This window comes from Miscanthus floridulus, chromosome 1, assembly GCF_019320115.1.
Source record: "Miscanthus floridulus cultivar M001 chromosome 1, ASM1932011v1, whole genome shotgun sequence".
NCBI lineage: Eukaryota > Viridiplantae > Streptophyta > Magnoliopsida > Poales > Poaceae > Miscanthus > Miscanthus floridulus.
This window is the reverse complement of record NC_089580.1, coordinates 180,935,168-181,077,763: the sequence shown is the minus strand read 5'-3', so window position 1 is coordinate 181,077,763 and position 142,596 is coordinate 180,935,168. Positions and strand designations below refer to the sequence as shown.

General features: G+C 45.8%; 7 protein-coding genes, 1 long non-coding RNA gene and 2 pseudogenes across 9 annotated transcripts; 9 read left to right on the top strand and 1 right to left on the bottom strand.

Moving 5' to 3' along the window:
* Positions 1–40,854: 40,854 nt before the first annotated feature.
* Positions 40,855–44,220, top strand: LOC136550163 (UDP-glucose 6-dehydrogenase 4-like). Its single transcript, XM_066541652.1, has 2 exons — positions 40,855–40,974; positions 42,547–44,220. The coding sequence occupies exon 2, from the start codon at positions 42,561–42,563 to the stop codon at positions 44,001–44,003; it is 1,443 nt and encodes a 480-aa protein (XP_066397749.1). The 5' UTR covers positions 40,855–40,974; positions 42,547–42,560; the 3' UTR covers positions 44,004–44,220.
* Positions 44,221–44,902: 682 nt separating this feature from the next.
* On the top strand, positions 44,903–46,009 carry LOC136467838 (UDP-glycosyltransferase 73E1-like). Its single transcript, XM_066466633.1, has one exon. The coding sequence runs from the start codon at positions 45,059–45,061 to the stop codon at positions 46,007–46,009; it is 951 nt and encodes a 316-aa protein (XP_066322730.1). The 5' UTR covers positions 44,903–45,058.
* A 2,969-nt stretch (positions 46,010–48,978) lies between these two features.
* LOC136504178 (plant intracellular Ras-group-related LRR protein 7) lies at positions 48,979–52,995 on the top strand. Its single transcript, XM_066499038.1, has 9 exons — positions 48,979–49,215; positions 50,384–50,453; positions 50,963–51,009; positions 51,157–51,265; positions 51,468–51,553; positions 51,858–51,948; positions 52,427–52,512; positions 52,593–52,679; positions 52,769–52,995. Exons 1-9 carry the CDS (start codon positions 49,117–49,119, stop codon positions 52,880–52,882), a joined length of 789 nt encoding a protein of 262 aa, XP_066355135.1. The 5' UTR covers positions 48,979–49,116; the 3' UTR covers positions 52,883–52,995.
* Positions 52,996–55,549: 2,554 nt separating this feature from the next.
* On the top strand, positions 55,550–56,406 carry LOC136504170 (uncharacterized). The gene is made up of 3 exons (XR_010770796.1): positions 55,550–55,769; positions 56,119–56,180; positions 56,270–56,406. It is a non-coding gene; the product is annotated as an uncharacterized lncRNA (long non-coding RNA).
* A 14,331-nt stretch (positions 56,407–70,737) lies between these two features.
* LOC136504159 (B3 domain-containing protein Os03g0212300-like) lies at positions 70,738–71,913 on the top strand (annotated as a pseudogene).
* A 2,579-nt stretch (positions 71,914–74,492) lies between these two features.
* LOC136504142 (uncharacterized) lies at positions 74,493–77,369 on the top strand. 2 transcript variants are annotated; one of them, XM_066499020.1, is made up of 4 exons: positions 74,493–74,649; positions 75,210–75,347; positions 75,434–75,631; positions 75,736–77,369. In XM_066499020.1, exons 2-4 carry the CDS (start codon positions 75,224–75,226, stop codon positions 77,037–77,039), a joined length of 1,626 nt encoding a protein of 541 aa, XP_066355117.1. In that variant the 5' UTR covers positions 74,493–74,649; positions 75,210–75,223; the 3' UTR covers positions 77,040–77,369. The 2 variants fall into 2 exon arrangements, with proteins under 2 accessions (XP_066355117.1, XP_066355112.1); XM_066499015.1 differs by having other exon boundaries at positions 75,422–75,631.
* Positions 77,370–82,728: 5,359 nt separating this feature from the next.
* Positions 82,729–85,578, bottom strand: LOC136467829 (uncharacterized). The gene is made up of 3 exons (XM_066466625.1): positions 85,524–85,578; positions 83,027–83,920; positions 82,729–82,919 (listed from the first exon to the last, which is right to left on the bottom strand). Exons 1-3 carry the CDS (start codon positions 85,576–85,578, stop codon positions 82,873–82,875), a joined length of 996 nt encoding a protein of 331 aa, XP_066322722.1. The 3' UTR covers positions 82,729–82,872.
* Positions 85,579–103,846: 18,268 nt separating this feature from the next.
* LOC136504136 (SNAP25 homologous protein SNAP32-like) lies at positions 103,847–108,052 on the top strand. Its single transcript, XM_066499008.1, has 6 exons — positions 103,847–103,991; positions 104,727–105,090; positions 107,117–107,207; positions 107,281–107,405; positions 107,523–107,620; positions 107,750–108,052. The coding sequence occupies exons 2-6, from the start codon at positions 104,767–104,769 to the stop codon at positions 107,847–107,849; spliced, it is 738 nt and encodes a 245-aa protein (XP_066355105.1). The 5' UTR covers positions 103,847–103,991; positions 104,727–104,766; the 3' UTR covers positions 107,850–108,052.
* Positions 108,053–109,964: 1,912 nt separating this feature from the next.
* On the top strand, positions 109,965–113,334 carry LOC136504128 (microtubule-destabilizing protein 60-like; annotated as a pseudogene).
* A 458-nt stretch (positions 113,335–113,792) lies between these two features.
* Positions 113,793–118,269, top strand: LOC136550153 (probable mitochondrial-processing peptidase subunit beta, mitochondrial). Its single transcript, XM_066541644.1, has 9 exons — positions 113,793–114,608; positions 115,256–115,420; positions 115,516–115,653; positions 115,728–115,879; positions 116,004–116,112; positions 116,863–116,961; positions 117,192–117,257; positions 117,361–117,468; positions 117,803–118,269. Exons 1-9 carry the CDS (start codon positions 113,940–113,942, stop codon positions 117,887–117,889), a joined length of 1,593 nt encoding a protein of 530 aa, XP_066397741.1. The 5' UTR covers positions 113,793–113,939; the 3' UTR covers positions 117,890–118,269.
* The last annotated feature ends 24,327 nt before the right edge of the window (positions 118,270–142,596 follow it).

Sequence of the window (142,596 nt, the reverse complement as noted above, 5' to 3'; positions counted from 1 at the left end):
TTTGCTTCTGCGAACAACTCGGGTGGCTTCCTCCTTCTCATCTGGTAACTTATTCTCTTTGATATAATCAATAAAGGCTTGTGTCCATGAAGTGTTGATTACCAGAATGTGACTGCCTTTGGTTGGGGGTTCCGAGGTTTTCTCTCTGGTTTGTTTGATAGAAGGAATCGATAACTCCTCTATGAATACGCCAGGTGGTACCTTTGCCCTATCTGATCTGAGTTTCGCGAGGACATCTGCTGCAATGTTGTTATCGCGTAGGATATGCATAATTTCTAACCCCTAGAAATGTTTTTCGAGTTTTCAGACTTCAGCGCAGTAAGCACCCATGTTTTCTTTAGTGCAGTCCCAATCTTTGTTGACTTGGTTGATGACTACTGCCGAATCGCCGTATACGAGTAATCGCTTGATTCCGAGAGTAATTGCCACTCGTAGCCCGTGAATGAGAGCTTCGTATTCTGCTTCGTTGTTTGTAGCTTGCCATAATATCTGAAGGACATATTTAAGTTGTTTTCCGTCTGGAGAAATTAGGAGAATGCCTGCGCCGGCTCCTCCTAGCTTGAGTGACCCATCAAAGTACATCTTCCAGTGGTCAAGGATTGTATCTGATAAAGGCTGTTGAATCTCTGTCCACTCGGCCACAAAATCAGCAAGGGCTTGAGATTTGATTGCTTTCCGTGGGGTGAAATCGATGTTAAGAGCTCTGAGTTCAACTACCCACTTTGATATGCGTCCCGTCGCATCTCTGTTGTGTAAGATGTCTCCGAGCGGGAAGTCTGTCACCACTGTGATCTGGTGGCTTTCAAAATAGTGGCGAAGCTTGCGTGAAGTGATCAATAGGGCATAGAGTAGTTTTTGCACATGCGGGTACCGTATTTTTTATTCAGATAATACTTCGCTGATGTAGTATATGGGTCGTTGTACTTTATACACGCGTCCTTCTTCTTCTCTTTCTACGACTATTGTCGTGCTGACCACAGCAGTAGTCGCCACAATGTATAGCATCATATCTTCGTCTTTCCTTGGGGGTGTGAGAACTGGTGAGGATGTGAGGTATGCCTTAAGTTTCTTGAAAGCTTCATTAGCTTCTTCTGTCCATTCGAACTTATCTGTTTTCTTTAGTAGTTTAAAGAAAGGTAACCCTTTTTCACCGAGCCTTGAAATGAAATGATTGAGTGCCGCCATGCAGCCTGTTAGCTTTTGCACATCTTTGATGTTTCTGGGTGGGCCCATCTCTGTTATGGCTCTAATTTGCTTGGCGCTTGCTTCGATTCCGCGATGACTAGCCAAGAAACCGAGTAGTTGTCCTGAAGGAACCCCAAACACACATTTGTTCGGGTTCAATTTCCATCTCCACTTTTTCAGGTTCTCGAAGGTTTGTCTTATGTCTTCAATCAGTGTATCTGGGTTCTTTGTTTTTACAACAACATCGTCCACGTATGCTTCTACGTTTTCACTGATTTGATCGCCAAGGCATGTTTGGATAGCTCTTTGGTAGGTGGCTCCAGCGTTTTTGAGTCCAAATGACATGGTCTTGTAGCAGTAGGCACCAAACGGGGTGATAAAAGATGTCTTGCTCTGGTCTTGCTCTTTTAATGCTATCTGGTGATACCCTGAATAGCAATCAAGAAAGGATAATAGGGCGGATCCTGCTGTTGAATCAACTATCTGATCAATGCATGGCAGCCCGAATGGATCTTTCGGACAGTGCTTGTTGAGATCTATGTAATCAACACACATGCGCCATTCGTCCGTGTTCTTTTTCTGTACTAGAACTGAGTTTGCTAGCCAATCTGGATGAAGGATTTCTCTAATGAATCTGGCCACCATTAGCTTTGTGATTTCTTTTTTAATTGCTGCCTTCTTGTTGGGTGAGAATCGTCGTAGCCGTTGCTTTACAGGCTTGGAGCTTTCATTAACATTAATTCTGTGCTCAGCCAACTCTCTTGGGACACCTGGCATGTTGGCCAGCTTCCAAGCGAAGATATCTTTGTTGTCCCGAAGAAAGTTGGTGAGCGCGAGTTCCTATTTTGCCGAGAGGTGAGCACTGATGGTTGCTGTCTTGGAGGTATCGCCAGTGCCCAAGTCGATTTGCTTGACGTCGGCTTCTTTTGGTGGTGCGATGATGCTGGGCTTTTTAGCCGGTATTTCTAATTCTTCTTGGCTCATCTCTGCAGCAATTGTGGCTATTTCTTTTCTTCCATTATTGGCTGGTGCTTTGGCTGCGATTTGGATTGCCTGAATGTCGCAGTCAAAAGCACGCTTCAAATCACTTCGAAGAGAAAGGACACCGTTGGGTCCTGGCATCTTAAGCAGTAAGTACGGATAATGTGGTATTGCCATGAATTTTGCCAATGTTGGGCGTCCGAGGATTGCATGATATGACGAATCGAAGTCTGCAACCTCAAATTTGATAAACTCTGTTCGGTAGTTCGAAGGAGTTCCAAAAGTAACGGGTAAAGTAATTTGTCCAAGTGGCATGGCTGCCTTGCCTGGTACTATGCCATAAAAAGGTGTACTTGTTGGTGTAATCATCCCGGCGAGTTGTAGTCCCATCTTCCTTAGTGTTTCTGAAAAGATGATGTTGAGTCCGGCTCCCCCGTCGATTAGTACTTTGGTGACAGTCATACCAGCAATAGTTGGATCTAGAACCAGTGGATAATGGCCCACGTTTCCCACGCTAGTCCACTAGTCTTCTCTGGTAAATTGGATAGGATATTGTGACCAATTGAGATATCTTGGTGTAGCCGGTTCTGCTATCATAATAGTCCATAGTGCTAGTTTTTCTTGATGTTTGCTTCTGCAATCTGGAGCCCCTAAGAAGATCACTGCTACCGTTCCCCTGGGTTTTTGGAATCCTTTGTCCTCGTGGTTGTCTTCATCTTTTTTCTGATTGTCCTCTTTGGTGTTCTCCTTATTATGTTTTCTTGTGTATCGATCATTGAAAGTGTAGCAATTTCCGATGGTGTGCTTCCCATTAGGGTGCAATGGGCAACGTATGTTTTCAATGTCATCATATCTTCTGGGTTTGGAAAACTTCTTTGATTTGTCGGCCATTGCTACGGTATTGTCTGGTCTATGTTTTCTTTCTTGATGTCGGCCATTTCGATGATTTTGCTTGTCCGGGTTGTCCTGGTTGCTTCTATCTGGGAACCTCTCTCGTGTTTTTTCTTCTGCAATAATCATCTTTTCTACTGTTCGTCTGAACTCTTCATTGTTTCTCAGATTTTCTTTACAGAAGTCTTGAAATTGCCACCTAGCCATGATTCCATGAGAGAAAGCTTCAATTACTTCTCGTTCGGTGATGTCATGCACTTGAGCCCATAGTTCGCCAAATCGTCGATAGTAATTTCTAAGACTTTCGCCTCCCTTTTGCTTGAGTCCTTTTAGTTCTGCATGAGTGATTGGGTGTGTAATGATTCCTGCAAAATTTTCACAAAAAGCTCTTTGCAAGTCCTCCCAATTTCTGATAGATCCTGGATTTAATTTGTCGAACCATTGGAGGGGCATGGCTTCTAGTGCCATGGGAAAGAACAGGGTCTTGATATCGTCGTCTCCTCCAGCTAGTTCAATTGATTGTGAATATATTCTGAGCCATTGCCTTGGTTCAGTTTTGTCATCATACTTAGAGTGGTTAGACGGTTTGAACTTGTGAGGTAATCGTACCGATGCAAGCCTATTCGCGAAACAGGGAAATCTGTCGTGTGTTCTGGCTTCTTTGAATTTGGATTCGGCACCTCCTTCTGGCCAACTGTTGTTTTGATGGGAATAATTCTGCGAGGTTGTCTGGGTAGGCACCCTACTCCTGGTCTTTCTTGGTTGTTCAAATTGGTGGCCTTGATTATGTTCCTTCCTACTTCCTCCGTTATGGCTTCCACCTGGCCCAAGTCTTTCGAAAGCGAACTTCCTTTGATTTTGATCTTCTTGCCTATGGGTTGTTGATCTGGCGGGTAGTCTTGATTGGTCTCTCTCTTCATGCGTTCTCGGGATCGTCGACCGGAGCAAGTCTTGGAGTTGTTCATACTTCTCACCGGGATGTGAAGTTGCTCTGAGTTCTTCTAATGCTTCTCGAATCTTATCGTAAGGCGTATTTGCTATGCATCTTCCTTCGACTTCTCGTTGTGATTTTCTTCTGTCGTATTCAGCCAACTCTGACTCATATCTGATCCAGGCTTCCCTGCACTGCCTAGCATGGTGTTTGCGCCCTTGCTTCAACTTGTTTTTTCTTTCTCTAGCTTGTTTCTGACTCTTGGTTTCTCCATCGTAGCCCTAGGCAAAGGGTGATATGTTGGATTCTGATTCATCTGATGACCTGACATCGGGTGCTTCTGGGGGATTTAATGGTGACCGAGGACATCGAACCATGAGTACTTCCCGTGCGTGAGTCGTTCTGTTATTGGCGTTAGTTTTCATACTGTCGGAGTTGCTGATGACTTTAGTAGATGCCTCAATGTTGTAGATCGAATCTCCTTCTTGGTAGGGTAGAATAGCCATCGTCGTCGTGTTGTCCAGTCGGGTACTGTTATCCTCAGGAACAGAGTCCGGCTAGTGAATGATGCAGTCTTGAGATGTTACAGTCAGGACAAGACCTTCCTGAGCTCCCTTCAGTGGCATTCTTAGTACTAGATCGAGGACTTCTCTGAGCCATGCCTGATAAGATGTTGCCATGTTTAGGAGTCCGAGTGGAGGAAGATCCGACTTCTTGAAGGGATTCTGCGTGTACTCCGAGTTGTATTCTTGATAGGTCAGGGCCGCGTTCTTAAGTCCCATCGAAAAAGAACTCAGTTTCCCAAAAGGACTCAGATAAGACTCCAACTCGAATGCGGAGCTCGAATTCGAGTTGGATGCGCAAAGCTGCGGAACCTGAGTTGAATCAGACACTATGAGCTGCGCGAATCCTCCGGAGATTTGATCTGTCGTGGTCGTCGAAATAGAATTGTCTTCATGGTGTTTCGAATCCTCAAGGAGACGACTTTGGAGCTTGCCATTGTTGTCCACCTCACAGATCCATGACCCGAAGATGAAAGTTGATCCTGTTGAGAAGATCATGTTGTTGAGGTCCATCGAGCTCTCGGATGCAAATTCACCGAAAGCCCCTACCTGGCGCGCCAGCTGTCGATGTTTTACCACCGATAGTCTGCCACGGGGGTCCCCGGGCAGTATTGTTCGAGCTTCAGCGTATGCGGAACTCGACGGTGAACGCAAGAGACAAATCGATTTATCCTGGTTTAGGCCCTCAACTGTGGTCGAGTAACAGCCCTACGTCCAGTCGGCGTTAGCCTCTGCGTTGGATTGATTGTGTTGTAGAAATCATGATCCGTTGTTTTTTCCCCAGGAGCCCTGCCCTCCTTTATATAGTCAGGAGGCCAGAGTCCTAGTCGGTTTACAATGAGAGTTCCTAGTAGGATTACTGAATAGTACTACTACTAAGATTACATGAGAAGAATCCTAGTTAGACTAGATCTTCTCTCTCCTTTGTGGGGTATCCTATGGGTCCCGCATTGACACCATCCTACCAGGACATGTCACGGGCTAGAAAAAGAAAGCCAAGGCCCTTAGAGTCCTTCCATCCGAAAAAGCCTCCAAAGGAGTATTTTACTCCTCCGTAGGCTTGGGGGCTATTGTCGGGTATTGATATTAGGAATACACAAAGCAAAGAAGTTAGCGCCCATGCTGACTTCTCCGGATGCCTGAAGTCGTATTAAAAGGCCTCGCCCGATCCCAAGGCCATGAACTCCATCTCGCTTGACCCCAAGGATGCGGGTTCCATCTCGCCCAAGGCCACGGGCTCTGTCTCGCCCGACCGCGAGGCCATGGGCTCTGTCTTGCCCGACCTTGAGGCCATGGGCTCTGTCTCGCTCAACCCCTAAGGACACAGTTTCCATCTCACCCAAGGCCATGGGCTCTGTCTCGCTCGACCTCGAGGCCATGGGCTCTATCTTGCCTGACCTTGAGGCCATGGGCCCCATCTCACCTGACCCCTTAGGTGTGGGCTCCATCTCGCCTTTCCCCAAGGATGTAGTTTCTGTCTCACCTAAGGTCATGGGCTCTGTCTCACCTGACCTCGAGGACGCGGGTTCCATCTCATCCGACGGGGATGAAAGCATCTAGACCCCTAGTTGGGTTTCAGTGATTAATGACAATACGTGATTACTATGACTAACGTATGTTTTGTAGAGGCAATTAAGTTAGGTCACGCTAATGGAGATTGATTAGGCTATCATGGTGGTCATGCCCCTACGATGAAAATTATTTTGGTTTTCAAAGGATGGACGACAAGGTTAAGGATGGACTAGTTCTAAGTGTCGTTTGGTGTTGAGGAGACACTTAGAGTAGTTTAGGACTTTATTTTTCCTTTGGCTGTACTATTAAGGGGGGGTATGGATGGTAGCTTGACCAAGATGAGTCTAGTGAGTTAGGTGTTGTGCACACTTACTAAATCTAGCACTAGGTAGCTCCTAAAAAGCCCTTAGATCTATTAGAACAAACTTCATTCACGTATGATTAAGAGTTGGAAGTGAATGGAGGGTCAAATACTGACCGAACATTGGTTCTGGTGTGACTGAACGCTGGCGCAGAGTCTGGTCAGTTCATTTGATCAAGGTGATTTCGTCTGGTGCGACCAGGTGCTAAGAGGTGAGTGACCAGACATTGGGTGCCAGCGTCCGATCGACTCCAGTAAGGTTCTAGAGAGGGAAAATTGTGACCGGACACGTCCGGTCAGTGCTGACCGGACGTTGTCTAGTGTTCGGTCACAACTTAATCACTAGAGTTCGGGGAGAACTAACTGGAGCATCCGGTCAACATGACCGGAGCATCCAGTCACCCCATAGAGGCACATAACAATTCGTTTTGAACAAGGGTGTATAAATACTTCCTCCATTTGTGTGAGGGGTACTTTTGCTCATTCCAACAGCTAAGAAACACCCTTGAGAGTGCCAAGAAGAGCAAGGTCCTAGTGAGGAGATTGAGAATTGAGAATCCAAGAGTGAGACCTCATTAGTGGAAGCAAGAGTAGCAAAGTGTACATCCACCCTTCTTATTAGGCCTGTCGTGGTCAAGTAAGAGTTCGTGCTTGTTACTCTTGGTGATTGCCATCACCTAGATGGCTTGGTGGTGATCGAGAGTTTGGTGATCATCCGGTGGAGCTTGTGGATGATCCAACTCGAGTTGTGAGCGGTTGTGGGTGATTCACCGTGACGGAGTGTCAAAGAATCAACCCATAGAGAGCACTTGATCCTTGCGCAGATCAAGGGGGAGCTACACCCTTGCGTAGGTGCTCCAACGAGGATGGTAGTGATAATGAGAAGGTGGCCGCCATTGTGATTGACTCTTCATCATCTTCACCGACACCACCGCTATCATCCTCTACACACCTATGCCTTATGGCCAAGGGTGAACGAAAGGTATCAAATGATGATGATAGTAGTAATGATGATCATGCTAACAATGATGATTGTGATAGTGATAGTGATGAGGATGAATTTGAATCACCTTCATATGATGAACTTGTCAAATTGCTAAACAAATATACTAGGATCATTAGAAAGACTAGAGCTAAGAATGACAAGCTAGAAGCTAAGAATGATTCTCTTTTAGCTAAATGTGATATAGCCGAAAAGGCTAGTGTTGAGCTTAGAGAAGCAAATGATGCTATATCATCCAAACTCAAGGAGCTCAAATCTTCTAAGAAAGAGCTTAAAGAAAAACATGATAAACTTCAGAGGATACATGATGAGCTCATCACTAGCCATAATATGCTAAAAGATGAATATACAACTCTCAAGATTAATTATGATAATCTTGTCATTGCTCAAGAATATTTATCCAATGAGCCACATGATGCTACTAACAATGTTGTTAAGATTGATATAGCTACATCATGTGATGATTTGATCATTGAGAGCATTGAGCAAAGTTCTAGTAGCAAGGGCAAGCAAGTGGTTGAGACCGATAATTATGATGAGTATGTTAAGCTCAAGAATGATAATGAAAAGCTAAAGAAATATCTTGAAGAGCTCAAAACCACCAATACTATAGTGTTAGAAACTCTTGATCATGATGGTGACTTGATTCTTGAGAATGAGAAGCTCAAAGAAGAGAATAAGAAACTCAAGGAAGAGAAAAACAATGATGCACTCAAGGAAGAGAACAAGAAGCTCAAGTTGGAGAAAGAGCATCTCAAGATTAGATTGAGCAAGTTCACAAGAGGCAAGCATTTTCAAAGTGAGCTACTAATGAACACTGTCATGAAGATGGATAGAAGTGGTATTGGGTACTTGGCAAACCAAGAGAAAAAGGCTCAAGCTCAACAACAACACAAGTCAAAGCCAAAGCCAAAGAGATGTTTTGAGTGTGGACAAGAAGGTCACTTTGCCCATGAGTTCCAAACTCCACCACCACAACCCTTGCCCAAGCATGCTAGACCTTTTGCTTTCAATGCTCACTACATGCTTATAAAGGATTCTAGTGGAAAGATGAAAGTCATGTTCTTAGGACCTCCAAATAAGAATAGGCCTAAGAAAATTTGGGTTGCAAAGTCACTTGTTGAGAAGGTGAAGGGCCCTCAACAAGTTTGGGTTCCTAAAGCTTGATCTCTTGTGTGTAGGTGAACTACAAGACCGGTGGAAGTCATTGGGTTATTGATAGTGGTTGCATATAACATATGACCGGTGATCCTCGTATGTTCACCTCACTAGATGAAGAAGTAGATGGACAAGAAAGAATCACATTTGGTGATAACTCAAAGGGCAAGGTTAAAGGATTGGGCAAAGTGTCAATATCAAATGATCATTCTATCTCAAATGTGCTATATGTTGCTTCATTGAGCTTCAACTTGCTATCCGTTGGACAATTGTGTGATCTTGGCTTCCAATGCTTATTCACCGAGAAGGAAGTTGTTGTTTCTAAGAAGGATGATGATCAAGTGATATTCAAAGGATTTAGATACAACAACCTATATCTATTGGATTTCACCTCTGAAGATGCAAATTTGAAGACTTGCCTATTCACCAAAACAACACTTGGGTGGCTATGGCATAGGAGACTTGCTCATGTTGGGATGAGCTCACTCAAGAAGCTAATGAAGAAGGATTTGGTGAGAGGGTTGAAGGACATGAAGTTTGAGAAGGACAAGCTTTGTAGTGCATGTCAAGCCGGTAAGCAAGTTGCAAATACTCATCCAACCAAAGCTTTCATGTCAACCACAAGAGTGCTAGAACTCCTTCACATGGATTTATTTAGACCAACAACATACAAGAGTTTGGTAGGAAATCTTTATTGTCTTATGATTGTTGATGACTATTCAAGATATACATGGGTATTCTTCCTTCATGACAAATCCGAAGTTGCATCTTGCTTCAAGAAGTTTGCCAAGAGAGCACAAAATAAATTTAAAGTAAAGCTCAAGAAGATTAGAAGTGACAATGGGAAGAAATTTAACAACACAAACATAGAAGCCTATTGTGATGAAGTTGGGATCAAGCATGAGGTCTCCGCAACATATACTCCTCAACAAAATGGTGTAGTTGAGAGAAAGAACCGAACATTGATCACTCTTGCAAGAACAATGCTAGATGAGTACAACACCCCCAAATCTCTATGGGTGGAACCTATCAAGACCGCATGCTATGCATCCAACCACCTATTCCTTCAAAAGTTCCTTGGCAAGACACCTTATGAGTTGCTCAATGGGAAGAAGTCGGACGTCTCCTTCTTTAGGGTGTTTTGTTGCAAATGCTACATCTACAAGAAGCGACAATACCTAGGGAAGTTTCAAAGATGTTGTGATATTGGTTTTCTTGTTGGTTACTCATCAAAGTCCAAAGCATATAGAGTATTTATTCATGCCACTGGCTTGGTTGAAGAAACATATGATGTAGAATTTGATGAATCTAACGGCTCCTAAGGAGCACATGAGAATCTTGATGATGTAGGTGATGAACCATTGAGAGAGGCCATGAAGAATATTCTGGTTGGAGACATCAAGCCTAATGATGATGAAGATAATGTGCATGTGATCAATCCACCTTCTTCATCAAATATACCACAAGATGGTGATAAAGATAGGAGAGTAGAAAATGAAGACACTCATGTCTCCCATGAGCAAATGGTGACACAAGCACATGATGTTGATGCTCCACAACCTCCCCCTCAAGTGGTTGATAGAAGAAATTCATCTCTACTACAAGCTCATCCACAAGATCTCATCATAGGGAGTCCATCAAAGGGAGTAATGACTCGATCTTAAAAGCTTGCTTCATTTATTGAATATCACTCTTTTGTCTCTTGCTTTGAGCCTACTAAGGTAGAAGAAGCTCTTCAAGATCCGGATTGGATAAATGCCATGCATGAAAAGTTGAACAACTTCACCTGTAATGAAGTTTGGACTCTTGAAGAGCGACCACAAGGTGCAAGAGTCATTGGAACAAAGTGGGTGCTCCACAACAAGCAAGATGATTAAGGCGTTGTTGTGAGGAACAAGGCAAGACTAGTTGCAAAGGGGTTCTCTCAAGTTGAAGGTTTAGATTTTGGAGAGACCTTTGCACCAGTTGCAAGACTAGAAGCCATTCGTATCCTCCTTGCATATGCATCAGAACATGAAATGAAACTATACCGAATGGATGTGAAAAGTGCATTTTTAAATGGCTTTATTAATGAACTAGTCTATGTTGATCAATCTCCCTGGTTTGAAGACCCTAGATATCCTAATCATGTTTATATGTTGTCTAAGGCGTTATATGGGCTTAAGCAAGCCCCAAGAGCTTGGTATGAGCGCCTTTGGGACTTCCTCATTGAGAAGGGCTTCACCATTGGGAAAGTCGACACCACACTATTCACCAAGAAGCTTAATGGACATATCTTCATTTGCCAAGTGTATGTTGATGATATCATCTTTGGATCATCAAATGAAGATTCTTGCAAAGAGTTTGGTGAATTGATATTGAAGGAGTTCGAGATGTCAATGATTGGAGAGCTTATATTCTTTCTTGGTTTTCAAGTCAAGCAAATGAGAGAAGGAATTTTCATCTCTCAAGAGAAATATACAAATGATCTTCTCAAGAGATTCAAGATGGATAAATATAAGCCAATCAAGACTCCAATGCCAACTTAATGGATATCTCAACCTAGATGAGGGAGGTAACACGGTTGATCAAACTCTCTACCGCTCTATGATTGGTAGCTTATTATATTTAACCGCATCTAGGCCCGACATCATGTTTAGTGTGTGTATATGTGCTAGATTTCAAGCTAATCCTAAGGAAACTCATTTAATTGCTGTTAAAAGAATCCTTACGTATCTTAAGCACACACCAAGCATTGGCCTTTGGTATCCCAAACGAACTATATTTGAATTAGTTGGCTATTCTGATTCAGATTATGCCAGTTGCAAAGTTGATAGAAAAAGCACATCCGGAGGGTGCCATTTGCTTGGTAGATCACTTATGTTTTGGTCCTCCATGAAACAAAATAGTGTGGCTTTGTCCACCACTGAAGCGGAATACATTGCCGCGGGTGCTTGTTGTGCACAAATACTTTATATGAAACAAACTTTGCTAGACTATGGTGTAGTTCTAGAAAAAGTACCTCTTTTGTGCGATAATGAAAGTACGGTAAAACTTGCAAATAATCCGGTTCAACACTCTCGCACCAAGCATATAGATATCCACCATCACTTTCTTAGAGATCATGTTGCAAAGAATGATATTTCATTAGAAAGTGTAAGGACCGAGGATCAATTGGTGGATATCTTTACTAAACCGCTAGATGAGGTGACTTTTTGCCGATTGCGAAATGAGCTCGATGTTCTTGATTTTAGCAACTTCTCTAGAAAATAAGCTTGTGTTGTCCCCTGCATTGCATTGTAATATACAACATGCTTACTTTATGGTAATGCACTTAGGGATTGTCTAACATGGTTAAGATAACCACCGTAAAGCGTGTGAAGAAGCTTAACCTTGGATCAAACTTGACAAGCAACTAGATTTACTTTCAAGTATTGCATTGCATATCCATGAATGTTGCTTTGTTGTTTATCTTCAATTGCCATTTTATTGTCTATTTTCTTAAAAAGAATTATAGCCTAAGGCAAAAAAATTTGAAAAATTTGAGGGTTTGAGAGAGGTCACTCACATCAGTCCCAATTGGTGTTTATTTGGATCTTATTGAAGTTGGGACTTGATTGGGAATAGGCAGCACGAAGGACTTTGAAGATTTGCTGGAAAAAGAGTGATCGAACGCTGTACTGGACTTTGGTGTCCAGCATCCGATTAGTTCACAGAAGGTGAACCTGCTGCGATGGAGTGACCGGACTCTATCATTCAATGTTCGGTCAGATGGTGGTTCCGCGTCCGATCAAGCGAAGGCGATCAAGGTAGTGAGAACCAGACTCTGGCTGCGTCTGGTCGGGGTTCACTAGATGCGTCCGGTCGTGGCTCTAGAGGTTTTGAACCTCTTTGGAGTTGACTGGACTCTAGGTGGCAGCGTCTGGTCGCTGCCACCAGAGTGTCCGGTCAGTAGATAACGTGCGGGATTCCAACTCTTTTCTCTGTTTCCTTATCTGTCACGATGGGCCACCACATATAACCACAGCGCCGCCTTGACCTAGCCCTGCATCCACGTCGACATCATCAAACCCTAGCCACGCCGTGCTCCATGTCGCCGCTTCCCACGCTGCTCCCTTGCTCGTGCCTCGGCTATGCACCATCGATGTGCCAGCATAGCCGCACCATGCCTTCCTGAGCCCGCACGTCGCTGCACGCCCCGCTCACCACCAAGTATGCGCCGCTGTGCTGCACAGCCCTACGCCACCGCGCCCTGCCTACGCCGCTGTGCCCGAGCCCTTCACCAGAGCCACCTCTACACTAGCAAGAAGCACCGCCGGTGCCCTAGCCACTGCTCACCGCGCCTCTTCACCATAGTGCACCGCCGATCCACACCGCATTGCCTCGCTAGAACCCTAGCTTCATAGTGCCTTCTGGTGGTTCCCCGATTATCATTCCTCTTCTTTTTGGATCACCGGTTCATCGGGTAGCAAGCCCTTGATTCTAATTTTGTGCCTAATGCTTACTTCTTAGGGTTTCGTATCTCTAGATGTTTATTTAAAATATTCATATATATATATTCGATCTATTCCATCATGCAGCGAGTCGGTGTTTCTGAGGTCACATTGGCAGTTGTCAGTCAACTCGGGGCCAAGCTCGTGAGTATGGATCGAGGCCAAGTCTCGAAAGTGACAGTTGGTAGTTGATCTTTGTCAGAGGCAGCAGTTCATTTCAGATGGCCTGTGTCAAGAATGCCAGTGGTGGTCCAGGTGATGAGGATCCGAGGCGTCCGCCTCGCTTGCCTACTGATGAAAAAGGAAAGGCAACAAAGAAGCTAGCGACAAAGAAGCGCAAGTATCCTGATGTAGATACAACGAGAGCAGCCGCAGTTGCAGAGGCCATAGAGCACGCAGAGAGAGGAGGTGCTAGGAGTGGTGTTGTTATTGCAGATCAGCTTTCACCAACACAGAGGGCTACACTTGAGCAGGTTGAGCGCCATCATGGTGGTCCAGCTAGGACTATCATGGTTGGAGGATGGCCTGTTGCTATTGATGAGAGTCAGTCTCAGGGGATGCCATAGCAACAAGCACAGCCAGTAGAGCAGACTTAGGAGGGAGAGCAGGCCAAAGAGACAGAGTAGGTGCCTTAGCCATAGTTACGTCACTCTGGTCATACCCGTGCTCTAGTCACACCGAGGCCAGAGATACAGCGGAGGGGTTCTCATCCACCTCCTAGACTACAGGGTCTGCCTCTAGTGACTCATCTAGATTTGAGGGCCGCCACGGCCAAACAAGTGCAACAGCTTAGATTTGTGGACTTTGAGCAGTGGTTCCTGTTGAGGAGAGATGATCGAGCTTCAGAGGGTTTCTACACACCACTGCAGGAAGATTTTTATAATGCATATCTTAACAATGGGGCAGTATTTAGATCTCAGAGGGTGTGCAACATTGGGTCCATTGTAGCAGCAACAGGAGAGCATATTCGCTCTTACCTATCTTACTTGCTAGGGCTGATAGACTTACTCCAATGGACAGACTTATATGTTCTATCTTGGGTCCGTGAGTTCTATGCTACACTCTAGATTGACCCACAGCACAGATTTATACACTTTGCATTCAGAGGCAGAGATTACAGGCTGATGAGCTCTAGGGTCAGAGAGATACTCAGGCTTCAGGAGCAACCCATCCAGCTTCATGAGGTGTGCTATGGACAGACAGAGCCTCCCAGATGCCCTCACGGCGGTCTTGTACCCCCTACAGATCTAGTCTGCCATTGCTTCACAGAGCCTTTCAGCGAGGGGTCGAGCAGGACACCAAGAGACCTCACTCCTATAGCTAGAGTGCTTGATGCTATTATGAGGAGGACCCTGCTTTCGAGGATGGGATATCACGAGGGCCTGACTCGCATACAGCTATAACTACTGAACTCTCTGATGTAGCAGACTATTTTTGATGTTTGGGATCTCTTACTATTAGAGATGAAGGATACTATTATAGAGGGGTTCAGAGGTCACCGGTAGTTGCCCTATGCTCACTAGATTACATTTTTTATTCACAGGGCAGTGATAGTGAGGCCTCCAGAGATGCTAGTAGAGTATAGTGGTGCTACTACAGATTTCCCTGCATACAACATGACTCAGATGCTCTGCCACAGTGTAGTGAGGACACTTAGCTAGCCGTACTATCGTCTAGAGGTGCTAGAGTCTGCATCTCAGTGGGATAAGACCATCAAAGGCATAGCAGCTATAGAGGAGGAGCAATTAGATGCTCAGTGGGAGGGGATGGTCGCGAGCGACTCCAGTGATAGCTCAGATGATGACTACCAGCCTATCCCTCAAATGCCTCTATGACGACATGACCATGAGGCCAGTAGCTCTAGTTTAGCTCCACCTGCACCACAGACAGACCCCGCTCTACTTGCTATCCTTGAGCGTATGAGGTAGGATCAGGCTCACTAGGCTCAGGAGACCACTACTACATTTGCTCAATTTCAGACTAGGCAGGATGAGTTCCAGCGACAGCAGTAGGCGATCTAGCAACAACAGCAATAGGCTATACAGCAGCAGCAGCAGCAGGCCATGCATCAGTAGCAGCTTCTCATGCAGCAGCAGCTACTTGGGTTTATGTAGCATGTAATGATAGCTATTGGGGCTCCACCGCCACAACCTTCACCCCAGCTTGGTCAGCCTACCACCACTTCTATAACTCTAGCTTTTTAGCTCAGTGGGCTTCAGAGTCAGAGACACCAGAGCCACTATTTCCTTTACCTACAGAGCAGGTGTCCTAGTGGTTTGCTTCGCTAGTGCCAGCCCCGCAATTCACTCCTCTTCATACGGGCTTTACTCCATACCAGAGTTCGTTAGTGCTCACCCCAGTTTCTAGGAGCCTTGGTGCTTCATTTAGTGAGTTGACAGGGCAGTCTACACCGCCAGAGCTATATGTCCTAGGTCCTTCCATAGTTGCACCTATTACTGGGACTATAGAGATGCTCCCTTCGTTAGTTGCATCATCAAAGCAGGTAGCGCAAGTTCTAGATCTGACCCAGACCACTTCAGCATCGCTTCTAGCTACAGAGGGTCAGATTGCTTAGAGCTTAAAATCAGATGATGATGGCACATAGTTCTAGCTCGCTCCTCGTACCTCAGTGCCCGACTTGTCCGCTACAGCCCCGCCGATCGACCCTTAGGTTTTGGTGTTTGACGCCAAAGGGGGAGAGGGATCGAGTATGTTAGCTTTAGGGGGAGCGATACATTTAGGGGGAGTCTATCTATTAGCTTATAGCTTATCTATTACATTTGGAGTTTTATGTGTGATACATTATGCATTCATGTTTACTATTATGCATTGAACTACTTAAGTGTGATCGTAATCATGATATTAATGTGATCGTGATATTTATGTGATATGTGACATGTGTGCTCTCTACTTTGAATTATTTATATGTCATATGACTTGTGTTATGCTCATTTGCTTTGCTTCTATATTTTACTCCGATGCAAATGAGCTTTATTACTTGTACTCATGCTTATTTCATATCTATTGAGTACATCATGTTGGCTTGAGTCATATAAGCTTGCCTAACTCTTTTGTCCTTATTGTTAAAAGCTTGTATGATCCAAGCATGTTAAAAACCTCAACTCTTTCATATACTCGAGGTGGTATTGTCATCAATCACCAAAAAGGGAGATATTGAAAGCATCTAGGCCCCTAGTTGGGTTTTGGTGATTAATGACAATACATGATTACTGTGACTAACGTGTGTTTTGTAGAGGCAATTAAGTTAGGTCACGGTAATAGAGATCGATTGGGCTATCATGGTGGTCATGCCCCTACTATGGAAATCATTTTGGTTTTCAAAGGATGGATGACAAGGTTAAGGATGGACTAGTTCTAAGTGTTGTTTGGTATTGAGGAGACACTTAGAGTAGTTTAAGACTTTGTTTTTTCTTTGGCCATACTATTAAGGGGGTATGGATGGGTAGCTTGACCTAGGTGAGTCTAGTGAGTTAGGTGTGGTGCACACTTGCAAAATCTAGCACTAGGTAGCTCTTAAAAACCCTTAGATCTATTGGAGCAAACTTCATTCATGTATGATTGAGAGTTGGAAGTGAATAGAGGGTCAAATACTGACCGGACGCTGGTTCCGGTGTGACCAGACACTGGCGTAGAGTTCGGTCAGTTTATTTGATCAAGGTGATTTCGTCTAGTGTGACCAGACGCTGAGAGGGGAGTGACCGGATGCTCGGTGCCAGCGTCCGGTCGACTCCAGTAAGGTTCCAGAGAGGGAAAATCATGACCGGACGTGTCCGGTCACAACTTAATCACTAGAGTTCGGGAGAACTGACCGGAGCATCCGGTCAACATGATCGGAACGTTCGGTCACCCCGCAGAGGCACATAATGGTTTATTTTGAACACAGGTGTATAAATATTTCCTCCATTCGTGTGAGGGGGCACTTTTGCTCATTCCAACAGCTGAGAAACACCCTTGAGAGTGCCAAGAAGAGCAGGGTCCTAGTGAGGTGATTGAGATTTAAGAATCCAAGCGTGAGACCTCATTAGTGAAAGCAAGAGTAGCAAAGTGTACATCCACCCTTCTCATTAGGCTTGTCGTGGTCAAGTGAGAGTTCGTGCTTGTTACACTTGGTGATCGCCATCACCTAGATGGCTTGGTGGTGATTGGAAGTTTAGTGATCATCCGGCAGAGCTTATGGATGACCCAACTCGAGTTGTGAGTAGTTGTGGGTGATTCACCTTGATGGAGTGTCAAAGAATCAACCCATAGAGAGCACTTGATCCTTGCGCGGATCAAGGGGGAGCTACACCCTTGCGTGGGTGCTCCAACAAGGACTATTGGGGAGTGGCGACTCTCCGATACCTCGGCAAAACATCACCGCGTTCCTCTTTCTCTGTTTACTTTGAACATTTACTTTGAGCAATTCAATTCTTGTCATTTACATTCATAGAATCACCATGCTAGGATTGGAACATAGGTTGCTAAACTTTTGTGCGGTAGATCAATAGAAACACTTTCTAGGTATAAGGGGTTAATTAGACTAACCGTAGAGTTTAATTATTGCAAAGAATTTTAGAATTAGCCCAATTCACTCCCTCTCTTGGGCATCTTGATCCTTTCAGGGGACCTATACTGCCACCAACCACTCCAGGTCCAAGCGTATGGGCCTAGGTCAAAACTCTGACACCAGGAAAGAGGCTAGCACGCCTCGATATAACCCATGGCCATGACGGGCCATACCTAGGGATTCACATCAAGAACAGTGTCAGGAGTGCTGGTGCTATTCCGCCTAATCCTCGTACGGACGCTGACAGACACGTCAGTTCACCATGACGTTTGCCGGGACAGAGTGGAACGCCATGACCGGTAGATGACACCTATGCATGGCGCCAGTGACGAATAGGGTCACGATATGGAGCCATCCCTATTGATATCTTAAAGTGCAATCAAGCCCTAATTATGGGTTTTGGTGATAATGACCACACGATTAGAGAACTAATGAGATTTATCGAGATGACAAGTAGGGAATTCATGTTCGAGGATGCTACACAAAACAGAGGAGCTCCCAATTACAAATGTAGATGGCTTCAAACTCAAAGAAGGTTTAAATTCTTTTATATTTTGAATTTGAGTATAGGAAAAGACATACTATAAAGGGGACACAATACTTAAGCTAATATGTGCTACCAAGTGCTCAAACATACACATGCATCCTCAGATTCACAGCTAAGATAGTCTATACTTCACTCTTACCCTTGCTGTTTTGCATGTTGCGGCACTGCCGCACTTAAGCCATGGCACTACCATGACTTAAGTGACCGTTGGGGCTGACGGGGTATTTATACCCATCCTCTTTCTCCCCAATATCTCTCTTCTAGCTCCTACTCATTCAAGCTGGTTCAAAGCAGAAAAAGAGCTCTCTCTCTCTCTCTCCCTCCATTGTTGACCTCAAGCCCCAAGCAAATCCATTGATTTCCCAATTAATCCTTGAGGGAAAAGGGTCCCAAACTCGATTAGAGAGCCACTCTATTGATTCCCCAACTCAAAAGAGCACTTGGTTCATATTTTGTCCGATGATTGTGTTTGTTACTCTTGGAGCATGGCTCCTAGCCAGCTAGAGCATCGCTTGTGGAGCTTGCCAACTTGTGTGGCGGCCCCAAGAGGTTTGTAACCATCTCTTAAAGTCAGTAAACTCACCCCTCATCACAAGAGTTAAGTATGAATAGTTGAGAAGAATTGAATCATGGGAGAGGTGAAGCACTAGGTGCGGTAGTGCCGCTCCTAGGGTGCGATAGTGCCACACCCTCTGACCTAATTAGTTTAGAGTGCTTTCCTAACTCAAGATTTGAATCATCTTATCTATTTAGAGTGTTCTACAAGTGTTCTTGTATACCTCTTATGTATAGTTTCTTATGTGGACCTATATTTGTTTGCATAGATGTCCTCCAAAGGTGGTGATGATCAGAGGGGGAAGAGGAAGATGACAGAGCCTCAGGATAAGTAGATGCCTCATCATGGTCGTGGCAGGACCATAGGGGGTAGCAATAATACAGTAGGCAGAGATATTGCCAAAGATAGGGGGAGGAGAGATCATATGATCCAGAGGAGGAGAACCTAGAGAGGGCTAGCTGCACCATTCCTCTAGGTGCTTGCCCAAATACTCCACCTCATCTTGAGGAATTTGATAGGAGCTACATCAGAGAGTATTCTGAGGATGTAGTCATGAGGTGTCCTATTGACACACGTGCTCATCCCGTGCTCAACTATGCGGGAAAGCTAAGGATGGTGGAGAAAGCATGTGAGAATAATCCCTATGAGCAGCCAAAGGATTTGGAGATTGACTATAGATTTTGGAATGAGTTTCATTCCAACTTCTATGCATTTGTGAACTTCAACTCCAAGAAATCCAAGGTTGTGAAGATGCAGTATGTTGATTGGGAGGAAATGAAAGCAAAGAATGAGCTAGAATTCAATAAGGTGATCAAGGCTCTATAGTATCTACACTGATGAGATTCACTGGTTGACCGAGGGATGACATTATAGAGTTGATTTTGTGACTTTCAGCCAGATCCTTGGTTTTGGACAGGAGAAGCAGGGCTTCATGTACATTCATGATAAGGCTAGAGCTAAGATTCGCAACATTACATATATGTGGATTGATAGAAGAAGTGCAAATGGGAAGGTCAGTGGCCTAAAGAGCTATTATTATATTCTAAACAATTTGATCAGGCACACTATCAATCCTAAGGATGGAGCAACTTCTGATCTTAATGGATATGTAAGGAATGTGCTTGCTAGATTTGCTCCTAGAGGTGATAGGTTTAATGTCCCTCGTTTCATGTGGCGTGAGCTGAGGAATGCCATGGAGGATGGGAGAAAGGGGATACCCTATTCCCCTATCTCATGTTTATGACTGAGAGGGTCACTAGCTACATATTTGAGAAAGATGGTCTTCACATCGCCTACAAAATTGAGAAGACCCAAGGAGCAGGTTCTAGCAGGGTAGTGAGACGCTCTCCATCAGTTGAGGACATGCCTGAGTCATCTCGATCTAGGCCTCATAGGGAAAAGAAGATGGAGAAGTTTGGGAGATGAATTAAGGCCATTTTCACCACTTGCACTTATACAGTGAAGACCGCATAGCAGGACCGGTTGGAGAACCTGAAGCCAACTAGGAGGCTAGAGAGCATGTAGGGCTGCCACCTCTTTCTCTAGTTCAGTCACCTCCAATGTTTGATGACCTCCCTAGTCTTTCTGGGATAGATTCAGAGGATGAGGAGGAGTAAGAGTAGCCAGAGCTTGATCCTCACATGAGTTTAAGGTCCACCTTGCAATCCATGAGGAGGAGCACTAGGCGTGAGTGCCACACTTCGACCACTCATTGCCAAGGGAGGCGATGGTGTCTTCTTCTTCCTTCTCCTCTGACGATGACAATGATGATGGTGGAGAGGAGGATGCTGTAGGTGCTAGTGGAGCTACTGGTGGGGATGATGTCGATTGGGACACCATCCAAGAGGATGGAGAGTGAGTGTTGGTTTTTCTTCTTTTCTTCTCTTTTCGGCGCTTTATGCCAAAGGGGAAGAAAATTAGAGGGGTCAACAACTTTTTCGACGCCATGAAGGTTGCTACAGCTAGAAGTCATGTTCATTTCCGTTTAGAGTAGTCTTCATTAGGTGAGAGTTTGAGAGTCCATTAGAAACTTTATTTATGTAATAATGCTACTTAAGTACTTTTTATATGTGTGGGATATGGACATATATTAATCAATGTTATCGCTTGTGATACAATTGTGCTAGAATATATATCTTTATATGTATCACATATTGTGTGGTGTCTGTTTTGATCTGTGTTGTTACAACAAGTGCGATAGTGCCGCACTCTGGTTCGTCAGCATCGCACCCAGCTACAACAACAAACCATGTTGTGCATAAACTATCATTTGCATCACGTTTTACATACCTGACATAGTATGCACCACCACATAGGAGCATGGATATAAGGGGAGCCCCATCACTTTCACTAAAATGTGAATCTTGGCTTCTTATGCCAATTTGAGAATTCAATTCTCTATTCACATACTTAGGGGGAGGCTCTACATCCATGGCTCGAAAATCTTAGTATTTATTTCATATCTTTTATAAGCTCTAATTGGGTTGTCATCAATCACCAAAAAGGAGAAGATTGAAAGTGCAATCAAGCCCTAATTATGGGTTTTGGTGATAATGATCACGCAATTAGAGAACTAATGAGATTTATCGAGATGACAAGTAGGGAATTCATGTTCGAGGATGCTACACGAAATGAAGGAGCCCCCAATTACAAATGTAAATGGCTTCAAACTCAAAGAAAGTTTAAATTCTTTTATATTTTGAATTTGAGTATAGGAAAAACCATGCTATAAAGGGGACATAATGCTTAAGCTAATATGTGCTACCAAGTGCTCAAACATACACATGCATCATCAGATTCATAGCCAAGACAGTCTATACTTCACTCTTACCCTTGCTGACTTACGTGGTGCGGCACTGTCGCACTTGAAGAGAGGCACTACCGTAGTGCGGCACTGCCATGACTTAAGTGACCGTTGGGGCTAAGGGGGTATTTATACCCATCCTCTTCCTCCCCAACGTCTCTCTTCTGGCTCCTGCTCATTCCATCAAGTTCAAAACAGAAAAGGAGCTCTCTCTCTCCATTGTTGACCTCAAGCCCCTAAGTAAATCCATTGATTTCTCTATAAATCCTTAAGGGAAAAGGGTCTAAAACTCGATTAGGGAGTAGCTCCATTGATTCCGCAACTTGAAAGAGCATTTGGTTCACGTTTTGGCCAACGGTCGTGTTTGTTACTCTTGGAGCTTGGCTCCTAGCCGGCTAGAGTGTCGTTCGTGGAGCTTGCCAACTTGTGTGGTAGCCCCGGAAGGTTTGTAACCATCTCTTGAAGTTAGTAAACTCACCCCTCATCTTAAGAGTTAAGTCTCTTGATTTGAGAATGAGGAAGGGTTAGAAAGCTCTAAGCCTTAGTGGCTAACCTCAACAACGTGGAGGTAGGAAAGCCTTGGTGGCGAGCCGAACCACGGGATAAATCATTATGTCATTTGTGCCTGATTTACATTACTTGCATAACATATTGTGATTGAGGTGATTTCTAAGGTTTCTAGTCGATCTACTTGTGTGTGGTGGTCCTACCACTTCTAACTCTTGATCTGTGATTGTCATACCTGCAATAAGCTAGGAATTTTCTCTGATATAAGTTTTCGTTCATGGATTTTAAACTGTGACTCGAAGTTGTCTGCAGGTGCGGCGGTGCCGCTGTTCTGGCCCGGTAGTGCCGCAGTCCGGCAGTGCCGCCCTCCAGAGCGGCAGTGTCGCAGGGTGAATTAGATAAAAGTTTGAGTGTTTTTTTTTGACAGGCCTATTCACCCCCCCTCTAGGCCAACCAGAGATCCTACAACATCTATAGGATTGGTGGGACCCGCATGAAGGAGAAGAAGGGCCTGATAGCCCTGAAAGCCTTCTTCTCTCTCTGGTTCCTCTTATTTTTCTCCTCTGTAACCCGCGCTTTCCCTTCACCCATAAAAGGTGAAGCAGGGCGCCCCATGAAAGGGGAGATCGAGACACAAGAGCATGACACGAGCACACGGCTGAGCGGCAAGTGAGCTCTTAGCATCCGTTCACTCCTTCTACTAGAGACTTGGGATCCTCTCCCGCTCTCGCCTGTTTGTAACCCCTACTGCAAACAAAGTGCTGGTAATACGAGCAGCAGTGAACTGGATGTAGGAACGTTCTACCCGAACTAGTATAAACCCTTATGTCCTCCGAGCACACCATCCGAGCCAGACGCGTAAATACAAATTTATTCGTCGGTGGTCCAAAAACATCGACACTCACGCACTATGAACACACGTACGCAAACCCTACCCCTATTAGCACCTCCAAAGGACTGAGCCGATAGATCTCGAGATTTATGAAGTCACCATAGATGCCTCGCTATCGACGGGGACGTCGCCTACCACTTAAAGCATAGCACCGTTAAATCTTAGAATAAATCCAGGAAAATACGAGCATCCGTGATAGGTCGAGGACTTGAACCCGAATGGGCAAGTTCCACCACAAGGAACCTAACCAACTGATTTATGGTCTCTTTTTAACGTTATGATTTTGTCTATCGTGACGCCACATCCACATCAATCGTGATTTGTGAGTAGTTCTGGATGATAAAATCATACTACAAATATTATTTTTAGACAATCTAGATATTTTTTTCCAAAAAGTTATGTAAGTAAAAATTCTAAAATATAGTCTAGTTTAATCTAAATAATTTATAATTTTTTAAATTGGAAAATTATTAAAGCAAGTTTAGAATTTTTTTGGGTAAAATCATGATCTACCTTATGGTGCCTAGCTTAGAATTATTTGAAGCCTATGTGGTAAGCTCTTGGTATTTATTTACTAGTAGTCACTCTTGTTAACTATTATGACTACTCGGTGCTTATGACCTTGACTATGTAGACCCAAGTGACTTTGATAACAAAAAAATTCATACTATCTTGTAACCGCCTCACACTTGATCCTATTTATTTGTATGAACACATGAATCACTCATTCCTATATGTGACCGTGTTGGTGTAGAAAACATGGAGTGACAATAACATAACAAAAGTGACACTAACATGGTTATGCGCAATGTGGGTCATCGACGGGTTAAAATAGACAATAAGAGCATCTACCAGCAAATAACACACAAATCAGATCATAGAATGTTCAAATAATTTCAAGCTAGGTATTATAAGATAGAGCATGATTTTAGTAAAAATATAAATTTAGTTTCAAGTTTACTTGAGATGAAAAAAATAATTTATTTTAATGTTGAAGTGGATTTTATGTTTCTGTTTGCAATTTTTTTTAAAAAAATATCCAGGTAAATTTGGGAAAAAACTGCTTGTAGTCTGATTTGCGGCTGAACTACAAATGCAGTTTGATTTTATCGTCCTCGTAGCTAAGGTGGTGCCACAGAACCGCCATCTAAGGTATGTATGTAAGGTAAAAAAAATGGTTTAAAGAGATGAGGGACCAAAATCGGACTATGCGAATAGCTGAGGGGATGAAAAGGACTTTTTGAAATCAAAGAAGAAAAAGGAAATATACTGTGCATTATGGACCCTTTGGGGGAGGCTGCAAACAAGATCCGGTCCGTCCAAGCGAGAAGCCAATTGCCCAGGCGTATATGGGCCTCTGCCATCAGAAAACCCACGAGACATGGACGACGGGACGAGCACGTGAAGTCAGGTCACACGGCCTAATCCGCTAATCGCAGGCCCGGAGGCCTCCGCCTTGCGCCAACTGGCACGGCGCACGCTCCCACACGGTCACACCGGTACGCGGTCAGCTGCCCTCTGCCGACTTGCCGTGGCTTCTAGGCAGGCTTGCCCTGCCGTGCCGGATGCCGGATGCCGGCTGCCGGCTGCGCGTCCGCCCGCGCTCTCACGCATGGCGCGTCGACGGCGTACGGCTCCCGGGCGGAGCCCCGCGCGTGCCATCCGGTCCGTCGAAACGGACTGGCCGCCACCGAAGCCCGCCACGGCAAACCACGCGGTTCGCGGACAAACCGCAAGCTGTGCAGTGCACAGTGCACACCGACACCAGATGTTTCACGAGATTCAAAGGTGTTCTGGACTTCTGCATGCCAACCCAATCAGTGCCGAACCTTTGGTAGTTCGCCTTCAGCCCTTAGCTGGCGCGCCTCGGTCCAGTTTCGGATTTTCCAAGCCAAGGCCTTGTTTAGATTGAGAATAATTTCAACCCGATGAATAGTAGCACTTTCGTCTTATTTGGTAAATATTGTCCAATTGTGGACCAACTAAGCTTAAAAGATTCATCTCGTGATTTCGAACTAAACTGTGCAATTAGTTATTTTTTTTACCTACATTTAATACTCCATGCAAGCGGCTAAAAATTGATGTAATGGAGAGAGAGTGAAAAAACTTGGAATTTTGAGGGTATCTAAACAAGGCCCAAATTTGGCCAAAACTTGTCGGTCAGCCTAGCCGCTGTAGTGTCAACGCAGTACCAAATATTTAGTTAGCTTTCATTCGCCACATGTATAAACACAAATTGAACACATGCTTAGAAAACTAGTGCCAACAAAAACATGTATTATGTATATGCTACTACGGTACTCCAAATCGTTTGGGGTTAGATCATTCTATGATAGTAAATCCTTTCCATTAATGGTGACAGAATCATAATCAGCAAGAAATGCTTTTAAATACGAACGATCCAGCTAGCATCTTAACTAAGTCGAGGGGTGAATCCAGGCCAGATGATCACAAGGTCTTGTCTAGAAATAGATAAGATCATAAAAACTCGGGCTACGGGGGTAGACACCCCCGAACCATTTTAGCTTAAGGTAGAGGACTTCTCATCTACCCCCGAACCTCATGCCCTGCCCGTACACAGCGGCCCGTTACCCGGTGAGAAGGCGGGTACATTACATGTGCTTTGGGAACACGGGACAGGTGAGAGGGGTTTTTTAGAAACTATTAGTATTATATACAATGTTTTTCTATTGAAATTCTACAAAACGTAAGAGTCGATTGACCCCTGTGGTAATCCATAGCTCTGCCCTGCACTAAGAGGTCATTCGGTGCCACTATGATACCGTTATAGTCAAAGCCAGAGTAGAAACACAAAAATAAACCATTTAGAGATACTTGTAGACCACAAAAGTCGAAGCCAGAACATAAAGTACAAAAATGTACTCCCTCCATACCAAATTGTAAGTCATTCCAAGAATCTTGGAGAGTCAAAGTTTTTCAAGTTTGACCAAATTTATATAACAAAATAATAATATTTATCATACCAAGTAAGTATCATTAGATTCTTCATTAGTTATATTTTCATATTATACCTATTTGATGTCATCAATCTTTGTATTTCTCTCTATAATTTTAGTCAAACTTGAAAAAGTTTGACTCTCCAAGATTCTTGGAATGACTTACAATTTGGGATGGAGGGAGTAACTCCTTTTCCATACATAAAAACGGTTCCAACTCTTTTGGCCGTTTAGTGTGGTTCCGTTTGAAACATTGTCGAAGTCGGTGTCCGAGTTGCACCAAACGAGCTATATTTATGAACTAAAATATGGTTTTAGATAGTAAAGTTCATTTCTCGTTGTAAAACCATAATAGGTGAGACGTATAAAACCATCACTGATGAGATTTTTTTTCAATCGTTTCTTTCTCTACCAGACGAGCATAACAAGCAAGCACGCACACCTTACATATAAAGAATCTGATCCTACATATACCAGTATTTCTTCTAATCAAACCGGCCGACTTTGGCCGCCAACCAGGGCATCCACGATAGCAAATTTTTTTACCGCATTTGATACAAAATCTACGGTATCCGTCCAGCGACTGTACATATGGCCAAAAAAAAATCTTTCCCTCGCACTCCCCACACGCCACTCCCCTGCGGCCATCCCTCTCTCTGCACGCCGCTATGGCACAACCGTCCGAAATAACAAGCTTTCGGAGGTGCTCGTCTTCCACTAGACACTAAGCACCTCGAAAGTGAGCTACATCGGACAGTTCCGTCGAGCATACCTCAAAGGAGAACACGAAACAATTCATGTTTTACATACAGAATCTAATAATGAGTACGGGCTTACAATACTTAGTCCATTTCATACATAAAGAGTCCTTGAAAATTATTTATTACAATATCAGAGTTCAGAGTGCGATAATTAAACTGCGGAATGAAAATAAACATCTAGCGGAAACGATACAAGGAACCGTCTATGCCCACCAGAAGATTCCTCCACACAAGAGTTACTCCTCAAGCTGCACCTGCAACAGGGGTAAAATAAACCATGAGTACACAATGTACTCGCAAGACTTACCCGACTAGTGGAAATAGTTTCTTGACTCTCAAGGATATGATAGGCAATATGAGTTTGTTGTTTTATTTTTGTTTGCGAAAAACATTACTAGAAGTACGTCCTTAAGATCAAGTTTATTTAGCAGTTATGATTACTTCATTAGCTAACCATTCTACGTAAGTACCTGTTCTACTTTCAAGCAAGGGTTAAGCAATCAGAACTATTTCACCATCTTTTATCTTCTCGTTCTTACTTCGGTGCTAGGCTATAGTCAAGTCGTACCGTCTCATGAAAATGATGGTTCACGAACCAATGTATTCCAGTTAGGTACCCCAAAATACATGCCCCGTTTGTACCCTAGGCACAAACAAGACCAACCCATTTCACTCCTATCATAGGGTCCACGTTCCCGTCCAAACTTGAACTCCAAGCCCCCACACTTGAGACCCGGTCTCAATATGGTGCTTAGACCTCCACCTTTCTCTACCTCCAATTAGTCGGTCTAAAAAGAGCTGGAACCCACGACAAGAGCGTAACGAACCTTTCCGCTCTCATAAGCAAGTATGTGCTCAGGACAGGATAATAAATCTGTGACCTGACTACCATCTACAGCAACGGACGGTCCTTAATCAACACGAACAGGGAAAACAGTATAACCAAGCTAAGCCCCGTTGACCGCGAGACACAACCTATTACACCCACTAATACCCATACCATATCCCTACCCTGTCTCTATTTTTTCCTTTCATCATTTTATTATGAGAGTATTATGTAACAGAACCGACCAAATCATAAGAACGCAAGTACAAAAACAATCACCGAAGTGATCAAATTTCTGTACTTAAGCTCCCATAATCCCGGTAGTCCGAAAATCACGAAGGATTTCAACCAACTCTCGACATACAAACCAAGACCGTAGTGATTCAACACAACACATCATTCGTTACAACATTTCACAAGTAGCATTCAGATTACATCCATCAGAGTTCAAATAAAATATTACAAACCAAGTTTAAAGTTTGCGGAAGCAACATAGTTTAGTACATAACTTCATAGTTTCAAATACATTGCCAGATCTTAGTCATGTCCCACAAAAGCATCTTCAGGTATGAGAACTAGGAGAGACCGCGTCCAACGGTCTAGTCTTCATCCCTAGCCGGGAGAAGGCAATACTTGCAGCAACCAAAGTAGAACTGGTCATCTGCAACAGGTGGTAGATAAACCCTAAGTACGAGAAGGTACTCAGCTAGACTTACCCGTCAAAACTAGAAATAAAAGACACCAAGGGTCATGCAAGGCTTATGAGGTAGGCTAGCTAGACACAGTTGTATAAAAGAGCTTATGAATATAGTAACCAATTTAAACTTCGCATCAAGTTTATTATCATTTACCTGTCCACTAAATTTGCACCTGTACTAGAGCACTCACTTATTAGGAGCAATCAATATTAACCATAGCAGGTATAATAAGGCTATCATCATCATATCATCATTTCCGAACCATTATGTTATTTAGTGTATCTACATTGGAGATAAGCCCGTCAAGTTCTCACTAACCGGGAGAGATGGCGATTCGAATCGAATTACAACTCAGCTGAGGGGGTATTCCTAACTCTCACCCTGGCATACTTTGCAAGGGTAGCCGTGGGTCACCTTTGGTACAACTCAGGAACCAAATTCACGGGTTCGATCAGCGCCAGCACTCTTAGGGATTACCCTTCTGCCAGGACGATCAGGACTTTTAAATCACCTGCCCTTGGACTCATGCCTACGGCTCCCTTCCGAGGCGTACTTTATACTTATCGACTCCCGGCCTAAGTTGAGCTACTCGGCTTCGCGGTCGGTCTTCGGACACGGCCAACTAAGAGAGAGGCATGCGTTCAACATGAACAGGAAAGGCTCCAAGATTCAGTCCTTAAGCGACACAGACGGAGTCACTACAAACCGGAAAGCCTCCGCCCAGTCTTCATTTCAAATTAAGACAGGTTCTTTTCCACGATAGCAAATATAGCCAACCGTGCCATATGTATATTCCTATATCTCGCAGGTGACAGGAAATCACCTGACTTCTACCGTGTTTAAGCAGGGCTAAGCACTACACGAGCCTGAGCTACATAGGATTTAGGGTATCAATATCTGGACAAGGATTGGATAACCAATGCAGCAAGTGTTTGCATCCAACACCTAAACTTAATGCAACAATATATATATATATATATATATATGTAACAATAATATTTTAACTGCAATTTGAAAATTAGGAGGCTTAATATGCTCCGGGACTTGCCTTTCACAAAGTTGCACGGACGATGATCCGGACACTCAACGGCGACCTCGTCTGGCACCTCTCCCATGGGCTGCACCTCATAAACCTTCGGTGTTGGCTGCTGCTGCTCCCCGCTCCGTTCCTCGAATTCCAACAGTGTCACACCTTCCGGTACACCTATTGCATGCCGATGCACACGATAAATATCATGGATGCATAAGGAATGACATGATGCTCATGATGAATGGATCACAGTAAGTGTTTAACGAAACATCACTGGACACTCGTTTACCGATTAAGAATAGCTCTATTCAAATCACTTTAAAACATGTATCTAACTTAACTTGAAGAACGAGATCTACTTACCTAACTTCCATAACATAAGATAAAGGTGCTCATCTTCAGTTAAAGGCCTAACACCTAGGAACATTACCACAAGCTTAGGAAATAGTAAAGGCATACTTAAATCAAAGTTAAGGTTTTACATGCAAACGAGTAGTTCCTTAATTCAATCATAACCAGAGTTCTATAAATTCAAATGACTTGCAAGAGGACATTCTGGAAAGCTTATGAAATTCTCTACAAATCATTTGTAAACATCAAAGCATGATTCTTACATTAACCAAATCGAATTCTAGTAAACCTAGAATCTGTCCAGAAATGATAGGTTTACTAAATTAATTATTTAGTGATGATGCAAAAGCATAATTGGACCAAACCAAGTTTACCAACTTGTTGCACATACCAGAGGAACATCAGAAAGTATAGTGCCAACTTCTAAATAATTTATTTAATGCCCTTTTCTAATTTATTTAGTTAATTAGGTGATTAAAGCAATATATAGTAAAACTATTCAGAAAAATCTACAAAAATTACAGTAGCTATCTCATGCTTCACATAGACTACCATAAAAATTTCAAAGCCATTGGGCAAGCAAAACTTGTTGTATCCAAAATAACAGGTGGCATGTCTATTTCTAGCATAATTAGGAAATCCTAATGAAAAGTGTCAAGCAACATATTTCACATTTTTCCTAGCATCATTCTAGCATAAGAATAGCACTCACCAAATTTTACCTTTACTGGATCTATAGAAAAATTATGAAAATTCACACAAGATCCATCCATGCAAACAAGAGAATTTCCTATCTCCTACATACAGTGTCCAAAATATATGAAAATTTAACTACAAGCTATTCATGATATGAGCAGTACACCATAAAAATTTCATGCCATTTGGAGCTACATAGAAAAAGATATAATTACCCTTATTTCCTTCATGATTAAAAGAGATAATTAGCAACTTCATTTTTCATAACAGAACATGGCATAAATTATATTTTTAATATAAACTAGACATTATCATGAACTCAACAAAATTGGAACCACATCATTTGAATCTATCAACTAGGAGATACATATTTTTGAAAATGTACACAATTCTGTGAAAAAGAATAAACAAAACAAATTCGAAACCCTAACCCTACTGCTGGGCCGGCCCGAAAGCACTCGGCGGCCCACGACGCACGCGCTGGCGTGGCCCAGACTCGGTGCGGCCCAGGTCTGGTTCCCGCCTGAGCTTCAGCGACTGACGCGCGGGTCCCGCTCAACAGAGAGACAGACAGGGGAGGGAGAAGGGACGGCGGCGTAGCTCATCGCTGGTGACAGCTCCGGCGAAGTCATCGGTGCTACGGTGTTTGCCTCACCCATGCGCATCTAGTGGAACCATCTATTGAAGCTATTGCAGCGGCTAGAGGCAATGGCGACGGCCATGGCGGCGCACGGCCACGGCTTGGCCGGCTCCAGCGAGGCCCGACCCCGTAGGGCGTGGCTAAGCTCGGTACGAGCTTCCAGTGTTCACTACCAAGCTAAACCAGCAAGGAAGAGGGGATGGGAAGGCCGCGATGGCAGTTGGCCACGTGGAGCGCCAACTCCGGCGAGGTCCCGCCATGGCGGCGGTGGAAGAAATGGCGAATACGCGCTTACCAAGCCTCAAACGACCCGACTAAAAGGTGGAGGAGGGAGAGGAGATCACGGCGAAGCTAGGGGCAAGATGGCCGATGTGTTTTTGCAGTGGCGAGCGCTCAAGGCGATGGTGAAGCGCGGTCTGAAATGGAGGAGCTGCTGCGGCTTGTCGCTGCGCGCGGTGGAGGCGAAGGAGATGCAAATGAAACGGTGAGTGCGTCGGGCAGGCGCACGGGGTGCTCATGTCGTGGCCAGCAGCGCTAGGATGCCCGCGACGTATGGCAGTGAGGTTAGCTGGCCGACGACGGGTGTCACCCACGCGGCGTTCGTTTTCTGAATGCTGTCAGTTACTGTAGTTCCCATTCAGTTACATGATCCGCCTGACAGTGCAACTTAAACACATTATCACGACTAAACCGTCGATCAATAGCAAAAACTGTGTACATGAAAATTGTAGCCCTACCTTCCATCTCCAACTTCTATTCAAGGATCACAGTCTAATTCTCCAAGGATCAGAAGTTACATCAAGCCAAAGTTGGCTTGATCCAACTGAAACTGGATTATGACTTAGCAATTTTTCCAAGTGTGAATTCAGCATGGAAATATGACTTGTGGGCCATGTTTGAACATGTTCTAGCCATTTTCATGAGATGGTCATATTGAGACTTTTGTTCCTTGATAAATTAGCTACAACTTTGGTAAAGGGTGCACAGCCATGCAAGGTTTCTAAGTTGGACTTTTTAATCAGTCAAACAGAGTCACTCTATGGGTCATTTCAAGTCAAACCTCCCCTAGAGGGCAATTTGGTCATTTTGGTCCACATGAACAATGTCCCAACAATTACCCTAAGTGTAGTTAAGGTGTATTAGACCATAATCAACCACTTTACACAAGTGCTATACCAATTTCTAATGATCACATGTGATGAAGCAACAAAACAATCAATTCACTCAAATATTGCAATTCCATGTTTCACATGTTTCATTACTTTTGTTGCAATTTTTAACTTGCCACATTCCTACCATGTTGCCATGTTTCAAGGTATGAGAAACTCATGTTGCATTCACATGTTGCACTACTACCATTCACAAGCAAATCCAGTATGAAACAAACAGAATTGCGAATGTTGCATATGTATGTTTCAGTGACAATGGCATGATGAGATAGATGATGCATATGTTTATGAAATGAAATACACTTTTGTGGAAGCCAAACACCTAGGGTGTTACATATTAATAATCCGCTGTTGTGAGCAACGACAAGTTACTCACGCTACCGATGACCTAAGCATAGCATCTACTCGAACCTGCACTAGTAAGACTCTTAGGACAGGTGTATCTATGCATGTGGTTTCCATAAAATTCCTGTAACGTAAATACACAACACATATATATACGGTAAATTATAAAATAGAGGTTATGCACCGGGGCTTGCCTTAGGCAGGCGCGGTGTCAGCTGAGTCAATTAGTGGCAGCTCCGGGACCTCCTCCTACACAAGAATCTCCTCGTACTCCTCGATGATCTTCTCAAACTCGTGATCATCGGTGGTCACGATCTTCGCCAACTCGTTCTCTACATGCATGCGATGATGACGCAACACTTAGCATTCATGCAACAACAACTATTAAACTAAGAATGCGCATACCAAACTAATAAACTAGCTCTAATGACTAAGATACTAAGCTAACTATCATCTTCATCAAACAAGGTGTTGGATTTAACTAACAAACACTTAGTTTTGTAATTTAAGGGTATATCTTTATTTCTACTAATGTTTTAATGTATATTGTGTAACACCTTTGGTGTACACTGTAAATCTTTTGTTAAAACATGTCATGAGCATCATGGTTATGTGTTAATGCATGTGATATAGTGTGTAAAAATCAATTTATGTAACTTAAAACGATCATCGAAAACGCGAAACGAACGCTATATTTCATAGTCAAGTTATATCACTTAGGGTTTTAAATCAATTTTTATTAAGCGAAAACACTATAGAATGTATATACGGAATTTTAGTAGAGTTAGAAGTATGAAATTTGTAGATGGCGATGAAATACCTGTGGTTGAGAAAGGAATTCAATAGCTAGCATACTTAATAGCTTGGAAATCAAATTTGACGCGAACCCGATCAAGACTTAGTTGATTTCCTAAGTTTGAAAAGTGGGTTGACAAAGCCAAGTTTGACAATTTTTGTAGGAGAATTGGATTAATTAGTGGTATGGTTTCATGGCTGGTTTTGATAGCCTAACATGCCCTCTCGAGTATAGAATAGGTGGTTCAGCAATTGAAGCATCAAATTGGGCTTTTGGGATGCTTTAAAAATCGTGCGTGGCACGTTCCTGACCAATTTCAGCGTCCGGACGCGGTCATCGTGCCTAGACACTCGGCACTGCTGCGTCGGCTGCCCGACGCACGCGCGCACACACACCACTGCGCTAGGCTGGCCACTTCACCCTGCGGTGTCCTTGTCGTTACCGTCGTGGGCCAGTCGCTCTGGTCGTTTTGCTACCGCCTGGACGCCTGCCTTGTGTTGTCATCAAGTTGCCTCATGCTATCACCGTTGTGCCACGCACGCGCATGCTCCTCTGTGCCATGTCATCACGTTGGGCGCACTATGTGCAAAGGCGCGTGGCACCCCCATGTGTCGCTGCTCTGCCTGGCGTCCACGTCACGCTGAGGCGACACAGTGCTCGCTGCTCGCCGTGCCATAGCCACTGCTGGCCTCGTACTGCGCCACACATGGATCTGCTATTCCCTCGCCTTGTCCTCGTGTGTTAAATGGCTTCATGACGTGTCGTGATGTCTCGCCCCTGCATTTCTCGCGCGCACTGCTGTGGCCACCTGGGACGCCAGGCGGGACCAAGCTACGCCTGAGTTAAATTTGCCGTGCATGGTCACTGTCTGAGGAATTGCTCACACCAGGCGCTGGTGTTGGAGCCATGCTACCGCCCTGTCACCTTCGGCCTTCAATTGAGTCCGACCGAGCTTTAATTGGTCGTTTTCGCCTTCGCCGTGCCATTAAGGCCGAAACCGGCCACGACCGAGGATAGCTACTCGTCGCACCACCTCTCACCAATTTGCCTCCACCATGAGTTTTGCCTTGATCCCCTCCATCCCGTGCGCACCCCCACTTTCACCGCCACTGCCTTCCCGGTGCCGCTGACACAATCGTGCCACCGCCACCGTCGTGGAGCTTGCTGTGCGCACGTGGCTAGACACACCCGGTCTGTCCATGGCCAAACCTACACCACAGCAGCCACTAGGGTATGCTAGTGTTGCTTTAGGGTTAGCTATATCTCACTACGGTGACTTAGGGTGGCCGCGTGGTTGTGCCGCCATCGCGCATGGCCACGCGCCATGGCCACCATTGCCACAAACTTCGCTGCCCCTGTTATGTCAGCTAGGGTAGGCTCTTGGGTCGTAGATGCTATTCGACTCGCTAGCTTGGGCGAGGAGAGGCTAGGTTGGCCAGCGTGATCGCCCTGTGCCAGCGTCGTCGCGCCGGTGCGCGCGCGGGTGCCCGAGGGTCTGGCCGTTGTGAAGTTAGATTTTTTCGAGGGCTAAATCGCTTAAGCCCAGATTATAGGAATAGGGCGCATTAGGGTCAGGGGAATAGCAGTTAGTTTAGGGGCGTTTTCACAAATTTGGTAGGCGCGCACGGCCCGCCTTGTCGCGGGTTGTTGTCGCACAGTTGGGCCGCGTCCTGCATGGGCCGCGCCGGCGAAGCACACGTGAGCACGCGCTGCGCGAAGTGGGCCATGTTGGTCGTGGGCCGCGCTGGGCTGTTTCGCCCTTTTTCTTTTCTAATGAAGTAGTTAATGCTTTTCTAATTTAATTTGTGAACTGATCTTTGATAATTAATAAATTATGTAGGTGTCCAAAAATTGTGAAGTAAATTTTGTTAGGTTCCTAAATCCATGATCTATCATTTAGTGTATTTAGCTCATACAGTTCTGTGATATCCTTAGGGTTACTTTATTTGTTTTAAAAGGCTTGTTGTTATTATGATTATTTAGATAATGAATTTTCGTGCTGAAATGGTAGAAGTGCTAGCTCTAAAAATTTTATAGTAGACTCATAACCTTATTAGGTACCCACTATAATTTTTGTAGCCTTAGAATAGGTTGATAAATAGGGTAGCTAGTACTCCTTGTTTTATCGTATATAGAGTAAATCAATATTAAGAATAGGGATGCCTTTAGTTGCTAAGATAATGTATGCAATGTTTCATACATGTTAGTGGAATAATAGGTAACTTAGCATCTTAGTCAGTAGGGCTAGTTTAGTAGCTTGATAGATGTATTCTTATTTTAAGAGTTGTTGTTGCCGTATTACAAAGTGTTGTATCATTATTTCATACATGTAGATAACGAGTTGGTAGAGTTCGTGCCTGCGGGCGAACAAGACTGATGAGATCATTGAGTAATATGAGGAGGAGATTCTCGTACATAAAGGAGCCCCAGAGCCATCAGTTATTGACTTTGTTGACACTCCGCCTGCCCAAGGCAAGCCTCGGTGCATAACCCTTATTTTGAATGATCACTGAATATATATATGATGTGCATTTATGTTACAGGCATTTTATGGAAACTACATGCATAGATATATCTACCCATAAGTCCTACTAGTACAGATCGAGTACCTGCTATGCTCAAGATTTCGGTAGCATGAGTAACCTACCGTTACTCACAATAGGTGACTATTAAGATCACTCATGATAAAATAGTGAAAAGGAAAATAGAGACCGGGCAGGGATAATGATTGGGTATTGGTGGATGTAAGAGGTTGTGTCCTACGGCCAACAAGGTATAGCTTGGTTACACTTTTTCCCTGTCTATGTCGGTTAAGGACCGGCTGTTGCATTAGGATTTAGTCAAGTCATAGACTTATTATCCCTAGCACATACTTAGGTATGGGCGCATGGAAGACTTGTTGCTCTCTTGTTGTGGGTTTCAGCTCTTTTTAGACTGACTGATTGGAGGCCGGGATGGTGGAGGTCTAAGCACCGCACTGAGTCCGAGACTTAGGAGCGGGGGCTTGGAGTCCAAGTTTGGACGAGGACCTAGACCCCATGACAGAAGAGTGATGAGTTGGTCCTACTTGTGACTAGGGTACAAGCGGAGCGTGTGTTTCGGGGTACCCAGCTGGGCACATTGATTCACGAATCGCTGATGTTCCAGTACGTCTTGTCTATAGTCTAGCACCGTAGTAAGAACTGAAAAATGAAAGATGATAAAATGGAATTGTTTGCTCAACCCTTGCTTGAAAGTAGAATAGGTGCTTACATAGAATAGCTAGATAATGAATTAATCATGACTGCTAATAATAATAGAAATAAGGATTCACTATTAGTATTTCTTTTTGTAAAAAGAAAGCCTAGCAAACCATAAAGCTTATCATATCTCTAGGGGTCAGGAAATTATTCCCACTAGTCGAATAAGTCTTACGAGTATATTGTGTACTCAGGGTTTATCTACCCCTGTTGCAAGTACTGCTTGAGGAGTAGCCATTGTGTGAAGGATTCTTTTGGTGGGCACAGACGGATCCTTGTGTATTATCGATAGATGTTTCTTTTTATTCCGCTGTTAAATTTCCGCACTCTGAATTTGGTACAGTAATAATATATTTTATGAATTCTGGATGTATGAAATGGACTAAGTATTATAACTCGTTCTCATTATTGGATCTTTGGGAAAAAACGTGGATTATTCAGGCTCTCTCTTGGGGTGTGCCCGACAAAATTCGACTGATGTAGCTCGCACTTGGGGTGCTTAGTGTCTAATGGAAGACAATCGTCTTCGTAAGTGTGTTATTTTGGGTGATTCTGCCACATATTGAAACAAAGAGCATTTAACTATCCTAATGCTTAGTCTATTCTAAGGCTACAAAAATTATAGTGAGCACATAATAATATAATAGAGCTACTATAAAATTTTTAGGACTAAATCTATCACCAATTTACCACAAAAGTTCCTACAATAATTAACTTAATATTATTAAGCATCCTCAAATGATTTAATAGCTCCTAATGTCAATATGTATAAACATGAACTAAATACACCAACCGATAGAGCATAATTTGAGGAACCTAACAAAATTTATTTCATAATTTTTAGACACCTATATGATTTTATATGATTTACCAAAGACCAGCTCAAAATGAAATTAGAAAACCATTGTTAATTCCTTATGAAAAAGAAAACTAAATCTCCTGCGCAGCCCGCGAGGGGGGGGGGGAGTCCCGCGCATGTTGGAGATTTTGCAAAAGATACCACGAACTCCTCCCAATTTACAACTAAGTGCTAACACTATTTTCTCATCTCTCAAACCTTCTCACTTAACCCCCTGACTTTTCCCTAATTCACCCGCGCGCACCCCCAGCGACTCAGCGCATGGCGGCGCGATGGGCGATGACATGGCGCGACTATGCCAGCCACCAGAGGCTCGCGCTAGCCCATCGATTGGGCTGAGCTTCAACTGCGGTCCAACCGCCTACACCAAGCAGCAACACGGGACGGCGGGACGCGCTAGAGCGAGCTGCAGCGACGTGCGGCTGTTCACGACGGTGGCGCAGCTGCCTCGGCGATGCAGAGCACCTAAGAACCTAACTGGCTAGCGAGGGAGCATCAGTAGACTACCGTGGACCTAGCCGAGGTGATGGTTGGGGTGGACGATAGCGGAGGAGGTGTGGCCACGTACGGTCGAGCCGTGCAGCGGTGCATCGTGGTGGCGCGGTCACGTAGCAGCGACGAGGAGGTGGTAGCAGTTCCACTGGCGTACGCAAGGTGGAGAGGGAGGCAAGGCAAAACTAGTGGTGCAGGTGAATTGGCTCAGGAGGGATGGTAGGAGGGCTGCCCTCGTCCATGGCCAAACGCGACCTTATCGGCATGGCGGCGGGAAACATGCCAAATTGGAGCTCGACCGGGCGCCATTCAAGGCGGGGTGGGGTCAGGCAGCAAGAGGACTTGATGGTGGAGACACAGGTGCGCGGAATTGAAAGGAGATGACCACTCGCTAGTCAATTACATAGGACATGACTCCGACGGTGGCAGCAGAGAGAGAGATAGACCGGTAGGTGGCACATCACAGCCTCGCCTTGGCGGGACGTGCTCGTCGCGACCGGGAAGGCATGCACGCAGACATAAAGGACAAGCGTGCGCGTCCCTGAATGGCCATGGCCCGCGCGGCGCAACGCCATAAATGGCAAGGCGACGGCGAGCACGGCCACGTGTGCGCAACAGTGGCGGCCTCGAACAAGGCCAGCAGAGGTGCAGAGAGAAGAGCAGATGTGACAGTGAGGCGATGGCACCGGCAGCGACTGTGTCGCGGCACGAGGCGGGTCGGCAGTGCGGTGGGACAGCCAACAACGCTGCACAGCCACGCAAGCAACAGCAGCGGCTCCGCGCGGTAGAAGCCAGTGGCGACCAGGCCAGTGGCAACCATGGTCGGCCACGCGCGGTAGTGCGCGCACGTGTGAGCGACGACGTGCGCCCAAGCGTGGTGATCGCGTCCACCGGCCAACCCAAGAACGTGTCGTGCACCCATTTTAAAGAACCTATAACAACTAAACGGTTGCTTCTAGACCTAAACCATCTTCACCATGCTCAAGATGACATATGAGGCTACCAAACTGAGCTAAAACATAACACCTATTCTTACCCCGATTTCACAAAATAAATTGCCAAACATAACATTGTCTAGCTGTCTATATACATAAAAATCTTCTAAGTCTGAGCTAAATTTGATTTCAAGTTGCATTTCTAGGCTATTAGAAATATTGGCTAGCAATGTTATTTTTCTACAGCAAGTATTTCATTGTCATTTACAAAGTTCATATTCCAAACTTTATTTAAGCGTCACATAAATGTTTTATAATATTTTTGTTCAATTTAAAATAGTTTTAAACCATACTTGATACATATGAGTTATGTAATAGCTTATCATTTAATATTTTTATTGATCATCTGAAGTTACAAAAATGCTATCTACACCTTCCATCACATGCATTATCACATAAACATGATCCTCACGACATGGTTTGGTAATTTGTTTAGGGCGTAACACCGAGGATGTTACACACTCCCTCCCCCACACTCGATCCTCCTGCTCTGCTGCCCCTCCCCGCGCCGCTCTCTGGAGCCTCCCCTCCACACGCTCTGCTGCCGCTCCGTCCTTGCCAGCGCCGCCACTGCTCCATCCCTCTGCATCCCCTCCTATGAAGGCCACCTCCGTCCTCACCTGCGCCGCCACACCGCCGTGCCCTAGGGTTGGCTTTCATTCGCCTCATGTATAAACACAAATTGAACACATGCCATGTATTATGTATATGCTGCTACGGTACTCCTAATCGTTTGGGGTTAGATCATCCAGAATCGTTCTTTGATGATATATCATTTTCCATTGACGGTGGTAGAATCATGATTAGCAAGAATTGCTTTTAAATACGAATGATACAGCTAGAATTTTGACTAAGTCAGAGACGAATCCATGCCAAATAATCACTAGGGTCTTGTCCGAAAATAGGTGGGTTCATTAGAAACTATCAACATTATATACAATATCTTTCTATTGAAATTCTCAAAAACTTTGCGGTTGGTTGATCCCATTGATGAGGTATAGCTCCACCCCTGGACTAAGAGGTCGCTCGGTGACGCTTCAATATCGCATAAAAATTAGGTCATTTGGTGATGTTCGGAGACCACAAAAGTTGGAGTGAGAACAAAAAAAAAACAAAAAATGCAACTCTTAAACCCGGCTTGATCTGCTTCTTTTTTCATCCGGAACAGTGTTTTTCTCTCACAAATTCCTCCAGCATTCCTCCAAACCATCCAAATTCCTCTAGAATTCCTCTAAGCAAACAGGCCCATAAAAATGGCTCTAGTCCTTTAACTTGTCCAGAAGTGCTCCTCCTCCTCCGTCTGTTTGGTGTGGCTCCGTTCGAAACATTGTTGAAGCCGGTTGTGGAGTTGCACTACACTAAACGAGCCGTAATTTAGAATCAAAGTATGGTATAAGACAATCAAGTTCCCCTCTCGCTGAACTAAAAAAAAGTTCCCCTCTCGCTGCAAAACCACAAACGGTGAAATGTTGAGGTGCATAAAACCATTGTTGATGAGATTTCTTTTTGGATCATTTCTTTCTCTACGAGGCGAGCGTAACAAGCAAACACGCACACCTTACAAAGGTATAATAAGCAAATAAAGAATCTGATCCTACATATACTAGTATTAATATAAAAATAACACCTCATCTAGTCGTTTTCCATCTGGTGCCGTCGCACCATCCTTTTTACCAACAGTCTGGCCTGCACGCCATTGCCGGTATAGACCGCAAGGCGTGCAACCGAAGGAGTCGTAAATGGTTCTGTTGGCAGTCGGTGGGTCAGCTTGGCCCCGCCCGGTCCGTGGCCCTCACCTCATCTCAGCCTGTTCGTCAGTTGGTTTCAGTCAGCCCAAATCAGTCAACCAACAATATTTTTTTCTTACGAAAAACCAACATCAGCCAGCTCAAACCAGCACCAGCACCGATCAGCGAACATGCCCATGGTTTCTCAATCAATAAAAAAAAAAAAACTCTCACCTCCGTGCGATGTGTGGAAAAAAAGGCGTAGGCGTAGCGTAGGTTCGGTGCGTTCGCACGCACCCTCCTATTTAACCCGCTCCTTCCCTCCGCCTTCTCCTCAGGACAGACAGACAGGAAACTCCTCTTCGTCTCCAGTCTCCAACTCCCTCCTCACCCAGATCCAGATCTCGCGGCGAGGCGAGGGGGCGGAGAGACCGCCGGAATCGGATTGGCAACGACTTCAGGAGGTATGCCTCTCTCCGTCTCTGGTCTCGGATCCTTTCCCTGTCCCGGCAATTCCACGTAGCCAGTAGCCAGCCCAGTCCCGTTTTTGCTCTGAGGAAATCCTCTCTTTGCTGTGACCCAGCACTCAAATCGAAACCACTCACCCTCTGGCACTGGTTCAGATTTGTTTTCTGCGTGCTGTTTAAGGCGCGGGGTCAGCTCTAGCACTCTACCACAACGATCAGCGTCTATTTTTCGACCGATTAGACTCAGGAGATCGCGCGGAGATCGCTTATACTCCTACACCTTAGTGGACTGTAATAAGATCCAGGCCGCGTTCTAGTATTTCTTTACTTTGTTTTGGTCTCTAGAAAAATTGGCGAGGAGGAAATGGTCGTCGTCAGTATGTATTGTCAAATGCCATTGAGCTGGGAGCCAGGGAAGACTGGTCATAAAAAAAAGGGCGTCCCCAGTGTAGAGAGCTCTCGCTCTGCGGGGTCTGGGGAAGGGTGTTAGTGGCACAAGCCTTCCCCTCCCCTGTGCAATGTGAGGAGACCGCGACTTAAACCCGGGACCTTCCGGGCACAGGCGGTAAGACTCTACCGCTTGCACTAGACCCGCCCTTCAGGGAAGACTGGTCATACGTTTAGTTTATTTATCACCAAATGTCAGATCTCCACTAGGCATCACCACGTCAAACTACTGCAGTGATCATTGGCGTTGATCACGAGTCTTAACTTAACACAATTGTGCACTGAAATCATTGGATGGCTTATACGGTCATTTTCTTTTCAAAATATGTTATGTGCTCAGAGTTCCTTACTCAGCTACTGTTTTTGGCTTGCAATTGGTAATCTGAAGTATGTATATGAGCCAGCATGCCTACAAAGATTTGCTAGTGGCAATGTTGGCAGTATCAGTGGCTTGTAGCAACAATTTTATTGACTTATGATCTCTGTTGACAAAAGTCGACCAGATTGGTATGCTTCAGTAGTGTGCATGTCAGCTGCTGTTAGATCGTGCACATTGTGCACCACTTGTCACAGTATTATTATTTTGGTTTTAAGCTCTTGTCATTACTCATTTATTATTTGTCGCTACTGGCTTTTCAGCAAATAAACTGATTTGTGAATGCTAACGGGTAATGGCAACCCTGAAAACTTGTAGGGTTAACTGCCGTCATCTGAAATAATTTATTCGACTTAGTACTTTTACAGCTCAAAAAGTTTTTTTTTCTGGAAATATCTGAGAGAACCATTAATTTTGAGTCTTTCTGCATAATATACATCATAGCTGGCATGTCCATGATGATTGCTAGTGGCAATGTTGGCAGTATCGGTGGCTTGTAGCAAAAAATTTATTGACTGATCTATTTTGACAAAAGTCGACCAGACTGGTATGCTTCAGTAGTGTGCATGTCAGCTGCTGTTAGATCGGTGCACATTGTACACCACTTGTCACAGCATTAATATCTGAGAGAGCCATTAATTTTGAGTCTTTGTGCATAATATACGTCATAGCAACTATGCTCTTGTTGCAGTGAGCCATGCTTACTAACATAACTAATTGCTGTTATTGTCATATTCCACATGCAGTCACACTTAGCAAGATGGTGAAGATATGCTGTCTTGGTGCTGGATATGTTGGTGGCCCAACCATGGCTGTCATTGCACTGAAATGCCCTGCTATTGAAGTTTGTGTTGTCGACATTTCAGTTCCACGCATTGCAGCATGGAACAGCGACCAGCTCCCAATTTATGAGCCAGGCCTTGATGATGTGGTCAAGCAGTGCCGTGGCAGGAACCTATTTTTCAGCAATGACATTGAGAAGCATGTTGCTGAGGCTGATATCATCTTCGTCTCTGTCAACACACCAACCAAGACCCGTGGTCTTGGGGCTGGCAAAGCTGCAGATCTAACCTACTGGGAGAGTGCAGCCCGCATGATAGCAGATGTGGCCAAGTCTGACAAGATTGTTGTTGAGAAGTCCACTGTCCCTGTCAAGACTGCTGAAGCCATTGAGAAGATCTTGACACACAATAGTAAGGGAATTAACTTCCAGATCCTCTCAAACCCGGAGTTCCTTGCAGAGGGCACAGCAATTGAGGACCTTTTCAAGCCTGACCGTGTGCTCATCGGTGGTCGGGAGACTCCAGAAGGCCAGAAGGCTGTTAAGGCTCTGAAGGATGTCTATGCCAATTGGGTCCCCGAGGATCGCATTCTCACAACCAATCTATGGTCAGCTGAGCTGTCCAAGCTTGCAGCAAATGCCTTCTTGGCTCAGAGGATCTCTTCAGTGAACGCGATCTCAGCTCTGTGTGAGGCCACTGGTGCCAATGTGGCAGAGGTGTCCTATGCTGTAGGCAAGGATTCGAGGATCGGACCCAGATTCTTGAATGCTAGTGTTGGTTTTGGAGGCTCCTGCTTCCAGAAGGATATCCTCAACCTTGTGTACATCTGCGAGTGCAATGGACTGCCTGAGGTCGCAAACTACTGGAAGCAGGTTATCAAGATCAATAACTACCAGAAGAGCAGATTTGTGAACCGTGTGGTGTCTTCCATGTTCAACACTGTATCTGGAAAGAAGATTGCAGTGCTTGGCTTTGCATTCAAGAAGGACACCGGTGACACGAGGGAGACTGCGGCCATTGATGTCTGCAAGGGCCTTCTTGGAGACAAGGCCAAGATTAGCATCTATGACCCGCAGGTGACCGAGGACCAGATCCAGCGTGATCTTGCAATGAACAAGTTCGACTGGGACCACCCAATCCACCTGCAGCCAATGAGCCCAACCGCAGTGAAGCAGGTCTCTGTGACCTGGGATGCGTATGAAGCCACCAAGGGCGCACATGGTATCTGCATCCTGACTGAGTGGGATGAGTTCAAGGCTCTCGACTACAAGAAGATCTATGACAGCATGCAGAAGCCTGCATTCTTGTTCGATGGCCGCAATGTAATTGATGCTGACAAGATGCGGGAGATTGGCTTCATTGTTTACTCCATAGGGAAGCCCCTTGACCCCTGGCTCAAGGATATGCCTGCCGTGGCTTAAGTGGTAGAAATCCTAGACAAAATGTTGCTGTTTGTTCGAGGACTCCAGTCTGCATCCACATTCCCTGCCCTTTCATCCCCTATAGTGGGTCATGTAGGTCATAGTGAACAGGGTCGTTTGCCCCTTGTGTTTTGACTGTAATGTACTTCAAATGGATGGATTATCTTGTGTTGTCTGGTTACAGATAAATGGATAATAAATAGCAAGACTTATCAGATGATCTCTATGTTAATGTATACTAGCGCATATGTGTTTGAAGCTGTTATAAAAAAAAACACAGCAAATCAGCTGTGCAACCCTCAATACCACTGGTAAGCTAAACTGACTTCTCAGTAAGCTATTCGTTGATTCAGATTTGCAGGGAATTGCTGAAGAATCCAATTGTTGTGTGTTTTGTGCTGAATATTGGAGCGTGTTTAGTTTCAGGAAGTTGGAATTTTGGGCTACTTTAGCACTTTCGTTTTTATTTGGCAATTAGTGTTCAAACATGGACTAATTAGGCTCAAAACGTTCGTCTCGCAATTTTCCACCAAACTGTGCAATTAATTTTTTTTTCGTCTATATTTAATGCTCTATGCACGGGCCGCAAACATTCGATATGATGGCGACTGTAGCACTTTTTTTGATTTTGGGTTGAAACTAAACATGGGCTTGGTCTCTAGCCAAACCAGCAAAAGGAACGTCGTGACTCATGACTGACCCGAATTTATTATCACTCACAGCAAGGATGAGGAAAAAAAAATCTCTGTTGTCTCTGGATGTCATATGTGTACGGTGTACCTGAGTCCTGAGATTGGCAGATGCAAGAAATGCAATATGCATGTCCTTTCAGTTAACAAACTTAACGGACAGTCATAGGACTGTAATCGTACACCATCTTTTCTTTGCCCTTGCAAAGGACATCAGTACATCACATCATCTTTGTGTTTCAGAAGGCGTACATCGCCACTAGATATGACCGTTACGCATTTGCAAATGCCATCCACCGTGCACGGTTGGACTCTGCTCTAGCGACCACCACTGGCATCGCAGCTCTCCTCGTTCCGATCAGCGCCATGCGGCCGTCATCGTCCGTAGCGTCGTCAGGGGACACGGCGGCGCCGCGCATGTACTTCATCCCGTTCCCGACGCCGGGGCACGCGCTGCCGATGTCCGACCTCGCCCGCCTCTTCGCGTCCCGCGGCGCCGACGCCACGCTCGTCCTCACGTGCGCCAACGCCGCCAGGCTCGGTGGCCCCGTCGCCCGCGCGGCCGCCGCGGGCCTCCGCATCCGTATCATCGCTCTCACGCTGCCCGCAGAGGCCGCCGGGCTCACGGGTGGTCACGAGAGCGCCGACGACCTTCCCAACCGCGAGCTCGCCGGGCCTTTCGCGATCGCAGTTGACCTTCTCGCGCCGCTCTTCGCTGATCTCCTGCGCCGCCAGCCTGCCGACGCCGTCGTGTTTGACGGTGTCCTCCCGTGGGCTGCCACTGCCGCCCCGGAGCTCGGCATCCCGTGGTACGCGTTCACCGGCACGGGGTGCTTCACGCTCGCGGAGCAGCGTGCTCTGCTACTCCACAGCCCACAGAATGGCGTGGCGTCGGACACCGAGCCGTTCCTCGTGCCGGGCCTCCCCGACGCGGTGCGGCTCACCAGGTCGAGGCTCGCCGAGGCGACGCTCCCGGGCGCGCACTCGCGTGAGTTCTTGAACCGCATGTTCGACGCCGAGCGCGCCACGTCCGGGTGGGTCGTCAACTCGTTCGCAGACCTCGAGCAGAGGTACATCGAACACTACGAGAAGGATACGGGGAAGCCGGTGTTCGCCGTCGGGCCGGTCTGCCTCATCAACGGCGACGGCGACGGCGACGACACCCTGGAGCGCGGCCGCGGCGGGGAGGCCGATACGGCCGCCGAGGCCGCGCGGGTGCTGAGGTGGCTGGACACGAAACCCGCACGGTCGGTGGTCTACTTTTGTATAGGTGGGTTGAACTCAGGGATGGATTGGATGGGCAGGGTCCAAGCATGACCCGGACAGAAAATAACTATAATTAGTTTAATTAGTTGCTTTGAGATGCGTGCAATTTTTAAAAGGAGGAGTACCGGAGCAGATCTCATCAATATATTCCATTTTGCTAACATACAAAATGATAACTTACATTTCTTTATAAAATTATTACATTCCAAAAGTGTCAAATGTTAAGAAATTAGTGCCCCGGTCTAAATCTAACTTACACTCATACCAACAAAACTGAATGTTTAATTTAGCAGCAGTGAAACTGACGCACACCACCCCATTAACAACTCAATGGTTACTTATCACAGGTCAGGTTTCCTGTCACAAGCAATGCAGAAGACAGAAAAGAAACCGTCAAAGATGTCCACCATTGTTGCTGCATGTGTGAAAGGAATATAATCTTTAGTTCTATAAGCAATAACAAATACTAAGCCAACTAGATAACACTTAACACATGTGTTACTTACTTTAGGAGACGAAGACATTTGGAATGTGACTTGTCTTCAACCAATCCGTGCCCGTATCTTCTCTGCACCTCTCTTTCAGCACAGGACTGCAGCCAGAGATGGTCAGTTCCTCCAGCGCAGTCAAGCACTGCAGACCTGTCGGCAGAGAGACCAGCTTCGGACAGCAGCTCATCTCCAGAGATTCAAGCGCTAGAAGCTCGCCTAGCCACTCTGGAAGAGCCTCCAGTGCAGCACAATTCAGAATCCTCAGGCTCCGCAAGGTTGTAAGGGACCGGATGGCCTCTGGCAGAACACCTAGCGTCTCACAGTACTCGATCACCAGATCCTCGAGCTTTGGTCTGTGCCGTAACAGTATCCAGCCACTAGAGGTAGCATGACAATTTCTGATCCAGAGTCTTCTCAGAAGCGACGCAGAAGCCGAAGACGATGGTCCGACGATTCTACCCACTGATAACATCTCGCTGCTGCTGGACACCGACAGATCTGCCACAGCATCTGGCAGGCGCGGGCTTGGCCTCAGCCGTGGGCATTCTGTCACAGTGACAATTTTAAGAGCAGGGAACATGGATAAGTCTAATTGATTATCCGTATGATCCATTGCTGATGATGTTGGCCAGGTCTCAAGGTTGGGCATGTCTTCAAAGTGCAGTTCCTTCAATGATCGATATAGATTACTACCATGTTTCGCCACAAATATTTCAGAGCCCATGCTATTAACACCAGTCATGTGAGCTGAAGAGACTGGAGATACGGAAAATTACCAAACGGTGGAAGGCAACTACAGTTATGGATATTGCTCAAACTGAGGGATACTATATTCGGAAGCCACAACTCCATGCTCTTCATCATCCAGCTGGCTAACTTACTGCCCATGAAACCATCTATCTCAAGGATTTCAAGGTTTTCAGGTGGCACGAGAACTTCAAGAAATGTTTCGATGCTTGTGGGATCACCACATGGACATGAACTCCATGAGACCATGACAAAGTCAAGCTGCTTAGCTTTCTCTTGTTCCTTATATTTGCTCTCTTAGCATCAGTCGTCAGATAGTTCTTGTTTGACCAACACTCAATCCTCAGCTCACCAGTTAATAGATTGAGGTCTTCTAGCTCTGCAATACCGCTATGTTTGTCACCTACAATGAGTAAGGACAATGTTTCAAGTTTTTTCCACTGCCCAAACCACTAGGCAGCCCCTCCAAAGTTCGGCATTGATCATTTCTCAGGTGCATTTGATTGCTATTTCTTATTATGCCACCAGGTAACTTAGTCAGCTGCTCACACCCAGCGAGGTTCAAACTCTCCAGCATCACAAGGTTAGACATGGAATCAGGAAATCTGAGTAGACTCCAGCATCGGAATAAGTTCAGGATCTTCAAATGGTGAAGATTTCCAATTGATTCAGGTAATCCCTCCAGACCAATATTCCAGGATAGATCCAAAGTCTGCAAAGTTTGGTAGAATACCAATTGATATGGGCAATGCCAAACTGCTTAATGATGTGACCAATTTGAGAACTTGGAGAGGCAGGGAAACGTTTTCAGAATCTACACTATACTATACGTAGTATACGATTTAGAACGGAGAGGATACTATACTCTATACTCTCCCTATTCTAAATTACAAGTCACTTTAACTTTTTTTGGTACATATAAATTATCTATCTGGATATACATTATATCGTTATATCTAGTTGCATAGTAAATTGGTTGTGCCAAAAAAAATCAAAGTGATTTATAATTTAGAATGGAGGGAATACTATATTTGATTAGGTGGACATAAAGCAACGTTTATAGGCCACCGGGTAGGGATGCAGGGGCGTCCGGTCTAGGGATGATGATTACACCCGTGGGACCTGTAAGTGTCTTCAGGTCAGGACTCACGATAGTGTCTAGTCGGGTACGAGTGTCATATTTTATCCGTGAAGTACGAGTGTCATATTTTATCCGTGAAGTCGGGTACGAGTGTCATATTTTATCCGTGAGTGACCCGCGGGGCTCGAAACATATGTTTTTTTTTCATTCCAATTAGAGGTCTAGAAGTAAATTTTCCCATGGATTCATATAGATTATGTTGTCCACATAGTATGTACTACTAGAATAGATTTGAGTTGTTGTGAACTTCTGATTCATTGATAATGATAAATTGATAATTATGTGTTATTTTCTTTCAATTTTTTTTTTGTTATTATGTTATATATGTTATCTTCTTATTAGCACCTGTACGTGCGGCTGCGGATGTGACACTGCATCCACAGATTTTTTTTAATTAAAAAAACAGATGTTGTCACATACCATGAACTTTTAGTCGAAAAAAAATACCACGAACTTTTTGTTGAGGACAGATTTTTACTCGACCCGCACCGTCCGCGACCGTTACGATCCATAGTCCCGGCCGTTATGCACGGGCTGCCAAAATTTGTTGGAGGACTCGGAGCCGGAGAGATATACGGATACGCACCTGCCGGCGAGAGAGCCAGCCAGTTTGGCGGCCCCACTGGACAGTGCGACCACTAGGCGCCGTAGCAAACGGTTCCCCGTTGGTATAGATCCCACCGCCCCCGTCCGGCCGTGCCCCGCCTCTGCCTCCCTCCATCTGAAGTCGCCAACGACGACCCAGCCAAAAGTCCACAGCCTTTTCCAAGGAGAAAGGGATGGGCTGCTGCAGCAGCCGGAGCTCCGATTCGCCGGCCAGCCGCGTGACGCGGTGGCGCTCCACAGGGATCGTCGCGCTCCGGGACGTCAGATTGAAGGTTCGCGCCATCTCCCCCCCACCCAAACTTTGCCCGTCGTCATAATTATGGTTTTTCTTTTTCCGATTCTCCCAGCGTTTCTTCGGCTTTGCCCAATTTTGTGCCCTTCCGGTGATTCTGAGTTACTAGAATATGTCATGGTGAAAGAATTATGAATAGGGCCTTTGTAAGCTGGCCTCGGCTGGGGAGATTTCTATGGCAAAGTATTAGTGTAATTACTAGTACAGTAGTAGTACTCCATCGTCGTTAACAAATGTTGAGTTACTTATTTGTTTTCTGCTTCTACAGTATTATTAGTACCTAATATAATCTCCAATTGTTAGGAGTAAACCTCGATCTTCTCCATCCATCGACACATTATGAGCAGAAGTCCTGCTGGCCGCTTATATATATAATAAAGGGATAGTGAACTGCTATTAGGGTTTGTGATTCTAGGCATGTTACTGCACGTAACGTTTTATTTGACAGATATGATTTAGTTCTGGTCCTGATTGTCGCATCGTGACGCACAGCTGAATTGGTTCTTGATGTGTACAAACGCATGTTCAGTGAAAACCAAATAGGGATAGGAGCAAACGCATGTACAGTGAAAATCAAATAGGGATTGGAGTATATTTGGTATCTGGGTTACAAGGAACTATACAAGCATTTCCCCTTACAACTCAGAAAGTACCATCTGTTGCTAAACCTTTAAATATTGCAAAACATTTGTTATGCTTCACACTACCAGTCACTATTTCAGCGATGTATACTTCTTCAGTAGCATTTGAAGGGGACTTTCGTGGTTAAGCATGTTATCACCACTCGGTAGCTTGTAAGATTTCAGCGATATTTTTTCTGCAGAGGATAGGTTGAGAATGTGTATCCTGAATTCCTGATATATAAGATTGATGCACAAACATGAAAAGTTCAAGGTCGACACTAGTATTTGTTCAGTTGCTTATCGTTCTGTATCTTTTTCTACTATATTTCTTCACATTTGAGAGATGCATATATTGCCAATTTATATGTGATGCCTCTACAAGCACAAGTAGACTTTCTCGAACATGCAGGATAGCTGCATATCTTTGTATTATAGCGAAAAGCACAAGTAGACTTTGTACACCTCTTTTACTGAATATCACGTTTTTCTCTTCCAGTGTTGTTTTATGTAAGTGTTCTCTTGCAGGAAGTGCCAAATGAAGTTCTACAAGTGGGCAATTCCTTGAGAACTCTGGACTTGACAAATAACAAGCTAGGTAATCAGATTTTATTCGTACCTGTTTGTTACATTCAGCTTTCAATGGACATATCACAAGTACAAAAGGAATTTTATGTTTTACTAATCTTCAATGTCAGTGTTTGTTTTTCTTTCATTTGTTGGTACTTAGCTATTGAAGTACTTGTCGACAGATATTTGTTGTTCTCTCTCTTTTATTATTTACATAAGTATCAGTTGTGGGGACATCTTTTCTATTTCACTTGCCAGTTTGGTAAAGTACATATACTTGGAGCAAAATTGCTACAGTTAAGTTCTTTTCATTCTTTTTCCTCATGGGGAATTCTTCCATGGCTTCTCCAGAGAAGTTTCTCCTCTTTTGTGGAACTGACAAAAATTATTCTTAGCACCTCGCATGGGCATAGTTTCTGAATATGAATCCAAATAACCTCACCTACTATAAACCACATGTGCTCTTTTTTTTATATATATTTTATATTTATTATGCTTCTTGTGAGCAGTGTTAATTGTTTCTATTTTATGTTGCAGTTGAGATTCCCCAGGAAATTGGCAGACTTGTGAATATGCAAAGGCTTGTAAGAGTTTCCATCATTAGAAGTCGTCATATTTATTATCCGATTAGAAATGCATGCTGAAAGAATGATTCTTCCTTCTAATGTATCCCTGTCTTTTGAATTATGGTTGTTTGGAGTGAACTATTTTGTCCTTTTCTGTTTCTGTAGGTTTTGGCTGGTAATTTGATTGAAAACATCCCAGCTAATATTGGATACCTGCGGAATCTTAAAATCCTCACACTTGACAGAAATATGATCTCTATCTTGCCTGAAGAATGTTAGTTCCTACAAACCTATCTTTCTCTAACACAAATACACATGGAAGTGAAATATGCAAAGTGTTATTATTATATGTTTAGCTACAACAACTAACCTTTGTGAAGGTGTTACAACCTTCATCTTAGCAATTAGAGATTTATAACAGTCATACTCTAATTAGTATGGCCTCCATTTCTAACCTTTCCTTTTTTTTCATCCAGTGGGTTCGCTGTCAAACCTTCAGCAACTTTCTGTTTCTCAAAATTCTTTACTGTGCCTGCCTAAGAGTGTAGGAGATTTGCGCAAAGTAAGTTTCTGATTTGGCTAAAAGATGCCGAAATCTTTTTCTTATTTTTGGAAGTCCTTGAGAGTCATGTCTGGTCACTCAAAAAAAAATATGGATAGCTATATACGACAGAAACAAGAATTTATTCTTTTGTTTCGTCAAATATAAATATCTTGATTCTAAATTTCATTATCTGAAACTAGTTCATCTTGATAAATTCCATCATTTTTCCATTCATAGCAAAAGTTTTCTGAAGTTTTTATTTATAATGGTCAGTGCTCTATCTGATCACTGGGGTACTGTTATTTTACTTTGTGTAATGCAGATGTCACTACTCAATGTATCTGATAACAAACTGAAGGAACTTCCAGAATCAATTGGAGCTTGCAGTTCCCTGGAAGAATTTCAGGCCAATGGTATTCATCAGTTCCTGCAATTCTACCTTGATCTCATTTCAGTCCCCCACCCCCTCCTTTGCTTTCATGTGCATGCACTCAAGAACACTGTTATACAATTAATCCTATATGGTATTTTTACCTTCTTACCATTTGCCAATCTACAAAAAGTTGGGGTGTCACAATCGTATTCTCCTAGGATGCTCTTCTACTTTATGATTGGAGTAAAGGTGGACCTTGCTCTGTTTGGAACACAAACTCAGCATGCACCACAGCAGAACATGGGTGCTGCAGAACATTTCTCTTTCTCATCTCCTATGGTAGCACCTACAGTCCATTTGACAAGGGAAAGCCATGCACGCTTTTGTGCACCTGTGGTGAAATAAATTAAATAGGATTTAGGCATGTAGCCATTGATAACAGATACGAAATACAGCATGCTTTTCATTTCCTTTAGCATCTCCTACCTCTGGAACTAATCTTGAAGCAAAATATTCAGGAAATGCTATTGAAGATGTGCCATCGTCAATTTGCAACCTAGTTTGCCTTAAATTCTTGTCACTGAATGGCAACAAAATTCGTCAGGTATTATGCACTGGATATTTGTTGTTCAGTTACAACAAAATTGCAACAGCCTGTCACCCAACTTGAACTTGCATTTTCAGCTTCCGCAAAACTTACTGAAAGACTGCACGGCTCTTCAGAATTTGTCGCTGCACGACAACCCAATCACAATGGACCAGTTCCAACAAGTAAGTTACATGCAGCATCTAGAGTTTTCCTGCACCCTAGGCAATCTTGTCTTGGTTATAGTCCATTTTGTTTTTCGTATTTGTTGCAGATGGATGGATTTGAAGAGTTTGAGGCACGCAGAAGGAAGAAATTCGACAAGCAGATTGATTCAAGGGTCATGATGGGCTCCACGGCCCTGGATGAAGGGGTTGATTTCCACTGATTTTAGAATAAGTGACTTCCATTCTTTCTAATTGGTCAGGACCGTAGATCTGTACATATCAGTCTCACATCCCGCAAAAAAAAAAAAAAAAAAAAAAAAAACCCGGACACGCATATCATTACACATATAAATGAACTGAATTCGTCATTTTTTCTTGTAACCAACGCTGTAAGTGGCCCTGTAGATCTTGTGTACTCCCTCTATCCCAAATTGTAAGTCATTCCAAGAATCTTGGAGAGTCAAAGCTTCTCAAGTTTGACTAAAATTATAAAAAAAATTACAAAGATTTATGACATCAAATAGGTATATTATAAAAATATAATTAACAAAGAATCTATTGGTACTTAGTTGGTATCATAAATGTTATTATTTTATTATATAAATTTGGTCAAACTTGAGATGCTTTGACTCTCTAAGATTCTTGGAATGACTTACCATTTGGGATGGAGGTTACCATTTGGGATGGAGGGAGTAGTACATATGGCAACGTATTGATTGCATTTGGCGCACTTCGCCATCTTTTTTGCTCTGCTACTGGTGAGGTCCATCTTGACAGCCACCGTTGCAAAGACATGACAACTGAGTCTGCAGTAGTACTTGGCTAGTCAACACAGATTCCACCCTGATGATGCAAGGGAGAAAAGGAATTCAACTGTGACTCGTGAACAGGACATTATTGGTGGTGCCTTCACTGCGCCATCGGGGTGCACTGTTCTTCGAATCCATTTTTCTCTCACCTTCCTTCGCCTGTCACTGACACAAACCGGAGGTACAGAAGCTAGTATTTTCTGCTCCTTAAGACTGTCTCCAACGAGAGACCTAAACCCAAATATAGGTGTTGCACAGTTGTTTTGTCTATCAAAATCAGACTCTAACGGACCACCCAAACACTGTACCCATTTTGCCTACCGGCGGAAAGGATACGCAAAAAAAGCATCACGATTCCTCGCTACGCAAATCTCTCTGTCCTCGCCCGCTCCCCACGCCCTCTCCGTCCTCGCCCGCTCCGCGCGCCCGCGCCGGCCGGGGCGGAGCTCCCCCGCGCCCTCTCCGTCCTCGCCCACTCCGCGCGCCCGCGCCCTCGGCGGCCGGGGCGGAGCTCCCCCGCGCCCGCGCCCGCGGCGGCCTGCCGGGCCCGAGCTCGCCCGGGCGCGCCCGTTCCGGTGCTCTGCGGCTTCCTTGGTTTCGTCTTCGCGAGCTCCGGCGGCTTCGTCTTCTTTTTGCGTTCGTTGTTGGAGTTCGGGATTTTTTGGGTGCGGCTTTCTTTTCCTGTGCGTGACCCATACGGTGAAATATGGGTCAGCTCCGTTGGAGATAGTCTTAGCTCCAGCTCCTGTACGCTACAGTGCTACAGTATAAGAGCTGGAGCTGGCGGGAGCTCTACCAAACTGCCCCAAAGTTTCAATGCATTGAAGCATAGAGGAGGGGGAGGGTGAGAAAAATCACATGAGTCAAACGCCCGTGTTTAGTTTACCGAATTTTAGAATTGGGGCTACCGTAGCACTTTCGTTTTTATTTGGCAATTAGTGTTCAATCATGGACCAATTAGGCTCAAAACGTTTGTCTCGCAATTTCCAACTAAATTGTGCAATTAGTTTTTTTTCGTCTACATTTAATGCTCCATGCACGTATCGCAAGATTCGATGTGATGGCTACTGTAGCACTTTTTGGGAATTTGGGTTTGGAACGCCCTTATTTAGTTGGACCCCAAAATCCAAAAGGTTGCTACAGTACCTGTCACATCGAATGTTTGCGGTCTGTGCATGGAGCATTAAATGTAGATGAAAAGAAAAACTAATTGCACAGTTTGGTGGGAAATTGCGAGACGAACGTTTTAAGCCTAATTAGTCAATGTTTGGACACTATTTGCCAAATAAAAACGAATGTGCTACAGTAGCCCAAAATCCAAATTTCGCGAACTAAACAAGTGCTAAACACGGCCACTGTTCATCCAATTTGTACTGTCCATGAAAGCCGCGCCTACAGGGCTAGTTGAAGCAACGGGCGCCTACAGGGCTAGTTGAAGCAACGGTTGGGCCCAGTTCCTTGACACAAGGCAGTTCGCAAGAGTGGATCGCAGCTGCTCCGACAAGACAGGTTGAGAATACGAATAAATGTGAGGGTTGTCATGCTCTACACAACTGAACGGCAGCTTGGGCCATGTTTAGATGGTAAATAATTTCAATCCGATGAATAGTAGCACTTTCGTCTTATTTGGTAAATATTGTCCAATTGTGGACCAACTAAGCTCAAAAGATTCATCTCGTAATTTTGAACTAAACTGTGCAATTATTTATTTTTTTTACCTACATTTAATGTTCCATGCAAGCAGCTAAAAATTGATGTGATGGAGAGAGAGTGAAAAAACTTAGAATTTGGAGGTGATCTAAACAAGGCCTTGATTAGATAGCATCTGAAAAAAAAACTCCTGAGAATACTATTCCAACTGGATTGATCTGTAATTAAGTTTGAGAAATGACAATTCTTGCTTCAGAAATGATTTGTGTGAGCTCTGTAATTACTCTGTACTTCTGCAAGGCAAGCAGCGCCATGTGACCGCTCTGAGCCTGATCACTCGATATAGCAGTCACGCGGCCTCGCCCGTCTCTTATCCCAGCAGCACCTCTTTCTGTGCAAGCTCCAGGATACACTCCATACAGCCCGCCATCGGCCCATCGCTCTCCGTCCAGTACTCCAGTGCCCCCATCTTCTTCTACCTTCTCTCTCTGCCTTCCCTCTCCCCTCTGCTTTCTTGTCGATCCATCAACGGACGGCAACCAAAGACTAGAGAGCGGCCGGACACTAGAGTTCGCGGTGACGCAATGCCGGCTGGAGTTGGACGGCCACCGCGAGGCTCCAGCAGAGAGCGGACGGCAGCAGCCAACAGGTTTGGCTCCCATCCACTGCTCTTCTGTTCATACATGATACTAGCTACCGTGCGTGGTTACAGGATAACTAATATTCTATACTAAAAACACACGGATCGCACGATAAGGTAATAATAATATAAAAATTAAATACCAACGTTAAAGTGACATTTAATCCAAAAAAACAAAGTTTATGAATTTAACACAGTCACGGAATGCGCGACATCGCAGGCTCACAAACGCTACTTTATAGATATTTCCGTGATGCGGATAAGATAATATTTTATATTGGCAGGAAGAAATCTCTGATATCAATTTCTTTCGTGCTCACAAACTAATGACCCTGGTGCAACAATGGGAAATACAAAGGAGCTATCCTCCTGAATGCGCGGAACCAACGCCACTATGATCGTACCATCCCACGACCACTGGTATGGTGTTGTTTAGCACTATTTTTCATTATTATCGCTAACTTGCTTCGTTGATTTTATTCAAGTAATTTATGTTTGTAATTATGCAGGTGCTAATTCGGTTGATCATACATTGACACATGAGAAAAGTGGAAAAAGTCGATAAAACTCATGGTTTTGAGAACATACACGTGTAATGGTTATGAATGGTTACAAAACGAAATATTATGAACAAAGCACTCAAAGTGTCATTTTTATAACAATAATATAACACATGTTCAATTTTTATTATGGCATCACACAAGTGTATATACAATATCTTCGTGTAGAGTCTGATAAACCATTTAAATAATACCTAGGAACAACAACAAATATGCCATTTGTACAATATAAATTGAATGAAAAAAATACATTATATGCGTTAGTAATGTTCTGTTACCTCGCCTATGACGTTAGAACCTCCTTAAATACAATATTCTTCGTGAAAGTTTCATCCGCTATTGGGGTCTTTTTATCCTTGTCTTTTTTATTTGACGCATTCTTATTTTTTTCCTCGACATTCTTTTTAGCATTTTTCTTCTATATCATTTTGGCCTTCCCCTCTTGTGCCTCCGCATCAGGCGGGAGGGCAAGGATCTTAATATTTGGTTCTTGACGTGGCTCTAGACATTGCAATGTACAACTGACCGTGAGAGAACATCGGTGCGGGTAGGTACACACCCATGTTCGGAATAGTTTGGCCTTGTGACTTGTTGACAGTCATGGCAAAGCTCAGCCTGATAGGAAACTGCTTTCTCTTAAACTAGAATGGGAACATCTCATCATCAGATGGACATAGCGGAATTCGAGGAAGGAATACCCGCTTCCCAGCATGCTGCCCCACTATGATTTCAGCGTCGATTGTATTTCTTCGGAACCCCCGCACCACCAGCCTTATTCTGTTGCATAGCCCATTGGCAGGGTCAATATTCCTAAGCAATATGACATGACACCTGAGCTTGAGCTTCAAAATGTATGGAGGCAGCCCGTTGGGGGTTAAACTATTAAGGAACTCCGATGGATAGTAGTTATGTGGATCATTTACCGCGGAGTTAAAACTGTGATACACCGTCTCGCCGCCCTAGAACATATCAATCATTTTCATATTGATCATGTCCACCCAATCGTTACGTGTAGCTAAAATCGCTCCGGTGGTGATGTAGTCTTTGTACGCCATATTTACATTTAGATATGGAAAGATGATGTCGATCAATGTATGAAGATCTTTCTCGGTATCGCCAGAGTACGGGACACATATCTCTTCTGGAATACGTACATTGCCATCTCCATTAACCTCTTCCGTTCCACCACCAATGCGCAATAGATAATCTACAAACCACGAGTCACTCTGAGCCCTCATGTTGCGGATGAGCTTTAGGTGGCGCATGAATTCCCAAAGATACGACCTTCGTAGAGAAGCACCGACTATTTGAGCTTTGGACCCTTTCCGCACAAGAGGAAGAACCTGTCTGAAATCCCCACCAAGGACAACAGTCTTTTCACCAAATGGTAGGTTTGACCAGCCCTTTATATCCCGTAGGCTATTGTCTAGTTAGAAGTTATAGCCAGAGATTTAAAACAGAAATTAGAGTTCTTCAACAATTTCAAAATTAAAATTTAAACAACATTTTGAAACAGTAAATGATTTCCAATCAAAATGTTGTAAACAACAAAGTTCCATAACTTTTCGAGATCTACAACTTTTATTTTGGTTATTTCTCCATCCGAGGTCGTTTAAAAAAGTTTGAATTTTATAGTTTAATTTTTACTATTCGGCGTCTATTTATAGGGGCGGCTCAATCAAATCCGACCCTATAAATCGAGCCATTCGTAAGGGCGGCAACTCATTTGGGCACCATTTGTATAGAGCCACCTCTAAAAAAGGAGGGGCATTGCTACAAATCCTTTTTGTAGCAGTGGAATATACACGTTATAAAAATATGGAAACATGGAACTAACTGAATGAACACAAAAATAGGAATCGGAAAGTAAAAAAAAAGAAAAAGGTGGCAACCTCAGCAGGAAACAAACAGATGGAGCACCAACTGACACAGGCAGCAGAAAATATGACCTGGTGAGTTCAGGGCAATGCAGAAGATAGGGAAACTCTATGGAACTGAACCAGGATAAATCAGAGGAAACAGATGGAATAAAGGAGAGAAATTACAGAAATCAAACTACAGTGTCTCTTGTTCTTTCTTTCATGCACAGTTTAAAAACAAGAATGAAGTATACACCGTACAGTAGGCACCAATATTGTTCAGTACAGACCTCTACAGTTTAAGAATGAAGTATACACCCTACATTGTCTCTTGTTCTTTCTTTCAGCAGGTACCCCGTACATTATTATTGCCTTTAAGTTTTAGCTTCCTAATTAATAACTCAGAGGGCCAGGTTTTTTAGCCTACGAAAGTTCTCTATGAATACTAAGATAGGTTGTCTCAAGAGATGAGAAAACAATGTTTAGAACTACAGTGTCTGGAGAGACGAGAAAGCGGAGATGAGCCTCACTTAAGAAAACAGAGACTGAAGGAAAATTGGGAAAAAAAATCTAAAATCCTGAAAGAGTATCATGAGTGCACAAATTGTAGTGCTCTATCTAATCTTCTAACCATGGTAACAACAGCACAACCACCAGCAAGGAACCCTGGAGCATCTAGTACACTACTACACAACGTGGCTTTAGTCCCGGTTGGGAAAGGCCTTTTGTCCCGGTTTCCCAACCGGGACCAGCATTCCGGGATTAAAGGTGGGGATCTTTAGTCCCGGTTTGCCACAACCGGGACTAAAGATCCTCCCAGCTTAAAAAAAATAATGCCTTCCACCGCTGCGCCCCGTGAGATTCGAACCCAAGACCTCATGCACTGCCTCGCGCGAAGCTTACCACCCCACCTACACAACACATCTGACAATGGATGTGATGCTTTCCTTTTGAACTAACACATCGGGGGCCCTTTAGTCCCGGTTGGTGTTACCAACCGGGATTAAAGGGTCCTTTAGTCGGGGTTGGTGTTACCAACCGGGACTAAAGGGTCTACCTTTAGTCTGGGTTGGTATTACCAACCGGGACTAAAGGTTGGATGACTTTTTAGTCCCGGTTGGTGGCTCCAACCGGGAGTAAAGAAACATTTAGTCCCGGTTGGTATTACCAACCGGGACTAAAGATCCTTCAGTCCCGGGGGCAAAAAATACCGAGGCTAATGCTAAATTGGGACATCGTTCTAAAGTCTGTTCTCTAGTAGTGGTAGCATCGGCAAGGCTAGAGAAGGAAGCTGTAAAAATGGTATTCAAGTTTTGCTCAGTCGCTCCATTGGGTAAAGAGACATATTGTAATTGGAGCATAGAAAATTTCTTAATAGCAGTCTACACAATAATTGCTCATTTGATCATCTAATGGGATAGCTCTGCAACTTACCTAGCACAATATATAAAAAAACATCACAGATTTACACTTTTTGTGGCTCATAAATAGCACATAAGTATGGTTCAATGAGGCTGACAAAACTGAAAGAATGGTAAATTGAGAATCGGTACCTTTATCTAAAATCTGCAAAAAGATCTACAAATGATAGAGTGCGCTGCCTGAAGAAGCAAAGACACCCATATGAAACCTTATCAATGCTCTATATCATAATCCAAAGAACAAACTAAATATACAGAGAAAAAATAAAAAGGAGCTGCTACTAATCAAACTGAATACTGGATAAACTGTGAATGAGCATGTTCAAATTGATAAGTTCCATAGGCTTCTATTCTTCTGTTTCCATAAAGTAAACAAATGCATGATTTGAAGCCTATCATCATTTTTATAATTGGAAAAAGGTCTATTGCAGTAGGAGACAGGAGAGAACTGACTTATGAAACATCACAAATTAATGGAAGGACCATTACCTCCGGTCGCACAGGGTAGGATCACAAAAATCATTCTAGCATTAATCATCACACATGCACTCCTGCAATAGATGAAGACTAATTTGGTTAAATTAAATTTGCTAGCATCAAATGAAAAGTAATCACAAGAAGCATATCATTTTTTATCACAACCTAATGGTACTTAAGGTAATATACTCAGCCAAATTGACTCTAGAGAAAGTTCTACAAAATATATCAACACTCTTGCAGACCTAAATGTAACAACATGCTGTTAAAAAAGTGTTGTATGAAAAATAGTTAAAACAATTATGTGTACAAATAGCTTGCCTGTGCATGCTTACAAATATTAATTTATGGATGGACACTATCTTATCTCTTAATGTCAATTGATATGGATCATTACTTCTAATCCTTGAGTAAGAAAAGAGTGAATATGCTATGAAATCCCTTGATTGTAATGAAGGAGTAAATACGGTACCTTTCAGATAATATTCATGGAGCTAAAGTAAGGAGAAAAGAATTTTTCAATCACCTACGCACCGAAATGACAACAGATAAGATACAGTTAAATTGTTGAGAGCATAAAAGGGCTTCAATATTGTGAGGAGGATGTAAACTCTATCCCTTTCCTGCAATCAAACTTAGACATGAAAAAACAATTACCTGCATTACTTCATGAGTGAAGTGTAGAAACAAAAGAAAGCATGTTGCCTTCTCCGCATAACAAATTTCAGTTAACTAACATCAATCCTAAGCTTTTTCAACTTGCTGAACCCAAAAGCACAATTTCTAGAAAAGTAAGCTAAGACAGTGACTTGTGTTGTAACTAAAAACTGGTAACCTCAATTCAATACAACTATCAATGGATTACCTTTTAGTCCCAGATTTTTTAGCGTAGGTCAATTTGTACAGAGAAACGCTTCATTTAAGTTTATACCTTGCACAACAAAAGAAAATTAAGAAGTGCATTTACCAAGAGAAAAGAAGAAAAAAATATTAGGAAGCAAGGAAACTAAAATAGTACAGCATGAACATGAGCACAAGGAAAAAAATCCTGATCCAATGATAAAATCAAAAAGGCAAAGATGAGACCTCAGGTCCATCCATTGAAAGGTCCTAATGGCTATCAAGAACTCAATGCTTTTCTTCGGCTTTGTAATTGACCTATAAAAAAAGATCAATTCTTTTTAGATACCCAAACTTGTTTGGGTCCTTGAAGGTTAGTTACTAAGCTCTTTGGTACCCAAATGACTTTCTTCTTTGAGCCCATCCATAGTTTACCAATGAACTTAGCCTTCATACCATTTGTATCCTTAGTAAGCACATAGAAAGAATTAATCTTAATTGAGGATACATTAGCATTTTTGCTCTTGTTCTTGCACCCATGCTCTTTATGACCAACTTGTTTGCAACTAGTGCAAAACTGATCATTGTTCTTTACAAAACTAGTCTTGTAAGGAGCAAATGCCATCTTGCCTTTCTTAGGGGTATAGCCCAATCCCTCTTTATAGAGATAAGCTCTTTGGCTACCCAAGCACATAAGCAAGCGGTCCTCACCACCATAGGCCTTAGCCAAGGTGTGAGTGAGCTTATTGACCTCCTTCTTGAGGTTCTCATTCTCAACCATTAGTGAGGCATCACAAGTGAGATCATCACTGCTAGGTGAGGTGAAAGTAGAAGTACTACAAGAAGGGTTAGTGGGAGCAACAATGATAGGCATAGATAATGATTCATCAATTGTATCACAAGTTAAACCTACATCATAAGTCTCAACATGTTTATTTTTATCTTGCTCATTAAGCAAAGAAGAATGAGCCTTTTCAAGCTTTTTGTGAGCCTTGCCAAGCTTCTCATGGGCTTCCTCTAGCCTCTCATGAGTTGCTTTGAGCTCATCAAGGGCTTGCTTAAGGGCTTTTACCTCCTTATTCAAGCTCATGCATTTCCTTCTCTTAATGTCAAAGTGTTCTTTGGCATCTTCTAGCATGTCAAATAATTCATCTTTATTAGGTTCATCATCATCACTATCATTTTCATTATCATGTTCGTCATCACTTCCATCATCATAATTTTGTACCTTAGTGGCCTTCGCCATGAAGCATGATGGAGTGTCGAAGAGAGAAGGCTTCTCATTGATTGCAATGCTTGCAAGTGCCTTCTTCTTGCTGGTCTTGTCATCATCACTATCATCATCATCATCACTTGAGGAAGCATCACTATCCCAAGTGACCACATATGAACCACCCTTCTTCTTCTTGAAGGTCATTTTATCCTTCTTCTCTTTCTTTTCCTTCTTGTCCTTCTTCTTGTTCTTCTTGTTGTCATCACCATTATCGCTATTGTATGGACATTGAGCGACAAGATGATCTTTGCTTCCACATTTGAAGTACCTTCTTGACTCTTCCTTGTTCTTGGATGAAGATTTCTTTCTTCTAGCACGGTACCCTTTCTTCATCATAAACTTATCAAATTTCTTGACAAAGAGAACCATCTTATCATCATCATTATCCCATGAGCCATCATCTTCACTTGATGTATCTTGCTTTACCTTGCCCTTGGATGATGTGGCCTTGAATGCCACGCTCTTCTTTTTCTTATCCTTCTTCTCATCTTTCTTTTCCTTCTTTTCTTCCTTCTCATCACCATCTCTATATGTATTATCGGTCATTATATCTCCTAACACTTGTTTTGGTGTCATGGTGTTCGAACCACTCCTCACTAGAATAGTGACTAATGTGTCAAATTTTGAAGGCAAACATCTCAAGAACTTGTGGAAGAAGTCATTGTCCTTCACCTCTTCTCCAAGTGCTTTGAGATCATTGACAAGCACTTGAAGCATATGGAACATCTCCGGCACACTCTCATCCTCCTTCATCTTGAAGCTTGCAAACTTCTCTTTGAGAATATATGCCTTTGCACCCTTCACAGCTTGAGTTCCTTAAAATGATTCTTCTAACTTCTTCCAAACCTCATGAGCCATCTCAATATTATTGATTTGCTCAAATATTCTCTCATCAATTGCATCATGAATGGTACTTAGAGCAATGTCATTGTTTTGGAGAAGCACTTCTTTGGCCGCGGTGGGATTCTCTGGATCACCAATCTCAATTTTTGTTTCTACCACCTTCCACACTTTTCTATTGATTGACTTGATATGTGTGGTCATTTTTTATTTCCAATACGGAAAATTTGGGCCATCGAATCGGGGTGGCTTCTTGGTGTTGTTGATTTGAGCTATTTTTACACCAAAGGTTGTTAAGCCTCAAATCACGGTGACCTCGGCTCCGATACCACTTGAAAGGTCCTAATGGCTAGAGAGGGGTGAATAGCCTAATAAAAATTTCTACAACAACACTTAACAAACTAATTAGATAATTATAAGGCGAAGCAAGTGTTGCGCTAGCCAACTAAAATTGTAAGCCACCTACCATAATTCTAGTTTATATAGTTTCTATCCACACAATAGCTATAACACTACACTAAGTTGCTGTGCTCTCAAAGACTAACTAAAGAGCTACACTAACCAAACTAACAAGCTCTCACAACTAGCTACACTAAATAGCTTGGTAACTAGTTTGCAATAATGTAAAGGGAGAGAGTAAGATAGTTATACCGTCGTGTCGAGGAGTGAACCAATCAATCACAAGATTCAATATCAATAAAGATCAATCACCTCAGATTCAAATGATGAACATAATGATTTTTTACCGAGGTTCACTTGCTTGCCGGTAAGCTAGTCCTCGTTGTGGCGATTCACTCACTTGGAGGTTCACGCGCTAATTGGTATCACACGCCAAACCCACAATAGGGTGCCGCACAACCAACACAAGATGAGGATCACACAAGCCACGAGCAATTCACTAGAGTACCTTTTGGCTCTCCACTGGGGAAAGGTCAAGAACCCCTCACAATCACCACGATCAGAGCCAGAGACAATCACCAACCTCCGCTCGACGATCCTCGCTGCTCCAAGCCGTCTAGGTAGCGGCAACCACCAAGAGTAACAAACGAATCCCGTAGCGAAACACGAACACCAAGTGCCTCTAGATACAAACACTCAAGCAATGCACTTGGATTCTCTCCTAATCTCATAAAGATGATGAATCAATGATGAAGATGAGTGGGAGGGCTTTGGCTAAGCTCACAAGGTTGCTATATCAATGCAAATGGCCAAGAGAGTGAGCTTGAGCCTACCATGGGGCTAAAATAGAAGCCCCCACGAAATAGAGCCGTTGTACCCCTTCACTAGGCACAACCCCTTCACCTTGTGCACATGTGTTAGCATATTTTCACAAACATTTTCGAGGATGTTAGCACTCCACTAGATCCTAAATGCATATGCAATGAGTTAGAGCATCTAGTGGCACTTTGATAACCGTATTCCGATACGAGTTTCACCCATCTTAATAGTACGGCTATCGAACCTAAATATGATCACACTCTCTAAGTGTTTTGATCACCAAAATAAAATAGCTTCTACTATTTATACCTTTACCTTGAGCCTTTTGTTTTTTTCTCTTTCTTCTTTTCAAGTCCAAACAATTGATCATCATCATGGCATCACCATCATCATGTCATGATCTTCATTTGCTTCACCACTTGGAATGTGCTACCTATCTTATGATCACTTGATAAACTAGGTTAGCACTTAGGGTTTCATCAATTCACCAAAACCAAACTAGAACTTTCAATCTCCCCTTTTTGGTAATTGATGACAACCCTTTCACAAAGATATGAATTGAAATTTAATTGAATCCATGTTACTTGCCCAAGCATATTTACCATGTGTAAAAGGATATGGACAAGTTTCATGAACCCCAAATGGTAGCAATTGCTCCCCCTACATATGTGCTAAGAGTTTGGATTGAAGCTTGCACATATGCTTAGATAGGAAATATAGAAGACAATGTCTACCAAATGATGCTAAGGTATAAAAGATGAACCTTTGAAGCATGATACCAATCGGAGTGCACCATTATACCATCCTTAGCACCATGATTAGCTCGATACCACTTGAAAACACTTGGAAATGAAATCACTAGATAAACTTATGCATGCTAGATTTCTATTTCATCATTCAAACCTACAACTAGCATACACCACACAAGCATGGATATTGAAATTTAAAACTTGTGCCATGCAAGCAAACATATGAAATGCACATTCAAATACATCATATAAGTTCATGAGCTTGCTCCCCCTACTTGTGTGCTCAAAATTTTAATTGATCACTTTCCTTTGTCATATCTCTCCCCTTATGTCAAGTATTCTCACTTTGTTGTCTTTCATTATATTAGTACACTAATATCTTTGTTTTTCTCCCCATGTACTAATATCACTTATATCTTTGTTTTTCTCCCCCTTTGTCATCAATGACCACAAAGGCTTAAAGTAAGGATAGGTTAGGATTATCAATGTCAATCAATGGGGTGAGGATCATTTTTCCAAATTTGGTCCAATCTAGATCATTTACTAAAGATATTTAACTCGGTTTGATCAAAGGACAAGCTTCTTCATACCTCCAAATAAGGGTTATCTTGTACCATGTTGAGTTAAACACTTAGAGCTTATTTTCTAGATCAAACACTAGATTTACATGCCCACAAACATGTCATATGCTACCACTAGATCAAAATAAGCATAGAAGCAATAGTGGTACCATACAATTATCAAATTCATTTGATTTTCATGAATGAGCCTATTAAATGTGAAAGATGTCTAGATGCACTAAACAAGTCCTTAGCAAGGATGTATGCCATACCAATCAACTTTTACCTTGGATTACTCGAAGGAGAGGCATGTCATATAAGTGGGGATGCATCAACACATATTTGAGAAATCCAATATGTTCAACTCATTCCTTAGCTTGCAAAATCTTTTCTCATCTAATGGCTTGGTGAATATATCGGCAAGTTGATCTTCGGTGTCAACACTTTCAATGCAAATGTCATCTTTTTGTTGGTGATCTCTTATGAAATGGTGGCGGACATCAATGTGCTTTGTTCTTGCATGTTGAACTGGACTGTTGGTCAACTTGATTGCACTCTCATTGTCACATAGCAATGGCACTTTCTTGAACTTGATTCCAAAATCACTCAAAGTGGTCTTCATCCAAAGTACTTATGCACAACAACTACCGGTGGATATGTATTCGGCTTCGATGGTTGATAATGCAATACTATTTTGCTTCTTTGATGACTATGAAACAAGTGATCTTCCCAACAATTGACATGTGCCCGAGATGCTCTTCCTTTCAACCTTGCATCCCGCATAATTCGAGTCGGAGTAACCATCTAGCTCAAACTTTGCTCCTTTGGGATACCATAAATCAACATTTTTGTGTATGCTTCAAGTACCTCAATATTTTTCTTAGTAGCCTTTAAATGACTTTTGCTTGGTGAGGCTTGAAATCTTGCACATATGCATACACTAAACATGACATCCAGCCTTGATGCGGTCACATAGAGTAGGCTTCCAATCATAGATCGATACAATTTTTGATCCACCATATTTCCACTTGCATCACTATCCAAGTTGCCATTGGTTCCCATTGGTGTGCTAATAGCCTTGCTATCACTCATGCCAAACTTCTTGATCATGTCCTTGATATACTTGCCTTGACTTATAAATGTACCATTCTTTAATTGCTTGATTTGAAGACCAAGGAAGTAACTTAACTCTCCAATCATGGACATCTCAAACTCATTAGCCATTATATTTCCAAACTCATCACAAAAGTCTTGATTTGTTGATCCAAATATGATGTTATCGACATAGATTTGCAACACAAATAAATTTTTTCCAATCTTTTTGATGAAAAGAGTGGTGTCAATCTTGCCCATTATGAACCCTTTAGAGAGTAGGAAGTCCCTCAATCACTCATACCATGCTCTAGGTACTTGCTTCAAGCTATACAATGTCTTCTTCAACTTGTACACATGGTCGGGCTTCTTGTCATCTTCAAAACTGGGAGGTTGCTCAACATATACTTCTTCATTGATGTAACCATTGAGAAATGCACTCTTAACATCCATTTGGTAGAGCTTAATGTTGTGGGCACAAGCATAGGCTTGCAAGATTCTAATAGCTTCTAATCTAGCAACCGGGGCATATGTTTCTCCAAAGTCAAGACCTTCAACTTACGTATAGCCTTGTGCTACCAATCTTGCTTTATTCCTTACTACTATCCCATCTTGATCTTGCTTGTTTCTAAAGATCCATTTGGTTCCAATCACATTGTGTCCCTTTGGTCTCTTTACTAATTCTCATACTTGATTTCTTGTGAAGTTATTTAACTCTTCATGCATAGCATTCACCCAATCAATATCCTTCAATGCTTCATCTATCTTCTTTGGTTCAATAGATAACACAAATAAGGAATGCTCACAAAATGAAGCCAATCTTGATCTAGTTTGCGCACCTCTTGAAATATCACTAATCATAGTGTCCAATGGATGATCTCTTGTAATATTTATTGGTTGGAGGATTAAAACTTGATTGCTTGCACGTGCTTGATCATTGGGTTGAGATGATGTACTAGCCACTTGATCTTGTTCATTATCATGAGAGCCACTTGTACTAACTTGATTTGTATCATCTTGCACATTTGAGTTAGAGAGCACTTGCACTTGATCATCTTCATCATCATTCACTTGCCTAGGCCTCAATTTACCAACATCCATGTTCTTCATGGCATTTGAAAGTTGAATGCCTCTAACATCTTTCAAGTACTCATTCTTTACTTGTGAACCATTGGTTTCATCAAATTCAACATCATGAACTTCCTCAAGAGTACCACTATCTAAATTCCAAACTCTATATGCTTTGTTTGTAGTGGAATAACCAAGTAGGAATTCTTCATCACATTTCTTGTCAAACTTGCTCAATCTAGCGTCTTTCTTCAAGATATAGCATTTGCAACCAAAGACCCGAAAGTATGCAATGTTGGACTTTCTACCATTCAAGAGTTTATATGGTGTCTTCTCTTTCAATGGGTGACAATAGCTATGACACTACACTAAGTTAGTGTGCTCTCAAAGACTAACTAAAGAGCTACACTAACCAAACTAACAAGCTCTCACAACTAGCTACACTAAAGAGCTTGGTAACTAGTTTGTAATAATGTAAAGGGAGAGAGTAAGATAGTTATACCGCCGTGTCGAGGAGTGAACCAATCAATCACAAGAATCAATATCAATGAAGACCAATCACCTCAGAATCAAATGATGAACACAATGATTTTTTACCGAGGTTCACTTACTTGCCGGCAAGCTAGTTCTCGTTGTGACAATTCACTCACTTAGAGGTTCACACGCGAATTGGCATCACACACCAAACCCTCAATAGGGTACTGCACAACCAACACAAGATGAGGATCACACAAGCCATGAGCAATTCACTAGAGTATATTTTGGCTCTCCGCCGAGAAAAGGTCAAGAACCCCTCACAATCACCATGATCGGAGCCGGAGACAATCACCAACCTCCGCTCAACGATCCTTGCTGCTCCAAGCCATCTAGGTGGCGGCAACCACCAAGGGTAACAAACCAATCCCACAGTGAAACACGAACACCAAGTGTCACTAGATGTAAACACTCAAGCAATGCACTTGGATTTTCTCCCAATCTCACAAAGATAATGAATCAATGATGAAGATGAGTGAGAGGGCTTTGGCTAAGCTCACAAGGTTGCTATATCAATGCAAATGGCCAAGAGAGTGAGCTTGAACCTGCCATGGGGCTTAAATAGAAGCCCTCCACAAAATAGAGCCGTTGTACCCCTTCACTGGGCACAACACGGGGTGACCAGACGCTCTTGGTCATATCGACCGGATGCTGGACCTCAGCGTCCGGTCACACGATGCGTGCCGCGTGTCCCCTCTCTTCAAATGTTGATCGTCCGATCTCAACGGTCAAGTGACGACCGGACGCAGCAGCTCAAAGTGACCAGACGCTGGACCTCAGCGTCCGGTCGTTTCCAATAAGCATCTAGAAACGATTTTTCATGTGCTCAACCGGACTCACCCAGCGTCCGGTCACTTGGCGTTTTCCCTGTGCATGACTATGTCAGTGTGACCGGACGCAGCCAACCAGTGTCCGATCGTTTCAGCGCCAGCGTCCGATCGACGACCGACGCTGCGCTTCTTCTACTGCTACTGACCAGACGCGCCGGTCCTTCAGAGACCAGCGTCTGATCACTTATAGTGACCACGTTCACCTGAGTTTAGGGCGCCGGTGGCATCGTTAGACTGTTCGCACTCTACAGGCGGAGTGTGGTGAAGTTTCTAACCCTTGCTCAAATGTACCAACTACCAAGTGTATCACCTTATACACATGTGTTAGCATATTTTCACACACATTTTTAAGGGTGTTAGCACTCCACTAGATCCTAAATGCAAATACAATGAGTTAGAGCATCTAGTGGCACTTTGATAACCGCATTCCGATACGAGTTTCACCCCTCTTAATAGTACGGCTATCGAACCTAAATGTGATCACACTCTCTAAGTGTCTTGATCACCAAAATAAAATAGCTCCTACTATTTATACCTTTGCCTTGAGCCTTTTATTTTTTTCTCTTTCTTCTTTTCAAGTCCAAGCACTTGATCATCATCATGGCATCACCATCATCATGTCATGATCTTCATTTGCTTCACCACTTGGAATGTGCTACCTATCTCATGATCACTTTATAAACTAGGTTAGCACTTAGGGTTTCATCAATTCACCAAAACCAAACTAGAGCTTTCATCCACCCACAGCTAGAAAAAATCTGGATAAATCAAACGGGAGTAGGATTAGGAAATGAAGCAAAACAAAAAATGTAGATAAGGACATGGCACTCCACAACTGAAGGCCTAAATGGCTAAATCTCTAGGTACATACACCAGATCTGTGAATTTGAATCACAAATCAAATATAGAAACCCATAATCGAAGGGGGAAATCCCAAAGTAGAGCAACCCATATATCAATCCATAAACCCTACGTAAGAAATCTAAAATGAGGCAGCCCACATCAATCCACGGCAATCACAGAATAGAGGTAGTTGCAGCGGGAAGGGCGGGTGGAGATGAGCAGATAGGCAAGGGCGAGGTCTAGCCAGGGAGCGCCGTCGACGGCTCTGCTTCCACCAGGCTGAGCCGCTGCTGGCGGCGGCAAGGAAGAGGCAGTTAGGGTTTCGTCGAACGGCCGCGGACTACCATGAGGATGCAGTGTAGCCACGGCGACGGTCACCGGCGGGCCACGCACCACGTGCCGAGGGCGCCGCCGCTCCAGGAGAGAGAGGGAGAGGGAGGGAGAAGGAGAGAGAGAGAGAGAGAGAGAGAGAGAGAGAGAGAGAGAGAGAGAGAGAGGAGGGGGAGCCGTCGCCCTAGTAACTCGCGGTGGATCGGGCTATCCTTCTGCAGCGTGGACGTGGTCGGGCGGCGAGCGGCAGGGGATCACAGGGAAGGCAGACTGACGGAGCGACGGGTACGGGATTGCATGTGCGATCTGACAGACGAACCAAAACAAATGTCGCACCAAAAAATGTCCACGTTTTTTTCTTTTTAGTTGTAGGAGATTTGAAATAACAAAAAAAAAACATAGGAACGCGCTGAATTCGACTCACTTATGCCGAAACTAAAGCCAACAAGGTATCTATGCAGAGCTGGGACTGGCACGGAGGAGATGGCAGGTCTCAGCAACTTCAAGTTTTTCAAAATCCTGCTCCCCGGAATGTACGAGGAGGCACTAGTAAGGTGTTTTTTTTCTCTTGCTAGCAAGGCACTGGCAAGAGAATTGGCACGAGAGACGAGACGGGGGGTTTTGCTACTATGATCTGCGCTGAATCTCATCAGCTGGGGCCTGGGCCGGGGGTTGCTAGCGAGGTCTTTCTCTCTGCTTTACTTGATTGTCTTCCAGGCAGAGACTGCCCACTAAGTTCGCTTCGGTCCTCGGAGCTCACCGGGACCTCAAGCTGTGGCTTGCCGGCGGAGAGATGATGCCACTGTGGGATGTGGAGGTCTTCGTCGATGAGAAGCACAGCGACATGTACCTCCGCAAAGGCTGGAAAAAGTTTGCCCGCGCCCACGACCTTCGCAAAGGGTACACGCTCTTCTTCCGCTACGACGACGTCCGCGGTGACCTCATCGTCACGGTCTTTGACCTTACCACCTACCGCAAGGAGTATCTGCACGCCGGCGCCGGTGGTACGTACTACGTCCCCGTTCATCCAACCTCTCATCTGCAGAGTCGTCTAAGGACAGAGACAAACATAAAACCTTCTGCTCGTGTGCCCAGGCGGCGGAAACACCAACCCTGGTGCTGGTGCCGGCCGACGCTCGCTGCCCATCGCGGAGCCATCGCATTTCACCGTGACCCTCAGATAGTGCAACCTGGAGGCAAAGCAGAACCAGTACCTAGTGAGCCGTCTCATCTCCCGTGTCAATTCTCTTGCTCGCCTAGATCGTAGTAGCCCACACATCACTCGTGTCTCATCGTCTCATGTCTTGCGGCGCAGAACGTGCCCGTGGAGTTTCAGGACGCGCACGGGTACGTGCGCCGGCGCCGGGTGGAGCTGCAGATGGGCCGCTCATGGACGGTGAACCTGAAGCGCAGCAAGCGGCTGCTTAGCGACCTCTCGGCCTTGAAATATGGGTGGCACCAATTCTGCGTCGACAACGATCTCGAGGTCGGCGATGTCTACTTCTTCTGGGTGATCCGCGAGGGCAGCGGCTGCGGCGACGAAGATGAAGAGTGGGAGCCAGAGGAGGAGGACGATGAGCATGTGCTCAAGGTGGAGGTGCGCAAGAACAACGGCACGTTCGTCTCCTGATCTCATCGTAGGGCGGTGACGTCAACCTCAGCCAACACCAATATGTTGGCAATGAGAGTTGTTCCTGCCACTGTCAATAGGAGGCTAGGAGTTCCGTGCTTCTGATGGATCAGTGTCGGTGTTTTGAGTAAACAATAACGAGTAAATTCGTATTATTACGTGTCTGGCTGGATGGTGTGCTAAGAAGACATAATGTTTATACTGGTTCGGGCAGAATGTCTCTACGTCCCGTTCTTTGCTGCTGCTTGTATTACTTAGCACTGAAAGTATGTAGTAGGGGTTACAAACGGGCGAGAGAGGGACTGATCTCCGGTCTCTTGTGATGTGTTGTTCGTGATGAGGTGCGGCGAACCGATGCTATGTGATGCACTTGTTCGATGAATCGGTCCCCCTTTCATAAGATGCCCTGCTTTTCATTTTATAGGCCAAGGAAAAGCACGGGTTACAATGGGGGAAAAGAGGAGAACGAGAGGCCAAGGAAGTCTTCAGGGTCGTCGGGCCTTTCTTTTCCTCCGCGCGGGGCCTGCTGACATAGCAGGCGGTGACAGGGACAACTACACGTTGGTCGTCTGTCTTCTGACAATGCCATGCCCTGGCGTTGTCAGCGAGTCGTAACGTCACACTCCGCCTCGGCGAGCGGCACGGCTGACCAACGTGCTGATCAACGGCCGCACAGGAAGTGGGCAGCATAGTGACCGCGTGTCCATCATTGTGGGCGATGTGAGTTCCCTGGAATGACATGTCGCGGGGGCAGGTCGTGTTGAGATGTGACCGCTCCCTACACGATGCCAGAAGTTTGACCTTGGGTCGTACTTTCTGGCCCGTAGTGGTTGGCGGCGGCGTGAGCTTCCGTTAGGAACCGTGTCCGAGGGATCGGGCGAAGCGGAGCCATCCCTTAGACGTCGGGCGAGGCGGAGCCCACCCTCGGGGGTAGGACGAGGCGGAGCCTACCCTCGGGGGTCAGCCGAGGCGGAGCGAACCCTCGGGGGTCGGACGAGGCGGAGCCCACCCTCGGGGGTCAGCCGAGGCAGAGCCAGCCCTCGAACGTCGGGCGAGGCGGAGCCAGCCCTCGAGGGGCGGACGAGACGGAGCCCAGCAAGAGGTGTGGTCGCGCTCTTGACTTCTTGGATGAATCAACGTTGATGGTCATTAGGTTCTCCTCTTCGGGTACTGTAGTATTAGTCTCCGACAATTAGATTGTTCGTGTGAACCTGTCATTGACGTGATCTCTGTTCTGGCTGGGTTTGATGGAATGTAATAAGATGAACAACGTCCAAGATAAGTTAGTAACTCAGTACTATGGTGGTCATGGAATCCCTAAAAGCTTTGGTTCATGAAAAGCTTAGATTGAACGTGTTGCTCGTACTTGATGTGCAAAATTATTCTTGGAAGAAGATTTGGGCATGCCATGAGAGTGCTGTCCCTCGCCTTGTTCGTTAGGTTTATAAATCGTATTTTTTTAATCAACGAATAATATTTTTCTCTTCCAATAAATTAATTAATTATACTTTCAGCCATGATTTAGCAGATCAGCAGGGTACCTGTCCCCTTTGGCTGTGCTGTCGAACCGGCAGGCGGCAGCACGGCAGCACGTCATCTCGTCTTGCAGCTGACCCCGGTCTAGCTAAAGAAGAATGCAACGTGCTGGATCTTGACGTCAGTAACTGGGACATGTGGCTTGTGACACAGGAACATCGCATATATAAATATAACTGGAGGTCATGTACTTGGACAATGGACACCCCCAATCATTTTCTTACTTCGTATAAATATTTTCTGGGGAGGGGAAATGCGCACGTGACACATCGCATATATGACTGTAAGTCAAATGATTTCCTCACATATGACATATGCAGTGTATAGTAGCGATTAGGCTAAATAAGCCTTATAGCAATTAGCAACGTATGTTCAAGGAAGGGGAGTACACATGGACGAAGGCACGCAACATTGCAACAAGGGCTGGGGAAAACGTGTACATGGACAGAGGCAGCTTGCCAGCCTGTTCGTTTGGTCGTGTTTGGCTTATAAGTCATGATTGAAAATACTGTTGGGTGATTTGGTGTGAGAGAAAAATACTGTTCATTGGCGGGAAACAAGCCAAAAACAAGCCAAACAAGTCTAAACAAACAGGGCGCATCGCTTGATTCCAGACACTGTACTGTAGGTGTCAGGGGTAGGCTGTACTGTAGGTGTCAACTTTCCTGACCCGTTTCCTTTTCACAACACTATGCAAAGCTTGGCTACTATGTTGATGGCTTTTTTCTCTTTTGGTAGCGACAAGTGTTGATAGCTCCCATGTGATTGTTTGAAACTTTGAACAAAGAAGCTTGTGGCTTGTGGGCACTCTCTCTGCTCTGCGTGTCTCCATCTCAATGGACGAAGCCCTCATGTTCAAACCGGGCCTGTTGTTCTCTGCATTGTACTCCGTAGTGTGGAACAGGCTCCCAGCCCCTGGGCCACACGCAGTACAGCCTATGGGCCTCAGCCTGTTAGTGTGTGAACGGTATAGCGGCCCAGAACACCACCGCTCGGTCGACATGGTCGCGAATCGCGATTTCGCTGCCTCTTTTTTCTTTTCCCGTTTTTATAAATAAATCAGCCCGAAAAAAGGACGCGGTCGTGGACCGAACAAACCTTTCCCCAAAATTTCCCCTCCCCCCCGCACCGAAAGAACTCTCGATCCGATCCCGATCCCTTCAGGGCGCCGCCTCGGCTCACCGATCCGGCCCCGGATCCGCTCGTCGCTCGACGGGATCTCTCGATCGGTACAAGCTTTGCCCCCTCTCTTTGATTCCGTAGGTTCCCAAGGCTAGGGTTTGCGGGGGTGGGTTTCGGGCCCCGATCCGTTCGATTGAGGACGGATTTTGCACGGGGGCGTCGGGTCTATGCGTGTCCTGTAGGTTTCATATCGGATTGTTGCGATTTCTCGCGTCAATTTTGCGTGATTTTTCTGGTGGTCGGATGCGGGGCTAGGGTTTCGTTCGGTCCATGAGGTGTTTGACTCGTATTCGCGAATTCGTTAGGGTTTGATGCCGCGATATTCGAGCCTGTTGCTTCAATTAAGTATTGCACGAACAAAAACGTTGTTACGTTACTCGTTACAGACGGCAATTCATGTGTGCCCTTCATCATGGTAGTTGAATATGCACTGTGCATTTGGTCTGGAGTGAACTCAATAAGGTGTTAATTTTAACCTAGCATATAGCTTAAATCATTTATTGTTCCTCCTGAATTGATGCTATCCTTTCAGTTTCGTCCTGTTGACTGTTTGCCAATTAATAACTAGGTCATGTTTGTAATTAATTATTTCATTCTATTCTCTCAGGAGTCTGGACAAGCATGCTGCATCAGGAAAACAGTGAGGCTTTCGTGAGGCACCACTCTGAGCAGCTTGCATGTGGCAACATGAGGGGAGCAGATAATGGTCGTCCGAATTTCCTTCCTGAGAAATGCCAGATTGCAGGTAATGACTTAGCAGCATCCTCTTTGCTGCCCTAGACTGGCTAGACATTTGTCTTGACTCTAATTCAGGTTTAGTTTGTCCTGAAGTTTGCCAAAGGGGTGAAAAGGTTGGCCTATTTGACGAAGAGCTGGTACATGGTGTTCATCTAACCAATCCTACTGTTCAGTCACCATTGGTGCCAAGTGGTGTCAAAGAAACACCTATAGTTGATCATAACAAGAGACCTGCATCCAGTGACCTGCTGGACATAGTTGAATGCAAACGGCTAAAGCAGGAAGATCAAAGTAATAACTCCGTCCTCCCTTTACCAGTAAATAAACTTGTCTTTCCTGAGAGTTTGTGTATGCAGAGACAGTTAGATAATGTACTTGTCTTTTGTTTATTTCAGTCGTAACTAAGGAAGACAACCATGCATCTGCTGAGGAGGATTTTCATGAGTATCCCACATACACGACTTGTGAAAGAAGCTTGGACTCACCACTATATGAGAGTGAGGAAAGTGAAGATGAGGGTGTAGATTCACCTCTCCATTATTCACATGCTCACACCTATGTTGAAGATGATCTATGGCCTGCCAGCTTTCATCAATCTGTAGGCCCGTTTCCCTCGAGGAAACCTGTTCCTATTGGGCCAAATCATCAGGCTGAATTACCTGAGTGCAGGCCATTTGGTGGAAGAACTGAAGAAGGCGAAAGTGTCAAGTGGATCAGAAACGTTGTTATGCCAATGCCTGGTACTGATGCATCGTCTTTGGTGTTGGAACCTGTTCACTGCAAGGCAGGCTGTGATTGTCTTGATGAAGGTTCAATCAATTGTGTGAAAAAGCATGTGAGGGAAGCAAGAGAAAAGCTGAAGGGTGCTGTTGGTGCTGACACCTTCAGGGAGTTGGGTTTCTATGATATGGGAGAAGAGGTTGCCTCAAGGTGGACAGAAGAGGAGGAACATTTGTTCCAGCAAGTGGTCTTGTCAAACCCTGCTTCTCTGCGCAGAAACTTCTGGGATGAACTCCCTCTTGTCTTCCCTTCCAAGTCCAGCAAAGAACTAGTGAGCTACTACTTCAATGTTTTCATGTTGAGGAAGAGGGCTGAGCAGAACAGGTTCGACCCAGTGAACATCCACAGTGACGATGACGAATGGCAGGCAGGTGGTGATGGTGAGTTTCCAATCACAGGAAGAACTGATGAATACTTGCCAACTGAGCCCCTTACTGATGAAGATGATGTTGCATGCAATCCAGTTCCTCTGGAGGGGGATTTCTATGAAGATTCTGATGATGAGGATGTGCTTGACAATGCCAATGGAGACAGGCATAATGGTGTGCAGAGGGCTGGTATGTTGTCAGAGGGCCATCCTGTAATGTCATATATAGATCATAATCAACAGACATTCAAGCTAGATGCAGATGCACAAGATGACTCTTGCACATCATTTGAGGCTCATCAGGTTGGTGTTGAAGGTGGGACACATACTGATATTGCTGATGACAATCACTACAGGAGTGACGGCTTTGGTAGTGGTGCAGAGCATGGGTTCTTTGGTGATCATTGTGACACAAAAGAGTGGGACTTCGGTTTCAGTACCGGTTGGGAGAAGCATGATTTTTTGTCAACAAACAATGTCATAGAAGAGGTGTTCGGAAAGGGCTCCAGTGAAGATGGGAGCAACACTGCTACTGGCCAGGACCTTATCTGAGCCAGAGCTAGAGGGCTCCTTTTTGAACTGCGAAAACTTCAGCAGTCCCCCTGTTCTCTGAATTTGTACAGGAGTAGTTGGCTATTTTGATTTAATGCCTCACTTGGTTCTTATAGGAATCTCTCATCCCTGTCCTTGGAACATCATCTGCTTGCGATTTCGGTTGCATGATTAATGTAAATCCTTAGATGATATCATCTGCCGATGATCTGTTGTTAGGCTGTAGCATGTACGTATCATCTTTGTTGTGACAGTGTCTCTTGACCTGAGCATTTTTTCCATGTGCCAGCGAGGGTCATGTAATAAAGCTGTTGTTGTTCCTTGACCCAAGATATCTCTCACCCGGTCTGCGAATGAGTGACCAGCCCATCATCATTTTTTATCTGATGAAATTTGTTGTCGTTTCTGTGGCTCGTTCGTCATCTCTCTCTTTCTTTTTTTTTAAAAAAAAATGCTCGCTTTTAAACACGTATCGCATCGTATTATGATTGTGCAGAGTTCAGAGCCTCTCTCAGAGGGCATCTGTTTACATGAGCATTGTAGAGTACTGTTTGAGGACCTATCTGGGGATCGAAGTGCTTGAGCAGCTCATACGTGTGCCGTGTGCTTCTGGTGCCTTGCAACCTTGTATACCTTGTAGTTGCTTGAAGGGCTGTAGGTAAGGAACTTCCGAGTTGTCGAAAATCCTTACATGATCAAATTAAATAGAAGAACAATCATTATCGAGGCAAAGGATCAGCCACCAGAATTTCCAAAATACACCTTCTCATTGATTCTTTTTGCCAAGCTTCATGAATTCACACGCAAAACACAAAAATTCTAGGTATCGTATTTGTTAGTACATAATATTTTTTTTTTCTCACTATAGTATAGCAATGACAATATTCTCTTGTTTTGATATACAGACGTTATTGGAAAAATTACTGCAGTATGAAATACAGCAAGAGTCCATTCAAGCTCAGGAGATTTAAGGATCAGAAGAGTAATACAGCTTCGTGACCTTAGGTATACCATATTATACCAATTAAAGGCATGTTTTCTAGTCACAATTTAATTGTAATTCCTTAATGCTAACTTGTAACCTTAGGTATACCATATTATACTAATTAAAGGCATGTTTTCTAATCACAATTTAATTGTAATTCCTTAATGCTAACTTGTATTTTACGCTAAAAGAGCTCTAGAATTTGACGGAGAAACAGTCCTACAAGTTGGCCAAGAAAACCATGTCATGACAATATTTGTTGGAACCTTAATGAAATTATACCAAATGAAGCATCACTTTCTAAGTGGAACATCAGCATGTCGTTGGTACATTAACCAAAATGATAACCCTGAGATCAAGTCATTTCAAAAGAGGTTAGTTATCATTTAAACCCAAATGAATATAATAACATTTTTCTTTTTAGTTTATTGATCTTCCCACTTGGGCTTGAATTCCATGTTAAATGCAGCCTTCCAACACAGGCTGAGCCCATTCAGAAGTTATATCTGCAAAGCGAGGACGATACAAAGCAGAACTTTGAAGAGAAGACACTGTTACAACTTGAGGAGGTGGACCCCCTTACTGAAAAGGTATATTCCTTGCTAGCTAAAAAGATTATAATTTATCGAAAATAGTAAATCTAACATAGATTGATTCTGCTTTAAGCAACGCATTTGACTACAGTTATTACAGCAAATTCAACTCAAATATATGCAGGACAAGCGATATCAATGTACTGTAACTATAACCGCAGTTCCTGAGAGGCAACCCTGCTGTTATCGAGCTTGTAGAAGTTGCAACTGCATTATTAGAGTCCATCGAAATGGCTTCAAATGCAGCAACGAAAACTGTTTGACAACTCAATTTGATTGGAAGTAAGCTACTACGGTTTGTATTAAAAGGAAATTTACATCACCAAGAAAATATAAAATAATTTGAATCGCTGCCATTTTTTATAGGTACAAGATACCCTTCATTGGAAGTGATGAAACATTTGTTAGCTTTAGTGTTCTTAGGTATGTTCATCGAATCGGGATTCTTAGCACAGTAATAGATCAATCGGATTTCACAGAGAGAGATTGAGAGATAGGTGATAAGTAGCAAACCGTCAAACGCCGTAGTTGTTGAAGCTCCGGCCGGAGTTTCGTTGACGGACGCCATCTGCGCGCCGGCAGCGACGGTCGGTGGAGAGGGAGTCGGCGCTGTGGCGTCCTCGGCGGCGGCGTGAGCGTCGGGTGGCGTTGCCGGCGTCGGTGGTACTTCCCGTCGCTGGCAGCGCCCCTACTTTCGATCGGGTCTAGGGTTTAGGATGTCGGTGGGGTGACTGGCGGCGCGGTGAACCTCATCTCGCGAGCCCCGGCCCCCACCTTCCTTTATAGCGCTGTGCGACGGGGGCCCACCAACCATGTAGGGTTGGGCGCCCCCGATCAGGGCGCGAGGACAAGGCCCTGGTGGGAGATCAATACTAACATTCTCCCCCTTGATCTCTCATCTATTCTTCGTTCTTTAATTTCATACTCAAAACTTTCAATTCATATTTTTCTTGCTTCCATCCTATTTCATCACAGATTAGTGCATAGAACTGTCCCATCGTCACAGCAATTAGTGCTGTTAGACTAACAGCCACAATACAATTCTCCGTTTTGAAATGTAAACTTTCTTTGGGCCATTCGTATGTTCGGGAATCATAGGCTTTTCCTTAAACCCATGCCGGCTACGTGTTCTCTGAACACGTTGGGTGGTAAGCCCTTTGTGAGCGGATCCGCGAGCATTTTCTCTGTACTTATGTGCTCAAGATTTATTATATGATCCCGAACTTTATCTTTCACAACATAGTACTTTATGTCAATGTGTTTGGCAGCACCACTTGACCTATTGTTGTGAGCGTACTGTACCGCTGGATTGTTATCACAATACAATCGCAGTGGTTCATTTATATCATCAATCACTTTCAATCCGGGTATGAATTTCTTCAGCCAGTTCACCTGCCCCGTTGCCTCATAGCATGCTACAAACTCGGCATACATTGTCGAGGATGTAGTTACGGTTTGTTTGGAGCTTTTCCACGATATAGCCCCTCCTGCGAGAGTAAATACATATCCTGACGTGGATTTTCTTTCGTCTCCCGCATAATCAGAATCTGAATACCCCTCTATCTGCAGGGAATCAGATCTTCTATACGTGAGCATGAGGCCTTTCGTACCCTGCAAATAACGCAGGACTTTCTTCACTAATTTCCAATGTTCAATTCCTGGATTCTTTTGATATCTGCCAAGTAACCCGGTAACAAAAGCTAAGTCAGGGCGTGTACACACTTGAGCATATTGTAAACTTCCAACAGCTGAAGCATACGGTACCGCTTTCATTCGGTCAATTTCATATTGGTTCTTGGGACACTGATGTTCCCCAAATCTATCGCCCTTGACTATAGGAGCAGGTGAAGGACTGCACGCATGCATACTAAATTTCTTCAGGACCTTTTCTATGTATGCCTTTTGCGATAATCCTAGAACCCCTTTTCTCCTGTCTCGGTGAATCTCTATTCCTAAAACGAACGAGGCCTCACCGAGATCTTTCATATCAAAATTTGAGGACAAGAATTTCTTCGTTTCCATTAGTAGATTGATATCACTGCTAGCAAGCAAGATATCATCCACATACAAAATTAGGAATATGTACTTTCCATTCCTGAACTTTGCATAAACGCAATTGTCCTCAACATTTTCTTCAAACCCAAAAACTTTTATCGTTCTATCAAACTTCAAATACCACTGTCTTGAAGCTTGCTTCAATCCGTAAATTGATTTCTTTAGGCGGCATCCCATATTTTCCTTTCCTTTTACGACAAAACCTTTCGGTTGTGCCATATAAACATTTTCTTCCAAATCCCCATTTAGGAAAGCCGTCTTTACATCCATTTGATGTAACTCCAAGTCATAGTGGGCTACAAGTGCCATTATAATTCTGAAGGAATCTTTACATGAGACTGGAGAAAACGTCTCATTGTAATCAATCCCTTCTCTTTGCGTGAAGCCTTTCGCCACGAGTCGCGCTTTAAATCTTTCTATATTTCCTTGGGAGTCATATTTCGTTTTGTAGACCCATTTACAGCCTACTGTTTTGGCTCCTTTAGGAATATTTTCTAAGTCCCAAACTTTATTGGTACTCATTGATTTCAATTCATCTTCCATGGCCTTAAGCCACTTTGATGAGTGGTCGCTTCTCATGGCTTTTTCAAATGAGGTTGGATCGTCCCCCATCTGACATTCTTCAGTTTCATAAACTTCATAGTCATCAGTAATAGCTGATCTTCTTATTCTTTGAGACCTTCTAGGTGCCTCCGGCACTTGTTCCACATTGGGCTGTTGTAGTTCTTCCTCATGTGCAACATTTGGTTCTATAGTTTCCTCAAGGATAGGTTCCTCAAGAACAGGTTCCTCATGTTCATTCATTGTCGCCACGGGAGAACTTGCAACAGGTGTTGGCACTACAGTATCCTGCATTGTCGGTGCAACAGTAGCAGGTAGCGTGAAGAATGGTTCTTCAACCATCGGAGTGGGTACATGTACCTGCTTCTCCTGTAGGCTGATTTCTCGTGCTACCATGCTCCCCCTGATCATGTTATCCTCCAAGAACACAGCGTGTCTTGTTTCTACAATCTTCGTATGTCTGTCAGGACAATAGAAGCGATATCCTTTCGATCTTTCTGGATAGCCAATAAAATGGCAGCTGACTGTCTTGGAGTCTAACTTTCCTATGTTTGGGTTAAACACTTTTGCCTCAGCTGGACAGCCCCACACACGCAAATGGTTAAGTGAGGGTTCCCTTCCTGTCCATAATTCATACGGTGTTTTAGGCACCGATTTACTTGGTACTCGATTAAGTATGTGAATGGCGGTTTTCAGTGCCTCCATCCATAAACTAATCGGTAATGTGGAGTAACTCATCATGCTTCTTACCATATCCATTAAGGTACGGTTACGTCTTTCAGCCACTCCATTCTGCTGAGGCTCCCCCGGTGTGGAGTACTGAGCAACTATGCCATTTTCCTGTAGGAACCTTGCAAATGGTCCAGGAATTTGGCCATATGGGGTATGTCGCCCATAGTACTCTCCACCTCGGTCTGATCGTACTATCTTTATTTTCTTATTGTGCTGGTTTTCAACTTCAGCTTTAAATATTTTGAATTTATCCAATGCTTCCGATCTTTCTTTAATTGGATAAATATTGCCATAACGAGAGTAGTCGTCTGTGAATGTTATAAACGAGTCATAACCATCCACACTTTTCACAGGAAAAGGACCACATATATCTGTGTGGATTATTTCTAAAATTCCTATGCTTCGTTTGACATCTTTCTTAATTTTCTTGACATACTTTCCTTTGATGCAATCAATACATTGCTCTAAATCTGAAAATTCTAAGTGCGGGAGAATTGATTCCTTAACCAATCGTTCCATTCTCCCCCTCGAAATATGGCCCAAGCGACAATGCCATAATTTCGAAGAGACAGTATCAATTCTCTTCCGCTTCTTAGTTACATCCGTAGATAGGGAATCATTCACATTCTCATCACATACATTGTTCGCATTCTCAGCAAGAGATAATAAATAAAGCTTGTCTTGTCGGAAGGCAAGACCAACACATTTATTATTAACCAGTATCTTACACTTGCCATCACCAAAATGGCAATCAATACCATCATCATCAAGTTTCGAAACACTTATCAAATTTCTACGCAAAGAGGGAACATAAAGTACTTCTTTAAGTCTAAGTACAAAACCATTATTCAATTCTAAAGAAAAAACTCCAATGGCTTCAACATTGGCTTGCAGTCCATTTGCAACTTTAATCGTTCTTTCTCCTCTTTGCAAGGTTCTCGTCCCACTTAACCCCTGTAAAGAATTTGCAACATGAGTAGTTACCCCTGAATCAACCCACCAAGTGGATTTATCATAACATAAATACAGAGATTCATCTACAAATGTAATAAATTCATCACCTTTCTTTAGCAGAGATTTCAGGAAGTCTGGACAATCCCTCTTGTAGTGTCCCTTCTTGAAGCAGTGCTTGCACTGATCTTTTTCAGCTCCACCATACTGCTGATTCTCAGAATCCTGGGGTTTCTTTTCCTGTGAACTGGAGGAAGAGGACTTATCCCACTTAGGTTTCCCTTGTGGTTTAGAATTCTTGCCATTAAAGTTCTTTCTTTTGTTGTCCTTCACAAAATGAGCAGATTCACCTTGTGAGGACTTTATCCTCTCCTCTTCTTGAGCACACATTGAGATGAGTCTTTCTATGCCCCATCTTTCAGGCTGCATATTATAGTTCACAATGAAGGTGTCATATTCTTTCGGCAAAGAAGCAAAAATCAAATGAATTAGGAAATCCTCCTCCTTCAAATTCATTTCTTTTAGCTTAGATGCCATAGTGTTCATCTTCAAAATGTGCTCTCTTATGCTACCACCAGTGAATTTCTCATTCACAAGCTTCTTAATCAGTGAACTTGCTGTGGCCTTGGTAGACCCAGTAAACTGACTCTTGATTTTCTCAAGATATTCTTTAGCAGTAGCACATTCAGGGATTGAGCCCCTTATCTGTTCTTCTATGGTGGCTTTGGCTACCAACAGGCACTTGCGGTTGGAGAGAGTCCATTGCCTATGTTCAAGGTCATATTTCATTCTTATTTCAGCATGATCACGCTTCCGAGAAGCGAAATCAGCGTCAGATTCATTGTCACCTCTCACCGGGTCCTCTGGCTCAGTGGGACACGGTGAGGTGATGGCAAAATCGACCTCTCCCAACGCAAGTTCCAATTCATACTTCTCCCGCCACACACGGTGATTGGTTCCGTTGAGTGTCGGGATGTTGGCAATGTTCACAATGCATTTGCCTCCTGAAATCATACCAGAGTAAGTGAGAAAAATTTATACATAAAATTCCATGCTTTAACTCAACGTTGGTCAAATTAAAACTTATAATTCATCCATGCAAAACATTTTACATCACCGTTGGGCAGAAGTAAAATTAATGCACGATTTCTCATGGATCAAAAGTTATAATATTGTTATTAACAACGTTGGTCAGAAAATAACAATATCATAATTGCATCAAAATTATCAGAAATTCATTTCTCTTAAAATTAAATTATCCCGTTGGTTCAAATTTAATCAAAGAGAACAATAATATGCACAGCGGAAACATTAATAATCTTTTCATGTTATTATTTTCCAGAAGCACTAAAAAAATCATTGTTTTCTGGGCAAAATATCATTGGATAAAATTTGCACAGAAAATTGTATCAAAATCATTCAAATTCATCAAAATATGCATTCAAAATTGTTTCTGGAAAATAATAAGAAAAAAATTTCTTGTTCTTCTTTCATTTTTCAGCCCAGCGCGGCCCAAGACGCGCTGAACCGGCTCGGCCCAGCATCCGCGCGCTCGCCCAGGCCGCACCCAGGCCGCAACCTGGGCCTGGGCCGGCAAACCGCGCCGCGCGCTCGCGCCCGCCTGGGCCTCGACTTGGCCCAGCGCATCTCGGGCGTTCGATCTGATCCGACGGACGAGCGGCCGTTTCGCGTGGATCAAAACCCAGGCCGCGGCCGGCGCCGTGGAACCCTAGCCATTTCGGCTCTTGCTCTCTCTCTCTCCTTTCTCAGTCGCAGCAGCGAGGACAAGCCGCTACCGAGCAGCCGCGAGCGAGGAAAGCAGAGCGGGCGGTCCTTTGCGCCGTCGCCGGCCCCCTCGCCGGCGCGCGTGCTCCCCAACGGGTGAGCACGCCGCCGTCGAGCGGCCTGGCCGCGGCGCTACCTTGGCCGAGCCCGGCGAGTTCGCGCCCCGGCTCGACTTCTTCTTCGGCGCCGGCGGAAGAGCCGGTGCGCTTCTTCTTCTTCTTCCGCGCCGGTGGAGGTTTATCCCCGATGAACGGCGTGTTCTTTCTTTTCTCGTTCTTCCCCGTCCCCTTTCTTCCCCATTCCTACGCACGGAATTAGGGTTAGGGTTTGGGAATGGTGTTTTTACTGTGTTTCTTTTGGCTTGTTCATCCGAATGGGATTAGGGTTAGGGTTTCAGTGTGCCGCCTTTTGTTCTTTTCCCCTTTCCCCTTTCGGATTTGATTTCTTTCTTCTTTCTTTTCTTCTCACTCGTTCACCCGAAAAGGGGATCTAGGGTTAGGGTTCGGTTGAACCCGATTTCCCCGATCCGTGTTTACCTTTTGTGTGATTCGAGATCTAGATGGTAGGGTTCCTTTTCTTTCTTCTCGGATTGAACCGATTGGTGATGGGATTCTTTCTAGGGTTAGGTCTTAGAGTTCGGTTTTTCTGTTTTCTTTCCCGATCCGCATCATATTGGTTTGATTTCTTGTCGAACCTTGGCTCCGATGCCATTGTTAGCTTTAGTGTTCTTAGGTATGTTCATCGAATCGGGATTCTTAGCACAGTAATAGATCAATCGGATTTCACAGAGAGAGATTGAGAGATAGGTGATAAGTAGCAAACCGTCAAACGCCGTAGTTGTTGAAGCTCCGGCCGGAGTTTCGTTGACGGACGCCATCTGCGCGCCGGCAGCGACGGTCGGTGGAGAGGGAGTCGGCGCTGTGGCGTCCTCGGCGGCGGCGTGAGCGTCGGGTGGCGTTGCCGGCGTCGGTGGTACTTCCCGTCGCTGGCAGCGCCCCTACTTTCGATCGGGTCTAGGGTTTAGGATGTCGGTGGGGTGACTGGCGGCGCGGTGAACCTCATCTCGCGAGCCCCAGCCCCCACCTTCCTTTATAGCGCTGTGCAACGGGGGCCCACCAACCATGTAGGGTTGGGCGCCCCCGATCAGGGCGCGAGGACAAGGCCCGTTGGGCCTAACTGGTGGGAGATCAATACTAACAACATTCAGCCTTGAGGTCATCTTATTTGAGAAAAGGGAGGCTGAGCTTATTGGGAAAACTGCTGAGGCTCTCCATAAGCAATACGATATGTTGGATACACCTCCTGAAGTATCAGCATGGGTTGGTCACAAATTTACCTTGCTGGTTAAAATTCTATCCAGCAAGAGTATAAATACAAGAGAAATTTTATAATGGTTGGAAAAAATATAGGTCATCCATTAGATGAGATTAGACGGTAGAAAAATAGGAGGTACCTAACTAAAAGTACCTAAAGGTATCAAATAGGTAGGGATAGTACCAAAATAGGTGCGACACGTACTAAAATAAGTGGAACAAATCCTATTTTTTGTTAATTTTAATTATGGTAAAGGGTAAAACAATCCGCGCCACAAGAGAACGCTCGCCAGGTGTGCCGCCACCGCCGCTCGCCCTGTCCACGCACAGCTCTGCCTCCGCTAGCAACACCACGGCCACCTTGTACGCGGCCACCGCCGCACAGCCAGCCGCGCACGCGCACTGCGCTCAGCTCCACCAGGAATGCCATGGCTAGCTCCGTGCCTCCGTCACCCGCCGGCCACCAGATTGCGATCAATTTACGAGATGAAATTTTTAAGTCTAATTAGTCAATGATTTGATAATGTGGTACTACAATAAATATGTGCTAATGACGGATTAATTAGACTTAATAAATTCGTCTCACGGATTACTAAGGACTTCTGTAATCTATTTTATTATTACTATCCAAACACCCCATTTAACATCCCGATGTGACACCTGAATGATATTCCTAAACTTTACTCCTTGATTTAAACACCGCCTAAATCATGATGCTATTCGGCGTTGCAGTACGCACGGATTGTCAAAAGGCTCGGCTTCCCAGCTCCGTTCAAAGACAATGCTTTTGTTACTTTGATTCGTTCAGAAAGGAAAATGATTCCTGCCCTCTCACCTTGATTGATTGAATGGGTTCTGATGACATGCTTAAGTTGGTAACGGCGGGTTCAGACATCTGAAAAAACTGACGTGCCCTGTGCTGTGGAATCCGTGTGGTGCCTAATGTGAGAGACCAAGAGATAATTACCAATATAGCCTAACGAATCATCTTTTTCACTTAAATAGCTAGCAAATAGAAAAATAAAAGTACCTAAAGTACCACCGGTACTTTCACAACCATTGTAAAAGAGCTCTAAATGCAAGAGATCCATCACTTGAAGTTCTTCTGATTAAGCAAAAATTTGGAAAACAGCCAACCATACCCACTGTCAGTCGAGATGATGGTCTATCAATGAGAGCAAGCTCAACAAAATTTCAAGCTGAAGAAGAATTACCACTCTTAGTACGGATAGGCTCAAAAAAAAATCAAGAGCAGGTATCCATAACATTTTATTTTCATACCAACTGCTAAGATTCCCCCCCCCCCCCCCCCCCCCCCCCCCCAATATAATACTCATACTATGAATCATATAGGCTTCATCTTCACGACTTAAAGTTGATGCAAACATACACGACATGGAAATCGACTCATCCAGGTATGACTACCAGCAACATTTCACATGTTTTAGTAAAGATGAAAGAATACACTTGTAATTGGACTTAATGAAAATTTTACTTTCTTTGGCGAAAGTGATGACTCAAACAAGAGAGCTCTTGACTTGACAGACGATGAGAATCAGGTACCTTTACCAAACACATAAAGTTTGTCCTAATATGGCCTTGTTTAGATTAATGTTAGAAATAAGTATTTGGCACTGTAGCATTTTCGTTTGTATTTGACAATTATTGTCCAATCATGGCCTAACTAGGCTCCAAAGATTCGTCTCGTAATTTACAATCAAACTGTGTAATTAGTTATTTTTTTATCTACATTTAATACTTCATACATGTGTCCAAAGATTTGATGTGATGAAGAAAGAGTGAAAAAACTTGCAATGTAAACAAGGCCTATGTCACGGGAGGACAGTTTGCTCCAGCCAAAAATCAGAGGCCACGGTGACGGATGCAGCCTTAAAAGTTGTTGCGTTGGACTTTTGATCAGACAGTGAATCAAGAAACAATTGCGTTTGCCAAATTTTTATGTTTAATCTTTTGATGACTCACTAATCAACGTCAGGCTATTCTAATGTATTCTAGCAAGCCTGTATCTTTTGTTGTACGTATTGGACGGTGTATACAGCACTCCAGTACCGTCCCTTCGAGTTCAATGCCGTAGGATTGGATGGACACTTCAGTACCGTACAATTCTCCAACTGAGTCTTGCTCCCATGGCGTTGGAGTCTATACAGACTTTTGTTCTAGCAACTAATCTTTAGAGATCTCGCAACTTCACATATATGTTACAACTGACTGAAATCACGATGTTTGATATATATCTTACCATGGACACTCGATTATCTAACCAGCACTGAGGCCCAGTTGTGCTTGGTTACACACGGATCTAAACAAGAAGTGGCCAGCGGTTTCTCGTACTAACAGCTCTCTCTCTCTCTCTCTCTGGTGACGGGGATCACCGTAGAGACAAACTAAACCGAACTTCTTCACAAAGCAATGAAGAAGTTTCGACTGGTGCTGAGAATATCTACATCTACTTGATTCTTGTAGATCAAGTTGCAGACGGGGCGGGTTGTTAACGTAACCCACCTGCTCGCCCCACAAAACTGAGCTTGGTGGCTGTTGCGGATCGGCTACAATTTTTTCATGATCCAAAGACTTTCAACCCTTCAAACCCGTTGGCGAGCGAGAAGCCTCGCAACAACCCGCAACACCCTCCTCTGCTCTCCCTTCCGGCTCGTCCTGAACCCTGCCGGCCCTCTCGTTCAAGCTGCGCCGCCGCGCCGGCCACGCTCGCCATACGCACTGGCCGCACCGCCGCAGGCTACGCTCCCCGTTCGCGCAGGTCGCGCGCCCGCGCTGTCGCCGTGCCTCCGCCCCGATTGTGCCACCGGCAGGCTGCGCTCGGCCGTGCTCGCCTGCTGGCTGCGCTAGGCCGCGCCGCCGTGCTCGCTCGCTGGCCGCGCTTGCCCGCTGTCCACGCTCGCCCGCACTCACTCGAGCCACCGCGCTGGCCGTGCTTGCCTGTTGTCCTCAGCGCTTACAGATTCCCTTGTGGCAGCTGCTGGGATTATTGCCCAGGAAGTTGCTGGTGATGTTCGCGTGACTGATACTCGTGCAGATGAAGCAGAGCGTGGTATTACAATCAAATCCACTGGTATCTCTCTTTACTATGAGATGACTGATGAGTCACCGAAGAACTACAAGGGCGAGAGGCGTGGTAACCAATATTTAATCAACCTTATTGACTCACCTGCACGTCGATTTTTCTTTGGAAGTTACAGCTGCTCTTCGCATCACCGATGGTGCTCTGGTGGTGGTTGACTGTATTGAAGGTGTCTGCGTGCAAACTGAAACTGTGCTCCGCCAAGCCTTTGGTGAGAGGATTAGGCTAGTCCTTACTGTGAACAAGATGGACAGGTGCTTCCTTGAGCTTCAGGTTGAGTCCGTGGAACACTTGTCCGTCTTGTGGGTCTTGCGAGTTTTGCATATAAGTTTGTTGTATCCGCGGAACACTTGTTCGTGAGATCCGCAGCTTTATGGAAAGCCACAAGCCCGCTAATAAACTTTACGGCAAGCGAGGCGGGTTAGCGGCCGGCCGCGAACGAGCCCGCCTGCAAGTTGAGTTGGTGCTCACTCTTGTCCTCTTCGCGGTTGCCAAGCGATTTAGCTGGATCGTGGTCTTAATGGAACACCCAAATTCTTATCAAAAAATAACGTGTCTGATATCTTGTCATTTGCTCCATGTGATAATGATCGGTGGGTGATGCCATCACGAGTTCACGGGGTGGGGAAGTTTAAAATTTTGCCATCCTTTCCTACGGCACTTCTCCGTATGCCAGTTTTGTTTGGCAATTATAAATTTGCCACGTGAACAGTTGACGGTGCTATATATTTGCAATTTTAGACAACGTGGCAAGAAACTCACCTTGCCAGCGTGTACAGGCTGTGGAAAATGACCCTTGTGTCCCTTTCCAGATCTGTTTCAGCCCATCTCCTCCTTCGAACTGTCTCCCTTTCCATGTGGACCCTGCTCGTCATCATCTACCTCCCGTCGACTCCTATACAGAGTAGAGCAGAGCACGTCGCAAGCTCGCAGCCGGCCGGCGCTTCGCGTGGCAGCGCACGGCTGCGCAGCGTGTTGCACGCATGCGCGCGGGAAGTGAGCGCAACTGCGCAAGCAGCATCCGCGTGGCCCGGTCGAGCTCGGACTCGAAGGTCGCCGGAGCAGCCGACACCGATGCTGGCGGCAAACGACAGCGCTCGACCAGATTTTGGACAAAGGTCCAACATTGAACTCCAGGGAGGGTCGGGCTAGTGCGTGGGAGCTCACCACGTGCTTGGTTGTGGCAGAGGAATGGAGACACCAAAGCTCGTAGGAACAGCCACCATAGTCCGTTCGGAGCTCGAGATGGGCCACGGGGAGGCACACGAGCTGCCATGGACGCGGCGTGCACACAGCTCGAGCTTGCTGTGGCAACACGTAGGCTCAGTCGCCCGTTTTGTGCCGGTCGGCTTGGGCACGACGTACGTCAGTACGTGCGCCATGGACGCGAGTGGAGGCAGCTACCATGGCTGCCGCCGCCTGGGCCACGAGCTTCGCGCACCGCCTAGAGCTACGGGCTCCGTGCGCCGCGGGGCCGCAAGCTCCGCGCCGGCCGCGAGCCGCCGGGCCGCCGGCCACGTGCTGAGGCCGCCCTGGGTCGCTTAAAGCATGGGCAGCGTACGCAGGCTACAGGGTAACATCCTCCTCGTCTCGTCCACGCGCGCCGTTCCATGGCCGCGAGCTCTAGCCCGTCCTGCCGCAAGCCATGCGCCCCCTGCCGCGCCCGCGCTAGGACCCTGTCTCCCAACGCCATGGACGGAAGATGGGAGTGGGAGGTAGATGATGACAAGCGGGGTCCGTATGGAAGTGAGACAGCGAGAGGGAGATGATGGCCTGAAAGAGACCAAGGAAGGCGCTCAACGGTCATTTCCCATGACATGTACACGCTGGTAGGTTGAGTTAGCTTGCCACGAAGTCAAAAATGACAAATATACAGCTCTATTTACTGTTCATGTGGTAAATTTATAATCGCCAAAACAAAGCCGGCAATTGGACAAGTGACTTTGGTAATGGATGGCAAATTTTTAAATTTCTCACAAGGCGGTTGTTGAAACTATTAATTTTTATGGTCCCTACAGCATGAATTCGTGAATAAGAATATGAGATGAATCAAATTCATGATCAGGGTAACTTTATGATGCGTACAAGATACTCCAGGAAAGAATGCAATTCTAATATAGTACCGAGTCAACCCAATTTTAAGTTTAACCAAGTTTATATAAAGAATTATCAGTATTTATGATATCAAATAAATATCATTGATTAATCGTAAAATACAAATTTAATAATGTCTATTTTTGTGCTATAAATACCTATACTAACTTTTATCTAATTTTAGAAAGTTTAATCGATGATTGAACTAGGATTACGCTATTTTTTTTTAGAACGGAGGTAGTACGTCAAAATAGGCAGGCACCTGCCTATGCACGCGCCAACATGGTTACCTCATGATAACCACTACGCTTTTGTAAGTATATTCTCTTCTCTCACAGCTAAAAAGACTAAAGAGCAGACATCGTTTTGATACAACTAAACAAATTAAAAAGTAGACACCGTTTTAGTGTGATAAAAACTTCGCCTCACTTTCCTGCCCCCCCCCCCCCCCATGTGATCCCGTGAGTAGAGGAGAAAGGCGACGGCAGGTGGGACAGTGATGCCCGTGATCGCTCAAATTAGAAACTCGCGGGTGGGCAAACTTAATTGTTCAGTTCATTTTAGCATGAACTCCCAGCTGGAGTAGTACGGAAATCAATCCCGTTTTCAGCCATGAAGCACCAAGCAATCAACAACAGGTCAGTGGTTTGGTTTTCGTTTTTGAAATGCGTATCAGAAGCATGTTCATTCCGTCAGTTACGCTTAAGTTTCCATATTAACAAATCCTAGAACTGCATCTGCAATCTGCATAACGAACAGCAAAAGAAGGAAGGGCGTAGTACCTCTCCTGCCCGGCGGTGTCCCATACCTGCGCCTTGACGAGCTTGTCGTCGACCTGGACGGTCTTGGTGGCGAACTCGACGCCGATGGTGGACCTGGTCTCGAGGCTGAACTCGTCCCTGGCGAACCGCGACAGCAGGTTCGACTTGCCCACGCCGCTGTCCCCAATCAGCACTGCGAACCGCTGATAGCCCGGCAAAACACCACGCAGTCCGTTCTTTCTAAAAAAAAAAAAACCCCCCAGCGCCCAAAACGTTTCTGAGGAAACCACGTCTCGCCAAAAAAAAAAAAAAAGCAAAGAAACAATCAGAGAAACACACCTCGCAATCCCTTCCAAGCAAAAAAAAAAAAAAAAAAGAGTCAACAATCAGCGCCTGTCTCATGCCATAGCTATTAGCGCCTCCAGCGACCCCAGCACACGTCAAAATAAAACTGCCTTCGCCGTGACCACTCGACGTCGACATCGACAGCCATCTCCTCCAAGCCGCCGCCGCCGCCGCGAGGTCTGGTGCCGTCGCCGTGGCGCCGCGAAGTCTGGTACCATTGCCATGGCACCGCGACGTCAGCCACGATCTGCTACCCCAATCCTCCGACGCCCCATGGCAACTTGACATCAACAGATCGCCCTGTGGCCACTTGACGTCTGCAGCGATCTACTACTCCAGGCCGCCGACGCCTGTCCATCGCCGCGGCCAGCGTTCATCGACGGTAATCTGCTTCTCCTTTCCTCCTCGCCTCCTTCGCGATCTGCTTCCCGGTCAGATGACGCCTGGTGCCGTCGCCGTGGCCACCCGACATCGACGACAAGCTGCTTCTCATGCACCCGCCGTCTCCCTCACGATCTACTCCTTGGTCAGACTGTACACAGGGCACGACAAGTCACGGGTAAGTGATGCTCAAAAAATTGCCCTAATCCTGTCTATTATATAGTCTGTAGTGATTGCAGTTCTAATGCACGATTTAACCTTTACATGAACTAATAATAGAACCATGCATTTGGCTCCAAGAACAGAAAACTGTGTTAATCATGATTTACTTTCGAAACAAGATGGGTTTTGTTTCAGAAAAAAAAAACTAAGTACCTTACTCCTGTTGAGGTGTCCATTCGACGACAATCTGCTTCTCCTGTCCTCGCCATCTCCCTCGCTATCTGCTTCTCGGTCTGACTGTACAAAAGGGAGGACAAGTCACGAGTAGGTGATGATCAACAAATTGCCCTAATCCTGTCAATATAGTCTGTAGTGATTGCAGTTCTAATGACCTTTATATAAACTAATAATACAACTGTTGGAGTTGTTCCAAATTCACTCCAGGATATAGGCCGGGCTTCTGACGGAGCGAAGCGGATACACCCTTGCTAGGGTTTCGTGGAGACTTGATTCTTTTGTAAGCCACCATAGGCGTGTAACCCAAAACTCTTGAGATAGTGAGATTGTTGCTGGCTGGTGCCCGTGGTTTTTCCCCTTCACATCGGAGGGGTTTTCCACGTTAAATCGTGTGTCTCCTCTGTGGCTTGATTCTTTACTTCATATTCCTATACGTCGTTCGTAACAAGTGGTACCGGAGCTTTGGTTGCTGTTAGGGTTCATGACGACGTCGATGAAGTTCGATCTTCCGCTGCTGAACTACGACACGCGGTTCTCGCTATGGCAAGTCAAGATGCGGGGGATTCTGGCGCAGACTCATGACTATGATGAGGCGCTGGATAGTTTCGGAAAGAGGAAGGCCGAGTGGACTCCAGAAGAGATCCGCAAGGATCAGAAGGCGCTCGCCCTAATTCAGTTGCATCTTCATAATGATATTTTGCATGAGTGTTTGAAAGAGAAAACTGATGCAGAACTATGGCTGAAACTGGAATCGATCTGTATGTCCAAGGATCTAACCAGTAAGATGCAGATGAAGATGAAGCTGTTCACCCTGAAGATGAAGGAGGAGGATTCAGTGATGAGCCACATCGCTGAATTCAAGAAGATCGTCGCCGACCTAGTGTCGATGGAGGTGAAGTATGATGATGAGGACTTAGGTCTTTTACTGCTATGTTCTTTGCCAAATTCGTATGCAAATTTTCGTGACACCATACTTTTGAGCCGTGATGAACTAACCCTAAAGGAAGTTTATGAGGCTCTCCAGTCTAGGGAGAAGATGAGAGGTATGGTGCAGAATGACGGGACGTCGTCCTCCAAGGGTGATGCTTTGCATGTGAGAGGCAGAACTGAAAACAGATCCTCCAATGATGGCAATGATGGTAGAAAGAACTACGAAAGGAGAGGCCGTTCAAAGTCCAAGCCGCATGGTAATAAAAAGTTCTGTGTTTATTGCAAGCTGACAAATCATAATGTTGAGGATTGCAGAAAAGTACAGAATAAGGAGAAGAGAAAACAAAAGTCGGCTAGTAAGGTCTCTGTTGCTGCTGCTGCGCCTGATGATGATTCTGGAGATTGTCTGGTAGTATTTGCTGGTTGTGTTGCTGGTCATGATGAATGGATTCTCGATTCCGCATGTTCATTTCATATTTGCACTAACAGAAATTGGTTTAGCTCGTATAAGCCTGTGCAGAAAGGGGATGTTGTGCGGATGGGAGATGATAACCCGTGTGACATTGTGGGGATTGGATCAGTTCAGATCAAGACTGATGATGGCATGACACGCACGCTGAAAAACGTCAGGTATATACCAGGGATGTCTAGAAATCTTATCTCATTGAGCACGCTTGATGCAGAAGGTTACAAATATTCCGGTTCAGATGGCGTTCTGAAGGTATCAAAAGGTTCTCTTGTTTGCTTGAAAGGTGATCTTAATTCTGCAAAGTTATATGTCCTTAGAGGGTGTACTTTACCTGGTTCTGATTCCGCTGTTGCTGCTATTACTAATGATGAACCTAGTAAAACTAACCTTTGGCATATGCGTTTGGGACATATGAGTCACCATGGTATGGTAGAATTGATGAAGATAAACCTGTTGGATGGCTGCACTTCGAGTAAAATAAAGTTTTGTGAGCATTGTATTTTCGGGAAGCATAAAATGGTACATTTCAACACTTTTGTTCACACCACTAAAAGTACTCTTGATTATGTTCATGTTGATTTATGGGGTCCTTCCCGTAAGTCCTCACTTGGTGGTGCTCGTTACATGCTTACAATTATTGATGATTACTCTAGAAGGGTTTGGCCTTATTTTCTGAAATAGAAAGATGATACTTTTACTGCTTTTAAGGACTGGAAAGTATTGATAGAAAGACAAACTGAAAGGAAGGTAAAATTGCTTCGTACTGATAATGGTGGAAAATTTTGTTCACGTGAATTTAATGATTATTGCAGATCGGAAGGCATTATTAGGCATCACACCATACCCCATACTCCACAACAGAATGGTGTGGCCGAACGCATGAACAGAACCATCATGTCCAAGGCCCGTTGCATGCTGTCTAATGCCAGGATGAGCAAGCATTTTTGGGCTGAAGCTGCTAATACTGCCTGTTACTTGATAAACAGGTCGCCTTCTATTCCACTAAATAAAAAAACTCCCATTGAGGTATGGTCTGGTACGTCTGCTGATTATTCACAGTTGAAAGTTTTTGGATGCACTGCTTATGCCCATGTTGATAATGGAAAATTAGAGCCTAGAGCTGTTAAGTGTATTTTCCTTGGTTATAGTTTGGGAGTCAAAGGCTATAAATTGTGGAATCCTAAAACAGGAAAGACTTTTATGAGTAGGAGTGTTGTTTTCAATGAATCTGTGATGTTTACTGACAGTTTGCCCTCAGATCATGTTCCAGAAAAAGAGCTGCAGCGTATGCGCATGCAGGTGGAGCATGTTGATGATGATACAGGTGTGCAGGTGGAGCCTGTTGATGAGCATGGTGACCATGATAATGATGTTGCTGAGGATGATGCTCATGATGATGTTCAGCAAACTCCTCCTATTTTGCAGTTAGAGGAGGATTTACCTATTGCTCAACGCAAGTCAAAAAGGACCTCCTAAGCGTCTTATTGAAGAGTATAATTTATCTTACTATGCTTTGAGTTGTGTTGAACAGGTAGAGAATGTTCATGAGCCAGCAACCTATAAAAAAGCTATTCGTTGTGGTGATACTGAGAATTGGATTTCTGCTATGCATGAGGAGATGCAGTCTCTTGAGAAGAACAGTACATGGGAGATTGTACCTTTGCCTAAGAATAAGAAGACCATCAGCTGCAAATGGATCTTCAAGAGAAAGGAGGGTTTATCTCCAAGCGAGCCTCCAAAGTATAAGGCAAGGTTAGTTGCTAAAGGCTACAGTCAAATTCCGGGTGTTGACTACAATGATGTGTTCTCTCCAGTGGTAAAACATAGTTTAATTCGTACTTTTCTTAGTATTGTTGCTTCACATGATCTTGAGCTTGAGTAGTTAGATGTGAAGACTGCGTTTTTGCATGGAGAGCTTGAGGAGGACATATACATGGACCAACCAGAAGGGTTCATAGTGCCTAGCAAGGAAAAATATGTGTGCAAGTTAAAGAGATCCTTGTATGGTTTGAAACAGTCCCCTTGTCAGTGGAACAAGAGGTTTGATTCATTTATGTTAGCACACAGTTTTAAAAGATCTAAGTATGATAGCTGTATTTACATCAAGCATGTTAATGGATCACCTATATATTTGCTGTTATATGTTGATGATATGCTGATTGCTGCCAAGAGTAAGATTGAAATCACTAAGTTAAAGAAGCTATTGAGTAGTGGTTTTGATATGAAAGATCTTGGTAGTGCTAAGAAAATTCTTGATATGGAAATTAGTAGAGACAGAAAATCTGGTTTGCTATTTCTTAGTTAACAAAATTATATCAAGAAAGTTCTTCAGCGTTTCAACATGCAAAATGCTAAGGCTGTTAGTACCCCTATTGCACCTCACTTTAAGTTGTCAGCTGCTCAATGTTCTAGTACAGATGCAGAGATTGAATACATGTCGAGGGTTCCTTATTCTAGTGCTGTGGGGTCTTTGATGTATGCCATGGTTTGCTCTCGTCCAGATTTGTCATATGCTATGAGTCTTGTTAGTAGATATATGTCTAATCCTGGCAAAGAACATTGGAGGGCAGTTTAGTGGATTTTCAGGTACCTCAGAGGCACAGCAGATTCCTGTTTAAAGTTTGGAAGAATTGATAAGGGTCTTATTGGCTATGTGGATTCTGATTATGCTGCTGATCTGGACAGGCGAAGATCACTTACAGGTTATATGTTTACTGTTGGCAGTTGTGCTGTGAGTTGGAGGGCTACTTTACAGTCAGTTGTTGCTTTGTCTACTACTGAAGCAGAATATATGGCTATTTATGAAGCGTGCAAAGAATTAATTTGGTTGAAAGGTTTGTACGCTGAGCTTTGTGGAGTTGAATCTTGCATAAGTTTGCACTGTGACAGTCAAAGTGCAATTTACCTCACTAAAGATCAGATGTTCCATGAGAGAACTAAGCACATAGATATCAAGTATCATTTTGTGCGTGATGTGATTGAAGAAGGTAAGCTGAAGGTATGCAAGATTAGTACTCATGATAATCCTACTGATATGATGACAAAGCCTGTTCCTGTTGTTAAGTTTGAGCTGTGCTCAAGCTTAGTTGGTTTAATTGGATAGTCCAAGAGACTATTGTTGGCACCAGTGGTTTTTCTATCTTTGTTATGTTCAGGATAAAGGGTTGATTTATGATACAAGATGAATTTGTCTCAAGGTGGAGTTTGTTGGAGTTGTTCCAAATTCACTCCAGGATATAGGCCGGGCTTCTGACGGAGCGAAGCGGAGGCCCGTCGCCAGAGGCTTGGGCCGGAGCGTAGCGGAGTCTAAAGCCGGCCCATCAGGTCTCGTCCCTGTGCTCGGGGGGTGCGGGGGGCGGAGCCCCCACGGTACGGTACGGTATATACACCCTTGCTAGGGTTTCGTGGAGACTTGATTCTCTTGTAAGCCGCCATAGGCGTGTAACCCAAAACTCTTAAGATAGTGAGATTGTTGCTGGCTGGTGCCCGTGGTTTTTCCCCTTCACATCGGAGGGGTTTTCCACGTTAAATCATGTGTCTCCTCTGTGGCTTGATTCTTTACTTCATATTCCTATACGTCGTTCGTAACAACAACTGCAATTTTTGCCCTAAATATGAACTGGTTCTACCTTTATATGAACTACAATTAGTTTAAACTTTAAACACTATTTGCAATTGTTGGAGAGAATAAGACACAATACAGAAAGAAAATGAAATGAAGGTCTTTCTGTCACACCTCAGATATGCTCCAAGCTATAAATGTTATGAACACAGATGGACTGCTCTGAACCTGTAGTTGCCAAACGTTAACTGAAACTTATTAGACAGGATTAGACGGTGCAGGATGGTCAAACTTACTTGTAAAGCTATATATGATTTTCACTACGGCCATCTCGTATCTAACAGGATTGTTGATGCATTATCTATAATAACAAAAGGGAATTTGAGCAATGACCAACAGCAACAGGAAATATTCCCCTAAAATAAAACATTACTAGAAATAGCAGCTACTGACTATCACAAATGAATTAAATAAAACTTCCGAAGTCCAGACTGGTACCATTAACCAACACAAAATCTAGCAATGAACAAATTAACTACGTAATGACAGTTCATTCTGACTTGGGAGGAAGGATAAGCCATACCTCGAAGTGAGGGTGCCGGGTGTGGCGATGTGGGGATCTAGCGTCGTGGCGGCTGCAGCACCTTGGGGCTCTGTCTCCATCGAGGTACGCAGATGCGGGAGGGGATGAGGTCAGCGTGGATTGGCCTTCTTTCCTGCGGCGGCTTGCTCCTCTTGGTTCCACGCCTAAGGCCTCCTGCCCACCAGGCCTTCTACCCAAGACCCCGCCCGCATATCATGGCCGCCTACGGTGCTCATCGCTAGGTCGCCATCCCTGTAGCTGACCTCGCCTCGCAAGCACCGAGGATGCTGCTCGTCGGAGCTGCCCTCACCACGGATGCGCGGGGGCTGCAAGTGTCAACGAACAAGTATAGGCTAGCTAGGATATCTCTCATCCATTCATATTTGTAAACGGCCAGCCACTCTTCATCTCTCCTTCTCTGTAGGATCTGCATGTATTCGTTCCTTCTCTGTAGGATCTGCATGTATTCATTCATGGCTGGCTAGAGCTGTCTGTACTTATACCCCAAATGAGTGAAATACAAGCTGCAGTAATTCTTCCCAAATTGCTTTCTTACAGGAAGGCCACTGTCATCTACTGTGACAACATATCAACTGTATATTTATCTCAAAACCCAGTCCATCATCGACGAATGAAGCATGTTGAACTGGACATTCACTTTGTCAGGGAGAAGGTAGCACTTGGTCAATTCAGAGTTCTGCAGATTCCAACTCGGCATCAACTAGCTGACATAATGACCAAGGGATTGCCAACACCTCTGTTTACAGAGTTTAAGTCTAGTTTATGCATTCGGACAATCGATGCTCAAACTCCGGGGGGGTGTCAACGAACAAGTATAGGCTAGCTAGGATAGCTCTCATCCGTTCATATTTGTAAACGGCCAGCCACTCTCCACCTCTCCTTCTCTGTAGGATCTGCATGTATTCATTCCTTCTCTGTAGGATCTGTATGTATTCATTCGTGGCTGACCAAAGCTGTGCTCCTATACTTATACCTCTAATGAGTGAAATACAAGCTGCGGTCATTCTTCCCAAATTGCTTTCTTACATCAAGAACCTACAGTTGTCTTGCACGCGTCACGCCCGGCGGAGCTCGGAGCTGGTGTTTCCTAGTTGACCATGAAGAAAGGGTTGAGAGGACGAGGGTCACCGGCACCGCAGGTGAAGACGAAGGCGACCGACAAACGAGCTCCAGAAAGCACCTCTCCTGTCACGCCGTTGCGAGCGAAGCAGTGGAGAGGATAAGGATAAGCAGAGCGTTCGGCTGGTCAGGTTTTGGCTGGTTTTGGATGATTTTGGATGGTTGAATAGTATTCTATGAGAGAGAATAAGCTAAAACAAACTGAAACAAGCGGAAACGAGCCGAGACCCTACCAGCCGAACGCCATGAAGGACCGAGAAGACTCTACTGGAGTGGAGCAGTGAAGATTTGATGCCTATATTTTTTAGTAGGTGGGCCCCACATGAATCTAAATCCATTTCAAATAAGAGGGTGTTAAGAACTGTTCCACGAACTCTGCTCCATAAACTCTATCGTGGAGCAGCTCCGTAAAAAACTAGAGTTTATAGAACATCTCTTTAGGTGATCTCATAACTCTACTATTTTTTCTCGAACAGAGTGTGTGGAGGTGAAACCGTTTAACTAAAAAAATATAAAGCGGAGATGAAAAACATAGAGCAAGCAATTTCAAACACACCCTAAATCCCAAACAAGGGATTGGGATACAAGCCTCTAACCTTTACCCATTTCCACCGAGCCATATCTTTTTTTCCTTTCCAGACTGCCATCCAGACGCCACCAGGAGAGGACGCTGATTTATTTTATTTAACATTTAACACATAAGATCCACTGTATGGCTTCTATGGTTATAAAGACAAATAAAGTTGAAGTCATCGAAACTATATACGATCAACCTTGTTTTATAAGTTTCACTTATGATTCATCTTTTATGTTTAAGTCATTGATCAAACTTGTTTTATAAGCTTCACTTATGATTCATCTTTTTTGGTCATGTTCGCTTGTTGGTTTCAGCCAGGGCTTATCAGTCATGGTACAGTGTTTTTCTCTCACAATAAACCAGCATCAGTCGAACTTATCAGCCGAGAAACCAACCATCGAACATGCTATTTATGTTTTAGTCATTCTTAGGTACATGGAACCTATTGAAAATCACGGTTGCAGCACACTTTTTAAAGACTTGACAAACCAGAACAATGTAGGTAACTACTGGTCCTTGTATATGTTTCATTGCTTTTGTAACATCTTCATCAATAAGAGGGATGGGGATATTGATGAAGATGTTAGCCATAGAATCAAAGCCGGATGGATGAAGTGGCGGCAAGCGTCTGGTGTCCTATGTGACAAAAGGGTACCACAGAAGCTAAAAGGCAAGTTTTATAGGACGGCGATTAGACCTGCTATGTTGTATGGTGCAGAATGTTGGCCTATGAAAAGACGACATATTCAACAGCTAAGTGTCGCGGAAATGCGTATGTTGCGTTGGATTTGCGGTCATAGAAGGGATCGAGTTCGGAACGATGATATACGTGAGAGATTAGGGGTAGCGCCAATTGAAGAAAAGCTTGTCCAACACCGGTTGAGATGGTTTGGACATGTGCAACGGAGACCTCCAGATGCACCGGTGCGTAGTGGAATCCTAAGTCAGGATAGTAATGTGAAGAGAGGCAGAGGAAGACCGAAGTTGACTTGGGTAGAGGCAATAAAAGGAGACTTAAAAGGATGGAATATACCCAAAGACTTAGCCTTAGATAGGAGTGCTTGGAAGACAGCTATTCACGTGCCTGAACCTTGATTGCTTCTGTTGGGTTTCAACTCTAGCCGACCCCAACTTGTTTGGGACTTAAAGGCTTTGTTGTTGTTGTTGTTGTATATAAGTAAATGAATTAATTACGGTTTCTTTTTTACTTTGATATTGTTACAAATTACAAATCAGGTGGCAAAATGGATCCATGTGTGTGTAATTTGAATTATGAATACATGACAGTGAATGGTGCCATGTGTGTGTAATTTGAATTATGAATCAGGATGTTGCAAAAATGTGTGTGTAGGTGACGTTAGATATACTTCCACTTCAATGAGAAGATCTTGGAGACAACCGACGCAATCATTATGCCGATGACATGGCTGCATGCTTAGACTGCCACGCATGGCGACAGTGTATACGCTGCAGGCCCACATATTGAGCATGCGGGAGCTGGACTACATCAACAGATGTAATGGACTGCATCAATTGAGGTTGGGATGTTGAAAGAAGTTGTATTGGCATTAGCAAAGACCACCTGAGAGCTATTGGTTTTTTGACTTCTCAAAGAAAACAAAGAACTTTTTTTTGGTGGCGGTAGGTTTGCTCTTCAGTTTCTTTGTGATGTTTGTTTGCCTGGAGTGACACTAAAATCGTTCTTGTCAAATAAGACTATCTTTTTTTTGTTAGTGATCAAACAATTACGAACTTTGTTTTTTGGATTAAATTGAATGTCACTTTAACATCAGTATTTAATTTCACAGTATTGTTATCTTAGGTCAGTCTCAATGAAAGTTTCATGCGCATTAAATAAGATAATGTGGCATAGTTTAAATGAAGAGAGAGATGAAAATAATTTCATGAGATGGAATTAGTTTTATGAGGATGAAACTTGTTTACACTGAGTTTTGGAAACAGAGCCACGAAACTCCACTAAGACTGGCCTTATCGTGCGATCCGTGTGTTTTTAGCACAAAAGTTTAGCTGTCTCGTAGCAACGTACAGGCACGCTACCTAGTAAATTAGATAAGAATGTAACAACCATATCATTTGCAACGCTGGCGCTAGTCTTCATATAATTTTTTGTGATAGGCTCACATCGGTTTCTTCTTATATATTATGATAAAGTTAAGAGCATTTCAAGAGTCTTTCTTAAACCCACTCTCTAGGAGCATCTATAATAGTATTTCTTAAACTCACTTTCTGAATTATTATTTGAAGAGCTATTTAAATAAAAATTGTTCTCTATATCTTTTCACCCGTCAACAACTTTTCTATATCTTGTGCGCACTCCAGAGAGCCTACCCCACTCTGCCTAGCGAGAAATCTAGAACAAAGGATATCAATATTTAGAGATGTAACTAAAAAAGTTGTTGGAGGGTGTTTTTGCATCAAAATCTCTATTCATATCAATTAGGAAGGATATGAAAAGGCTCTCGGAGTTGCTGTAAATCCTTTTTTGAGAGTCATTTGAATAAAAATCGCTCTCTGTATCTTTCTACGTTCCAACAACTTATCAATATCTTGTGCGTACTTCGTAAAGTCATCTATGCTCTCTTTGTCTAGCAAGAAACATGGAATCGAGGGTAACAATATTTGAAGATCTAATTAAAAAGCTGATTGAGAACTTTTTTTACCAAATTATCTATTCTCGACTCCTGTCAATACAAAAGGATATAAAGATATTCTTGAAGTTACTCTAAAAGGTAGAACTCTCTCAAAATGGATAAGAAACATTCCATTCCTATTTTCCGTGCTAGTTGGCTTTTAGTGCGAGCTCTTAAAGCTACTCTCTCTATTCCAAATTACAAGTCATTCTAGCTTTCTTGGAGAGTCAATGTATTTTAAGTTTAACCAAAATTATATAAAGATTTATGACATCAAATAGGTATACAATGAATAATCTAATGATACTTGGTATCATAAATACAGTTCCATGTTTAGGAGAAATTTATTCCAACATCATGTGCATGACAAAAAAATGTTACAGATTTGGGAGCAAAAATTCTCATGACATATTTGTGTAAAATAAAAATTTATAAATTAATCAGAACATAAATTTAAAAGACTGATAACAATTTACTAGGCGAGCGAGAAAAAAGGGGAAAAGGGTTTAACTAGTGGATAATGAAAAAATAGAGATGATTATTAGTGGCAATATAGTTATTAGAAGCAAGAGAGAGAGAGAGAGAGAGAGAGAGAGAGAGAGAGAGAGAGAGAGAGAGAAGAGCCAAATGAACCAGTTTCTTGGGCTGCTCTCACCGAACTAGCGTAGTCATGCGCTTGCGCCTGCAGGAAATAAAAAAAAAAGAAATCGGCCCAATAGCCATGGCCCATGGAAGAATTCTTTTTTGTGACTGGACCATGGAAGAATTGCTCTCCTGCGTTTACACCTGTTTTTCTTCCCCCGTCCCCCTCGCCTATACGCTCCCCATTCGACCGTTTTCTGCATCTACGGAGCATCGGAGCGCCAGTGACCCAGAGTTTCAGGGCGACCGAACACGCCCGCTACCGCCGCCGACCTAGCCCCTGCCCCCAGCTGCCCAGGTCTTCGTCAGACCCTTTGCCGGCGACGAGCACCCACCACACCAGGTATGCCCGCCCCTCTCTTCCCTTCTTTGTGTGCAAAACTGAGCCCGAACGGCCGAAACCTAGGTTAAGGTATTTGGCTATCTGTATTCGGATCTGATCTAATCACAAGTGTAAGTGTATGCATGTATTATGCCTATTAACTTTGTTTTTTGGGCAAAAATCATGGTCTGTACATTGTACAATGCCTTTTATTGGATCCGCCCCTGGATGTTCTGTTGACAGATAGGCAGATAGCGCACCCTTGATTCTGAGGTTGGCATGACCTCGCACGAACAGTAGTTATGGTTTGGCTCAGCGCATATGTTTGGAATCAATCGCAGTTGGCTTGTTGGTACTGGGCATAATCCATTATTCCAAGATTGTCAGTTTCAAGGTCATGGTCTTCATGTGGGAATGGGATATTTGGCTTGTGATTACTCCTGCCGTCAATTTGTAGTTTGTTGTTGCTGCTGTTAGGATTCAAAGCTTCACAACTGGTATTCCAAGAAAATATGGCTTTAGTCACGGGAAGTTAGATCATGGTGTAAATTTAAAATTCATTCTGCATTCGTTGTTTCCTATGCTTTTTCATAATGTTTCATTTGCTTTTCAATGCTGGCTTAGCCTTCACCTGTTATTTTCACTCATAACAAAAAATCTTTAATAAATCATTTTTTTGTTGATAAGAATGCACACCACTACCTGATTGTTCCCCTAAATCCTGATAGAATCCTTTTGTTTTCCTTTTCGTTGCAGATATCTGGTCGTCGGTACAGAACTTTAAGTGTAGATTGTGATGTCGGTGCCAATGTATAAGAAACAAAATTCATTGGGCACCCCTGCCCACAAGACAAACCCGTTTGATTCTGATTCTGATTCTGAAGGGCCATCAAGGGCACAGTCTGTCCCAGTACGACGCACCAATCAATCTGTGCAAGAGTTGGAAGATTATGCTATAACCAAAGCACGAGAAACCACACACAAAGTAAATGATTGTGTCAGGGCTGCTGAAGCCATCAGAGAAGATGCTACACAAACCATGCTAACTTTGCACCGTCAAGGTGAGCAGATCATGCGGTCTCATCAAGTAGCAGCTGACATTGAGCAGGACCTTACAGTGGTAAGTTCTCTATCTTTTGATCATTGGATAGCCCAAGTATACAATAGTTGAATAGTACCTTCCAACAACTATTTTATCTCAAAATAAGCTGAACTTCTGTACAATACAATATGTTGGTACCCAATTCAGTCATCAGACACCTTGTCGAAACATTGGCCTTTCAAAATATTTGATGGAGATGCATAGATGTGTACATGACTTGTATAAGTACGTATTTTGATCGACATGCACCTTCATAACAGAAACTGTGCCGAACTATTGTACAGATACATGTTCAGTTATCACACTATGATCTGTAACCAGGGGTGGGCAAATAAAACCGAGACCGAGACTGAAATACCTGAATTTTCAGTCCTCGGGTACTAGTGTGGTTCCAAGTTGGTAGAGACCGAAATTTTTTAGTAGTCTTTGGTCTGCACTGTCGGGTACCTGAACAACCCGATATTTAATCCAACCTCAAGTTTCCAAGCGACACAGAGCTTGTCCCATTCCCCCTCCCACCCACACTAATGCAGTCGAGTTCTGAAAGTATATGAAGTCTGTCTCAACTCTGTTAGTCTGTGCTGTTGCCTATTGCCTCCTGCCAGTCTCTGCTACTTCGTGGAACAAAAGTGCCATGCACTGCTGCTATCATATGTGTTGTCAGCGTATTATAAAGTTTATTTACTAGTACGTGTTTGTGTCGCCAAAGGCCTAATACTGGAGTATGTGTGTACGTGTTCAGCTGTTCCTGCAGAGTACAGACTGCACCGCTGTAGTCCTGTTGACTATTGAAAGCCATCTCGGTTATGACCGAAAGACCGACCCGATAAATCGGGTACCCAATCTTTGAGGGACCGAACTACAACAACAACAACAACAACAACAACAACAAAGCCTTTAAGTCCCAAACAAGTTGGGGTAGGCTAGAGTTGAAACCTAGCAGAAGCAATCAAGGTTCAGGCACGTGAATAGTTGTTTTCCAAGCACTCCTATCTAAGGCTAAGTCTTTGGATATATTCCATCATTCCAGGTCTCCTTTTATTGCCTCTACCCAAGTCAACTTTGGTCTTCCTCTGCCTCTCTTCACGTTACTATCCTGGCTTAGGATTCCACTGCGCACCGGTGCCTCTGGAGGTTTCCGTTGGACATGTCCAAACCATCTTAACCGGTGTTGGACAAGCTTTTCTTCAATTGGTGTTACCCTTAATCTATCACGTATATCATCGTTCCAAACTCGATCCCTTCTTGTATGACCGCAAATCCAACGCAACATACGCATTTCCGCGACACTTTTCGTAGGCCAACATTCTGCACCATACAACATAGCAAGTCTAATCGCCCTCCTATAAAACTTGCCTTTTAAGTTCTGTGGTACCCTTTTGTCACATAGGACATCAGATGTTTGGTGCCACTTCATCCACCCTGCTTTGATTCTATGGCTAACATCTTTATCAATATCCCCGTCTCTCTGTAGCATTGATCCTAAATATCGAAAGGTATCCTTCCTAGGCACTACTTGACCTTCCAAACTAATATCTTCCTCCTCCCGAGTAGTAGTGCCGAAGTCACATCTCATATACTCAATTTGAGGGACCGAACTCCTATGTTAAATTTCGAGTATCGATTCATGAAGACTGAACATTTTTAAAAGCCGAAGAGACCTGACCAAACAGTTGGTCAGGACCGAACACCCAGGCCTATCTGTAACCCTCTTCCACTTTTTGTTTTTGTATTGTGTGAATCACCAATTACTGAGCCAAATCATGCTTGATAATTATCATTCAGAGTGATAACTATATTTGGAATCTTATGATTTAGCACAGCTAAGCATTAATTGGATGGTATTACCGTACATGGTTTTCCTTCTGTTTTGTTGTCACTATTGCCTTGATGATTCATGGGTTCATTTTGAGTTTTTGAGTGAGCTCTACATATATTAGGATGAGTTGTGTTGTTCCTTTCTTTTTAATTCATTATCATGCTATAAATGTTTGGTCTTGCTCAATTCACTGCAATAATATGTCAAAACTTCTGTTGTCTTCAGAGTGAGAAGCTCCTGGGAAGTCTGGGTGGACTATTTTCCAAGTCATGGAGGCCAAAGAGAAATCAACAGATAAAAGGACCAGTCTCAGGAAGTATGTTATTGTAGGCTATAGTTAATTTGTCAGACTTATTTTTTGCTTAGCTAAACCTTTTGAGTTGTGGCAGATAACTATTCTGCGACGACAGCTAACCTCACGGAACAGAGGTGGAAGCTAGGAATTGCCCCAGCACATCAAGAACGTCCCAGTCATGTACAAACCACACCTGTATCTGCAATGGAAAAAATTCAGGTCTGTCTTCAGAATTGACTATGTAGTGTGTGACCCATGGAACCAAGTACTATCTTCTCAACATTTTTTCTTCTAGTTCTTCATCAGAGTTAAACATGGATTTCTTTCTCTCTTTAGGCTGAGAGATCAAAGCAGGATGATGCGCTCTCTGACTTGTGTAGCACATTGGGACAACTCAAGGAAATGGCAGTGGATATGGGCACAGAAATTGACAGGTAATATTGCAGTAGTGACTTTTCTATAGATACCACAGCATACCATTAAGCAAATTGATGCAGAAGACTCTCGGCTGTGCTATCTACTGTGTATACAGTTTGATGGAGTTTTTTTTATCTTGCTTGCAGGCAAAACAAAGCTTTGGTTCCTTTCAGCGACGACGTCGATGAACTGAATTTCAGACTGAAAGGTGCGAATCAACGGGGACGCCGGTTGCTGGGCAAGTGATACTGTGCCAGGAATTCGGGCAGTTTGGAGACCATCGTCTGGACTGCAGGATTAAGAACCTTGTTGTTTCATTACATATTTTAGAGCAAATAGAAAGATCCTTGTTTTTTTTTTGTTTGGGCGTAAAAAAGATCCTTTGTATTGAACTGAGAACATTCGAATTCCAGTGTTGTATAACAAGCAGCCCAAATTTGTTGAGAGAAAGAGAGACCGATATGATTGTGCTTTGTCAAAGTTCAAAACTTATCACCGTTGGCTTCTCATTTCTGTGCAGTTCAGTTTGATTATCTTATTCTTATCGCGCATGAGGTCTTGCTCAAGCTTACAGCTTCTGACAGCGGCAACAAGCATGCCTTGCTTTGCATGGCGCCATGCCCCGTCGCCGTGCTGGTCAGACCAAACACCACCCACCACCTGCTCGATCGAATGTAAAAGATGCTTGGTATATCCGTGTGCCGTTCTTACGGCACATCTTGAATCCTGAGGCCATCAGTCCTGGACGGCTGGCCCTGTACCGCCGTGCAAGCGCTACAACTACAAGATGGAGGTGAGCGCATCTACTCTGTGTGTTTTTGTTCGTTCTTTAGGTGCCGTGCTCGTGAGGTCTCGTGCCTCTTGTACTCAACGCCCGCCTACGTAAAAACCCAGGCCCCGCCGTTGTCACCTTCCTTCTTGCAAGCATCGACCGACGATCGTATTCTTGCACACGGAACGCACCCACCACAACGATTGGGGACTGCAAGTGCTACGAGGGCGCCGGGCAAGCTTACTTTGTGGCCTACACGGAGGCACGGTAGCCGAGCGCGCGGCCGGGCATGTTCCCCGACGACGTCAGGCTCGCGCCGAGCGCGCACCCGCACCGTGTCGTGGCGCGCGCAACGACGACGAAGCCGAGCGGCACCCACGGGCGCGGCGAGCAGCCGAGCGCCGAGTGCGACGGCCTGCCCGTCGTGGCGGCCGGCGCCGGGCAGCGTGTCACGCTGTACGACTCGTTCGAGCTCAACGCGATGGTCGTGCGGCTGAACCGGGTGCTGATCGGGGACGGCGGCGGCGGGGGCGGGGAAGCGAGGCGGCCGCGCAAGGCTGCCGGCAGCTGGCTCAACGCGCCCAAGGTTCTCTTCAGGAAGATCAAGTGCGCGGTCCTTGGCGGCGGCCGGCGTGGCGTCGGCTGACGAGCGGTGTAGCGTCGTTGTTGCTCATCTCCACCTCGGCCTCTACGTGCGCGCGTTGATTTGTGCTGGTCGACGACTCCACGCTGAGGGTTTTATGAGTTGTATCAGTTTATGTATAAAAGCACCTGAAACCAAATAGACTCAAGGAAAGTTTTTTTTTTGACAAACAAAGATTCAAGAAAACTTGTGTCTGGCAAGCTATAGGTCGGAAATTTGTTCCTCTTTTCGTCTTAGATAAGAATAATTATAGAGCGGTGTATCATGCCGTGCGTTGCAACTGGCGAACGAGGCTGGATGGGCAAAGGCAAATGACGGCTGAGCGTGCCGAACTGCAGACCGTCGACGAGGTTGTTCATGGTTTTTCTTTTTTCTTTTTCCATCACTCGCACTGGTGGTCAGATTTGGACAAACAGACAATGCCGACCGGTAGCGAACCCTGAAAACGGGAATATGCGAGCTGGATCGTGAGAATTCCGTTGTCCCGGAATCACGCGACATCAATGCTTGTCCACGTCAGCATCCACGTCGATAACCCTCGACCGGCTGGTTGGCTGGGCTGGGGCTGGCTGGCCGGCGTACGCACATAAACACTGTTTTTAGCCAGAATAGTATTTTTCTCTCACAACAATTAGCCGAAACAGTATTTTTATTTATTTATCAGTCATGCCGAACAGCCCCCGATCCAACGCACACGAAACAAAAACACCTGGATGACGTTGAGGGCCCACGAGTCCGAGAGTCCACATGTCACGGACTTGAGCGCGTCCAATGGGGCGAAGAACTCGCACCGCTATTCGAACGCCTCGGGCGGAGCGCCTCGGAAGAAACTAGCCGTTACGCCTCCAGGCTCCAGCCCCCCAACGTTCCCTTTTCCCATCGCCGCCGCCTCCTCCCCCTCCTCCCTTTTTTTTCTGTTCCCCACCATACGCACGGAAACATCTCGTCGACCCAATCCATCCACCCACAAGGCGGAATCCACGATCCAGTCTGATCCCCCCGCGCGCCGTGCTCTCCATACCCTAGCGATGTCGACGGCGGCGGCCGCGGGTGCCAGGACTCCGACCAAGCCCCAGGCCACCGCATCGGCGGCCAAGACGCTGTCCAAGACGCCATGCCCCTCTCGCGCGCGGTCCTCCCACACATCCGAGAACTCCAACCCCAACATCCCGGGCACGCCGCCTCCCCTGCAGCCGACGCCGTCCAAGCCCGTCCTCAAGTCCCCGGCGGCCGCGGGCGCCAGGTCCACCACCACGAAGAAGAAGCCCTCCACGCCCGCGCCCGCCCCCGCCACGCCGCCGCCGGAGCGGGAGCGGCGATTCCTCGTGGCGAAGAAGGGCACGCGGCGGAGGCGGAACGTCGGGACCATGAGAGGCGGCGGGGGCGGGGGAGAGATCGACTTCGACAAGGTCCGCGAGGCCGCCCGTGAGGCGCTGCGCGCGTCGCAGGGAGAGTTCTTCCGCAAGGAGCTCGCCGCGTCCACCGCCACCGTAGAGGAGCAATTGGGACATGAGGAGGAGGAGGAGGGGAAGCCGGTGGCTGAAGAGGATGTGAAAGGTGGAACATTCGAGGAGCAGCAGGAGGAGGAGACCGACGCGGAGCTGGAGGGGAGCGGCAAGGTTAGGGCGATGAGGACGAAGGCAATGGCAAAGGCGATGACCAGCGTTCCAGATCCTGGCTCTGGCCGCGTCAAGCATATGGTACAGGCCTTCGAGAGCCTACTCAACATCTCCGGCGCCACCTCAGATGCAGAAAGGGCCGGTGAGGGCTCATGGGCACTGCCCGGGTTGCAGCTGTGGAAGGAGAAGCCTGAAGAGGGCGATCTGGGGTTCCCACCAGTGTCGGTGTTCTCTTCGGCTGATTTCCAGAATGCAGGGTCTAATCGACTCTGCTCGTCACTAGATGGAAACACCGACAGGTTGGTTGATGTTGACAAACAAGCACAAGGAAGTGCTTATGATTTTCACTCAAATGCAATTTTCTGATCACAGTTTGTCACCCATTTTAGGTTGAGCTGGGACAGCAGAACATCGGCTGGCGAGCGCAGGGACAGGAGAAGCGTAAGCCTGGCATAGTTTTTAGTTTTTTTGGGTTGGTCATTGTGGAGCATATTCTCATATCTGAATACATTCTTGCTCTCCGACAGTCAGCTGAGTCACTAAGGACCAGAACATCGGCGGGCGGGCGCAGGAGCAGGAGAAACGTAAGCCTGGCATAGGTTTAGTTTCTATTTGGTTTGGGTCATGTTAGAGCATGTTCTAATATCTGAATGCATGCTTGCTCTCTGGCAGTCATCTGAGTCACTAAGGAGCAGCTGGAACAAAAAGCTCAAGGTCACCAGCCAGCATCCATTCAAGTTGAGGACTGAGGTAATAGCGCATCCTCAGTGTTGTCACAGTCATGAGTCATGACTCATGTCCTATAAGTTGACGTACTTTCCTCAGCTAGTTTGTGAAAATTCAGTCACCATGTTCTTTATGACAGCAAAGGGGGAAATTTAAAGAACAACAGTTCGTTCAAAAGGTTCAAGAGATGCTTGTAGAGGAAGAGAAAAAGCGTATTCATATTGCGCAAGGATTGCCATGGACTACCGATGAACCCGAGGTATGTTTAACTAACTTTTCTTGAAAGAGGGCTTGTGTCAACAACTTAGCATATGTCCATGTGACCATAGATTGATTGGGAAATTACTACCTATATGAATGTTCTTATTCTTCTCACGGCAATAGCTTATTTAGGAAAGTCGAAATAGTATCAAAGCTCTATGGAATATAAATATATAATTGCCTGATGTTTCTTTGGGACTGCAAAGTTTTTGTTTGTAGTATCTTGGTAAAATGGCGATTTTTTTACTCATTCTCTCCATTTCAGTGCTTGATAAAGCCTGCAGTCAAAGAAAGAACGGAGCCGATAGACCCTGTTTTGCATAGCGATATGCGTGCACTTGAACGTGCAGAATTTGATCATCATGTGAGCCTCTTAAAAACTCATTTTACATACTTTACTATCTGAGATGTAATACTTTACTATCTGAGATGTAATATCAATGGAGTTAATTGATGTACCTAATATATTTAATCATGTTCGTTTTGAGAATTTAGGTTTTGGAGAGGAACACGTTCGCTGAGCAACAAAGGCTAGAATGGGAAAGGCAACAGGAATTAGAGGAAGAAGAAAGGATTAGGCAACTGAGGAGGACTGAGCTGATTCCTAAAGCTCAACCCATGCCATACTTTGACCGCCCCTTCATCCCCAAAAGGTGATGACCAAGTTATATTTTGACTCACTACAGGCTCGACAAGTTATCTTTTTTGTAACCTTTCACAGTGCTGTTGGTTTACCTCAATACTTGAGAGATGTATTGTCATTTACACAACTAACGGTTAATTTTTGATCCGTTTTATCTGCATAGGTCGACAAAACCGACTACAGTTCCTGTGGAACCGAAATTCCATCTCAGGCCAGAAAAGCTATCCTGGTGAGTTTTTAGTGTCAAAAGATATAACTAAGCTGACATATTTGTGCATTAAACTTGTTTCCCGAGCCCTGTATTTATTTATCTGTGCAAAGCATGCTCACCATGCTTGATTATGTGTCAATGGTGGCTGACAGTTACTGTCGACAGCGATGTATGGAGCTTGGAAAGCTGAATCCTCAACAGCAGTGCCAACATCCACTATGGAAATCGAGAAATGCAGAGCATCGACACACATGATCCAACAATTGTTTCCACCTGTCCTCGTCTTATTCATTCTTGAGTAGTCTTCTCCTTCAGTGGCGGATGTGGGATGCGGGATAAGGGGGGGCTAAAACAATAGAGATGTTGATTTGCACGAAGATTTAACGGTGAAATCAAGCTTTTGCCACAGTAATTAGCATTGAAATCAAGAAATTAGGGGGGGCTGGAGCCCCCCCCCAGCCCCCCCTTTGGATCCGCCACTGTTCTCCTTCCATATGTGAAGAAATTGCTATCAGGCGTGTTTTTCTAGCTTTGCTTGGATCGCCTCGCCTCTAAGTTCTGTTATGTACATGCATATGCAAAATCGCTGGCTCTGTGCTTCAGATGCAATCCCACCAAGGTTGAAAATTTGTTGTCCAAGAAACTGATAAAGAAATTCAAAGATGAATTTCGGTGGTATATTATTGACTTCAGTATTGGTTCTTGCCCGCTAGGCATGAGAGGCCGCGCCCTGTTCTCTTGAGCTACTTTTCAGCCATGGAAGAGTGTTTTTTTCTCACAACATTTCAGCATAAGCTAAATTTCAGCATAAGCGAGTAGTCCCAGTGTGCTTTTATATGGAATAGTGAGTAATCTGTTGCTGATTTGGTGGTGTATGTGCAGAAGTGTTTTTTATGTGAAACAATATGTGCAGAAGTGTAGCAAACTGATACTTTGAACAATTCAATTTCTGCACTCTAACGTGTTCATTTGATGTACACTCAATTCCTCGGGCGAACATAACTGTTTTATGAGCAACACAAACCGTTTATGACCCAAATTTCAGCGAAACGAGCAGGGCTATAACTGGGAAAAAAACTTGTTGAGCAAGATGCATTGACTGGATTCATTCAATCTGTGTTAGATTAGGCCCAGCCTGCTCAGGCACGGCCGAGGCTTTCAGAGCAACCATCTTTTTTTTTTTTTTTGGCGACGCAGAGCAACCATCATGTTTAGCTTAATCAGTCTTCATTCCGCGAGAGCGAGACGCTTCAATAGCCTCTTCTCTATGACACGTGGGTCCCCCGTAAGCTAAGCTACGCGCACCAGGGCTTCTCTTTCCGCCCTTGGCAGCCAGGCATCTTCTCCACCCTCTCTCTATTTCTCCTCCCCTTCTCCCGATCCATCCGAGCCCAAACCCTAGTCCAGCCAGATCTCCGCCTCCGCCGCCGCCGGCGAGAGCACCGCATCAGATCCGCCGCGATGGCGTTCCGCCGCATCCTATCCACCGCGGTGCGCCGCCGCTCGGCCGTCGCCGCCGCCGCGGCCGGGAACGCTCGCGAGGCCTCCACGGCCGTCGCCGCGGCGCCCGGCGTGCTCGCCCCCGACGCGACCCCGGTGCGCGCTCCCGTGATGCCGTATGACCGCATCGCCGAGGCCGTCAACGCCAGGCTCCGGCGGCTCGAGCACCCGGACCCGCGCTTCCTCCGCTACGCCAGCCCCGTGCCGTCCCACGCCGACCACACGGCCATCCTTGCGGCGCCGGAGACCCGGGTCACCACGCTGCCCAACGGCCTGCGCGTCGCCACGGAGTCGTCCCTCGCCGCGCGCACGGCTACGGTCGGCGTGTGGATCGATGCGGGCAGCAGGTACGAGAACGAAGAGGCGGCCGGCGTCGCGCATTTTGTCGAGCACATGCTGTTCAAGGGCACGGGGAAGCGCAGCGCCGCGCAGCTGGAGCAGGAGATCGAGGACATGGGTGGCCACCTCAACGCGTACACGTCGCGGGAGCAGACGACCTACTACGCCAAGGTGCTTGACAAGGACGTGCCCCGTGCGATGGAGGTCCTCGCGGACATCCTGCAGAACTCTAATCTCGACCAGAAACGCATTGAAAGTGAGCGCGAAGTGATCCTACGAGAGATGCAGGAGGTATGCACCCTGATTTGTAGTCTTGTAGATATCTGTTTATTCAAAGTTCTCATTTTTGTGCTTTGTAAGTTTATCAGCCATGTTAAACTTTTTATCGAGACAATTTTTGTCATCTTAAAGTAGCTGGTTTTATTTACCTCAGATAAGATGCAGTATGTGTTCTATGGTGTGTGATGAATAGATCTTTCTGGTTTGTTGTTAGCAACTTAGCATTTCTACTAATCCTAAAGCTATATCATGAAGAGGACTATGCATTTTGACATAGGAGAATTGTCTGGAAAATTTAGAGTGAGGAAGGGAGGTGAGTAGTCTGCTTGGCATTTGTTCCTCTTAAACTTGCTGAGAAGTTAAAAGAGCCGAGTGAAATATTTTTCCAAGCAGGCAAGGAGATGAAAGAGTTGAATACATCTAGCTGATGCACACATCGTCACTTCATATCAGGGTGTTATCAGTATACCTGAGCCTCTTAAGCAACCTGTTTTGGATCCTTTTGCTCACTATATTTATCAACCCTTAACATCGCTTTTGCTTGTTAGTAATTCTCAATTTGATTAAACAGCCAAGGTGTTCTGTATAGTAAAATCTGTGTGTTCAGTGTTATGAAATTCTTTTAATATAATTGTACTGTCTGTTTCTTCCTTACATAGGTTGAGGGACAGTCTGAGGAAGTTATATTTGATCATCTCCATGCAACTGCATTCCAATATACATCTCTTGGCAGACCAATCCTGGGTTCTGCAGATAATGTCAAATCAATCACCAAAGAGGACCTCGAGAACTACATTGCAACTCATTATACAGCTTCTAGAATGGTACATAATATTTGAAATTTTCATCTGCGACGCATCTGTGCCATTTTATGTTCCTGTTATTGGAGTATGATGAAAGTACCTCTGCATGTTTTCAGGTTATCACTGCTGCAGGTAATGTTAAACATGAAGACATTGTTGAGCAGGCAAAGAAGTTGTTCAATAAGCTATCAACTGACCCTACAACGGCAAACATGTTGGTCGCTAAGGAACCGGCCTCTTTTACTGGTTCTGAGGTGGGTTCTGCAATGTTCGCTCTATACTTAGTTCTGCTATTTGTCATATCTCATCATTGTATGCTTCTCGATAGGTTCGAATCATTGATGATGACATGCCCTTAGCTCAATTTGCTGTTGCTTTCAATGGAGCATCATGGGTAGATCCTGATTCTGTTGCACTGATGGTTATGCAATCAATGCTTGGTTCATGGAACAAGAGTGCTGGTGGAGGAAAGCACATGGGGTAAGTTTCACTCTTTTTTGTCGTTCTTTCTTTTTGCCATCATGTGTACAGGCCTGATCCTCATTTTTCCATATTCTGTTACTGATCATATCTTTGTTATGTTACCCTGCTTTGCTGTTTACAGTTCAGAGCTTGTACAGAGGGTAGCAATCAATGACATTGCTGAGAGTGTAATGGCATTCAACACGAATTACAAGGACACTGGTCTTTTTGGTGTCTATGCTGTTGCTAAGGTTAGTGTTGTATTTCTACCTTTGATATAGTCGACATAAATCATCTGAAATAATATTTTATCCTATACATTTTGTGTAGTCATATATGTCGCCCATATCCGTTGTCATGAAAGAAATGTGTACCCACAGCTATTTTATTTGTTAGAATTCCTTGAATGGTAAGATAAATAAACAGGCCTTAGATACACACTGTCCACATTCTCTAGATTTGTTTGTAGTGTTGTTGTGCCTTTTCTTCATATTAAATTTTCCCAGCTCACACAAACTTGTATCTAAGCGGCCCACAAGGTGTTGCAGCTGGGTCTGTTAGTGACAGCAATGTTGTTGGTACGAATTCTAACACCTTACACTTAGTGGAAACAAGTAATTAGCATTTTGTATTCACCATTGCTCTGATAGCTTTTGATGACCAAAGGTGGTTTCATTCTGAATTTCTGATCTTTATTTAGATACCAAATTGAAGGTCCTTTCTTCTCCGTGTAAACAATAAAAAGAGAGGGAGCTTCGTTTTCTACTTCAATTTAAAATATTGGGCCCCCATCCTGCGTACTTGGTAAATCTACTGTAAAATATTCAAACGAATAAAACTTCTATTTGTATGTTAATGTAGCTTGCCCATCCTGTTGTGAACCTTAATTTTTGCTTATGCAGTGGTACTGTAATCTTGTGATGTTGCTCTTATGCAATAGCATGCCTTCCTTTTCTTGGCGATCATTGATCTTACGTGACCTTGCGAACTTGTTTTTTCAGGCTGATTGCTTGGATGATTTGGCTTTTGCAATTATGCATGAGATGAGCAAATTGTCATATCGGGTTACGGAAGAAGATGCTATCCGTGCACGTAATCAGGTAATGTTCGAAGTTGTTATGGGAGAACATTGTCATGCCCGTATTGTATCTCAGTTTACTCAGACACTGCATGCTACAAAGCATGGTGTATGCTGTTCTCTTTCTTTTGGGCTCGAGAGACAATCGTAGCCTTATGATAATTTTTTCATTGATATGCTGGCATGTGATTCATCCTTAGAAAATTTTCACCCTAGTATCACATGTTCATTGCTTTGTGATGACAATTTCAGCTGAAGTCCTCAATCCAACTCCACCTAGATGGTTCAACTGCTGTTGTCGAGGACATTGGCCGTCAGGTATTATCTTGCTCCATTGTTTTGATGTTTAAAAACAATTATGTTATGCCAAATCTTAGTGCTCAGCACCTTGTACCTTACTTTCGTTCCCCTGTTGTGCCAGCTGCTGACCTATGGCCGGAGAATTCCTACTCCCGAGCTTTTTGCAAGAATAGATGCTGTTGATGCAAGCACTGTGAAGCGGGTTGCAAATCGCTTCATCTTTGATCAGGTTTGCCAACCTAAGCTCTTGTCCTGTAGAATTTTCAGCATCTGTATGATTCCTTCTCTGGTAAAGTGCTAAAAGCAAGCCCAATTTTTCATTGCTTGATTCCAGCTTTCATTATTTAAGATGTACCCTTTTTGTTGTTAATATTTATATCATGCTGTTTTTGTGATAGACCTCTAGTGATAGGAGTGTACTCTGAACGTTTTCATGATGTGCTGCTTATGCCTACCTACTTTGTCATCAGTTTGGGAAAAATAAAACTGTGTTATTTGAATTATTTGATATCAAGCTTGAGAAAACAACATTTCAGTTTGTATTTGTATGCTTTTTGTTTCAGGATGTTGCTATTGCTGCAATGGGACCAATCCAAGGACTTCCTGACTACAACTGGTTCAGACGCCGGACCTACATGCTCCGTTACTAGATCTATCTGTCGGGTGTACCATGTTTACGGTCTGCAGAGACAAGATAAAATTTGCCTCTTTTGGCGTCAGTATATTATAAGGCCTCAGCACTGCACATTACGTGCTGGATGGAGGAATTTTTTGAGAATTTGTTTTATTTCTTGTCTTGTCCAGATCTGTCAATAAATGATAGGCAGGTTCGACTGACGTGGCTGACTTGGGTGGCCACCCGGTGTTGTTTTTTTACAATGAAACATGACCCTTAACGTTCCATTTTTTGTTGGAAGGTTTTACTTTGCCAAATAATTTTATGGACCTGGTTATATGTAAAGTTGGTACAGTTTAGCTTCCTTGTCATACGATGACAACTGAGTAAAGTTGTGATGGGTTGTTTTTCGCACGATCATTTTCGTGGGTTCCATCTAGCATCCATGGGATTTGCTTTCGTGCTGTTCTGGCAAGTTATTGTCGAGGTATACAGGCGGGCTCAGCTTGTGTGCCGGCACCGGAATCTTCAGCCATGCAGCGGCGTTGCAGAAGTTCTTAACTCCTCTCGCTGCCGGCCTCCCCTACCCATCATCCTGTGTTCGTCTACCGAATTTTCTACAATTTGTCCATGATCCCCTGTAAGGCCCCCTTCCGAACACATACTCGTAAAATACAGAACCCTACCAATTTTCATGAAACTATTGGGACGAATAAATAAGACCATCTACAAGAGTTTTCAATAATTCACTCCTAAAAACATATTATAAGAGCATATTTCAATAATTCAATGGTATTTTCATAAATACGATCATCTTCTTCCGGAGAACAAGCACTTACATGGTACCTTTGTCGATCGTCAGCTTGATACTACTTAATCCGGCGATCGATCAACATCGTCATGACTACTGAGCATCTCTTGGAACTTGGATCATCCATTGATGGCCATCGTCATTGATCAGATGGTGACAGAAGCAGCCTTGACGAGGACAGGAGGCAGAAGAACAAGAGGACGGCTAGTGGTTGTGCTTCAGCGCCCTCTCAATGAGCATGTTGACGAAGTTCATGTGCTGCACAGCGTGGCCGGGCGCCGTGAGCACGTTGCGCGTGCCCATCCTGTTGTCCTCCTCCCGCGCCACGTCCGTCATGAGGTTCACCGCCCAGTCCAGCAGCGCCGCCTTGGGCGCCGGCAGCCTGGTGCAACAAAGCCGTGCACAGTCATCCTCCGTCTGGCACCGCGTCACCTCCTCCACCGGCAGTGCGTTCAGCAGCCCACCGGGGAGCTCTCGGAACTATGGTAGGATACTAGGGGCCTGTTTGATATGGAGCGCAGGAGCAGCCAAGGACGCGGCCATGGCGACGGGAGTTGCAGAGGCGGCGGCCGCACGCGCACTTGCACAGCTTGGCTGTAGCGGCGGCGGCCTTGGCATCGGCGGCGAGCCGGCGAACGCGAACAGCGTGCGGAGACCGGACGTACGCCGCTGCGGGAGGTGAGAAGTCGAAACGGATGGGAGGTGACCCGAGCGTGGGCTTTGACGCTGAAGCGAGCCGGGCCGCAGAGAACCGGAACTTTCTTTCGTTTCTCGGAGCCATGAGAGAGAGCGTATTTTGCACCAGGCCGGCCTGGCTCGCGAGTGAGCCCAGGAAATCAAACACGCGAGGTTGCAGCCAGGAGCGCAGGGACACCCCTGGGCTCCATATCAAACAGGCCCTAGGAATCTGGATGAGGCCTGCGATGCATTGCAAGTCGACGTCGTCCAACACGATCACACGACGCCCGAGTTGTTGAGTTGGTCATGGGGAATTGTCGTTGTGACTCGGGCGATGTATTTTTGCGCGCGATGTATTTTTCCACGCAGACGGCTCATTTTTTCCAAGTCAAAAGAATGGGAGGTGATATTAGAGCATCTCTAAAAAAAAAATTCTCCGTATCTTTCCTAAATGCCAGAAATAGAGATTTTGGTGAAAAACTATCATCCAATAGCTTCTCTAAATGGTCATTTAAAGATAGTCATCTTCTATTCCGGATTTTTTCTAGCCAAATATAGAAGACGAGAATGGCTCTACAGAGCGCGCATGAGATATAGAAAAACTATTGGAGAGTGAAAAGATATCGAAAGCGATTTTTATGCAAATGACTCTCCAAATGATGATTTAGAGAATGAGATTTAGAAAGTCTCTTGGGCTTGCTCTTATAAGTTGTTGGAGATGATTTTATTTTCCAATCTTACTAAAATAGTAGATTGGGAGAAACCCTTGGAGATGCCCCCTCTTTACAACACAGACTCGAAAAAATATAGGAATAAAAAAAACTACATAAAAATACATGATTCCAGAATTTTCCATTTCATTGGTAATCCTCTCCAAGGCCATCTTCCCATTTGGTTCATAATACCCTCTAAGGCCATCTTCGGAACACATAATTGTCTGAGGCCATCTTCAGAACGCAGGATTCTCAAAATGCAGGAATAACCATCTTTGCAGCAAAGGATTCTCAAAAAGTCAAAATACAAAATAGCAAAATGCAATTAAAATCCTATAGGAAACCAGAATGTAGAAAAGTTAACTCATGCATATTTTCCTCCAAAAGTTATAGTTCACTCCATATGAATTTCATAGGAATTTGTAAGATTCATTCAATCATTTGTTCTAAAGGCTCTTATAGGAAAATTTCTTTATTTTTTCTCATTGAGCCTAGAACCTCCGAATCTCCACTATATCCACTCTAGTACTCTACCGAATCGTAGCTAAGATCCACTCTATCCTCTGTGACGGAGGGAGTACTTGGCTACTTGCACGCTTTCCCTTCGGATCCTTCTGCAAGCAAAGCTAACCAAACCTGTCTTTAGAGCATCTCCAACACTACCTCGTATCCTTTCCTCATTCATATTTTTTGGAAAAAATTAAAAAAAACTCATCTCCAAGAGTACCCCATATCCCTTCCTCATGTTTTTGCAATTGACAAACAGGCCGGCATCGTGCGTAAAAATGCGCGCACCCTTTCTCGCGCGCCGTTTCCCCGCGCCGTTCGCAATGGCTTGGCTCCTTGCGGCCCTGTGATGATCGCACCGGCAAACAACGGCTCTCTGTCACTGTTCCCATGGAGGATAACGATGAAGAAGAAGACCCATATAGGAGCATCTTCGAGGCACGGCGCGCTCTGTCAAGGTCGATGGTAGGCAGATGTCGCGGCGGTGATGAACCGGCCGCTGGCGCTGCACGACAAGGATTGCTCGTTATGTCGATTCTGCAAGGCCTCGGACTTTGGCACGTACTGATTCCTCTATCGATGAGGTGAGTGAGATGGAGCCCGATGTTGGATGAGTTGGAAATCTCTACACACACCAGAGTGAAAGCATCTAGGCCCTTAGTTGGGTTTCAGTGATTAATGACAATATGAGATTACTATGACTAATGTGTGTTTTATAGAGGCAATTAAGTTAGGTCATGGTAATGACAATTGATTGGGCAATCATGGTTGTCATGCCCCTATGATGGAAATCGTTTTGGTTTTCAAAGGATGAACGACAAGATTAAGGATGGACCAGTTCTAAGTGTCGTTTGGTGTTGAAGAGACACTTAGAGTAGTTAGGACTTTGTTTTTCCTTTGGCCGTACTATTAAGGGGGTATGGACTAGTAGCTTGACCTAGGTGAGTCTAGTGAGTTAGGTGTGGTGCGCGCTTGTCAAATCTAGCACTAGCTAGCTCCGGAGTAGCCCTAAGATCAATTGGGGCAAACTTCATTCACATATGATTTTCAAGTCAGAAGTGAATGGATGGTCAAATGACTGACCGGACGGTGGTCTGGTTGTGATCGGACGCTGAAAGGTGAGTTCGGTCAGTTCATTTGATCAACTGGAGCCATCTGGTTGCGACTGGACGCTGAGTGAAAAGTGACCGGATGCTGGGTGCCTGCGTCCGGTCAACTCTAGAGAGGTTCCAGAGAGGGAGAGTGCTGATCGGACGCATCCGGTTAGTGCTGATCGGACGCTGGTGAAAGGTCCTTGTGTGGTTTTGGTAATTGAGTGACAACCTAGGTGGACTAATCATGTTTATGTGAGATACACATGTGATTAGTCCACAGACACATATGTGTGAGCAACATATGCCATGAAGGTGAAAATAGCTTGGAGATGTTGCAAAGCTCACACATGTAATGATGAAGGAGCTCATTGCACATGAGACATGACATTGAGTCATGTGATCAAGGTGGAGAAGATCAAGACAAGACTTGGCATGATGAACCAGTTGCAAGCGTGAAGGGCAAGTTGGAGGCTTTGGAGCGATGGACCACATGGCGGTGAAGCTTAAGCAAGACTTGGCGCCGATGGACGAAGGCAACGATGAAAAGCAAGTGAAGTCAAGATCGATGAACCAATATGATCACGTGATGATATGAAGTGGATCATATCATTGTTGATCGTGTTGGTGCATGTGTTGCATCGACATTGGAGGAGATGGAATGGAATGCGCAAGGCAAAGGTATAACCTAGGGCATTTCATTTCACCGGTCATAGATGTGTAGAGAAGTTTATGATCGGGTTTAGGATAGATGGTCATACTATCAAGAGGGGCAAACTTGATTGCATATCGGTCATCTAGTGCCACTCGAGTGATCTAACTTTGCATCGTCGCTAGGATTGAGTGGCGTGGCAAGTTGAGTGGCTAATCCTTTGAAAAATAATCATGAAAATGCTAACACACATACACATAGTGGTGTACACTTGGTGGTGTTGGCACATTTACAAAGGAGATGAAGTTGGAGTTGATGTGGATCAACTCGGCGATGGAATGGAGGTGAGAAGGGTTAGGAACTCCACCGACGGAGTATCCACCTGTAGAGTGCGGACAATCCAACGGTGCCATCGACGCCTTGTTCTGAAAAGATAGGGTCTCACAGAGTAGACCGGACACTGGGTTCCAGCGTCCGGTCAGTGGTGGTAGTCAGCGGGCAGGCGTCGGTCTTCGACTGGACGCTGTCAGGGTGCGTCCGGTCAAGGTGACGTATGATGACGCATGTAGAGCAGTGTTGTTGGAGGTGACCGGACGCTGGTGCTGCGTCCGATCGCGACCGACCGGACGCATCCGGTCATGTCTGGTACCTTACTAGAAACGATCGGACGCTGGGGTTGCTGCGTCCGGTCAATTCAAGCTGGAGCGTCCGGTCGTCAAATGACCATTGAGATCGGATGAATAGCATTTGAAGAAGGGGACACGTGGCGTGCATCGCACGACCGGCCGGTCGATCTGACCAGAGCGTCCGGTCGTCTCGACTTTTGCCCAGTGAAGGAGTAACGGCTCTATTTATTCGTGGGGTTATAAATAGAAGTCGTGGTCGGCCTTTGGCCATGAGCTTGGACAAGGAGAGCACACTAGAGCCTTGGTGGCTTCTGTGGTAGTGCTTGGGAGCCCTCCATCTCATACATACTTGATAGTGATCATCTGATTGTGTGAGTGAGCGATTCTAGTGTGATTGCATTGTGAGGTTGCATCGAGTGGCACTAGGTGATCGAGTTGTAAGCCGGTGGTGCTTGTTACTCTTGGAGGTTGCCACCTCCTAGATGGCTTGGTGGTGGTCTCTGTCGAAGCCCGCAAGAAGCTTGTGCGGCGCTCTGGAGAAGTGCTTTTGTGAGGGGCATTGTGCTCGCCCCGCGGGAGCCACGAAGAGCAACTTTAGTAAAGTGTGTCATTGAGCTACCCTCACTTAAGTCACTTCCGGGGTAGGTTCTTGCGGTATTCGACATGCGGACTTGCCGGGTGATGCCAATTAACTGCCGAACCACCAAGTGAGTGGTCGACACAACGGGGACTAGCGTGTTAGCAAACACGTGAACCTCGGGAGAAAAATCATCGTGTCAACCTTGTTCTTCCCGTTGGTTTGCATCCCCGTTACACAAGCTTGCGATTACTTTCATATACATTGAGCTTGTGTTGTTGCTTTTATAATTAGTTAGCTTGTGTAGCTTGCTAGTTACCTTCTTGCTTGTGTAGCATAGAAGTAGCTCCCTTGCGTGGCTAATTTGGTTTATGTAACTTTATTAGTCATATTGCTTAGTTTGTATAGCTAAGTAATTACGCTCTCTAATTTGGCATTGGTTGCCTTGTTATTGAGCATTGCTAGTGAGCATTAGGTGGCTTTGTGCTTTTGCTTACTAGCATGTATAGGAGCTCCCTTGTTGCTTAAAGTACTAGTGGCATAGGTTTGTGTGGCCTTACTCCTAGAATTGGTTAGTAGAGCTCTAGCTAGCCCAGCACCTTTGTTGCTCAGTTAGTATCTTTGAAAGGTGCTAGAGAATATAGATAAAGGGGTACAGTCTAGGCTAGACCGATAGTTTTGATTCTGCACTTGTTTGGTTAGCCGACGCGATTAATTTTAAAAAGGACTATTCACCCCCCCTCTAGTCACCATCTCGACCCTTTCAATTGGTATCGGAGCTAGGTCTCTCATTTGTGGTCTTCACCGACCCAAGAAGATGGTGGCTTATGGGATAGATGTTGATTATCCACATATTTTTGATGGCACACACTTTACACGATGGAAAAATTGGATGATATATAATTTTAAGTTTATTTGCCCTCAAATATGGTGGATGGTAGATGTAGGCTTTTCTCATGTGTTGGATGAAGATAATCTAACTCAAGCACAAGAGAAATGCCTAGATCTTGACATCCAAGCTACTAACATCATGTATAGATCTTTGCATGATTGTATATTTGGAGAGATCATTGACATGAAGACCATCCATGAGATTTGGAGTTATCTCAATGAGAAATATGGAACGGTCTCCGATGATGATGATGAGCCCAAGATGGAGGCACATGAGTGTGTTGAGCATAACCACAATTTAGTGATTGTGGAAGATTGCTCCACCTCATAGTCAAGTGAAGATGATAATGATCATATCACAAGATCACTTGACAAGATTGATGATGCCACAAGTGATGCCAATGATGATGCTACTCCATGCACACTTGATGATGATAATGATGGATCATGCTCGGGCTACAAGAGTGATGATTCTTCAAGCTCTCTGACTACATCACATTGCTTCATGTCACAAGGTGACACTAAGGTATCTAATGCAAATGTGATTGATCTTGATTCATATGAGGAGTTTTTAGATAGATATGGTTGCATGATCAAAGCTTTAGAAAAAGAAATGACTAAAACCGAGAAATTAAAAAATGAAAACTCTTTTCTAAAGAACACATGTGAACAACAAAAGCATCTACTTTATGTTACTACTTATTCACATGAAGAGCTAAAAGTGGCTCATGAGGAACTTAGTGTTGCTCATGATAACTTGGTACAAGACCATGCTTTTCTCACTAAGAAGATTTCTAATGGAAAAACTAAAACTAGTGAGAGCTCATCACATGGATCAATTGATCAATCACATATTATTGCTAACCCTTGTGATGTAGGCAAGAAGTATGTATCCACCTCTTATGATGATTTATTAGATATGCCATGCTCTTCATATATAGATGCTTGTTCTACTTCTATGTCTTATGAGACTAACCTTTTGAAGGAGAACAATGAGCTAAATGAACAAGTGAAGAAATTGAGCAACAAGTTAGAGAGGTGCTACAACTCTCAAGTCGCCTTTGAGCATATGTTGAAGACTCAAAGAAACTATGGTGATAAGTGTGGCCTTGGCTTTAAGAAAAAGATGACAAAGGGTGAAAGAAAGAGAGAGAGAAAGATAAAGAAGCTACAACAAAGAAAGCTCTCTCATACCATGTGCTACCAATGTTATGAAGCGGGACACCTTGTAAATGGTTGCTCTAACATTGAGAAGATCAAAAATATAAAAGAAGAAGAGAGGCTAAAGCATGTCAAGTGCTTCAAATGTCGCACTTGAGGTCATCTTACCTCAATGTGCCCAACCAAGCAATTGGTGAAGCAACAAGTGAAGCCTCAACCAAAGCCATAAGTTGAGCAAGAGAAGACACCCCAAGTTCAAATCAAGATCAACCATAAAGATGGTGGTGATTTGACGATAAAGAAGAAGAAAATAAGAAGGGGTGGAAAGGCAAGGCATCCAATGCAAACTCAAGATACCAAGATGATGAGCAAGAATGAAGATGAGAAGAAAGATTATGCTCACATCAAGTGCTTCAAATGTAAAAGTATGGGACACTTTGCCTCTAAGTGTCCTATCAAGCTTGAGAAGAAGACTCAATCAATCCATAAGAGGCAAGGCAATGAGAAGCACCACATGAGCAAAGAAGAGAAGGCTCAAGAAAAGAGAAAGTGCTACTCATGCCAGGAAAGGGGACACATGACACATTCATGTCCCCTAGGTGACATTTCTAAGCATATTTCAATTGTTGATAATAATGTGCTTAGAAAGGATGGTAATGGTACCTCTATGGTTGCTATAGCAAAATATCCCACTATTTATACTAAAGCTACACCTAAGTATGTTGCTCCTAACTTGAGATGACCTAAACTTGTTTGGGTACCATCAAAAGGTGGATGATTATTTATAGGTACCAACGACATTGGAGGCTTGGTTCAAATGATATTCATCTTGTTGATCATGTAGTTGAGCCAAGTATTGCTAAGTGATGATCATTATCCCAATGCCATGACAAATTAAGTGAAGTCCAAGTGCTATCAACATATAAGTGCTATAATTCAAGTTATTGGTGATTCATTAGATATATTTGATGACTTGTAAATAATTGAGTTAAAGCTTGCTAGTTGGATGATCATGAGCTAACCAAGGTATATCCCTTGTTGATCATTTCATTTGGGTGTATATGAGTTGATTGAATTGGATAAATATGCAAAGTTGCTTGTTATAAGTTGATTGAATGAATAATTGCCTAGTAATCAAGTTTGGATTGATTTATGTTGGATAAGTTCATAAGATGACTTTTAGTAAGTGGTTTGAATGGATATATATCTTATGGAAGTATTCAAACAAATTAGTTTCAAGTTTGATTCACATTTGATGAGGTATAGCTCAATTGTTGAAATATGTCCTACATTAAGAATCTGAGCTAGATGTGATCTTAGCCATGTTTGAGTGATCAAAGCTTATTGGATTGGCATAAAAATTGGTTAACATGCTCTAGACTTATGGTATAAGATAATGTACAATTTTCATGAGAATTTGATAAGAAATGCTTTAGTTTTGGAGTGGATCATGTCAGCTATAGTGCAGCAGTTTTTAGCATGTAGCAGTGGTGAAAGAATTGATATATGGCAGCAATCTAGAAGTCAAATAAAGCTCAAATTTTAACAGCTGCTTGATAACTTAGTAAAGAACATCTCCACCAAATTTCGTGGTATTTGGATTTGTACTTTGGGAGATATGCTTATTTCTTTGAAGGGTACAAAATCTGTCAGAAAAGTAACAAATGTTGGATTGATCTAGAGTCACTTTAATTGAAAGGTCCTTAAGTTGGAAACATGTTTACAAGTGTTTGAGGTACCTAAGTTTGGTTTTGAGATGATCTAGAAGCATGACAAGATATGAGTACAAGGCCATTTGATTGTGGAGTGTACTTTGCACACCTTTGGTACTCAAGATGAAGATCAAGATCAAACTCAAGTTGAAGATGAAATTTAAGTTCTAGATATGATTTGAGATCATTTGGAAGAAGCAAAAGGACTTAAAGAAGGAATCAAGATTACTCATCAAGATTAAGTCCATCACTTGGATTAATCAATCAAGTTATTTCAAGTGAGTATCAAGAATGGTTCTTAGAGAGAGGTCACTTCTCCCTAGTATAGGGGCTTGGCGCCTATGTATAGGTGAACCAAGCATGGTATTTGGAAGGCTAACATGGAAGTGGTGATCTGAGGAACATTTGTGATGCTTAGTTGAAGCAATCAAAAGGGTTGATCAAGAAAAGCAAACAACACCCAAAAGAGAGCTAGTCTTGATATTTCAAGTGGTATTCTCAAATTGATGCTCTCATGCAAGCAAAAATCAAAAGATAAAGTAAGCCAATCACAACAAGAAAGTGCACTTGATCATAAGTGGTATTCATTTCATATGGGTGAAGAATAAAATTCAACATGGTATCTATTGGTCTTCACCAAGCTTATAATTAGACTTCATATTGCTACTGGAGTAATGAATTGGAATCTATGTGACTATCCTCTACTCCAACATAGCGAAGGTATCATTGTAATGTGCATGATCATTTCATCCCTTACTAGTATGCGGTTAGTGCATATAGTACATGCTTCATAGGATCATACATAACAAATAAAATATATAAATTTATAGCCTACCACTATTGTTTGAATGATTACTTGATCTAGTGATTAGTACATGAATTTATTCATGAGCTAGTAAACCCAAGTACTTGACTTAATTTGGATTGCTAACAAGTGACAAGGATGATAGCTAAACACTTGGTATGCTTTTCAAGTAATGCTAGTATCTTGCTTTTAATGTTGATCTCACAAGGTATCTAGTGTTTTATTTCCAAGTGATATCTAGCTAACCATGGTGCTAAGGATGAACTTAAAGGTGAAACTCCGATTGGTACATGCTTCAAAGGTTTATTATATACACCTTAGCATCATTTGGTAGTAATTACTCTCTCACAATTTTAATCTATGCATATGTGCGACCTTTAAATCAAACACTCTAGCACATATGTAGGAAGAGCTAATAGTCTAATACTACCATCTCGGGTTTGTGGTACTTGTCCAAAATCATTTTTACATGGTAAAATTGCTTGAGCAAGCAACATAAATCCAAAAGAGCTTAATTTCCATATCTTTGTAGAGTTGTCATCAATTACCAAAAAGAGGGAGATTGAAAGGTCCTTGTGTGGTTTTGGTAATTGAGTAACAACCTAGGTGGACTAATCGTGTTTATGTAAGATACACAGGTGGTTAGTCCACAGACACATATGTGTGAGCAACATATGCCATGAAGGTGAAAATGGCTTGGAGATGTTGTAAAGCTCACACATGTGATGATGAAGGAGCTCATTGCACATGAGACATGACATTGAGTCATGTGATCAAGGTGGAGAAGATCAAGACAAGACTTGGCTTGATGAATCGGTTGCAAGCGTGAAGGGCAAGTCAGAGGCTTTGGAGCGATGGACCGCGTGGCGGTGAAGCTTAAGCAAGACTTGGCACCGATGGATGAAGGCAACGGTAAAAATCAAGTGAAGTCAAGATCGATGAACCAATATGATCACGTGATGATATGAGGTGGATCATATCATTATTGATCTTGTTGGTGCATGTGTTGCATCGACATTGGAGGAGATGGAATGGAATGCGCAAGGCAAAGGTATAACTTAGGGCATTTCATTTCACCGATCATAGGTGTGTAGAGAAGTTTGTGACCGGGTTTAGGATAGATGGCCATACTATCAAGAGGGGCAAACTTGTTTGCATATCGGTCATCTAGTGCCACTCGAGTGATCTAACTTTGCATCATCGCTAGGATTGAGTGGCGTGGCAAGTTAAGTGGCTAATCCTTTGAAAAATGATCATGAAAATGCTAACACACATACATATGGTGGTGTACACTTGGTGGTGTTGGTACATTTATAAAGGAGATGAAGTTGGAGTTGATGTGGATCAACTCGACGATGGAATGGAGGTGAGAAGGGTTAGGAACTCCACCGGCGGAGTGTCTGCCCGTAGAGTGCGGATAGTCCGACGGTGCCACCGGCGCCTTATTCCAAAAAGATAGGGTCTCACAGAGTGGACCGAACACTGGTCACGAAGTGACCGGACACTGGGTTCCAGCGTCCAATCAGTGGTGGCAGTCAGCGGGCAGGCGTCGGTCTTTGACCGGACGCTGGCGCTGGAAGTGACCGGACACTGACAGGGTGCGTCCAGTCAAGGTGACGTATGATGACGTAGGCAGAGCAGTGTTGCTGGAGGTGACTAGACGTTGGTGCTGCGTCCGATCGTGACCGACCGGACGCGTCCGGTCATATCTGGTACCTTACCGAAAACGATCGGACGCTAGGGTTGCTGTGTCCGATCAGTTCAAGCTGGAGCATCCGGTCGTCAGATGACCGTTGAGATCAGATGAATAGCATTTGAAGAAGGGGACACGTGGCGTGCATCGCATGACCAGACGCTGAGGTCTAGCGTCCGATCGATCTGACCAGAGCGTCCGGTCGTCCCGACTTTTGCCCAGTGAAAGGGTAACGGCTCTATTTGTTCGTGGGGTTATAAATAGAAGTCGTGGTCGGCCTTTGTCCGTGAGCTTGGATAAGGAGAGTACAATAGAGCCTTGGTGGCTTGTATGGTAGTGCTTGGGAGCTCTCCATCTCACACATACTTGATAGTGATCATCCGATTATGTGAGTGAGCGTGTCGGTGTTTCGGCTCGGGGGGTCCTCAACCGACTAGTGAATTTGTTCTGCGTGATCCCGAACCGGATGGTGATGCAAAGAGACACAAGGTTTATACTGGTTCAGGCAATCGGTGCCCTACGTCTAGTCTGAGAGATCGAACTTGTATTCCTTGCACCGAAGTGCTTGTAGTAGGGGGTTACAAGCTAAGGGAGAGAGGGAACTAGTCCCAAGTCTCGGCAGGGTGTCGTGTGGACCGTCTGAGATGTTGCTCTCAAGCGGCTGGAATGTGTGCGTGTGTGTGTGTTATCCCCTCTCTTTTCTCCCCCCCTGAGTGGCCCAAGTCCCCTCCTTTTATAGTTGAAGGGAGGACAAGGGCAGTACATGTATTACTATGTGGCGTCGTGCCGACAGGGGCGGCATGTCCGCGCCCTGTGGCCTGTTCCTGTGGCGGTGTGGTCGTCGGAGTGGTCCATCGTTGGAATACTGGGCGGCGTGGTCATCCCATCAGATCCTGTGCGTCGTGGGAGCCCCGGGAATGTCTCGGAGCAGACGTGGCGGCAAACGTGCAAGCCATGGTGGACAGATTGTGTGCGAGGCTGAGGCCTGATCGGTGCCGAGGCTTGTACTGCGGTGGGGGGTCTCGGCAGGCACGAACCCCAAGACTGCCGAGGCCCTGGTGTACAGTGCCGAGGCCTCGAGCGGGCGGCGGGTCGTGGGCATAGTGGTAGGGCACAGTGGTAGGGCACAGTGGCCGGTAACCCCCGTCATACCCTGTCCCAGGCGCTGATCGTGGGCATAGTGTTGGGACACAGTGGCCGGTAATCCCCGCCGTGCCCTGTCCTGGTCGGTATGGCGCTGATGCGACTTCGGGTCGCGTCAGCCATTCTGTGACGTTGAGCCGCTGTCCGGCTGAGATTGCGGGAGTGGTTGAAAGTATTAATGAGACGTGATGCGCTGTCGGGAGGGTCGGCCGAGGCGGGGGGCGAGGGACCGCGGACGAGCCAGCCTCGAGCGACACGGAGAATGCTCCTTGCCGAGGCCTCGCGCGAGAGGCCTCACGCGATACGGAGAACGCGGCCTCGCGCGAGACGGAGATTAGGCTCCTTGCCGAGGCCTCGCACGGAAGGCCTCGCGCGATACGGAGAACGCGCCTTCTGCCGAGGCCTTCTGTGGAGAGCCTCGGGTGAGGCGGAGATGGCGTTCCTTGCCGAGGCCTTCCCTGGGGAGCCTCGCCAGGATGCCGAGACCTCCTTCTCGGGGCTCGAGGCGAGGAGGAGGAGGACCCAGTGGGCCTGATCGCGACGGGGAGGGGCCCACGACTTACCTTTTTGATTTTATTATTTTTTAGATGGGACTTGGGCAACCCATTTGATGTTTTGCTTAGGGTACCCCATTCCAAGGTACTCGATAGTAGCCCCCGAGCCTCGGGGGGAGTACGTGTATTCCCCCTGAGGGTTTGCCGAGGCCTGGTTTCTACCTGCCCCGTAGGAATTGGGGTTTGTTTGTTAAGGTTTCGGTGGGTGCGCGCGAGCGCACCCGCCGGGTGTAGCCCCCGAGCCCCTAGGGGAGTGGAGTTACTCCTCCAGGGGCTTTCTTCATTTCCGTGTCTGAACGAGTAGTTCTTATTGCATTTGCCGAGCCCCCAAGCGCAAGTTCGGGTTGCGGGGGTCTCGGCGAGGTTGCAGGAAGAAGCCCTCTTGCCTCTGCACGGAGCGAGAGGTTCGTCAGGGGTCCCCTGACTTTGGGTATGACCCTCACGCTTCCTTTTGTTCGGAAGGAGGGGTGGAATGTGCCAGGCTACCCTCGATGGGCACGAGCGTGGACACTTCCGGTGAGCTGTTAGCGGGTAGTCCGAGTGGAGGCCCGAACCCCGTTCGCTGGGGGACGGCTAGTGGTCCAGAGACGCACTCCAAGAGTACCAGGGGGTTTCTCTAGTGGGTGCTGAGGCCGTTCGCGGGCCTCGGTGGCTCGATGCCTCCCTACGGTGGGATCCCATTCGGATACTTCCCCGTCGGTCTCGGACACGACTTAGGGTGCCCCGAGCGACCGGTCGCTCGGGCCTGGGCCATTCGTAGGCTCGCCTCGCCGTCGTCCCTGACTCTGTTGCCCTGGGGCGGCTGTCGAAACCTTTTGGAGGCCCAGCCTTCGAACCCCTGGACTGTAACGGGCTTGGTGCCCTTTTTATTGTGTTTGTAGTGAAACTTCTGGCGCGGTTTTGGACTGCTTGTCTTTGTCTCGGGTGTTCTGGCCCTTTCATCTGATCTTCACATGTCCTTTTCGTTCGGACAGAGGGTTAGTTTGCCGAGCCCATTCTGGTCTCGGCAAGGTTGCAGGAAGAGCCCCTAGCCTCTGCGCGAGAGGGCCGTCGGGAGTTCTCCTGACTTTTCATACGCCCCTCACGCGTGAGGGTTTGTTTGCCGAGGCCCCTTTGGTCGCGAGCCTGGGTCATGGGGTCTCGGCATATTTGTAGGAGCCCCCTAGCCTCTGCATAGGGTGAGAAGGCCGTCAGGGGTTCCCCTGACTTTTTATGCGACCCTCGCTCTTCCTTTTCGCTCGGAAGGAGGGGTGGAATGTGCCTCGCTACCCTCGATGGGCACGAGCGGTGGCACTCCCGGTGAGCTGTTAGCGGGTAGTCCGAGTGGAGGTCCGAACCCCATTCGTTAGGGGACGGCTAGTGGTCCAGAGACACACTCCAAGAGTACCAGCGGATTTCTCTAGTGGGTGCCGAGGCCGTTCATTGGGCCTCGGTGGCTCGGTGCCTCCCTACGGTGGGATCCCATTTGGATACTTTCCTGCCGGTCTCGGACACGACTTTGGGCGTCCCAAGCGTTTCGCTCGTTTGGGTCTCGGCCTCGTACAGGCTCGCCCGCAGTCGCCCCTAACTCTGTTATCCTGGGGCAGCTGTCGAAACCCTTTGGGGTCCAGCCTTCGAACCCCTGGATCGTAATAGGCTCAGAGCCCGGTTCCTTCCTATGAAAGGAACAGGCCGTGGGAAATATCTTCCCTATCGGCTCGGCCGCGAGGGGCGCGCCTTTTGAGGCGGTTTCGTGGGGAGGCGAAACGACGCCTGCTGCCGTAGTGGCCGAGCGCGACGTGATGGACGGGACGTAACTGTCCTCGCATTTAATGCGGGAGACGTGGGCGCGTGGGCCGCCAAAATCGGCTCGTGGTTAACCGCGCTGGATGGGGAAAACCTCCCCGATTTCATCGCCCGTTCATTTCACCTCCCCCTGCATAAATACCCGAAGAGTCTCGCCCCTCCCTGTCTTACCTTGCCTGCCACCTCCGTCGAGCCGTCGCTAGAGTAGCGGGTGCCGGGAAGAAGAGGAGAGAAGAGCGAGCCTAGGGAGAAAGCGAGAAAAAAGCGAGAGCGTGGAGGGAGAGAGAAAAACGCACCGCTGCGCCCGATTCCTCCATCGCATCCATGGCCGGCAACGTCATCGTTGTCGAGGCGGATCCTTGGGATCCGTCGGATGTCACTGAGGAGATGCTCCAGTCACTTGTCGACGGTGGACTCCTCCGCCCGGTGACAGACCCTAGTAGGCCGGAGTGGATTGCTCCGTACGGCGAGCTGGAGCCGAGGCCCCGCGACGGCTACATCGTGAGCTTCGTCTCCTTCCACGAGCGCAGCCTCGGCATTCTGGCGGGCCGGTTCATGCGGGCGCTCCCGCATTACTACGGCGTGGAGCTCCACAATTTTAATCCTAACTCCATCGCTCAGGTGGCTATCTTTGTTGCCGTCTGCGAGGGGTATTTGGGGATCGCTCCCCATTGGGATTTGTGGCTCCACCTGTTCCGGGCGGGGCATACTACCAAGCCGACGGGCACGTCAGGCAAGAGGAAGGCATCGAGGGCCGGAGGCTGCACTCTCCAAGTGCGTCAGGACCGCCTGCACCTCTACATCTCGGCCCAACTCGCGTCCTCCAACCGCCGATGGTACACGAGTTGGTTCTACCTCCGCAACGACGATGGAGGACTTCCCCCTTATACTAGGCGGATTGTGGGGAGTTGCCCGGAGAAATGGAAATGGGGCGTCCCGAAGGTCGACCAGCCCAAGCTGGAGCCGCTCCTGGAGGGGCTGGCGAGGCTGCAGAACCATGGCCTCACCGTCGCTGTGGTCATGGCCGCCTTCCACCGCCGGAGGGTGCTGCCGCTGATGGCTCGGCGGCGGCGGCTGTTCGAGATGAGGCCAGGTGAGCCCGTCGAAGGCACCCGGATGTCTTCCTCCGCCCTCTCCGACGAGGAAATTCACCGTCGGGTGGGGGAGACGGTAGATGTGAAGTTGAGGGGTGGCAACCTGACCCCCTTCGTGATGCGTCCGTCACAGGGGTTCCTTTCGCTGGTAAGTCGAGCGCCGCTGTAGCCTCTGAACCTCCTCAATCTCCCTTTATCCCTTGTTTCCTTATGCGCGTTTGTCGTTTCTTCAGGGGATGAGGGACGTGCGCTCCTCCCCACCGCCCGTTCCCGAGGACGCAGGGCAGCGGGCGATCAACCGCGCTCACGCCAACGCGCAGAAGAAGCGGAAAGATGCTAAGGCGGTGAAGCGCACGAAGCACATCCTTGCGCACGAGGCATTGGATAAGCGCCGCCGCCAGCAACGGAAGGATGGTCTCCCGTTGGAGGAATCCCCGTCGACGTCGTTGTCGACGGAGGCCTCGGACGGGAATGACAAGGGGGAGGGGGGCGAGGCCCCCTAGACCACCTTCCTGACATAGAGGTGGCGGCGCCTGGGGCGTCGGTAAGCAGCCCAGCACCCCCGGGAAGGGGAGAGGAAGCGAACCCGGGGCCGGTGGTGGCCCCCTCCGGGGCCGAGGCCGACACGCCCGAGGCGCGGGCGTTAGGCAAACGCGCCGTCAGCCCGGTAAGCTCGGCGGTCGTGGCGGAGCCGGTGGCGGTGGAGGCGACGCCACCGGCCCCGCAAAGGATCGAAGGGGCGCCGGGGTCCACCGAGGACCGACCGGTGCCGATGGATACGGATGCGACGCCACTGCCGCCGCCTCCGCCGTTGCGGAGGAGGTTTGCTGTGGCGAAGCTAGGGCTACCCCGTTCAAAGTAAGTGTATTTTTGGTGGGGTTATGGTGTCTTCCATTCGCTTTTTTGGTCTCGTGCTGACCCTGTAGGTTGATTTTCTTTAGTCGGAAGCGGCCTGCGGACGACCTCCCCTTGGCGCCCCTTAAAGCGCTTAAGGCGAGCCCCGGCTCCTCTGCCCACTGGGTGGCGGAGGCACAAGCCGCCATCCAGCGCGGCGCGGCGTCGGTGAGGGTCGACCCACAGGAACCCACTGCCCAAGGAAGGGCTGCCGAGGCGGCCCCTACACGGTCGGATGGGGCCATCGTGCCCTTTGTTGCTGAGGCTCCCGGGGCCTCTGGGGCTGAGGCGATGGGGGCCCCGACGCCCATGACCGCCGAGACCACAGTGTCCGTGGCCGGCGCTTCTGCGTCTGCCAAGGCCATAATGACGGAGGCCGGAGCCCCCGAGACCGCCGAGGCCGTGGTTGCAGAGGCCGGAGCCCCCGAGGTCACCACGGCCGTCGTGATGGCAGCGAGGCCATCTGTGCAGGAGGCGGAGATGTCGGCGGCGGAGGCCTCGGCCGTGCCGTTGGCTCAGGGCCCGCCGTTGTTGCGGGAGAGTGCCCAGGAGACGGAGGTCTATCCGATCTCCTCCGACGATACTTCCTGGGCACGGGAGGTGGTTGGCGCCGAGGAGACCGATGCCGTGGAGCAGCCGGTGCCGCTCTTAGACGAGGGAAGCTCGGCCCTCGTGCGGGTGCGACCCGAGCCCCGCGGGTGGGATCACCCGCGGGTACTGTGGCGGAGCCGGGACGACCCTGAGGGGGAGCCTTTGTTCGCTCTCGAGGACACGGCCGAGGGCGGGCATTGGAGTACCTTCGAGTAGTACCGCGAGCTGGCGGAACGGTCGCTACGGACGGCGCTGTCCGTGGTGGCCGACGAACTGCCCGGAGTCGCTTAGGTTCGTGTTTTCCTTTCTCGCACGACGTTGTTCTTTCCTTGGTTTTGTCGCAATCGACGACCTCTGCTCTGCCTCCTCAGGAGCTCGAGACCCGGTCCCTCGGGAAGTCGGTCTTCCTCCGGTGGGAGAGGGGAATCTGGGACCAGCTTCAGAGGCAAAGGGGCCTTCTTGCCGATGCTAACGAGCTCCTGTCGGCCTAAAGCGTGGAGGTGGAGGACCTCCGCCTTCGCTGTGCCGATGCGAAGGTTGAGGCGGCCACAGCCCAGACGCAGCTCACCCCCTTGGCGGCGCGGATCAAGGAGCTGGAGGAGGAGCTTACCCGCACCATCAGCGACCAGGATGCCTTCAGGTCCCGGGCTGAAGAAGTGACGACCTCGGGTAAGGCCCTCGCCGGGCAGCTGGGGGCAGAGGAGAGTGCGCACCGGCTGACCAAAGGCGCTCTGAACGAGGCCCTTGCTGCGGTTGAGGCCTCGCAAATCGAGGCTGCGGTTTTGAGGGGGGCGGTCGAGGGTGAGTTTGAGTCCCCTTGTTTTGTTTTCTTTCCCTTATGCTTGCTCCCTAATTTCCTTGTATGACGCAGAGCTAGGGAGTGAAGCCGCCAGGGCGGCCGAGGCCTCTCGAGTCGAGGCCCAATGGTTGAAGGAGAAAGCCGAGGCCTGTCAGGCCGAGACCCGACGCTGGGAGCTGAAGGCCAAGGGTGAGCTCCGTGGGCTTCCGTCCCTAACTTAGGTTGTTTTTTCTCTGGCTCGACCTCATTCCATTTTCCATGGTGCAGAGTCAGAGGTGGAGATCATTCGGGCTGCCGAGGCTTCTAGCGCGGTGCAGACGGTGCTCGAGACCAAGATCGGGGAGCACGAGGCGCTAAAGTGTGTTGCCCTTTCCGCCTACGAGGCCCTGGAAATCGAGGGGGTTCAGTCGGGCAGCTCCCTTGGGAGCCGCTTGATTGCGCTGAGCAGCCAGATGCGCGAGCGGCTCCGAGGGGCGCTGCACATGGGTGTCAAGCGGGCGATGGCCGTCTTCTCCTCTCACTACCTTGGCGTCGACCTCCCAGCCATCAGTGATGGCTACGTTCTGCCTGATGATGACAAGGAGGCCCACGCGGTGGTCGTGAAGCTGCTGGAGGCGGCGGAAGGCCCTGGCACGGCGCTGGCGACGCTCTTTGAAGAGGAGGTGGTTCCTCCCCTGCCATCTGCTGGCGCTGGAGGCCCTGAGCCTTGATCTGGGCCCCGGGGGCTATGTAAAGATAGAATAGGGGTTATTTTTGTACCATAACGTTTGTGGCCGTCGAGGCCTTTATTTCTGACGTATTTGTGTTTCTTAGTTGTTTTTCTCATGTTTCCGAGCCTTTGCCCTCTGCTGCTCCTGATCAGATTTCGTTTGCAAAACACCCCTTTGGGGCCTAAGCCGTCCCTTGAGCGAGAGGTAGTGAGGGAGTGCCGTAGCCCGGGGGCGTAGGCCGTCTCGTGACTCAACCGGCCTCTTGCTTAGGAAACAGACCTTGGTCCGAGGAGTCTCTACAAATGATTCGTCAGAGCCTGCTAGAGACTTGGCGTAGGAATTTTTTCGAAAAGCAACTAAAAAATAGTGCGTGGGACCTAGGGGAAGTCCCCCATCTAGCCCCCGAGGGAGGCTTGGTTCTGCCGAGGCAGAGCCGAGTCTCCCTTATTGTGTTTATTGTACTGCTGAGACCTACGGTGGGCTCGGGGGGTTTCTCGAAAAGTAAAGACCAACTAAAGAACGCTTTTTAATTGCATTTCGAGAAACGACATATACAATGCTTGGAAATTTAGGGATAAAAGCGACGTAGCTGTTCTATGTTCCAAGCGTTGGTGAAGATTTCACCCTTCTCATTAGCCAGCTTGTAGGTCCCGGGCTTCAGGACTTGGGCGATGATGTACGGTCCTTCCCATGGCGGGGTCAGCTTGTGGCGACCCTTGTTGCTCTGTGCTAGCCTCAGCACCAGGTCGCCTACCTTCAGGTCTCGGCCTCGGATGCGTCGGGCCTGATAGCGCTGCAGGCTCTGCTGATACTTGGCCGAGTGTAGTAGCGCGACGTCTCGGGCTTCCTCCAGCTGATCGAGGGCGTCCTCTCGGGTTGTGCGGTTGCTTTGTTCGTTATAGGCTTGCAGCCTCGGGGAACCATATTCCAGGTCGGTGGGGAGGATGGCCTCGGCCCCATAGACTAGGAAGAAAGGCGTGAACCCCATGGCTCGGCTCGGAGTGTTCCTCAGGCTCCAGATGACTGATGGGAGCTCGGCGAGCCATTTCTTGCCAAACTTTTTCAACCGGTTGTGAATTCTTGTCTTGAGGCCTTGTAGGATCATGCCGTTGGCACTCTCTACTTGGCCGTTGGTCCTTGGGTGTCCTACGGCCGACCAGGGCACACGGATGTGGTGGTCGTCGCAAAACATCAGGAACTTTTTGCTGGTGAACTGCGTCCCGTTGTCGGTGATGATGGTGTTGGGGACCCCAAACCGGTGAATAATGTCAGTGAAGAACAGCACTGCCTGCTTGGATTTGATTCGATTGATCGGACGGGCCTCGATCCATTTGGAGAACTTGTCGATTGATACCAGTAGATGGGTGTAGCCCCCGGGGGCCTTTTGTAGAGGCCCGACCATGTCGAGCCCCCACACGGCGAACGGCCATGTGATGGGGATGGTTTGCAAGGCCAGGGCCAGGAGATGTGTCTGCCGAGCGTAGTACTGGCATCCTTCGCAGGAGCGTACTAGCTTGGTAGCGTCAGCGACCGCCGTCGGCCAGTAGAACCCTTGGAGGAAAGCGTTCCCTACGAGCGTCCGAGGCGCCGCATGGTGCCCACAGGCGCCTGCATGTAGGTCCCAAAGCAGGGCTTGGCCCGCCTCGGTACTGATGCATTGTTGAAGGACACCTGAGGGACTTCGCCTGTATAATTCGCCATTGTAGAGGGCATAGGTCTTGGCTCGGCGCGCAAGCCGTCGTGCTTCAGTTCGGTCATCGGGAAGCTCCCCCCGATCAAGCCAATCGAGGAATGGGACTCGCCAATCCGCGTCCTGATCAGTTTGCGGAGGCTCGGCATTGACTTCCATGACCTCGGGCTTGGTCGAGGGGGTCTCGGTAGCAGAGGGGGCGTCGAGCTTTGTCATGGGTTCTCCAGGTGGGCCCTCCTCTGCTGTCGAGGTGCAGCCGATGGAAGGTTTGTGGAGGTCTCTAGCGAAGACGTTCGGGGGGACCGGAGCCCGTGCCGAGGCCATCTTTGCCAGCTCGTCGGCGGTCTCGTTGTACTTTCGCGCGACGTGATTTAGTTCGAGACTGTCGAACTTGTCTTTTAGGCGTCGCACCATCTTGCAGTAAGCCTCCATTTTAGGGTCGAGGCAGTTTGACTCCTTCATCACTTGGTCTATGACGAGCCGCGAGTCACCTCGGATGTCGAGGCGTCGTGCTCCAAGCTCGATGGCGACCTGTAAGCCATTGATGAGGGCCTCGTATTCGGCCACGTTGTTGGAGGCGATGAAGTGGAGCCGCACCATGTAGCGCATGTGTACTCCGAGGGGCGAAATGAAGAGCAGACCCGCACCTACCCCGGTCTTCATCAGGGATCCGTCGAAGTACAGGGTCCAGCACTCCGTCTGAATCTGAGCAGGTGGCAGTTGAGTATCTGTCCATTCAGCCACGAAATCGGCCAAGACCTGAGACTTGATCGCTTTTCGAGGCGCAAAGGTCAAGGTTTCCCCCATAAGCTCGACAGCCTACTTGGCTATCCTGCCCGAGGCCTCCCGGTTATGAATTATCTCGCCTAGGGGGAAGGATGATACCACAGTTACTGGGTGCGACTCGAAGTAGTGGCGCAGTTTGCGCCGAGCCAGGACCACGGCGTAGACTAGCTTCTAGATGTGGGGGTAGCGTGCTTTGGTCTCGGAGAGCACCTCACTGATGAAATAGATAGGTCGCTGGGTAGGCAGAGTATGCCCTTCTTCCTGCCTCTCTACTACTACGGCGACGCTGACCACTTGGGTTGTTGCGGCGACATAGAGTAAGAGGGCCTCGTCCATGGCTGGGGGTATTAGAACGGGAGGATTGGTGAGCAGCCTCTTGAGTCTGTCGAGGGCTTCCTCGGCCTCGGGGGTCCAAGAAAAACGCTCAGACTTTCTCAAGAGTCGGTACAGAGGCAAACCTTTCTTGCCGAGGCGCGAGATGAAGCGGCTCAGGGCCGCGAGGCATCCCATGACCCTCTGCACTCCCTTGAGGTCTCTGATTGGTCCCATGCTGGTTATAGCCGAGACCTTCTCTGGGTTGGCCTCAATGCCGCGTTCCGAGACTATGAATCCCAAGAGCATGCCTCGGAGGACCCCGAACACACACTTCTCGGGGTTGAGCTTGATGCCCTTCTCTCTAAGGCATTTGAAGGTTACCCTCAAGTCATTCACGAGATTCTCAGCCTTTCTGGTTTTGACCATGATGTCGTCTACGTAGGCCTCGACGGTCTGCCCGATGTTGTCGCCAAAGACCTGGGTCATGCACCGCTGGTACGTGGCACCTACGTTTCTGAGGCCGAAGGGCATCGTCACGTAGCAGTACATGCCAAACGGTGTGATGAAAGAAGTCGCGAGTTGGTCGGACTCTTTCATCTTGATCTGATGGTAACCAGAGTACGCATCGAGGAAAGACAGGGTCTCGCACCCTGCGGTGGAATCAACGATTTGATCGATTCGAGGTAATGGGAAGGGGACCTTTGGATAGGCTTTGTTCAGACCGGTGTAGTCTACACGCATTCTCTATTTCCCATTTTTCTTCTTGACTAAAACGGGGTTAGCCAACCACTCTGGGTGGGATACTTCCTTGATGAACCCGGCCGCCAAGAGTTTCTGTACCTCCTCTCCGATGGCCCTGCGCTTTTCTTCGTCGAAGCGGCGCAGGCGTTGCCTCGTCGGTCTAGATCCAGCCCGGATGTCCAGGGCGTGCTCGGCGACTTCCCTTGGTATGCCCGGCATGTCTAAGGGACTCCATGCGAATATGTCGGCGTTCGCATGGAGAAAGTCGACGAGCACGGCTTCCTATTTGATGTCGAGGGTGGCGCTGATCCTCAGCGCCCGATCGTCGGGGCAGGCGGGGTCGACCGTGATGAGTTTGATGGTTTCAGCGGGCTCGAACGCCCCCGTGCGACGCTTGGAGTCAGGCACCTCGCCACTGAGTTGGTCGAGGTGGGCGATGAGGGTCTCGGCCTCTGCAAGAGCCTCGGCGTACTCGATGCACTCGACGTCGCAGTCGTATGCATGTTCGTACGTGGACTCGATTGTGATGACACCATTAGGGCCTGGCATCTTGAGCTTGAGATAGGTATAGTTGGGCACTGCCATGAACTTGGCGTAGCACGGTCGCCCCAGAATGGTATGGTAGGCTCCCCCGAACCCGACTACCTTGAAGGTGAGGACTTCCTTGCGGTAGTTGGAAGGGGTGCCGAAGCAGACAGGAAGGTCGATGCGCCCGAGGGGTTGCGTGCGCTTCCCTGGCATGATGCCGTGGAAGGGTGCGACATCGCCTCGTAGTCTTGACCGGTCGATCTCCAAGAGCTCCAGGGTGTTGGCGTAGAGGATGTTGAGGCCGTTGCCTCCGTCCATCAACACCTTGGAGAGTCGGGTGTTGCCGATGATCGGGTCGACGACCAGTGGGTACTGTCCGGGGTTCGGAATACGGTCGGGGTGGTCACCTCGATCGAAGGTGATCGCCTCTCGAGACCAGTCGAGGTACTGGGGGTGGCCACCTTGACCGAGAAGACTTCTCGGCGTTCCCTCTTGCGCTGCCGCGTCGTAAGGCATGCCGAGGGCCCACCGAAGATCATGAAAGCATTGCGTACCTCGGGGAACCCGTCGTCCTTGTCTTCGTCCCGACCGCCGGTGCCCTTCTGCTTGGCGTCGTCATCGGGGAGCCTGAGCCTGGCGTAGTAGCGCCGCAGCATGGTGTAATCCTCGAGAGCGTGCCTGACCGGGCCTTGGTGGTAAGGGCATGGTTTCTTGAGCATGTCGTCGAAGGGCCTAGGGCCTTTGGGGCCTCGGGGATTCTTGCGCTCTGTGGTCGCGACCAGATCAGCCTCCAGGACCTCCTGCTTCCCTAGGCGCCCCTTTTTCTTTTTCTTAGGGAGGTGGGAGGCTGAGGCCTCGGGGGCCTCTTCCCTCTGCTTACCCTTGGTGTTGGCGTCGGGAAAGATGGCTCCGACAGCCTCTTCCCCTGAGGCGAAGCTAGTGGCGATGTCAAGGAGCGCGGCAGCAGAGCGCGGGATGTTGCGACCTAACTCTCAGACCAAGTCCCGACAAGTGGTGCCGGAGAGGAAAGCTTGGACGATCTCCGAGTCGCCGACGCTGGGTAGCTCGGTGCATTGTTTGGAGAAGCACCGGATGAAGTCTCGGAGAGACTCGTCCGGCTTCTGGCGACAGCTCTTAAGATCCCAGGAATTCCCAGGGCGCACGTATGTGCCCTGGAAGTTCCCGACGAAGATC

Excerpts from the sequence above, each read along its gene's own strand:
- LOC136550163 (XM_066541652.1), top strand. The coding sequence starts at position 42,561 with ATGGTGAAGATATGCTGTCTTGGTGCTGGATATGTTGGTGGCCCAACC.
- LOC136550153 (XM_066541644.1), top strand. The coding sequence starts at position 113,940 with ATGGCGTTCCGCCGCATCCTATCCACCGCGGTGCGCCGCCGCTCGGCC. Across the intron at positions 115,421-115,515 it reads ATTATACAGCTTCTAGAATG|GTTATCACTGCTGCAGGTAA; the intron begins GTACATAATATT and ends GCATGTTTTCAG. Across the intron at positions 115,880-116,003 it reads GGTGGAGGAAAGCACATGGG|TTCAGAGCTTGTACAGAGGG; the intron begins GTAAGTTTCACT and ends TGCTGTTTACAG.
- LOC136504142 (XM_066499015.1), top strand. The coding sequence starts at position 75,224 with ATGCTGCATCAGGAAAACAGTGAGGCTTTCGTGAGGCACCACTCTGAG. Across the intron at positions 75,348-75,421 it reads TGAGAAATGCCAGATTGCAG|TTTGTCCTGAAGTTTGCCAA; the intron begins GTAATGACTTAG and ends ATTCAGGTTTAG. Across the intron at positions 75,632-75,735 it reads GCTAAAGCAGGAAGATCAAA|TCGTAACTAAGGAAGACAAC; the intron begins GTAATAACTCCG and ends TGTTTATTTCAG.
- LOC136504178 (XM_066499038.1), top strand. The coding sequence starts at position 49,117 with ATGGGCTGCTGCAGCAGCCGGAGCTCCGATTCGCCGGCCAGCCGCGTG. Across the intron at positions 51,554-51,857 it reads GTGTAGGAGATTTGCGCAAA|ATGTCACTACTCAATGTATC; the intron begins GTAAGTTTCTGA and ends TGTGTAATGCAG. Across the intron at positions 52,513-52,592 it reads ATGGCAACAAAATTCGTCAG|CTTCCGCAAAACTTACTGAA; the intron begins GTATTATGCACT and ends TTGCATTTTCAG.
- LOC136467829 (XM_066466625.1), bottom strand. The coding sequence starts at position 85,578 with ATGGCGTCCGTCAACGAAACTCCGGCCGGAGCTTCAACAACTACGGCG. Across the intron at positions 83,921-85,523 it reads AACAACTACGGCGTTTGACG|GAGGCAAATGCATTGTGAAC; the intron begins GTTTGCTACTTA and ends GTATGATTTCAG. Across the intron at positions 82,920-83,026 it reads GAAATCTCTGCTAAAGAAAG|GGGTTAAGTGGGACGAGAAC; the intron begins GTGATGAATTTA and ends AATTCTTTACAG.
- LOC136467838 (XM_066466633.1), top strand. The coding sequence starts at position 45,059 with ATGCGGCCGTCATCGTCCGTAGCGTCGTCAGGGGACACGGCGGCGCCG.
- LOC136504136 (XM_066499008.1), top strand. The coding sequence starts at position 104,767 with ATGTCGGTGCCAATGTATAAGAAACAAAATTCATTGGGCACCCCTGCC. Across the intron at positions 107,406-107,522 it reads CTGCAATGGAAAAAATTCAG|GCTGAGAGATCAAAGCAGGA; the intron begins GTCTGTCTTCAG and ends TTCTCTCTTTAG. Across the intron at positions 107,621-107,749 it reads ATGGGCACAGAAATTGACAG|GCAAAACAAAGCTTTGGTTC; the intron begins GTAATATTGCAG and ends TCTTGCTTGCAG.